At 40.4% G+C, this 113,613-nt stretch overlaps 4 protein-coding genes across 7 annotated transcripts in view; 2 read left to right on the forward strand and 2 right to left on the reverse strand.

Annotated features, from left to right (window-relative positions):
• cerkl (CERK like autophagy regulator) overlaps positions 1 to 2,958 on the reverse strand; it is a 27,148-nt gene extending 24,190 nt beyond the window's left edge. The window contains exons 1-2 of the mRNA XM_078262371.1: positions 2,873 to 2,958; positions 1,823 to 2,053 (exon numbers count right to left, since the gene is read on the reverse strand). Coding sequence (XP_078118497.1) covers positions 1,823 to 2,024 — 202 coding nt within the window. The 5' untranslated portion in view covers positions 2,025 to 2,053; positions 2,873 to 2,958. The remainder of the gene's footprint in view (positions 1 to 1,822; positions 2,054 to 2,872) is intronic.
• Positions 2,959 to 14,135: 11,177 nt separating this feature from the next.
• Positions 14,136 to 17,770, reverse strand: neurod1 (neuronal differentiation 1). Its single transcript, XM_078262845.1, has 4 exons — positions 17,689 to 17,770; positions 15,766 to 16,014; positions 15,091 to 15,320; positions 14,136 to 14,804 (listed from the first exon to the last, which is right to left on the reverse strand). Exons 2-4 carry the CDS (start codon positions 15,990 to 15,992, stop codon positions 14,242 to 14,244), a joined length of 1,020 nt encoding a protein of 339 aa, XP_078118971.1. The 5' UTR covers positions 15,993 to 16,014; positions 17,689 to 17,770; the 3' UTR covers positions 14,136 to 14,241.
• Positions 17,771 to 21,187: 3,417 nt separating this feature from the next.
• itprid2 (ITPR interacting domain containing 2) lies at positions 21,188 to 61,285 on the forward strand. 4 transcript variants are annotated; one of them, XM_078262372.1, is made up of 22 exons: positions 21,188 to 21,291; positions 27,103 to 27,227; positions 31,175 to 31,336; positions 33,331 to 33,373; positions 35,745 to 35,794; positions 36,616 to 36,669; positions 42,250 to 42,289; positions 42,395 to 42,490; positions 43,558 to 43,705; positions 44,238 to 44,298; positions 49,788 to 49,895; positions 50,596 to 50,950; positions 51,216 to 51,432; positions 52,005 to 52,056; positions 52,482 to 52,564; positions 53,263 to 54,981; positions 55,362 to 55,421; positions 56,160 to 56,284; positions 56,449 to 56,563; positions 57,668 to 57,733; positions 57,847 to 58,167; positions 58,852 to 61,285. In XM_078262372.1, exons 2-22 carry the CDS (start codon positions 27,185 to 27,187, stop codon positions 58,957 to 58,959), a joined length of 4,026 nt encoding a protein of 1,341 aa, XP_078118498.1. In that variant the 5' UTR covers positions 21,188 to 21,291; positions 27,103 to 27,184; the 3' UTR covers positions 58,960 to 61,285. The 4 variants fall into 4 exon arrangements, with proteins under 4 accessions (XP_078118498.1, XP_078118500.1, XP_078118499.1 ...); XM_078262374.1 differs by having other exon boundaries at positions 56,449 to 56,539; XM_078262373.1 differs by having other exon boundaries at positions 50,599 to 50,950.
• A 908-nt stretch (positions 61,286 to 62,193) lies between these two features.
• Positions 62,194 to 80,823, forward strand: cwc22 (CWC22 spliceosome associated protein). Its single transcript, XM_078262376.1, has 20 exons — positions 62,194 to 62,273; positions 64,283 to 64,338; positions 64,434 to 64,666; positions 67,068 to 67,297; positions 67,556 to 67,810; positions 68,677 to 68,805; positions 69,062 to 69,230; positions 69,698 to 69,751; positions 69,863 to 69,998; positions 70,277 to 70,483; positions 70,597 to 70,659; positions 70,738 to 70,836; positions 72,365 to 72,446; positions 72,720 to 72,780; positions 76,355 to 76,432; positions 77,770 to 77,922; positions 78,071 to 78,198; positions 78,707 to 78,808; positions 79,551 to 79,753; positions 79,870 to 80,823. Exons 2-20 carry the CDS (start codon positions 64,284 to 64,286, stop codon positions 80,592 to 80,594), a joined length of 3,162 nt encoding a protein of 1,053 aa, XP_078118502.1. The 5' UTR covers positions 62,194 to 62,273; position 64,283; the 3' UTR covers positions 80,595 to 80,823.
• Positions 80,824 to 113,613: the final 32,790 nt, after the last annotated feature.

A 113,613-nucleotide genomic window follows, 5' to 3' on the forward strand; every position in this document is an offset into this window, starting at 1 on the left:
TTTTCTATAAATATTTATCCAGCAGACACGGAGCAACATTAGCTTTAACCTGGAGTCATGTTTGTATTCACCTGATGAATTGAAGTGCAATATTTACTCTATTTTTAAAAACTAAATCTGTCTCTTTAGCTGCGGAATGCTCAACTTTCTTCACTTTGTTTTGTGGTACTGAGCAGGTAGTGTAGCTTATCAAAGCTTTTTTTAAGAGGTGTCTGCAATGGCTAGATTGATGAGAGCGTTGAGAGGAAAACAAAACAGTAAAGCTGCAAACTAAAAAACTAAAACAGAAAGAGGCTTTAGTGCTCAGAATAGCTGAGGAGAACTGCTCCTCTGTGGGTGTGTTACTACGAGGGACCCCTTTCACATTACTCATAGACAATGAATCCATTATTAATATAGAACTGTACTTATTAAATAAATAACTAGTGCAGCTTCAAAGGAATCATTTTACATTTTGGGCAATACATTTTATGTCACGGTTCTTCTGTTGAAGCCGTTTTTCGTTAATAAATCTTTTAACTCTTCCTGCTGCCTCTTCGTCTCCTCTCTGCACTTTGGGTCCAAATCGGCACCATTCTGACAGTATCTGTCATATAAGTTTTACACACACAATACAAGATTTATATCAAGTTTGGTATATATGTCTGCAGTTTTTCCCAGTTTGGTGTAGAAGAACTAGATTCAAGGTTCTGACCTCAAAACCATCCAACACCTTTGGGGTGAACTGGAACACCGACTGTGAGCCGGACATTATCACGCATCAATCGGTGTTGGACCTCACTAAAGCTCTTGTGGCTGAATAGGAGCAAATCCCTACGGGTGGTAAGTCTGAAACTAAAAGAGTGGAGGCTGTTACAGCAGCAGATTAATGCCCATGGTTTTGGAATGACCTGTTCAACTATTACATACAGGTGTAATATTTGTCTGTCCACATACGTTTGGCCTTCTAGTGTACATTATCTAAGATTTTAAATCTCTGCAGGCTGGTTTTCGTTGTGAGGTAAATTGGACTTGTTTGTGTAGACAGTAGTTTAGTTAATCTCTCTTGCAGACAACACAATTCAATTGCTTACAGCACTTTACTGAGTACTGCTGTGTCTCTGTGTGTGTGTGTGTGTGTGTGTGTGTGCATGCGTGAGTAATCTGTGTCTCTTTGTTCCAGTGGATTAGCAGATTAGCTCTACTGTCTGATGTAACTGTGACTCACCTCATTAAACTGAGTGATGAACAGGTTGATAGAAAGCAATGGAATTATAATCTGAGCAGCTAGCACTACAGCTAGCTAACCCTTAGACATGACAAATGTATACCTCGTGTATGCAAGTTTGATTCTCCTTTTATGCCAATGGAGGCCATCTGTAGAGATACAGTAGACAAAGTTGACTTTGTTTTATATGAAATCTGATTTGATTCAAAATTAAAATCTATCTACTTACCTACCTACTTTAGTGCTAAGAATAACATAATTACATAGCAGTGTGTGTAATCATCTTACAGTATGACGCTTATCAAAGTGCTGAGTCATGTTTCCACTGTATCTCAGCTCTTATGTAACACAGACAAGCTTTCAATCATACCATCAGCCTGGATTTTTTTTTTAATGAGTCCATCACATTAGACAGAGACTCCATGTGGGGCCAAGGAGGCTCCAAACTGTTTTGTTAAACTGATGTAGGCCACCCTAAAATGAAAAAGTGGCTTAATCCAAGTTTTCACTGGTCTCACTTGTTGGAAATGGATAACCTAAAAAATAAGTAAAACTCACAGTTTTTTGCACTTGTTCTTCTTTTACTGCATGACTGTCTGAATGTGAGTGTGTTACCTGTTAGCAGCTCCTTCAAGGTGTTGTACCAGGTGTGTATGTGTTCTACGGAGGCGTTGTGGAGGTGCACCGTGTCCTCCTCTAGCCTCCTTCCTCTTCTTCTGCAGCAGAACAGAGCCACGCCGAGCACGGGTCCCCCCGACTGCTGGCCTGCAGCTCGCCGCCGCTTCACCTTCACCGCGAAGACATCCTGCAGCAACATCACACCTGGCTGAAGCACGCACGCCTCACCTGCAGGGAGAGAGGTAGAGTTAACACACAGCACGTGAACACAAAACAAACTGCTCACTATTTAGTGAAAGTGCAGACTAGTTTGAAAGAATTGTGATGTCTGCGAACAATATTATTAGTAATAATAAAATAAACTCTGTTTTGTAGTTTAGAATTGTGTGGATAACATCTGTTTAGATGGCTGCAAAGAGGAGGTGTATTTTGTCCACCCCCCTTGTCAGTCAGGAAAATATGAAAGCATACTGCTACTGGTTGATCTGTGTTTACATTAAAGTAGCTATATGTAACTTTCAGTTTGTGTTGATTCTAGGCACCGCTTTGGACAAAAGTGGTAGTGTTTTTACCACACCTGCTGTCGTAAAGGTCTTTTCTTCAGGGTGCTGTATATGATCCACTGTAGATTACTGAGTTAGCGCCACCGGGAGGTCATATAGTCGCAATGAATATTTTGCTCAGACAGAAAATCATTCATTTACAATAACAGAATACGTTACAGATGCATCGTTGCATTTCAAGTGTTGCATACGGTAACTTAGCCTACTTTGGATGTATCGTGAGCTAAACTGGGTATTAAGAGATTGTCATAGCAACCAAAGTAGTAATAACTTATATAGCACATTTCATGAAACCCACGGACGCTTTACACAGGTACAGGGGGACAAGGGAAAAGAAAATAGTAAGCCAACACAAACACGGACTAATAGGAATAAAACGTCCTCACTAAATGGAAGGGGGGAGTAATTTAATCTAGGCTACTGGCGTACAACCACATTGCACATTTTAAAGTTATTTTATTAATGAAATAGACATATTACATACCTGAGGGTCAATTCGGGGATGTTTTTGAATCATTTACAATCCCGTAATTGTCTCCATCTGTTGAAAGCCCAAGTGTGACTCGGTTTTGCCCGTTGTCTTTCACTTTCCCTTTTAGCTTTTAGTTGTTCTTTGTTTAATTTCCTTCTTTTCTGTGATGGCCCTGCCCCAGTATCAGCCATAACTACAGCAGATAACTTCTGAAATAAAATTAAAATTAAATTAGGCCTACATAAAGACATCTCCTGTTACCTTTTACCTGCATACTTACTAACACAGGCTTTTCTGGTGTTCAGCCGAAATCTGTGACCTGTCAGAATGTGTTACTGTAGCGCCGTCTACCTGCCGTAAATCATTTTGTGACTTTGCGGTAAAAAAAAATCGGACCCGGGCAGAGGCATTAATAAAAACTAAAACTAGCGTTCTTTTCACTGTTAGTCTCGTTTGCTGTTACAGGTCATTTATGATCATCAGATTGAACATTACACAGTTTCAGAAACGTGTAAAAGTTACATATAGTCACTTTAAATAATACCATTAACGGTTTTAATCACTAATCCATTGATCAGCAGAACGCAGAGTAGGCCTACAGTAGCACCTGTCAATCAATGAGTGTAATCAGGGACAAATTCGGAAATCTGATCGGTCCATGTTCGATTAATCATCCAATCCTCTGAGGATGTCAGCAGGGCTCAGACAGCACATTTAGAGTTACATAACACACACACATGCACGCGCACACACACACACACACACACACACACACACACACACACACACACACACACACACACACACACACACACACACACATTTTATTCATGTAGCAGAGTCTGCCTGTTGTCTGTCCCAGTGGCCGACGGCGGTACTGCAACTAAAAAAAAATCCACTGAAGCCCGAATAATTTCCCCACCCTTATAACAAAAGAGTGTAAATTATTACTTCTTTTATTATGACTTTTGAATTAAACCATGACAATTCAATATTTCCAAAACTTTCCTACCTACTTACCAATGTGTAGGGCTGAAACAATTGATAAATTACTCGATAAGTCTATAAATAGAAAATTAACTATTTTAATAGAGATATAGATTTGTTCCTTCTAAAAACATTTAGTTTTGCAGACATCATTCACTCCTCTCTGTCCTGCTGTATTTTACAGATATGACAGAGCTACAGCCCCTCGACTCGCCTCTTCTGTCGAGCCGTGATGTTTAGTCTGCAAATGTCTAGGGTTTAAGGGAAAATCGTGTTTGTTGAAGGCCGCTAAAAAACTTAAATATTGAATAATTGAATCCTTATCTAAAAATATGAAGTGAGCCACAACATACTGCTGAGATATAGGCTCTGTTTCAAAGTTGTATTTTTAGTTTTTAGTGTAGTTACAAAGGTCAATGGGATTTTGAATGAGGTTTTCTAACTTCTGGAACAGAAGTTCTGATTTCACTTTAACTCTCTATGATTAAATAATCATAATAATTATAAAGAAACATTCTAACTTTGGTGGTTCCGGCTTCTGAAATGCTCACATTTTTCTGTTCTTCTTTTCTGTTTTATATCACTGTAAACTGAATAAATTTGAGTTTTTTTTTAACTTTTGGTCAGACAAAATAAGACATAAAGACGTCAGCTTGGATTCTGGGAACTTATGATGGACACTTTGTACTATTTCCTGACATTTTATCAAAAGATTTATCGAGAAAATAATGGCCAGATTACTTGGCAATTAAATGAATCATAAATTAATAATAAAACAAGTTTCAGACACATGTCACATCAGGGCGACAAACATCTGTACATGGAAAAACAAAATCCTTAATGAGATATTAATACACTACTACAATACACAGATATTAAAATCCATCCAGAATTTTTTTTATTATTTATTCATCCAGATTTAAACCTCTGATGTTTTGCTTTAATTATGGGCCACACCAGAAGTTTAAAAATGCTCTTATTATGGCTCAAGCTCTGTGTGTTGTGTCATTTCTTTTAATGATTAACCGACTGTTGTTAACACGTCCAATAATCAATAAAAGGAAATTGCTTGAACTACAACAAACATGTTGTCAAAGAACACAACACAATACAGTTTAAAATATATAGTAAACAGCTTTGAACCACTCAGAGAGGACAGATCCATCAGAGACTAGTTATATATGATGATAGCTGATTAACTCCCTCTCTCTGTGAATTACCCTCCTGCTGTTATCAAATACCAAAAACCCAAAACCACCCACCCCTCTTCCACCCGCAGAGGCCAGCGTCCATATGTCAGGGTCACAGTGTGTGGCAGTGGTCTGTCTGTTGTCATCACTTCATCCTCTGCTCATTGTGTTCATTTAATATTGTAAATAGTTCAAGTTATTTACTTTATAACTTTATTATTTGCTTATTTACACATCCAGCAGACCCAGAGCAACATTATTGTCCCTTTGCAGTTGCATTAGTGTCCACCTGACAAATGTAAGTCTAATATTCAATTTATTTTACCTCTAGTTTGGTCTACACCAACTCCTGAGTAGAATATCTGGTAAATGCTTAATGTTCTACTTTCTTCACCAGCTAGACACTAACTTTGTCAGTCTGCTGTCTGGTGCTGAGCAGGTAGTGTACAGTTGGTTTATCAGAGCTTGTTTGATGGAAACAGCTGCCTGCTGCTGGAAACAAGGTTGATGAAAGGTGGTGGAAGAGATCCAAAACAATAAATGTGCCATTAAACCAAAACTATGATGTGACACATAAAAGAGGCAAAAAAAAGCTTGGTTTGTTACAGAGAATTATCCCTTTTTATTAGGGATCAAGTTTTGTCGGCCAAGATCACAATCCGAGTCCTTTAATATTTGGTATCTGTCAATTCCGAGTTCTACGTATCCAATACCTTTATTTTGGACGAAAAAGGACGGTCAGTGCCGGCTTAAACTGAGAAGTTGCTACCTGAATATTTTGTACACTGCTCTTTGCTAATTAGTCACTCACAAGTGTGCCAAAAATGAATATTCACATTCAAACACTCTTATCTTTATTCTATATAATTTATATTTTCTCTCACATATGCAGTGAAATGCTTCACTGTGGAGACTGGCTGTCATAAAGAACAGCAGCGCTCCATTAGCAGGCTAAGGTCGACAAAACACAGCATAATACAGAAGGCTTTATTTTAGGCAATAACGATGCATTAAAATCAGCCCAGATCGCCCCATCTTCAATTTTGATTCATTGATTTCCTTCTCTATACACACAAATGTACAGAGTGTAAATAACAAAAATTAAATTGGAAGAGAGACAAATTTCCCATCCACCCCAATAAAGATGACTCTGATCTGAGTTGACAGATCCCACAGAGTTGCTGCACACACACACACACACACACACACACACACACACACACACACACACACACACACACACACACACACACACACACACACACACACAGTGTATTGCCTGTCACAGGTAGCGTGTTGGTTATTTCCAGATGGAGATGAGTTTCCCATCGTTCCCTCACCGACCCAGTGTGCCAATGCACGCACACAAGCATGCACGCACACAAGCATGCATGCACGCGCACACACACACACACACACACACACACACACACAGTGGCAGTCCAGTCTCATGGTGACCAGGCCATGTGGCTCACTGTGGGGAGTTATGGATCATACATAGTTTATACACACACACACACACACACACACACACACACACACACACACACACACACACACACACACACACACACACACAGTGTATTGCCCGTCACAGGTAGCGTGTTCCTCAATGTTACTTCACATTACCGGACTCTCCTGGATAATGTAACAGTTATATAGGTGTATATTCTGACCATTCTAAACCAGTTTTAATCATTTCAATTTTGTTTCTGAGAAATCAGCTTATCAGAACGACTCTAAATACTACAATACCCATGAGCCGTGACCGCTGTTGCCATGGCTATGGTAATAAATTCAGAACTTTTAGTTGTTGCAGTAGAGAATAAAACATGGCGCCTATTTGCTGAATTCATTCAAAATTAGTCTGGATCAACAGAAGTACGTTTCCAGGACAAAACCTAACATTCCTCACCTTCCGCTCTCTGCGTGTTGCTGTTCTCAAATTCCCTTCTTTTCAGGAAACAACAACAAAAGGCAAGTTTTGAAGAAAATTTGGATCGTGCAATGAGGCAGACCTGCTTGGTTTTTTCGGGGAATGATTGTAAAGATTTACAAAGAATAGGCTGTGTTAACGGCATTTACTATCTAACTGGGACGTTTTGGGACCGATGAGTACACACGGCAATAGACTGGTAAAAGCAAATTACGTTTAACCATGTATCCAGCTAATTTGAATAGCTAATGTTACCGTATTGTGTGAACAGTTAACTTAATTTAATATTTGATGTGGCCTTTTTTTGTAAGGTGAAAATGTTCCACCAAAACAAGTTTCTTCCAGAGACTATTTTGCACCGCCCAAGACGATTGTGATTGGTTTAAAGAAATGCAAACAACCCAGAGAGTTTATTTCTCCTATCCTAGAATGTATCTGCGGTGCAGCCAGACTAATTCAAAATTGACCCAGAATGCAAAAGTGAATTAATATAAACCTCAGATTGTATTATTAGTTTTCTGAACACCGTAATCATTAGCTTCCGTTAGCAGCCCACATAACAGAATTTAAGCTCGTGATTTGATGTGTCTAACTGAAATACACCTTGGGAGTCGTAATGAACTTCTAACCTTAACCTTTTTTTTTTTAAATCAAAGAACAAGATGTCTTAACACAGTTGTTCCTCTTTTGTACTGAGGAGAATTTAATGCTGATCCAAGTCATAAGCAAGTGCTCTTGGAATCACCTTACATCGTCTATTGAGAAAATGAATGGGACAAGATTTCTCCTCCCATTTGAAACTCTCTGAAACTATTGAAGTCCGTCTGCATGTATATTCCATGATTTTATGTTAGTACAAAACAGTACTTTGATTTCTTATAAACTAACTGCAAATTGGGCTGGGTGTCATTTGGAATGCTTTTATACTACTGCGGGTACGATACCTGTCTATCTGTCTGTCTGTCTGTCTGTCTGCCTGTCAATTCAGGTCTCCCTGACAGACAGAGAGACATGCTGCTGGGTGAAACAGGATAAATTCATGTGTACAAATAAACAACAGCTGATATATATATAGAAATATCTAATCAACACACACACAGCATGCTGACAGGCTGACTCTGTGTGTGTGTGTGTGTGTGTGTGTGTGTGTGTGTGTGTGTGTGTGTGTGTGTGTGTGTGTGTGTGTGTGTGTGTGAGTCAGTGATTGTCAGTGAGTGTGTGTGTATGTGTGTGTTAATCTCCTCACACTGAGAGACTCTAATAACCCCCCACGGGCCGAACCAACTGCTCTATACTACTGCCAACACACACACACACACACACACACACACACACACACACACACACACACACTGCTGGCTTAATGACATTACCTTGGATGAAATACAGCAAAACAGATTGGCATCAACCACACACACACACACACACACACACACACACACACACACACACACACACACACACACACAGAGTATTTACACTTTCATCCTGCTCCACTAACCAATCTGTCTGAATGGCTTTCAACTGAAAACAAACACACAACACAGGACAATACCTAAAAAATAAAACCATTATATTACCACAATGATACCAAAATATTACCACAACGTGACTACACCGGAGAGTGTTAACCTTTAAAGGGTCAGTCACACTCCTGTTTTAGTTCCTTACGTTTCACACACTAAAACTGTGTCTGTAAATGTGTGCGTTTTAGTTGTTTTATGTTTTAGCAAGCTGGAGATGTAGTTAGCCTGATATCAAGCTTCTGCTACTTCCTGTAATCGCAGGAGAAGGAATCTCTTTCTGTTAGCTTTTACTGTGATCAGAGCTGCAGGAGACCAACATGGCTCAGATGCTGTATGACAGATGCTCAGAGGCCGGCACCTGCAATCAGTCCAGGCAGTAGGGGTTGAGAAAGAAAGAATAAAGAAAAGACTCACGTAACGATTGCAATTCTTCTTATTCTTATTCCTAAAATCTATTTTTGGACTGTGTACAGTACAACAGTCACACATTAGAGTAATCTATGCTGCGTCTGAATTCCCCTGTTTACTCATTAAGTGAATTGACATCTACCGGTTGTGATCACCTTGCACCTGTATTTGAGCAAATATATTTAGCGGAGCCAATTAGATATGTTCTCCCACACAGCTCTGGCATCAGCTGCAGCTCATGTTATTGTTACAATAATCATGGTCAGAATGTGTTGGTATTTGTGATTTATTATTTGTTAAAATTGAATTGTTTGAGTGATTATATAGCTTTGTGTGTTTGTGTGTGTGTGTGTGTGTATGTGTGTGTGTGCGTGCGTGCGTGTCCAGATGTCATGTTTCAGGTGGTCTCAACATGGCAAAACTTCTCCATTACAGCACCAGCTGCCTCAACATACACACGGTATGCCTGTCTGTCTGTAGTCTGTCTGTCTGTCTGTCTGTCTGTCTGTCTGTCTGTCTTGCATCAGCAAGACGACATGAGTCGTCATGTGACCACGACACCCCGTTACCATACTGACCTGTGGGGGTCTCCGGGGTGATGGGGATCCATGTCAGCCTGGTTTGGGTAAGCAGGACGTCGTGACTCCTCTTCCCCAGTTTGAAGATCCCACGCAGCACAACACACTCACTGACACACACAAACACAACATGTTTCTCATTTACATAGTTTCATCAATGAATCAATCAATTTAATACTTTAAATCCATTCTTTTCGTTTTACTTTGGTAAAGTTTTGACTGCAGGGCTTTTACTTTGAATGAGTTTATGATTGTTGATACTTTGTAGATACTTTAACTGAAATGAAGGATTTAAGGATCTTCTGTTCTTTCATATGTTGTATATAAACCAACCAGAGAGCTCTCTATGGTTCTGTGTGGAACCTACTGAAGGAACCCTCAGAAAAAACACTCACCTGTGCTCCTCTTCCTCATCCACCTGCTGCTGCTCTTCTTCTTCCTCCCGCTCCCCCTCCTCCTCCTCCTTCTTCTTCTTCTTCTTCTTCTTCTTGGCGCTTCGTTTTTCTTTCTTCTTTTTCTTCGTGCTGTCCCTCTGTTCTCCTTGCAGCTCCTCCTCAGGCTCCGACATGTTTACGGGCTCAACGGACGACCAAAACAAACAAACAAACAAACTCCGGTATGAGTTTGTTCCTCTTTGATAAACAAAGCGGCAGCTAAACACACGGTAAGCTGATCACCTCTGAAGGTTATGTTGTATTTCCGGGGTGTCGTCGCTATGGAGACAGGCAGCAGCTTTTCTGGACTCAAAGCTCGGGCACGCGGCAGATTCACCGGTGTTTAGGGCGTGCGCGCTCCCGCGTGTATCCTTCATCCAAGCGGGAGTTCGCACACATACGGTGAGTAAACTTAAGCATTTTGAGCGATTATAAGGCAGTTCTGATTGATAATGTCCCAGTGTTTGCAGTTGTAGGGAGTAGCCTACCTAGGTACATTTAGCCTACTCAAATAGCCTACTATACTTAAATACAGTTTTGAGGTAGGCCTACTTAGTGTATGTCCTACTTTACTTGTGTATTTCCATTTTATGCAACTTTTTACTAAATTAGGCTATAAGTTACTTTGCATATTTTGCATGTTTAAAAAAACATTTATAATCTACATAAGTAGCAATGCAGTGTAAAAGTCCTGCACTCAAAAAACCTAATTTAAGTAAAAGTACAAAAGTATTAGCATCAAAATGTAGGCCTATAAGTAGGCCTAGTCTAGGCTACTCATTATGCAGAAGGGCCCTTTTCGGAATAACATACTGTATATTATATTATTAGATTATAATTATAGGTAGATTAATGTAGGCTACATAGCCTATTATTTTAATGCTGGTAAAGGTGGGGCAAGTTTGGCAGCTTCTTTTCTGCTCTTTAGATCAGCAAGTTGCCAGGTTAGATTGAGGGTTGCCAGTTTGATCAGTATGTGTGACTTTTGCTGCTTTTTGTCTGAGGTCATGTTCAGTCAGTTTTATTTCATTAATGAGTCAACATCTCTCTGTAAAACTGCCTTATGAGTTTTTAAAGGTTCTGAAAATCTTCTCAATAGGCATCATTTTACAACCAATCACAATGTTTGTTTACAATAACTTCTGGGTAGAAAACTTCTGCGTAAAGTAGCCTATAGCCTACAAACAATTTTATTGCGCTGCAGAAACAGGGGCGAGTTATTTTAAGGGTGTGAAAAATGGGTTCAATATTTACTTTGGTGACTATGGGGGTGAAAGAATCGGTCAAAAACTGTGTTCACGTTCACTTCGCCCACTGGAATCAATACACTCTGGACCTGCTGTATCAAAAGAGGCGTGGCAGTGGCGAAACCCACATGAAACATATACAGGAAATTACTCTTAGTTGCGGCGTCTCACTTCTAAACTTTCTCTGGTGCTCAGTGGTCAACTTTGAATTAATGGGGCACCATCTTGGAATGCAATATGCAGTTTTTTCTTAATATTTATATCTAATTGACTTCCCCAACTCCAATAAAGAGCAGCACATAGCAGCTTCTCAAATGGCACTAAATATGGAGCAAGAGCCAGGAGGTGATTAGCTTAGCTAAGCATAATGACTGGAGGTAGTGGCAGTGAAATAGCTGTCAACAGTTAAAAATACACATAACAACACCCCTATATACTATTAAGTCTTCTACGGACACTGCACACTTTTCTTCTACTGTAAATGGTTTTAAAAGACACATGCCAACCAATCAGAAAGCAGTATGTTCCCTGGCTGTGGTATAAACACCATATTATGATCGTGTGTGGTGATGACAGATGGCTGAGTTTAAGCTGCATTAATCAGTGTTATGATCAGCCAACAGACTGAAACACAAAACTCTATCACAAAGACTTCTGCTAATACTATTAATACTATTAATACTGCTAATACTGCTGCGGTTACTACAGTAGCTATATTCTGAGTGTAAATGAAAATGTCAACATGATGTTTGTATTAATAACTTTTGCCAATAAAGAATATACACAGATCCGCTTTTTCAAACAGTTTTAATTTAAATTTTCCTCATATCTCTATATTTATCTAGTGTTTTGTAATTTAACTTAAAGCTTTTCTTAGCATTGTAATTGTTACCAAAAAAACTTGGTATGTTTGTACCATGGATGTACTGGTTTGTTCCAGATATCCAGTAGGTGTTATTACAATAGTTTCTGTTCCATTATGACGAATCTTTATGCTGTAGACTGACTCTCTTTCATTATTATTCCACTTTAACAGGGAGGCTAAATGGTGGGATATGGCCACCATATTGTCCCTGTTGACTTACACACACACACACACACACACACACACACACACAGCAGGACAGCAGTGTATGGAAGGGGGCTCTCATGCATAAACAAGATCATTTTCATAAATTAAAATCTAGCCTGCAGAACGAACATCTGTGCTCTTCACACACACACACACACACACACACACACACACACACACACACACACACACACTGGTTTTGTCCTTCAGTCTGTGTGATAATGTTGTTAACATGTTAACAGGGTTTTCTCTGTAAGGAGATATGTGTTTTCTCTTCATGTGTTCATCATTCTTGGAGCCTGAACTCCACTTTAAATAACACTGTTGTCATGTGGAAACCTTGTATCTCCAACACATCAACCTTCAATATCGCTTTAGCTGACGCTGTACATTTTTTAAGGACATTTGCAGGTTGTGTTCTCCAATAATATTGAAAAGGCTTAGTACAGTTTATGACAGACCATTTGACAGCAGCCATGTGGGAAGTTGGATTGTTGAACTACCTTAAAAGCACAACAGTTTAACAGAATTTCGGAATTAGGTTCCAATAACAGCTGTTTTAACAATCTAAATATCTGCAGATTATTTTTTTTGGATTAATTGTTCAAAATTAGTCAAAACTGCCCATCACAATTTCCCAGAAGCCAAGGTAATGTCTTCAAATTCCTTGCTTTGTCTGACCAGCAGTCTAAAATCCAAAGAAAATCAGTTTACTATCATAGAAGACTAAAAAGACCAGCAAATATTAACTTTTGAAGGCTGAAACCAAAAAGAAATGACAATATTTTTTATATATATGCTTTATTTTAACCCCTTTATACATAGTTACAACAGGTAGTTGTAAGCATATATGAGGACATTTTAAGTGTTTATTAATTTACAGTATTTGTCAACAATTATGTTTATACAGCAGCCTTTGTGTACGGGTTCCCACAGGAGGAATTATAGTTGTTGACAAATTACGTTAATAAACACTTATAGCTATGCAACTACATAACAGATTTTTATAAAACTATTTATTCAGTGTTTACTTATACATGCTAAATAAGGAAATTGAAGTAAAGTGTTACCAAAGTGACTTGGTCCATCCAACAGTCAGATCGTTGTCTGCAGCAGAATTAAGCATGACCAAACCTGGAGATAAAGGGTTTTTATGTGACACTGATGACATTTTATAAATATATCACCTGACTGATAGATTTTTATATATAAATGTGATATTTAAACATTATGAATAGAGCTGAATTTGACTAACGAATTTAGAACTTGACCAAACTGGACTGAAGAGGACTTAACTAACCTGGAAAAAACTGGTTACACCCACAGTAAACTGGACTGAACGGAGGTGTTTTGTTGTGTTGTTGATGATAAACAGAGTCTCTCAGATCACGTTGTATTCCTTTTATTAAAAGGCCTTTATAAACATCTATCTTATAAAATATGAACAAGAGTCACATGAATGGTTAACAAAACGCTACAGGAACGTTATAAAAAGCAAAAAGTAAAAACCACATGAACAACATGAACACTTCGGCCCAACGCCGGCTCAACACCAGCTCAATATCGGCTCAAAGCCGCCTTACGCACAGACCCAAAAATAGAGAAATCTTTATTCTTTCAACATTTGGAATTATCTGCTGAGCATCGCTCAGGTTTGAACAAAATTGCATAGTTTCCTCCAGATTATTGCTTATTGATTATTGGTTATTGATTATTTTTTCGTGATAATATGGACAATTAACGAGACATTCAGAGAACGTCTTCTGCAGGATGAAGCGCTACAAAGAAGGTTACATCATCAACATGACATCGTCATCGACATCATCGCCCTCATGATGAGGAGGGGTGGTAAAGCCTAATGCAGACAGAAAGAAGAAAAGAAAGGAAGGAGGAAGGATAGGAAGAAAGACAGCTATGAAATGATAGACATACACAGAACTGTCTCTCTCTCCATATAACTGTTCGTCTTTCTGTCTTCATCGGTCTCTCTGTCCTCCTCGTCCTCAGGAGTCGTGGAAAATGGCGTTCAGCTGGGCGTTCATCATCCGCTCGTGGTGTGAGTGTCCGTCAAAGCCCATCAGCCCGTCCACCTGCAGCTCACCGCACCGCGGGTTGGACCCCCCGCCGCCATAGATGGCAGGGTGTCCCCCAGCTCCACCACCCCCATAGTGCACGCTGAAAGAGAAACTCTTGTCGTAGTCTGCCGCTGCAACGGTCTCATGCTTGAAGGACGAGAAGTTCCCGTTGATGCTGAGCGGTGGGCTGAGGGGCGGGTCAAACGGCGGGGCGTCCGACACCAGGACGCCATCAAAGAAGGGCTCCATCGAGCTGTAGGGCTGACCTTTGACCTGGTGGAAGATGTGGGAGGGCTCCATGGTGCCGTAGGGCGGGCTGGGCAGGCCGGCCGTCAGCCCGGGGCTCTGGTAGGAAGAGTAGTGTCCAGGATAGGTGGCAGCACCGGCGGGGGGAAGGTGAACTGGCAGGTCGGGGGTCTGCTCCGGCAGGAAAGTCCGAGGATTCAGCTGCAGGCAGCCTGCCACCAAGTTAGTGGTCGGCTGAGACAGACCTGAGAACAGAGAGACAATAATCAGTCAATACTGATCAATACACATGCTGTGTCTAAGTCTTACAGAGCTGCTAGCTGGTCATAGTTAGTCTTGTTGTCACATGACAACATTTTTTTCTCCACAACTGTGGAGTTGTCAAGATTTTGGTGGGTTTCACTGATATTTGAATATTAAAAACCCTCCCAGGTTGAATCTACATGCCGATCACTTTTCCCTATACATGTCAATTTCATCAGACAGGGTCTTTGTCACCCCGGCACATTTTGTTGCTGTAAGGTGACTGACCTTTGCAGAGTGCCTGGACGAAGCTCATGAGGTCGGGTGCCTTGCCGGAGCGCAGGACCTCACTCAGGGCCCAGATGTAGTTCTTAGCGAGGCGGAGCGTCTCGATCTTGGACAGTTTCTGGGTTTTGGAGTAACAAGGGACGATTTTCCGCAGACTCTCCAGAGCGTCGTTCAGCCCATGCATACGGTTCCTCTCCCGGGCATTAGCTTTCATCCGACGGACTTTAAACCTGCAGAAATACAAAGAAAATACAATGTTAGCTGTGTTATTAATTATCATTTCTGTAACTTCCAAGTAGTGATAGTGCAGCTAAACAAATGTCTGCAAACGCAAGTAGTTAGCTTAGCTTACATGCATTTTGGCAGCAATTGCTGCTCAATGTGCAATATGTAGTCACTCACATGGAACAGAAGACATCCACAAATAGGTTTTTAGATCATATCCTTCAAAAGTTTGATTTTGTTATTGTATCTTCATGAAATAATGATTTTGCCACCTGCTCACATTTCAGTTCTGTCCCTTTAGAGATGATCACAATCCTGCTCCTCTGAGGATGAACCTTGTTTAATGACTGCATGACTTTTCCTCTATAGCGCCACCCTCAGGACAAACTTTACATTTTTGTGCATTTTAGCTAAAAATATTAGTTTTTAAAAGACATCAATCTCCTTCACCTCTGAATACGAGCCTTCGTCATCTTCTTCTTCTTAGGCCCTCGCCTCTTGGGTTTGTTCTCGCCGTCCTCCTCCTCCTCTTCGTCCTCATCATCCTCCTCCTCTTCCTCCTCCAGCTGTTGCTGGCTATCCTCCTCCTCCTCTCCTCCTCCCTCTGAGGGGCTGTTAAGCTCCTGCTGCTCCTCCGACTCCACTGACTCCTGCTCCTCTCGCACAGATCTGGTCATGATGCTGATTCTCTGTTTGAGACTAAAGAAAACAGAATACATATGTTCTTTAAAAAACTCATTATCACACTTAATCCCTGTATGTAGAAGGCAGCTTATTAATAGAAAATAATTCAACTGCCCATTAGAGGCCTGGTTATGATAAATAAAAGGTTTTAAAACATGTTTTAAAAGTTATAAATAACTACCTCATTCAATAATATTTCATATTTTAAGAACAAGTGGCATTTATTTCCACATTGTCATTTTTATATCACATCCTACAAGATGGGTTTGTGTTATTTATTATTTACACATGAAAGTTAGTTTTATTGGACTTGATTTTGCAATATCATGATTTATAAGATAATCCACACATTTATATAGTCATTTAATGACGAAAAGAATTATTCCCATGAGCTCAGACTCAATATTCATGCTTCATTTCTATGTGTTGAACAGAATCCGCAAATAGCCTATAGGCTAACTGATGATGAACTTTTATTTTCCTGGGAATAAAATGAACAGAAACACAATAAAACATGAATTGAGCTGCTGTGATTCGTGACTTGAAAGAATATACATTTTTAACTGATTGGGATTTTTAAATGCAGAAAGCTCTCAATCTGATTCCAATCGGGATCTAAAAATATAAGAAAGTTAAAACCTTAGCCTAATTAATGCGGCTTTTGATATATAAATGTATTAAAACAAATGTGTGAAGTATGATTATCCTTGTGTGTGCAGGAAAAAATGTAGAACATAATAATATACTAGCCTACGTCGAAATAAATAAGACGGAAAATTCAATCAACATAAAGCTGGTTGCAACTAAAAATAACTCACCGCAGAGTCACGTTTATTGCATTTATATCGCTGACCAAACTGACAAATTTGACAAGGGACGACTTTACAATATGTAGGCCTGTGACATATAAGACCTTTAGTTTTATTTTTAATTAGAAAACCCGAAAACTGTCGCAAAAACAGCTTTCAGATTGTCCGGAAAGAAACGGAATCAGCTATTTATTCAGTTTAGTTATTGACATCGTTTCCAAATCTACAGCTTTGGTCCATAAAATTAATATTCTTTATCTGTTTAAAAGTCGTCAAAATGAAGTCCGTTTGAAAAGATCATGTTTTTTTTAAATTTAGGATATAGGCTAAGCGGCAGATTTAATGACGTCTTAAAACGCAACATAAAAATTCACCGTTCATTAGGCCTATAAGAAGGCTAGTAGACGGAATAATGGGCTACACATTATTATTATTATTATTATTATTATTATTATTATTATTATTATTATTATTATTATTTCCTTCCTGTTTTCCGCTGACTGGTAACGTTCATTTTACAGATCGACAGACAGGTGGAGGTGAGCGGACATAGGGACGGGAATAAAAGACCACCAAAAAAACAAGAAATAGGCTGTAATTATAAAAGAAATAAGAATAGCCTATAGAATGTAGAATATATATATATTATATTTTATATATTCTATAGAAACTAAAATAAGGTTATTTCTTTACACTGATTTATTTGGATACAGGCAAAACGAATTATTAAGTTAAATTAGCATTCATTTGGTTAATTAGCCTAATCATATGTATCATCCTGAAGGTTAGATTGCACAGAAATCCGAAGAACTAATCAGAGGAGGAATTTATCAATCAGATATTTGTTATTAATCTGTAAATGAAAAAGACCTAGGCCTACCTGTTGTAACAAGCCGCTGTTCGTCAGATCGCACGCATCCCGCGCGCTCTATGTGCGTGTCGTGTGCGTGACTGTACGTGACTTGCTCTGAGTTTTCTGAGGTGTGTGTGGGAGGATGCCGTTTTTATACTCAGCATCACACACATACACACACACCAGGGTTTGGAGGGGGTAATTAGCATATTGAGGCCACGCCCTGCTGGCACGCGCCATATGGTGCGTACGTCATTAAAACGGCCCCGGGGATCACGTGACAAATCTTCCACTTATATCAGCCAAAGAGTCTCTCTCTCTCTCACTCTCTCTCTCTCTCTCTCTCTCTCTCTCTCTCTCTCTCTCTTTGTGAGGAAAGTTGACCATCTGTCGCCACATACAACTACACATGCATACACATACATCACACTCATGGAAGATTTGTGAGGTTTATCATTATTGTTGTTGTAGAATAACAATAAGAAGACGATGATGATGATGATGAAAATATAGAATATCACTAGACTTACCTCCAGATGTGGTCTGACCAATCCAGTGGCATTCTGATTGCAATGCATTTACACTTGCATTAATGTGAGTAATTATGTGAGATTACATGCTAATACCAGGTGGAGATGACCGTCTGTTCTAACTGCTTACAGGTTCAGGTGTTTTGTCAAAGTCAGTCTCCTTCTCCGATTTGTGTTTGCTCTCACCTTCACATGCACCCATCCAATCTTACCCTATCTATATCCTCGACGTTCCGCTGGATTTCACTCATTTAGGCCGGATATCCGTTGCCTTGGGCTTCCTTTGTGTTGGCATTTTAAACTCTGGTTTATGAGGATGGTTAATCCTTTCTCAGATCTCTGCAGGGTAAATCCAGACAGCTAGCTAGACTATCTGTCCAATCTGAGTTTTCTGTTGCACGACTAAAACTACTTTTGAACGTACACATGTTCCACCAAAACAAGTTCCTTCCAGAGGCTATTTTGCAGAGGAGCTGTTGCTCCGTACGGTGCTTAGCCCAAGACGATTGTGATTGGTTTAAAGAGATGCCAATAAACCAGAGCACGTTTTTCTCCCATCCCAGAATGCTGTGTGGACTCTGCAGACGCTCGTCCGCTGCGCCTTGATGGAGGAAGGTCTGGCAAAGCGAGACTAACCTTACCTCGACCAGTTATCTCACAGTGTGATGCTGGACCACACCCTGGTTCCACAGATAAACTGGTCTGGACACACCTGTGAAGCAAGTTGCTTAGATTTAAGGTTTTAGCATAGAATTAGAATTAGAGTCGAACAGACATTTATATTTAAATCACTAGCAGGACGTCAGAGTGGCAGCCATTTTTATGTGTACCGTTGCCATTGCAAAGAACTGTGACCGTTGTAGCCATGCTAAAGGCTGGCTCTGGATGGCTATGTTGATCAATTCACCACTTTGGTTCAGAGAGAAATATCTCAATAATTGTTGGATTGATTTTCATGAGATCCAGTACAGACATTTATGGTATATGGATTAGTTGTAATCACTTTGATGTTCCCTTAACTTTTAGAAACAGGGCCATTTCACACTTTGGGGGGGGGCTGTGTTCGACCATTTCTGTAACTTTCCTATAGGCCTACTTTAAACAAACATCACTCTTTTCTTACGACATGGTCAGACAACACGTCCTACGCACTAATGTGCATGTTAGCCACATCAACGGCATGTTCAAAAAAAAGTCAGCAGAAAATGGAGGAAACCAGTGGGCTCCACAGCCACTGAGTCAGACTAGCTGCATCTAGGCTCTCTGACCAAACAGAAAAAGCAGTGGACTTTGGATTTGAGCTGTTCTCCAGTGAAGAGGTTGCTAAGGTAATGGTAAACCGGTCGCTAGGAGATTACTAGGCAACTTAAGAGGACCTGTGTGTCTGTCCCATCAGTGTAGATCCTGTGACAGCTAATGGTTAACACATAATCAATCTATATGTCTCTTTGCTGTGTTCAGTTCAGGATTAATAAAAATGAAAGATTTATCTCCGTGCCGCTCACAAATTCTGAGTTTAACACGTAATGGTAATACACTTTTTTTCTGTACACTTTAGTACTTCATAATGTCAAGAATAAAAGCACAGATACCCAGAACAGGTTAGGCTACAAGTCGCCATTTGATTTGATGGTTTTCCAAATCAAACCAAAGGTGCAAGTGGCTTTGAGTTATAGTTTCACTGGAATAAAACAAACCAAATTACTTGATCAGTTGACAGAAACAGGAATGATGAAGAATTTGAAATTAAAATGAAAGAAAAGTGAACAAACAGCAGAGCAACTCGCTGATGAATAAGAACTATTATTCTGTGTAAGTGTGTGTGTGTGTGTGGGTGCGCGTGAAGAAGGTCAGATTACCCTATTCATACATAGACCGAAGCAACCAATGAAAACTCAACACACACACACACACACACACACACACACACACACGTTTACTTAGGTCACTTTTGTGGACATAGACTTACATTAATTTCCTGGAGACTAACCCTAACCACTACTTACCAAACTCTAAACCTTGTCCCAAATCTGGTCTTTAGTCTGAATTGTGTCCCCGGAGGTAGCCTAACAGGAACACACACACACACACACACACACACACACACACACACACACACACACACACACACACACACACACACACACACACACACACAGTAGTATATCTCAGCCAAAACTGTACAGTGATTAACTTTGAAACTTTTTGATTTACAGTCAGACATTTAGTTTGTCACATTTCTTAATAACACTTTACTTTAACGGCACTATCTAGCATATATAGTCATTTAATTAATGGTTTATAACACATTTTAATGTCTAACATGACTAATTGGAGAGACCCTTTTAACAGCATCAGGAAATTAATTATTCAAATTATGGTAGGTTTGGTTTACATTTAGATCACTTCTATTTTAATTCAATATTTGGATCAATATCTTGGGCAGCTGTTGTATGAGCACAGATCCATCAGCAGCAAAACATCTCAGTGAAGAGGATCATCATCATCAGTGTTTGGTTTCCATCTAGTGGTTGCATGTAGGTGCTGCAGGTAAAAACTGAGAAAAAGAAAGAAAGACATTTTTCTTTCTTTCTTTCTTTCTTATATAGCATATATCTTATTCTTCTGTCATACAGTGTCACATGTTTCATTGGATGATAGCCTAATATTTTTTTTTAAATATTTTTAATAATATTTTATTAGGATGCGTATGTGTCAGCAACAATGTATAACAATTAGCCTAATAGTTTTACGTAAGTAGTACTTTGACTTTAACTTGTGATGGAGTAGCCTATTTTTAGACAATGACACTTCTACTTACTTAGCCTACTGTAGCCTAAGTAAAAGTTGTGAGTAGCTACTTCCTCCACCCCTGTTTACCCCACTGTATGAGTTGACTGTAATTACCGTATGACTGTCAGTAGAGTGTGTGCTGACCAGTCAATCCGACAGGTGTGGCTGTTTCTCCTCCGCTGTCCGCTGCGGACACGCCCCCTCTGGTTTCAGGAAGCGGAAGCAGGAATGTTGCAGTGTTTTCAGAAAAGTTTGGAGAAGTTTGACAGTTTGGAAGCAGAGACACAAACTGCGGAGAAATATGACGGTGAGTAACTGTAACTGAGTAACCCGCTTACAGTAACGTTACTGCTACTAATACTACATATTGTAGCCTACTGCTGAATATGATGGTAGACTACTGCTGGTTTCGTTAGTTTCTTAGGACACGGAGAGTTTGACTAACGTTACTGTCAGTCCTGTCCTCCGTCTCAAACAGCAGGAACAACTAAACTAGAACAACAAGTTAAGTCTGAGCCTAAAAGGGAAAGTGTAATGACACTATAGGGATTTAATAATGGTAATCTCTTTTATTTTGATTTAAAAGTGCCTGATTGATGTTCATACAGAAGATCAGTGATTCAGATCAGATGTGTTGAAGCTGGACGGTGGTGAAATAGTCTACATTCAATCTACTGGGCTAACTACCGTACAATTTTGGGGTTGTACTTTAATTGGAGTATTTTCTTGTTATGCCTCTTTCTACTTCTACTCTTCTACCTTTCATATGAGAATATTCAAATATTGTACTTTTTACTGCACTACATGTATCAGGCAGCTTTAGTTACTACTTTACAAATTAAGATTTGTTTGCACACAAAACATACAAAGCTTATAAAATATGATATTTTGTTACCCAGCAGTATATTCAAATACAGCTCAAACAATTAGTCGATTGACAGCAAATTAATTGGCAACTATTTTGTTAATCGGTTAAACTTTTTTCATGCAAGACATTTTAAAACATAACATATTTTTCGCTATTTTCAATCAAGTGAATACTGGAGCATTTTTTAGCTGGCATTTTTGTTGAGAAATGATATATAAGACCATTCGATTAATCAACGTTTCATTTCGTTTTGGCTCTTCTACTCCTAAGTTTGTTCTGTTTCCGTCTGCCAACAGCGGTATCTGAAATTCTTCTTTTTACTCTTTAGTGACATTTTTGTAAAATAACTCACACACCAATTTTAGTGGTGTGTTCTTTGCAATGTTTTCCTTTGGAATGTTGTGTAGTAGAGGTATGACGTAGCTTAAAATGGAAATACTTAAGTACATAGGTGCAAATACCTTAAAATTGCACTAAAGTACAGCACTGGAGTAAATGTACTTGTACACGTTTCATGACTGTACAGAAAGATATAAGTAGAGCCTTTGTTCAGCTTCTCTTTGATTTTCCAATGCCCCCCTGCAGTTTTATATAACAATGATGTAACAGTGACGTATAAAGGCTCCATGTCCCCACGCCCACACTGTTTAAGTCTGTAAGCAGTAAGCATTGATCACTGTCCTTGAGATGAAGGTTCAAGTGTGCTTGCTGTGTGCAGGTTGAAGGAAACCGAGTGTAAGTGTGGTTTCATTCATACAGTCATGACCTCCGAGTCTGGTTTCTTTTATAGTCGACAGTCAGTGGGGCACCTTATCTCAAAGACATTTGATCACGATGATATAAAACAGAGAAAAGCATTTAAAAAAAAAAAAAAAAAGTACTTTATTGCAAGAGTGCCAGGGATGGAGGATGTATTCAGATCATTTAAGTAGTACTAATTTGATTTGTAGTTGGTTGAGGTGGAGCTAATTTGGAACTATTTTGTATAGGACTGTATGCATATACATTATGGATTCATCTGTCGATTAGGCTATTTCCTTGAGCAATAATAAAAATGGAGATTTGTCTTTCACAAATACCCAGAGCATATAGTGACACCCAGAGCATATAGTGACACCTTCACAATGTCTTAAGTGATAGTAAATGAAATATCTTTAGTAGAACTGGGCGATATGGAGAAAATCAAATATCAAGATATTTTTGACCAAATACTTTGATATCAATATTGCGAAAATATTGTAGGGTTGACAATTGGTGCTTGGTGGATATTATGACTAAGTGGGTAAAGGCAAATAATAGAACAGCTAGAACAGTCTGGTAGGTTCAGAAAAGTATTTCACTTTACTGTAATGTAGCCTGTAAAACCAGGAAAAGACAACACTTATGTCATATTACAATATCCAAAATCTAAGACGATATCTAGTCACATATCACGATACGATATATTGCCCAGCCCTAATATTTAGGTTTTGGACTGTTGGTTGAACAAAACAAGCAATGGGAATAAGACACCGCTGGCTTGGGAAATCTTTTTTTTGTGTGTGCCATTTTCTGCCATTTTTTATAGACTAAAACAAACCTATTTCTAGATGTTTTGATGCTTTTCTCCACTATGAAAACGTATCTCTATTAAATCCTTTAATAACTGTCAGAATCCAAACTAAACACAGCTGCTGTTCTCTGTAAAGAACAGCACTACAGACTCTTTATGGCCTCCTTTTAAGCCCACAGGAGTGTTGATACTTGAGAGATGTTGGGGTGACAGATGACTAAAGAGGACTGAGGGGTTGAAAAAGAGGCTCTCTGCACTCCTCTGTGTGTTGTTGTTTCTGACATTTCAGTTTGTTTTGCATTTACAAGAGAAATCTAAAAATAAATCTTCCCTCCCATCTCTCTCTCTCTCTCTCTCTCTCTCTCTCTCTCTCTCTCTCTCTCTCTCTCTCTCTCTCTGTATCTCGACAGGAAGTTGTTCTGTCATTCATCCTAAACACTTGTTTCCTGTTTCACACGTTCTCATTTAAATTTGGCTGCATGTTCTTTTTTTTTTATTCCTCTTCCTCTCCATCCTTCTCCTCCAGTCAGTGACTCCATATGGATTATTCTATTTTTACATCCATGCTTTAGTTTCCTCCTCCCATCAGCTCATATTGTGATCTTGAGTTTTATTTTAGTAAATTACTTTATGGCTGAATCCCAACTATCGTTAGCAACCATGTAACCTTATTACCTATTATTACATTTCTGTGTATGAACAGTGCTCAGACTTCCTCAGTAGTAAACTGTGATCTTGTTCCTGTTGGTTTCAATGGTCGGCTGATGGCCGGCTGCCGGGGCTCAGCCAGCCTTTTGCCTGTGATACTGAACTGAGGGAGTTAGTGCAAAAATGTAAATGGACTGCATTTATAGAGCACTTTTCTAGTCTAACGACTACTCAAAGCACTTTTACATAGTACAGGCACCATTCACACACATTCACATTCATACAAGGTGCCACCTGCTCACTCAGCTAAACATTCGTGCACATTCACACACCAATGTTACAGCATCGGGAGCAATTTGTGGATAAGGACACTTGGACATGGCCCCAGAAATAGGAACAACTGCTACTGTACTAATATTTATTTTTATGAATGAAACAATGAATCTGTTAATTATGTTTACAAAAAACAGCAAATTCTCATATTGTATAGGCCTATATATATATATATATATATATATATATATATATATATATATATATATACACACACACACCTGAAAGGTTTAGTAATCAAGTAGTCAATCAAGAGAAAATTAATCATCAGTGTTCTTGACAGTCTTGACAGTTCTTGACAGTAATTGTTTAACTCATTTATCAAGCAACAAGAATACAACAATGCTAGCAGCTCTGTGAGGCTGTACAGTGATGCTTTGAGCTAAATGCTAACAATGACAATGCTAACATGCTAATGTTTACAGTAATGTTTACCATATGACTGTACTAAACACACATTACAACTGTGGCTGATGTGAATGTCAAACCAAGACATTTGAAAACATCCCCCTTGACTCTCCGAGCTTCTGTTGGGCATTTTCTGCTATTTACTATTTTATAGAATAAACGATTAATACATTCATCTGAAACCTAAATCGACACTGTTACAGCTCTAAAAATCATATCTGAGAAATGTCCTGTCTTGGCAGAAACTCATTTAAAACTTCAACACTGAATGATTTCAGTCCAGTGGTGACAGTTCTTAGAGATAAATCCTGTTGAGAGCATACAATGTGTATGTAATGTGTTTTGTCAGACATTACATGTTAATGCTGATCATTTTCTAAATCATCAATTTTTTTAGATTGACCTCCTTCAATCCAGGCAGCCTCTGGTTTCAGTTCATTCCTATAATAAATCAACTTGCAGAGATTTAAAGCTTGTTTCGGACAGATGAGCCATCAAAGTCAACATTACTCACCTAGGCTTATACTTTTTTGTAGGTAATGTTTAATGTATCATTGTGTAGCAGCTGTTTGGGAAAACTCCCTTTTGGTGTGTTGAGATTCTTTACTTAAAGAAAAGTAGCAACACTACAATGTAAAAGTTCTCCATTACAAGTAAACGTCCTGCACTTAATGTCCTACTAAGTATAGAAATATTATAAGCAAAATGTACTTTAAGTGTCGTCATTATGCAACAGAACGGTTCCTATGAGTGTTATATTATTCTAAATGGTAGGTGCTTTGATTATTATTACTGATGCATAAACGTGTTAACAGCAATTAAATGCTGCAGTTGGTCGAGATGGAGCAAATATAACTATATTATATTCTGTAGCATTGCATCAATATTTTATTAACTGATCATATGTGTTGTCAGTAAAATCACAATTTTTACTTGTCACCTGACCTGACTCGCAACTCCAATTGTCAAATAAATTACATGGACATGGAGTAAAAAGAACATTTAAGGATAATCCTAAAAAAGAATTTTGGGCCCGACCAAAGATATTAATTATTGATACCAAGTCTGATTGTATACCGGTAAGCTGCAACCGGAAACATTAGATATTATAGAACTTAATGTATTGCAAAATAAAATAAAAAATGCACAAAATGCATAGTAAAAATGACATATATACATATCAGTAGCATGTTTATTAAACATGTATCTGACACATTGAAATAATAGCTGGAGCTACTAAATATGACACACCTTACTTCTTATTTCCAAATACCAAAGGCTCTGATTCAAAGCGAGCAATGGTAATTGAAAGTTTAACTAATAGAATGACACTCCCAAAATTGACATGATGGAATCAGCTAATAGTTTTAAGAGAGACGACTTATCGGATTTGTTGGAACTACAAAAAAACTAACTCGCAATTGTATAGTAATGTTACAGAGATCCTTTACTATTAAGTAAAAGTAGAAATACCATAGCCTAGAAATACATCATTACAAGTAAAAGTCCTGAATTAAAGTATTGTAAGTATTATCAGCTAAATGCACTTAAATTATCAAAATTAAAAGTTGTCATTATACAGAATGGCTCCTTTCACAGTGTTATGTTATTATAGAAAAGTATTCTGTTTTTATCACTAGCAAATAATACATATAAGAGCATTTTAATGTTGAGGTTTGTCAACGTGGATCCAATTTTAGATACGTTGTATCATATCATGTTTTTTTTATGTGAAAAGTAACTAATAACTATAAAAGTTAAATAAATGTAGTGGAGTTAAAACTACAATATTTCCCTCTGAAATGTAGTGGAGTAGAAAAATAAAGTAGCATAAAATGAAAATACTCAAGTAAAACGCATATGTCAAAATTGTGCAGTACTAGTAAATGTACTAGTACATTTAGGCTACTTTATTACATTCCACTAGTGATAAAGTAAAGTAGTAGTACTGTTACAGTAGCTCAAACCTCAACTTAAGGACAAATAGCTATATTTACCTTCCACCAGTGATTTGTCCATGTTTCCTTATTGTTTGTTTGTGTGTGCGTGTGTGATTCTATTATTATTATTAATATTATTGCTCTGCATGCTTACTTAAACTAATACAATAACTTAAAATTGATGTTGTATTATTCTTTTTTTAGTGTGACTTTGTAACATCTGTCCAGGGATTACACATAAAAAAAGCCTTCTGACCTACTCTGCCACATTTACAGAATTGTTTATTAATGTGCATTGTTCCTGTTAATAAACCAACCAATAAAAAAATTAGTGAATACAAATTATTCTCCCTTTGTCTCTCTCTCCAGGTGTGTTACCTGCTGCTGATGTTGCTGTAGAGTCGTCAGTCTCCTCTGACTGACTGGCCTCAACCAGACACGGAGAGCAGATATGGAGAGTGGATCTCTGGAAATGGACACCAGCACTGCTCCAGGTGGGTCGTCTTACTTAAACAGTTGAAATAGTTAAAAAAAATAAATATAACTAAAGACTAATGCTAACTAAAATAAATAAATGCTAACATAAATATAGAATAGAAATAGTTGATGAAAAAAAGTAACGGATCAACAGTTGGAATAATTAGCTAGCTAGCTAACAGTTAAGCAATATTACACAATGCTTTCGAAAGTCGGCGCAAGCGCTTCGGTCCTAGACGCATCACTGTCGTGCCAATAATTACATTAAATCAAACCCTTGAGTGTAATATTGCGATTATAACGGTTACCAACTAAATAAAGTTATAATCAAACTGTATTCATATTGTGGGGCAATTCGCTCTCAAAATAAAAAAGCAACATAGATGATTTCTAGTCCCTCCCTGTTTAGTTAGCTAACGTTAGCTTTGTAGAGATCGTGGGATTTCCCAAACTGAATAATTACCGCAAATATATAGCTACACCAAACTGCTTTGCTATGTCTATCCTGTTATAACTAGCTAGCTAAGATATCTGCTAAAAAAATATTTTTTCCATGGATTTCGGTGACCTGTCCCCGGCAATGTCCATGGTTTTCACTGTGACTGACAGTCCCGAAATTGGAATGAAAGAAAGAAAACATTGACTAAACGTATAGTCGCACATGCTACACGCGCAGGCTAAAGACAGCCAGAGCAAGCGCTGCTTAGAGCTCAACTTCGGTAAAGTTAGAAAGATATTCACAGATTCGAACTTCCGGGATCAATTACTCTACAGCAAAATGTTATTAAATCATAAATGACGCATCTTTCCTACCGTAGTAAGGTAAACAACGAGCTACGAACTCATTTTCATCAAAGCCGTCCTCCAACCTGGAGAAATAACATTGGTCTCTACGAATAGCCGGCGGTGAGACGGCAGTAAGACGAGTGCTTAGGGACCGTCTACAAACTACAACACCGAAAAGAGATAAAAGATAAAAGAGTCAAAGAGTCATGTCTCCAAAACTACTCCACACATAGAACCCCCCCCCCCCTGCTGATTGTCTGAATTTCTTTTCAAAGTGCACCAGATTGATGCATATAGACAACATTTTCTTACAGGGGAGCATGCCCATGGAGCCCCCTAGGGGTGCTTGTGCCCCATTGCAGCTCTAGGTCTAGTGACGCCCCTGGGGCAGTGTCCCTGTTTTAAGTTTACAAAGATAAAAACATTACCTGTTTTGGAGGTATTTACGCTTCTGAGCTGAAAATGTCCCCAGATTTTGTCTCAGAAATCTGGTCACATTCTAAATGTCTAGTTGACCAATCAGATTGCCTCGGATCTACTTGTTGTATAATAATGGACAAAGGTCCTCTATCTATACAAAACCGTCTCTGTAATGGATAAACAGTTGGAATGGTTAGCTACAAGTGGATAAACTGTTGGTTTAATAAGCTAACAGTAATGGATTTAAACAGTTGGGATAATTAGTTAAGGTAACGGATAAACAGTTGAAATGGTTAGCTAAAAGTAACAGATATACAATTGGAATATCCATCCATCCATCCATCTTCATCCGCTTATCCGGGGTCGGGTCGCGGGGGTAGCAGCTCCAGCAGGGGACCCCAAACTTCCCTTTCCCGGGCCACATTAACCAGCTCCGACTGGGGGATCCCGAGGCGTTCCCAGGCCAGGTTAGAGATATAATCCCTCCACCTAGTCCTGGGTCTCCCCCGAGGCCTCCTCCCAGCTGGACGTGCCTGGAACACCTCCCTAGGGAGGCGCCCAGGGGGCATCCTTACCAGATGCCCGAACCACCTCAACTGGCTCCTTTCGATGCAAAGGAGCAGCGGCTCTACTCCGAGCTCCTCACGGATAACTGAGCTTCTCACCCTATCTCTAAGGGAGACGCCAGCTACCCTCCTGAGGAAACCCATTTCGGCCGCTTGTACCCTGGATCTTGTTCTTTCGGTCATGACCCAGCCTTCATGACCATAGGTGAGGGTAGGAACAAAAACTGACCGGTAGATTGAGAGCTTTGCCTTCGGCTCAGCTCTCTTTCGTCACAACGGTGCGATAAATTGAATGTAATACCGCACCTGCTGTGCCGATACTCCGACCAATCTCCCGCTCCATTGTCCCTCACTCGCGAACAAGACCCCAAGGTACTTGAACTCCTTCACTTGGGGTAAGGACTCATTCCCCTACCTGGAGAAGGCACTCCATCGGTTTTCCCTGCTGAGAACCATGGCCTCCGATTTAGAGGTGCTGATCCTCATCCCAGCCGCTTCACACTCGGCTGCGAACCGATCCAGTGAGTGCTGAAGGTCACAGGCCGATGATGCCATCAGGACCACATCATCTGCAAAAAGCAGCGATGAGATCCCCAGCCCACCGAACTGCAACCCCTCTCCACTCGACTACGCCGATATCCTGTCCATAAATACTACAAACAGGATTGGTGACAAAGCGCAGCCCTGGCGGAGGCCAACTCTCACCCGAAACGAGTCCGACTTACTGCCGAGAACCCGGACACAGCTCTCGCTTTGGTCGTACAGAGATTGGATGGCCCTGAGAAGGGACCCCCTCACCCAGTACTCCCGCAGCACCTCCCACAGTATCTCCTGGGGCACCCGGTCATACGCCTTCTCCAGATCCACAAAACACATGTAGACCGGTTGGGCATACTCCCAGGCTCCCTCCAGGATCCTTGCGAGTAAAGATCTGGTCCGTTGTTCCACGACCAGGACGGAATCCGCATTGTTCCTCTTCAACCTGAGATTCAACTATCGACCGAACCCTCCTTTCCAGCACCTTGGAGTAGACTTTACCGGGGTGGCTGAGAAGTGTGATACCCCTGTAATTGGCACACACCCTCTGGTCCCCCTTTTTAAAAAGGGGAACCACCACCCCGGTCTGCCACTCCTTAGGCACCGTCCCAGACTTCCACGCAATGTTGAAGAGGCGTGTCAACCAAGACAACCCCTCCACACCCAGAGCTTTAAGCATTTCTGGACGGATCTCATCAATTCCTGGGGCTTTGCCACTGTGGAGTTGTTTAACTACCTCAGCAGCCTCCACCAGGGAAATTGATGCCAATCCCCCCTCATCCTCCAGCTCTGCCTCTACCATAAAATAAAATCGATCATTGACCTTCATTGGAATAGTTTGCTAAAATTAACAGATAAACAGTTTAGGTCTGCAACTTACGATTATTAATTGTTGATTAATCTGTCGATTATTTTCTTGATGAATTGATTAGTTGTTTGGTCTATAAAATGTCAGAAAAGGGTGAAAAGTGTTGATCAGTGTTTTCCAAAGCCCAAGATGACGTCCTCAAAGGTCTTGTTTTGTCTACAACTCAAAGATGTTCAGTTTACTGTCAGAGGAGTTAAGGAACTAGAAAATATTCACATTTAAGGAGCTGGAATGAGATAAATTTAACTTTTTTCATTAAAATATGACTCAAACCGAGTAATTGACTATCAAAATAGTTGGTGATTAATTTAATAGTTGACAACTAATCGATTAATCATTGTAGCTCTAAAACTGTTGGAATGGTTAGCAAACAGCTTGAAGAGTTAGACTTATTAGCTAAAGGTAATAGATAAACAGTTGGACTAGTTAGCTTAAAGCCACTCCAAGTGGTAGTAGTATCAATGCAAACTTGAACAAACCGATTAATCAGGTGAGTCAGGTCAGGTGACATATTTACCTTGCCCTGTGAGCCTTCAAATATATTGGAATTAAATGTGATATTACATTGCAATTATTGTTGGGACCCTTAGTCATGTCTTTATTGTTCCTTATCAATGTGTAGGTCTGGGACTGAGGCGTGTGATCGCTCAGTTCGACTCAACTGCTGCTGTTTTTGTATTCAGTCAGTTGTAGTTTCTGTTTGTCAGGGTGAATACCTGCCAAACCTGACTGATGACTTTATAGTTGGCAGGCTGTCTGACAGATTGTTTGCTTGATTGATCCTCAGATCCCAGAGTGCAGTCAGACCGGTGCTTAGCCAGCCTGCGGCGTCGGGCCTGGGCCCAAAGTAGAGACTCCATCTGGCAAGAATCAGAAGAGAGCTGTGGCCCCCAGGGGCCCCAACAGAACGTAATTGACGGGGAAGAACAAAGACCCTCAGAAGAACCAGGTTAGACTGAGATCAGATGTCACCAATGTTGTAACTGGGGATATATGAACAATCTTAAATGTTAACTCTATTCCTAATAAGCAAAATATTTCACATTAACCCTATATTTGTATGGAAAATCAAATTTTCTGCAGCCACCTTAGCTGGGTGCCAAAGTCAGTGCTGAATATTGCCCCTTATCAAATTATTTCACGTTATCCTAGTTACGGTATGTAAGTATGTCGGCTAATAAGCAACAAGAAATTGCAGAACAGAAAGGCAGTTGGTACAGTGTATTTGAGGTAACTTAGAAACTAAGTACTTTCTACAGACTTAAAAGATGTAGGCGAAGGTGTAGTATATCACGCCTACCGTGAATCATGCTAAATATATTCAGTTCTTCATTACAACTGTTCCATAAATTCATCCCTTTAACTGAAATACATTCATTCTCCCTCTTTGTTTTAGCTATAGTAGAGTTTGGTTGGTTGGTCCAGACTAAGATATCTCAAAAACTATTGGATAGAGTGTTGTAAAAAGTTTGTACAGATATCCATGGTGCCCAGAGGGTTATTTTGGGGACCCCCTGACTTTTCCTCTAGCGCCACCATGAGGTTGACATTTGTGGTTTTAAGTGAAATGTCTCCACAACTATTAAATGGATTGCTAGAAATTTGTCCCCTCTGTATAAATTGTAGTTACTTGGGTGTTTCCCTAATATTCCATTGAGCACCGTCATTAAGTCAAAATTATAATTTGTTCTCATATTATGCTTTATTTATTGTGTTATATATCTTTTTGTGCACGTTATAGGTTTACAAAGTGAAAAAGCCCAAAGTCCACCCCAAAGGCACTTACCATCTTCCAGAGAAAACACTGTTTACAAACTGCTCCAAACAGCTATATTGTAGTCCAGCCTTTACTTCGGTGACAAACGTGCATCACTTTGAAACACACGTTATAATGCTCGCCTAGCTGCTAGCGTGGCACGCCCTTATATTCTGAAACTGACTAGCTAGCAGTGCTTACCTAGCTACTGCATGTGTGACTCCCAACAAAGATTGAACAGCAGTGAGATGCCACACTCTGTAGCTAAAACAGAGAGCTCTACACACAGGGTGAAAAGAGGAGCTGCAGCAATGTGCAGTACAACAAAAATATTGTGTTTTTTGAAAATTAAACCACATAAAGCTATTCTGGTACAACCTCTAAATACAATTATGAACCTGAAAATGAGCATAATATGAGCAATTTAATACTGTACTTTGGTTTATGGCCAAATAACTGCAAAACTAATGACATTTTCAACAGCCTCAGCTGTACTTTTTGTGTGGTGCTAATTAGCAAATGTTATAATGCTAACATGCTAAACTAAAATGGTGAACACGGTAAACAGTATAACTTGTAAACATCAGCATGTTTGCATTGTCACTGTGAGCATAATAGCATGCTGACATTACCATTAAGCTCAAAGTACAGCTGTGCCAAATACATCCTCACCGCACCACTGACGTTGCTGCAGACTCTTAGTCTTGTTTGAACATGCACAATCCTCTTAAGTCTGTAAAAGGATTTTTTTTTCTTTGATTGTAAATAACTTTTGGATACTTGGACTTTGATAAATAATTATGCTTGTCATTCAAGCAAAAATGCCAAACATTCACTGGTTCCAGCTGTACACAAAATGTAAGATGTGAAACTGGGCTCGGAAACTTTGATGGGCATTTTTCACTAAACAACTAATTGAAAAGATAATGGACAGATTAAATGATGATGAAAACAATGAATAGCTGCAGCCACAGCAGTTGGAACAGGAACTAAATGTGTCTCTTTTAGATGTAAACTGTGGTGGAATTGCGGCCTGCTGGCACTGTGACTATAATCAGCTGAAATGTTGAGTTATATCCTGAAGTCTGGCATGCTGTAATGCTTTTATAGCATGTTGTAACCACTGTTGCACACAGAATCTGCTGGCTTATTGCTTTAACACGCTCATCTGTCTCTCTCTCTGTCAGGGCGGGTTCCTAACAAGATCACCAGCTGGCTGATTGAATGCAGGTACAGTGTCTAGTCACCCTCCGATTAAAGGACCATACCAATGTTTTTTGGTGTCCTATTTTAGCCCATTTGTTCAATGTCATATGTGGCTTTTCTAATCATTCTGCACTTGATGATATTTTTTTAAAAGCCGAGAAATGATGACTGCAGCCTGTTGCTGCAAGTTGATTTTCTTAGAAATGAACTGAAACCAGTGAATCAATCAAAAACTGATGATTAGAAAATGATTTGCAGGAATGTACAGTAAACAGACTTAGTAGTTCATGGACTGCAATATGAAACATATTATGTGGTTTTTAAAATGAGTGACTGGTTGAGTGGCTAACTGGTTTTCTTGTCAACTGGTTTACTGATATGTTTTCCTGGTGTCTGAAGGTGTGTGTTTAGTAGTGGTGTTATCAGCTGCTGACACACACACACACAAAGGGAGCAGACCAACGCCCAGAGATAGGGCACATAGAGCTGTTGAGGCAAAGAAGGAAAGAAAGACGCAGGAAGAAGATGAAAAGAAAGGCAGGAAAAAAAGGAGAGTAAACAGAGGAGGGGTTTCTCCTGTTAAGTCAACACTGTTATCACACGCAGACACAGTTTTCGCTGCTGTGACCCTACAGCGCTCTCACGTGTCCTCTGTAATGTCACTGTGGTAACATGACCAGCAGAATCAGAATCACAGGTTACCATAGCAACATCCGCAGGGCAGGGGCTTGAGGCCAACATGGCTGCCGGTGGAAAGTGGAAGGATTAGCAAACACAGCTGGTTACACAACCATCCATTTGTGTGTGTTAACTGGTGGCATGAAGTTTGTCCCATTGATAAGAGTGGCAGGTTGTGTAACAGCTCTGTGTTCCCAGCGTCCGGCTGCAGTGAGCAGCTCAGACCCGCTAGCTTACTGCTACTGTCAACTTGCCTGATCTGTCAGCTAGTTAGCCTGGGACGACTAGTCTGGTCAGTAGGACACCTGGGATGGGTAACAAAAACAGGATTTAGCCTGGGATATTTAGTCTAGCCTGGTCAGTAGTGGACTTCAATAAGTAGTCTGGTCTGAGGAGTTTGCCTGGATTAGTAAGACTTCACCTGACAGGCAGTTACCGCTGGGATAGTTAGCCTTAGTCCAACATGAAGTAAGCATTGAGATAGGTTGCCTTGGCCTGACCAAGATTTATCCTGGGATAGTTAGCCTAATAGGCACTTTGCCTGGGTTACTTAGATTGACCGGCAGTTAGTGCTGACATAGTTAGCCTTCACCTGACAGGCAGTTAGCACTAGGATAGTTAGCCTTAGCCTGACAGGCAGTTAGCCTCCGTTACTTAGCCTTAGCCCGACAGGAAGTTAGCTTGTGTTACTTAGCTTTAGCCTGACAAGCAGTTAGTCCGTGTTACTTAGCTTTAGCATGACAGCCAGTTAGCGCTTAGATAGTTAACCTTTACCTGACAGGCAGTCAGCTTGGGGCTCAATTTTCCTTAAGCTGTTCTTTAACGTTGGGATAGTAGATGCCTTAGCCTAGTGTTGTTTGCCAGACCTATTTCCACAGCGCTGTGTCAGCGCTGGAGAATGGTCTGGCTACACCTCTTATCTATTCTGGGATAGGGCAGAAAAAGCTGTGACTTGTTTGTATTTCTTTAATCCATCACAACTAGATGGCGCTAAACTCCAATAGTGGAGATAGCGGACGGAGAGGGACATGCCAGATGTCAGGCTTTATCCCAGCGATGTACATCCATTTAATCAGACTAGCCTTAGACCGACAGGCAGTTATCTTGGGATAGTTATCTTAAGCCAGACCAGGAGGTATCCTGGTATACTGAGCCATATCCTGTTAAGTAGATTACCTAAAATACTTTGTCGTAGCCTGATAGGCAGTTATTTTAGGATAGTTAGCCTCAGCTTGAAAGGTTGTGATAGTTAGTGTAGCCTGGTCAGGACTTAGCATTGCTAATGAGCATTGCACAACCAGGAATTGGCTTTGGATAGTTAGTTTCATATATACAATGAGTTAGTTTGTTGGTATAGTTTGCTTTATATCAACCAGGAATTAGTCTGGACTTTGGAATACATTTGCTTTATTTCAATCAGGGGTTGGCATAGGATTATTACTCTCAGTTTGACCAGGAGTTAGCCTGGGATAAATAGTGTAGCCTGGTTGTTGTTGGCGAACTTTGCCTGGTTAGGACTATGCTTAAAAGTATTTTTAAGCTAGCCCAATGTAGCAGTAGGATACCAGTAGATGAGAATTAAGGGCAAAACACACCGGCATCAAATATTTTCTATGTAAACCTACACACTGGCAATCTTTTGGATGTTTATGTTTTTAATGGTCAGTTTATGGTTTGGTTTGATATTTAACTCTATGTCTTTTTGTCTCTTGTCCAGGACTCCCCTCGGAGCCTCTTTAGATGATCAGAGTGCTTCTCCAAGCAGAGGTAATCCACATTTTCTGTGTGTGTTGTTTGTATACATTACATTGTGAGGACCCCAACCTGATAGGACATGGTCTGGGGATGTTGCTTCATGACTAAATATTTGCAACTAGTCATCACAACTTGTTTTTAAAATTTAGATTTAGTTTTGTTTAACGCTACTGTTTGTTGAACTGTATGAACGTGTTGGGTGGCCTTCTCTATCAACACGGAGACTTCAACACTGGCATATCTTCATATACAAGGCTGTTTTAGGTCTACTTCCATCTTACCTTCTGACCTATATCAGTGTAAATAGTATCAGGACTTACAATCTTCATTCCCAGGATCTTTTCCTTCTGTCTGTTCCAAAGGTTAGAACTGAGCTGGGGAAAAAGGCGTTTAAGTTTGCTGCTCCCTCTACATGGAACAAGTTACAGAAATCCATGAAATTTAAGGACTGTATCTCATTGGTCTTGGCTTTTAAGAGGATGTTGATTGACTTGGAGGCAGCCACATCTGGCTGTAGATGTTTTGTCTGATGTGTTTAGGATTGTGGTTGACTTTGAGGGATTTGCTGTTTCAGTTGTTTTTAGTGTTTTTGTGTATTTTGTGTTTGTATGTATGTGTGGTTGTACTGCTGCATGTCTTGGCCGGGACACTCTTGAAAAAGAGATTTTTAATCTCAATGAGTCTCTTCCTGGTTAAATAAAGGTAAATAAAATAAAGAATAATAATAGCAGTTATGTGTCAGAATTGGTAGAGGCATTTCTCTTACCCCGTGTTTCTGAAAAGATTTCACAACTTAACTATTTTGTGTGTACTTTTTGTGTGTGTGAGAACAGGAGTGCTGAAGAACGGCTGCAGCTTTGAAGATGACCTTTCACTGGGAGCTGAAGGTCAGTACAGAGAATAACTCACAAGATTACAGATTTCATTGTTAACAGTTTCCCCCCATGTTCTGCTAAGTCTGTATTTTAAATGACGCCGCCAACTTAAGGAACGCTTTGACATTTTGGTGAATTCTCTTGTTGAACAGTAACTGCAAACATAACTGTAATGAATAGAAAGTTTGACTGTAACAGAGGGTAACCGATTTTATTAATAATTACTACCCCAATGACCATATCTTCATGAATAAATAATATATAGTAGTGCAGTACAGTAGATTAACCAGTAAACAATCACGAATAAAGGTAGGTTTTATCAGACACCTTCTGTTTTTTTTCTGTATAAATGTATATTTTCCTGTATATGTGTTTTAAACGGAGTCCTATATTTGTAGGGTGTGCATAGCGAGTGTGTGGTTGAGCAAGAGTGGCGGTGGATGTGATCGGAGCAGAGAAGACATTTACAGTAAAGTTGTCAAGTAGTAGTAAATGTACAGTGTAGGTTTCAGTGTGTTCATGAATGAATGCTGCAGCTCACCGAAGTAAGCATAAATTTCAGGCCTTGGAGGCAAAACAAAGTCTCTCCTGTGTTTCCCGAAAACAGTCTGGAAGCTGAAGCAGGAAAGTCATCTTGCTCTGTTTTCCAAAAGACCAACATTTGAGGCTATGGGCATGTTCATAATTGTCATGGGATGTAATCAATGTCTGGTCTGTTGAACATTGTAACAACAATTTGGCCACAATTTTGGACATTGACCATACACAGTCCAGCCATATACTAGGTTTTCACCTAGTCTTGTGAGGCTTAAAATAAGTCAGTCTTTAGCGTAAGAATAATAAGTTATCTGGTGTCACAAAGAGCTTACAAAGAAATAACGCATCATGAGTATTATAAGACCCTTTTGCGTGTTGTACAAAAATCCTTAGATATGCTGAGAATGCAGCTTGATCAGATGTGTGTAAATGAAGATGTTTGACAAACACAACAGTGTCAATAGAATCAACAGAACATGGTGTGACACTGCTTGATCTTCGTTCCTCAGTCCCGGTGCTTCATGAAGGCGAAAAGTCAACAATCACAGAGGTGTGGAAACGCACTGCATGCATGACTGACTGTCCTGAGTGTGTGTGTGTGTTTTCATCATTCCTCTGAACTGCTTTGAATACATCAGTAATGACTCTGATAGCAAGACGGTGTATGTGTTATTGAGTTAACAATAGACTGTAATGGCTTTATGTTGAAGCACTGAACACTGGTGTGTGTGTGTGTGTGTGTGTGTGTGTGTGTGTGTGTGTGTGTGTGTGTGTGTGGGCGCAAAGGGTCAGCTGGTGGAATCTGGGACTGAATAGATGCTAATGAGTTGATGCTGAGAGGCCACAGGTTGTATAGATTTGATCAGAGACACCTTGTTCAGGAACAGCAGCCTCTGACACAGTTTAGTTACAATATATAGTTACAGTTAACTTCATGTAATTTCATAAAACAGCTGCTCTTTTGCTGTCACTCCAATCTTCTGAAATTATGACTTTCTGATTAGGGTTGTACCAGACACACACTAATCCTAGTCTCTTCTATAGTTAACCTAAAAACTTTGCAGGTAGGCGCGCCCAATCAGAAATCCAAACCCAAGTGTGTTGGTGTGCAAAGCGCCGCAACAATCAACAACAACCATGGATTGCTGTTGTGGCCAACAACTGGAAATTTTATACATTGTTCGTCTGCTATTTCATCACTAAATTCACTTCTGAGACTTTTTTATGTGAGAAATCAACTATGTAGAGCTCAAATATGGGCCATTTTACGAAAATTGATGGCTAATTAGAAATTTGGCCTGACTGTGTCAGATTTCAGAAGCTCCACAGTCTGACGTGACAGCCGGCCGGTGCCTGCCGGGGTCGCTGGCATGCCGGTCGGCCTGTCCACCTTCACAGACCCGCTGTGAGTTGGCTGGAGCTCTATCAGGAGACTCACGGACAAGAGGCAATTAGTTCCCCGATCGTTTGTTTAAATATCACAACACACATATCCATTATGCGATTAATTGGAACCTGAAGTTATAATGCTCCACAAGAGATTGCAGGCTTAACGTAACAAGCTCGCTGACCAGGCTGTCACTCACACACACCGGCCATGGAGCAGGCAAAGGAGAGGGAGAGCTGCGTCTGACAAGGCAGAGAGATACCCGTCTCCCTTTGACAGTCTTGTAAATAAATATTAGAGCTGTCAGTCTTACTCTATCATAAGCGCAGATTTATGTTTTCCTCTGTGGGTGCTAATGAGCGCACGCCCTTTAAAAAAAAAAAAAGTAGTCAAAAATTTTTTGCATTTCAGAACCTTAGGAAATGGACAACGGCCGATACGAACACACACGCCTATTAACTTGATAATACAGTCCTTCCAGAAAAATGTGGAGTTTTTTTGTGATTGTTGCGGGCAAAAATCCTTGATTATGCGGCACGTTTTCTTAAAAAATGCGATGGAATATGCGGGATATTTATCCAATTTTATGCGATGAAATTGCGGGAACTTGCAAAAACTGCGGTTTCATCATGGCTTCATCACAGAGTTTGCAGCTTTTCGATGATGTTCACGTCGCGTAATTACGTCACTTCATAACGTTCCCATGGCAACAGGGGAAAATGACTGCTCTTGTGTGAAGTAAACGCAACATTTTTCAACTTTCTGCTAAGATATATGTGACTTCTTTGCAACGAAATTGCAGGGATTATGAAATCATGCAAGCCCCGCATATTTTGCGCGGAAATCGGTAATTTATCCGGCGAAAGTGAGGCGTATTTGAAAAAATGCGGCCCCTGCATAAATATGCGGACTTTGGCTGATTATACATTGAATTATGCAATCGCATAATCGCGTTTTTCTGGAAGAACTGATAATAAAGCCGTAAAGTAGGTTATCTTTCAACTCAGGACAGCGCCACTTCTCACAAATACAGATAGGATTGGAGATGAGAAGTTTAACTGACACGTAACCGCGATCAGCGCTTACACGCTCCACTTAGCAACAACTGCAATGTTTAATTGTAAATGAATGTAGCCTACTGGCAGTCTGGCACACGTGGATGCTCAGTATTTTCGCCGCCTATGATACCATTCCAATTCCAATTAGTTTTTAAGTAGAAAAAAATATTTATGTAAAGAGATAAAGAGTAAAATAGCAAGTACTGCCAATTTAGGGGACATCGCCCAACCCTATTTCTGATCATTTCAGCGTTAATTATTAATTAACAAATAATTCAATATTTCAGTAATAATGTTTGACCGGTGTTCCAGCTTGATTTTCAAAACCTGGTTGAATTTTTTAGTTAGTTAATTTCTTGCTAACATGGAAACACCTCGTCCAAGTTCTTCTCGGGAAATATTTTCGTCCTGCACAACAATAGTGCAATCTCTTAAAAAGTTTTGTCATGATGTATGCCTGATCTTCTGCACATCTTGCTTTCTTCAGAATAAAAGCCTGCAGTCATCTGACTGGCATATATAGTATCTAGGACAGGCGTTTTTTTTGTTACACTTCTCGTCAACACTTGCAAGTAACTAAAGGCTAAAATAACTACAACTGTTTAATCACTTTTTGTTGGCTGACAAGGCCAAAACACTACAGACACATTTAATTAACAACTATAGCCTAAAAGTTTAACTGGGAGATTCAGATTCTTATTCTCGACGTGAGGTGATCAGTTGATCAACAGTCACCAGTTGGTTACAGTGGTGTGACGGAGTGTCTTTTCACTCGCAAACAATCTTTTGCTGAATACAGTCACCAGCTGCAGATAGCGTGTTAACCAGAGAACAGACAAACTTTTCTTTTTGGCTGTTGCTGAGATAATTAGTTAGCTACAGTTCATCTAATCGGACTGCTGATTTCTGTTATTTTAAACCACAGCCACAGTTCAAAAATGAGAATGAGGACAACTGCTGAGTCAGAGGGAAATGTTCTGTGGGTTCATCTCTATGAGCGACCCCTTTCATACAACTAGTTGTGTGATCCATTGTTAATATAAAAATATATAAATGGCTTTAGCCGCTTTAAGTAAATGTGTACAAATAAATGTAGAATTTAGTGGATCAGATTGCAAAAAATATAAAATAGGAATTATTTATATATATTAAATAGACAAAAAGGGACAATAACTTACATTAATGCATCAAATCTTTAATTTCATATCAAACTAAAGAATAATGTTAAGGTATGAGTGTTGTGTGACTTAAATCTCCTCAGTTAGTGCCACCAGGACTGAGTTTGAGTTTCTATACATTCCTGCTGCCTCTAAAGTTTGCGTCATGTTTTATCTTCACACACTGCAACCTTTGAAGATTTACAACCTTTGTCCATTTCAGCTAACTGGCCTTGTGTTTATGTGGAAGTTACGTTAGGATGAAAAGGTTATGGGTGAAAGATTTGGGTAAAGTTTTTGTTGAAAACCTCTTTAGTTGAGTGGCTCTGGCTACTTCTTGTCATCAGCCTAAATCTCACCTCATGTTGTCATGTCCTGACAGTAAGGGCCTTAATCATGTTGAGAATGAAATTCAGAAGTAGCTTTAGTGGTGCAGAAGACTTTGGAGATGCCATGTATGAACATATCCTAATGAGCTGTAATGATGTCAAACATTAGGGCAGGGCAGGACAGGAGGGGATTAAAGTGTCAATGTGTAAATAGGATGAAAATGAATTAGTTAATTAAAGGATTCAGGGTGAATAGGATGGAAGTGAGTCAGTGAATTAGAGTAGGAAGAGTTTTCACGTTTGTTTCCTTTCAATCAGAAGAAAACACTGTGGATTTAAAGACGGAAGAAGAAATTCAGCTGAAATGAAGTGGAAGAAAGAGAGAGACACTCAGAGACAGACAGTGGCTGGATGGCAGGTCCCAACAAGTTCTTTTAAACGGAAAAAGAAAACCGCAGTCACCCCTGCAGTTAGATATGATGAGTAATTTTCGTTCTCTGACAGAATGAATTTGAACCTGCTTCATTGTTATTTAGAAAGTTACAACTGCAGCAAATTTCACCCTCAAAACTATTAGTAATTTTTTTTTAAGCATGGTGGACAAAAACAGCTTTTCATTTTTTAACTGACGACTGTTGTCTATGCTCACTGAAATGACAACTGTCACTGGCTGTTTTTATCTGTTAAAGCTAGCTAGCTAATGAAGCTGACATTCGCTACCGGAGTTGGCTGAAAACGCTCTCTGGATGACCTTTTATTGTTTCCAGCTGACTCGTTTTAAAACGAGAATCTTGTAAAAGTGTCTTTAATATGCACTTGGCTACATACAGTACATGATATTATGCTAAAAGACTGGAGCTAAAGCTGCTTGTCCCAAGCAAAAAGTCAACATCCTCAGTTGATCCAGTAGATTATGGTGTTCTAACATAACCCTGTTTGGCTGCTTCGCTCACATACTTGTTCATATTTTCAAACCATATGTATTGTAGGACTGGCCGATGTGTTTAGCAAACGCTCTATAAACGTTAGCTGAGGTAGCTGGAGTATGAACTTTCCAAAATCCTATAAAAAGACAGAGACGTAAACTCTGTACGTAATAATAATTCCTTTGTTTTTTTCTGCAGCCAACCATCTTCAGTCCAGTAACAATAAAACTGAATCCTGGTGAGTTCACTTTTATTTTATTCTCTGCATTCAGTAAATAAAGTTGATAACAGCTGGTTGATAACTCGTGTGCGTTAATGCTTCTGTGTGTATGTCAATGTGCAGTTTTGGTCTTGCGGCGGATCAGAAGAGGAGTCAGTATAAAGAGAGAGCAAGAAGTATGAACTCCACAGGATCAGGGAAGAGCAGCACTGTGTCCAGGTCAGTCCATATCATCAGTCTTCAGTCAGACTCATGAAGGTTTCTGCAGGAAATAAGCAGTGATCTTAGATGGAGACCACTTTATTTCCTGCGTGGAGTTATGAAAGGGGACGTGGCTAAAGTATAGGAGGCGGGAAAAACCGGCACTAATGAAAAAGAAACTCTGCTGAGTGCAATGATGTCGCCCACCCACAAGTGTCTACGACAAATGGTTCATGAGTTATGAAAGGGACGTGGTATATGTATACATTTTATGCATTCTTGAAAAATTACACCTGCCATTATGTCGTTGGAATTTGTTATACTCTATAATAATACATAATAATAATAATAACAGCAGAAATTTGGGGTTTAAACTTTTTCAGATCTCCATCATTGAAGCAGGTGTGGTCAATAAACTAATGAAATCAGTATGTCAATGTCTGAGGTGCATTATCAGTAGATTTGTGTTTAGAGGATTAAGTGTTGAACTAAGTGTCTGTGGCGGAGAGTCTTATGGAAGGCTGATTTATTGCTGGTGGTGGGTGAGCAGAGATGAGGTCAGAATAGGGAGCGTGGCTAATGGTGCCAGGGTTTGGGAAGTGCTCCAGCAGTTGGAAAGGGAATGGTGTATTGTGTTTAATGGTTTATAGGGGGCTATGGGTGTTGGATCTTGGGTAATCCATCCTTAGTTTTATGGTGTTGATACAAGGTTTGAGAGACTCTTGGGCTGTGTTCAGTGTGACAACGTTTTGCAGCAGATTGACAAAAATGTCATGTTTCTGAGTGTGTTAGGAAGACACACTCAATTCATGGAGAGCAATCTCCAGAGAGGCTGAGCCATCACACTTACTAAACTACCTTAATAACTAGATAATTACCTAACTATCTCATTAACAGAATAACCCACTAACAGAAAGCGGTGTGAGAGAAGTACTAACTGGCTGTCTGTGTTTTCGTAGTGTTTCAGAGGTGTCGGAACAGTCAGAGGAGCACCCAGAGGAGACCCTCCTTATCCAGCAGACTAAATCACTAGCTAACTGACTGATCTACTGACTGACTGACTGTGTGTGTGTGTGTGTCCACAGTGTGTCAGAGCTGCTTGACCTGTACGAGGAGGACCCTGAAGAAATCCTCTTAAATCTTGGTTTTGGTCGAGAAGAACCCGACCTAGCCTCAAAGGTTCCCTCCCGTTTCTTCAGCAACTCCTCCACAGCGCGAGGCATCGACATCAAGGTACTGACGACAATAGTGTGTGGTGGAGGTATAAAGAAAAACTCAGGGGATCACCAAAGTCACTAGGATTCTTTCTCTCATAAAAGTCTGTACAAAATGTGCCAATCCATCTAGTAGATGTTTATAATTTATGAGATATTTCACTGGATAAGTGAAAACATTGACATGCAGGTAGCACTACAGGAAAAGTCAGGGGATCATGAAAGGATCTATCCTCTCGCACCAAACTCAGATCAAACATGAATCAAGATTCTATCACTGTGTTGCCTACTTCCCTGCTAAAATGTTTTCCAGAAAGACATTTTAGTGTACTGTTTAGCTGTAATTTGAGAAAGTTTGTGAACAGGCCGCCTTTTTTCCGATTTGAAAACTGACCAAACTTGCATGCGTCGCTCAGCGCTACGTCACATGTTTCGTTGCTCTGATTGGTTGTAGGTCTAGCCAATTGCGTCCAGAGACATTTTGGTCTTTAATCACCATTAATCACTGATACTGTTTTATAATCACATCACTTCCCATGGTTCACCTGCAGGTCTACCTGGGAGCTCAGCTGCAGCGCATGGAAGTGGAAAACCCCAACTACGCTCTGACTAGTATGTACCTCCATACTGTCTCCAGTACTCCTGCATCTGTTCTGGTGTTTATGACTGTACTCTACATTCTCAACAGTGTGTTCTACTGTAGTCAGTTTCAACAAGGGCAACAACACCCGAACACCTCAGTTCTGCAGATGGATGCTTAACAATGTTAGTGATCAGAAGGCTCATGTTCGGAAACATTAGACAAAGGAAGTGAAGCTCAAAGACTCTCTCTCTCTCTCTGTGTGTGTGTGTGTGTGTGTGTGTGTGTGTGTGTGCGTGCTTAACTATATTTGTGGGGTCCAAAAACTGAGTCTTGTATACTTGTGGGGTCCCGACAGCTTTGTGGGGCCAAAATGCTGGACCCCACAAGTTTAAAGGGCTGTTTGAGGGTTAAGACTTGGTTGTAGGATTAGGGATATAATTAGGTTAGGGTGAAGGTAAGAGTTAATGTTAGGCATTTAGTTGTGATGGTTAAAGTTAGGGTAAGGGGCTAGGGAATGCATTATGTCAATGACTGGTCCCCACAAAGGGTTAGGGTTAGGTAACCTTAGGGTAGGTAATGTGTGTGTGTGTGTGTGTGTGTGTGTGTGTGTGTGTGTGTGTGTGTCCATTATTATTATGTTGTTTTGTGGGGTCCTGTAGCTCTTTTAGCTGTTCTGCCAACTGCCTGGACAACACGGCCAGTAAGGACAAAGATCTGTTTGTCCCAGAGAGAGACACACACACACACACAGACATGCTCTGCTAACATCCTGGCCTCCTTTTGCTTTCAAACTCGTGTTTGTATGTAGATACTGGCTCCCTAATTGAACACACACACGGCTGATTCTCTTCTTCTTGACAGTTTAACTGTCTTGGTGCTGGGGAAAAAAAAGATCCTCTGTGTGTGAGAAGATGATTCACTCCATAGCTGAAAGTACTACTTTGATTTTACAATTCGATGGCTGTTTTGGCCAGTTTGAAACTGATCAGTTAATGAATGTCGTATAGCCGAGCAGTCTAAACATTTGCACTTCAACATGGAATAATTAGGTATCGATTAGAGTTTGTGTCTCTGATCTTTTTATGCTGTTCAGTGCAGCAGATTTATATTTTGCCACTATGGCATGCACCAGTTTTCCAAGTCTTATTGACCTCATGTCGGTTGCCCATTATTTCATTTGTTCCGTCTCTGGTTTTGTCTTAATCTATTGCTGGCTTTAGTAAATACAAGTAAAAGTTTGCGGTCCTGATCATAGCCTAGCATACATTTGTCAAAGTTGGTAATACACATCCACATTTTTGAGGATGTCATCTGACCTAGTCTCGCATTGCCAGACCTTCCTCCACAGCGCTGCAGAGGAAGGTCTGGCTAGTCCACACAGAATTCCGGGATTGGAGAAAAACGTGCTTCGCAGTCGTCTTGGGCGCTGCTAATCCCTGGACGGAGCAACGGTGCCGTTGCAAAATAGCCTCGGGAAAGAACTTGTTTTAGTGGAACATGTGTTCGATCAAAGGTTGTTTTAGTCGTGCAACAGAAAACTCAGATTGGACAGATAGTCTAGCTAGCTGTCTGGTTTTACCCTGCAGAGATCTGAGGAGCAGTTAACTAGATTTAGTTTAGAATGCCAACACAAAGAAAGTGGAAGGTGACGGACATCCGGCTGAATTTCCGGCAGCACCTGAACAATCCCGGAAGTGAAACGTTGTCGATATAGACTACATCTGACCTGACACCACCACATCACCATAGATATCAAATTAAAAATGCCATCGTTGGCGCAAAGTTATGTTTGACGTTAACTAGCTCACTTTGTGGTGCAGCGGTATCTCAATGTGTCTATGGCGATCACAAACCAGATGATTTTTACATTGTTGGTTTGAAATCTAATTTAACTGATTGAAACACAAACTATCTAATACATAATATATATTTTATGAATGGTATAATTTGGAATAATCAGCTTGTTACACAATAATAATAATCCCATATCGTAGTAAACCGGCAGCTGTTATAATATCTTATTGTTATAAACACATAAAACAATAAAACCCAAATACCAACACAATCTGACCAGTTACCATGACTATTTTAACAGTAACACGACTGATCCTGTGTGGGAGAACTGGTGTAATATCAGTCGATGTTTGTCGGGCTTCCGCGGATGCACGTCCCTCATTTTCTTCCAGCTATGGCAGTCCTTCACGCTGTGTGTGTGTATAATATTACCTGGTTAGATATATGCTAACATGGTGTAGGGTGATCATAAGCATCAGGTGTCAACCTACACAATGCAACACATTCCCACTTCTGGCGTAGACAAGAAGTTAAAACATATGTATATGTAACATATGTACTCAAGAGTCCTTTCTTGTCACTAGCCTGGGTGCAGATTTATTCTTTGATTATTTTGTCCAAGTACTTGAACAGCCACATCAAAGTCTAATTCATTTATCTGACACAGGTAAACAAATGGATTTCTGATCAGTCTTTCTGTTTGTTTGGGATTGAGATGTCTTTTCAATCTGTTGATCAATGGTCACCAGAGGTATTAACCTAAAGGGTTGGATTTCTAAATCAAACAACTTGTCACAGTGCATTATGGGAACACATACATATTGTTTCCATCTGCTTATCTCAGGATCACGGCCTAATTTTCTTGTTATCTGCAGATAACTAAATGAGTCACATGCTAATTGGTTGCACGCACGCTGAAGCTCAATGAACTGATTCAGGAGGAGAGAAGAGGGCCAACATTTAGTCTGTCGAGCAGGAAAATGGCTCATGATGACACACTGAGAGAAAGTGGATGAGCTAAAGAAGAGCTTGTTCCCTGTCAGAATGCTCTTCACTGTATCACTGAATCACTAATGTCCATCACTTAAAAACACTGTTAAAAAAAAAAAAAACTTTGGCAACTTTAAGTGGTAGTATCAAAAAAAGATCCTTCTATGGGAAATTGATTAATGGATATCAGCATATACAGTAAGGGTGCTTTCATACATAACCTGTTTTGTTCGGTTACAATAAACTCTGGTGTGTTTGCCCGTTTGGTTCAGTTTGTTTGATCTGGTGTGAAAGCTGTCAGTCGAACTCTGGGTCTAAACTAAACAACCAGTTCGAGATCGCCTGAAAGGGCGGGAACTCTGGTGTTAGTGGTGTGAAAGCCAAGCAGTTCAATCACAGGACTGTGTTATGGTGTATTCACAGTATTGCGGAAAAACATGCGGTTGAGTTGAATTCGTGAGCTCTTTTTGACACCAGGGAACATTAATATACACATAAGAAGCATTAAAAATGCTGTGTGACTTTGCGGATTGCCTTCTGATTAAGCCTGATGTAGTAAATGTTTCTTGTTTAAAACTAACTGCTAACTAACTTTACGAAAAGCTGCAGTGACTCAGATCAGAACTGGATCTGTTTAGATTTTTTAAAGTGAACTGCTCCTTTAACAGTCTTCGGTCCGTCTGTGGTTTCTAGAAGCTTTTTTTCTTTTCCCGAACATTCTCATACTGTTCCATCGGTTCCCTGGATTGTGTGTGTGTGTGTGTGTGTGTGTGTGTGTGTGTGTGTGTGTGTGTGTGTGTGTGTGTGTGTGTGTGTGTGTGTGTGTGTGTGTGTGTGTGTGTGTGTGTGTGTGTGTGTGTGTGTGTGTGTGTGTGTGTGTGTTATGTAAGCTCTGTTCTCACCATCTGCACGAATCCCTTGGGATGAAGACAAAAAAGATAGGGAGTACGGGTTGTTTTCTCTTATTCCTAACTTCCTCTTTTAGGATCCTCAGAATGAGCATTAGTGTGGAGTCAGCAGTCAGCAGGAAACAGACTCACACAGTATTACTATCAACACACACAGCTGCTGTAATAAGAGTTTCTGTCATCATGTCCAGATGTGACTGAAACTGTATGACTGACTGACTATCATGTGTTTACTATGTGTTTTAACCCAAAGTTGCTCTTATTTATTTGTAGCTTCTTTCAGAATATTTGCAGCTTGTTGTTGCTAATTTATTTTTGGGCCAACAGAACAAGTTGAAAACTTCACAGTGGCATATAATCAATTTGTAAAAATTGTTCCGGCTAACGTTTTAGCAAACGGCTTCCTACGCCAACATCCAGCAGACACAAAGAAACATTAGCATCCCTCAGCAGTTGCCGAAGTCCAATATTCAATCTCCTTTTAGCACCGGTCTGGTCTCCACCAATTCCTGAGAAAGAGAGAGTTTTTCTTAGCTGCTAAATGTTCTACTTTCTTCACCAGCTAGCTGCTAACTTTGTCTGTTGGCTATTTGGTGCTGGCCAGGTAGTGTACAATGTTTACACCATAATAAGTACTTATGGATGTATAGACAACTTCTTAATGGATTAGTTTCTTTTGTTTTCTTTCATCCAGTAAAGAAGTTTCAGTCCTTCATCTAAGATTAAATAAGAATAAAAATCCCCAAAATTGGAGTTGGGAGAACAGTGATATAACTGAATGCTGCCAATGAAATGTGTCAACCACGAGTCTATTTTTTTTTTTAAGGAGTTAGAGGTCAGAATTAGATCAGAGGTGAGAGAGTAAGAGCAAGCAGGCCTCTGCTATATATTTCAGGTGATAACATTTTAGAGGGAGTTATGTGGCGTTTACAGCGGGACAGACAAAAGACAGAAGTCTGTGTTTCATAACAGACTGATATATTTAGACAGCAAGGGATGGAGGGGTGAAGAGACGAGTGCGGAAGGGAGGAAAGTATGCAAGTCATCATCCTGTTAGAGACAAGACTGACAGCTTGACTTACACAACCACAGAAGAAGGAGGGAGGGAGGAGTGGCTCTGACGTCTGTGTCCAGTCCCAACATGAAGCTTTTATTTCAGATAATTATTGAATCCCACTTATTTTTGTGAAACAAATGTAAGAATCAGCCAGTGGTATTTAATGTTTCCAATATTAGTATTTTTTTTGTTTCTTACAACAATCAAGTGTACTTTTTCTTCATTCTATTGCAGTGCTTTACCTTACTCCTACAAAAAATAAAATGGAGGACATTATTATTTTTGTCCTTTTATATTATATTAGATTATAGAGCACAATAGAGTGAATCGGACACAACCGTCTTGTTGACGCTGACACCATCTCTAGAAGCTTCTTGATACAAGACAAACTGCACCTGAACCTCATTGGTAGAGTTTATTCTGTTTTGAAGAAAAAGAGTTCTTCATCCTGTAGAGGAAACATCCAACCAGCAGAGATATTTGAACTGGCTCAGAGGAGGAAGAGTGCTGCTGGATGTTGACATGTTTATGCTTTTAACTAAATTGTCTCCTGATCTACTCCGTGCCATTCATTACATTTAAAGGAGCAGGTTAGGAACAGCCTTTTTTTTTTAAATCTTAGAGAATCCAAGTCAGTGCAAATCTTTAAAAAAAATGCATCTTTTGTTTTCAGAAGCTTTTATTTGTATTTCCTAGTTTGCACCTTTTCTGTCTTTATTGTGACTCCGTGAAGCACTTTGTAACTGTTGTTTTGTTTCTGTCTCTTCAGGTCGTTTCCGTCAAATTGAGGTCTTGACTACAGTAGCTAACGAGTTTTTCCAGCTCTACAGTCAGGTTTCTGGTCAGCCTGTCCAACGCATCAGCTCCAGGGACCAAGGTAACCATGGCAACCACACCCAGGCCACAGTAGGACAGTTTTTTCTACAGTCAAAACTTTGAGGAGCAGAGAGCCACGGACAGAATCTTACACTGATTTTTGACTGTTACATAGCAAACAAAACCTTTTGAGGCTATATGATAAATATAGACTGCATTTGGTAAATCATAATGAGAGTTACGAAAGACAAAAAATTTGACTTTTTTTTTCCAAGAGTTGAATAATTTTTAATTTATTCATAGTCATAGTTCAGAGTTCCATGTGAATTTTAGTCACTGTTAATCAACTTTCTCCTTTTTACTTTACTTTTCAGTTTTGTCGTCAAAGAAAACCAGGAACCTTTTTACCTTGTTAGATGATCAATACACGTTTTAGTTGATGAAAACACTTTTTGTTAAGACCAAATTTGAGCATTGTAGACCAAACACAAGCAAATTGCTGTCAGATTGATTTTTATTTAACTGATTGGAAGAAAAAAAGTTTTGTCTCGTTTTTTTTATTGTCAAATTCTATTTTAGTCAGCTCTTAATATAGACCAATAGAAATGTAGTTCCAAAAAGTCTGTTTGGTCTCAATAACGTCTCGTCTTTTACCATGGACAAAAAATAGGTTGACAAATATATTATGTCACAGTTTATAATATAAAACAAGCACTACGTTTGAATGATAGTGTTTTTATTTTGAAATGTTTTTATCTCAGCAGGAGACGGAGGAGAAGGAGGGGGAGATGAGTCATCTCCTCCGCTGAGGAGGACCGGCTCGGCTCGAAACGTTGCCAAACTCCTCAAGAAAACCATCACCAAACACAACCTGTATGCAGCCGCCTCCGAGTCGCCTGAAGCGCACAAGCCTGACCAACACACACAGCCGAACGGACACGCAACCCCTGATCACACACACACCAACGGTCACGCACACCCAGGTCCAGAAGAGGACGGCTGCAGTACCGACTCCGACCACCAGGCGGAGACTGTCAACCAGAAACACATGCGCAAGAAAGACAGCTATTCCCTGGCAACAGTTGCCGAGGAAACCAACGGGGATGGAGCCGACAGGTACTGCTGGACAGACCAGTAGCTAATGTTAGCGAGCTAATATTTAAACCATTTTGCAGTGGTGGAAGAAATACTTAGATACTTCAGGTAAAAGTACCACTACAGTGTAAAAATACTCCACAAGTAAAAGTCTTTCATTCAAAATCCTTCTTAAGATAAAGTACAGAAATATTTTAGTTATATATTATAAAAGTATCAAAGTAAAAGTACTCGTTGGGAAGCAAATTTCGTTCTGACTGTGGCATAACATCTTGCTTCCCATCAGCCCTGAACAGAGCAAAACCGGACCAGCAGCCAATGGAGAGCATCAACCAGAATCTGACTCTCAGTCAACCAATCAGAGATTAGAAGAAGGATCCCAGGTGGTCAAAGAGGACAAGGAGAACCTGACCTCTACCCCAGAGAAAGCCCACCCCACCCTGGCCCCGCTCCAGCTGGCCCAGCTTCGCATGGAAAACACCGACTCTTTCGACATGGAGGAGGTACAGTGTTCTCCTGGGTTCTTCTCACCAGTCATTATAGTTTGTAGTTATTGTATTTTTCATTGTTTTACTTTTTTTTTTTTTTTTTCAATTTCATTTGGTTTCCAGAGTGTTCCACAGTTTAAGTTTTGAAATTATAATGTGAGGGGTATTTGTCGGGGGCAAGATTTAAGTATATACAAGAAGAAAGCATCATTGCTTCTATTTGTTGATTCATTGAGTCCATTTCCCCATATGCGTATATTGAAACCAGAAAGCTCACAGTGAAAATGCTGACCTTGATTGATCATTATGGGTATAGTTAATTATTTCACAATATATAGACAGCAGGAGATTTGTGTTGTTTGAACGGCTTCCTGTGGAGCTTACACTTTACAGTCATGTGAAGTCTGGCATGTGTAATCATGCCAGAAAAGAAAAAAGATAGGACCCAAACTAGTAGCGTTGTAAGACTATAAAACCAGTGTGGATTGAACTTTTATAGCGGTTTTTACCTTGTGAGGAGCCTGATGAAGTGCTGCTACTATTGGCGAACAAGCATGTTGACCCAGTGTATGTTTTTGTTCTTTCAGATTCAGAGTAACGAAGATGAGGCTCTGCCACCTAAAACTTCCAGAGCCACCGGTGAGTTCACCTTTACCTCTGTTTTCAACTTCTGACCTTAATGTTTGACTTAACTTAAGGTGCCCTGTGGGGTTTTCTTGTAAACACACAGGTGTGTGTATTGTGTATCTTTTAGGTCTAACAAATGTGTCGAAAGCATTTCCTTCCACATAAAACCCTTTAAAAGCAGATTTTTTTGTTTTATATTTTGAAAGTGTTTGTTGGCACATTGCTGCACTCCTATCCAGTGTATCTGGAAGAGTTACATCTGCAGCCTGTGTCGGTATGCTATAAACATGTTTCCTGTGTCTCAGCTCACTCAGACCTTTTCTGAGTGAGTACAGACTGTCCTGTCGCTTCATGCTCAGTATAAATTATTCTACTCTGCCATCACTTGGACAGACAGTGTACTGCAGGAATAATCATTGTCTGTGTGTCTCTTTCAGATCTGTTAAGGACAGTCAGTCAGCAGTCAGACAGCAGTGGTTTTGCTGAGGAGCCCTCGGCTGACTCCAACAGCTACCTCAAGGTTTGAGTTTTTGTTTGAAGTCTTGTATTCCAGTTTAGATCACCAAGTTTGACCTTTAAGTTATTTGAACCCACTCGTAAAAAAACAAAGGAGAAAGATCCCTGCAGATTAACCACATGGGGAAGAAACTGATTCCATACCTTGTAAGGCAGTCTGGAACATTTATCTCTGCTGCAGATTCTCACATGTCTGCAGTCTGCAATTCATCAGAGTGAACACTGTCCCCCACACAGATTTCTCCACTAAACTTCTAAGCTGTTTAACTGTAATATATATATATATATATAATATTTCAGAAAAAAGCAACAACAACAATATACATTTGTTTGGCAGAACTTAGTTTTTTTTTGTCTATCTCATTAGTCATCTCATGAGCCTTCAGATCTATCTTATCTTGTGACCTTTTAAAAGTAGCTCCACCTCAACCAGCTACAACAGTAAAATGACGCTTACTCATTAATGCCTCAGTAGTAACAATCTAATAATATAATAATATATGAGCCACAGCGGCCATTTTTCTACAAAATGAATACGTTTACTTCTGTGTTTTGGCTTAAGAAGGAGTTTGAATGCAGGACCTTTACTTTGTAGTATTTTTACATTGTTGTATTGGTACTCTTTCTTAATGTAGGATTAGGGTTATGGATTTGAGTACCTCATCCACTACTGTTAATTGATTGTTAATTAATTGTGATTAGGTGCAGGAGAGCAGTGACAGCTGTGACAGCGAGACGACTGTGACATCACACCCCTCACTAGATGTGGCCACGCCCGTCGCAATGGACCAACCAGCATTCGAGCTGCCAGATGGCCGAGAGGAAGAGGCGGAGCCTGATGGTGCTGCTGGGGATGATGGGAGTTCAGAGCAGGTTCCACAGTACTCAGTCCACCACCTCCCAAGGAACAAACCAATGGAAACGCCGCAGGATAAGACCCAGGAGGAAGATCCAATTGAGAGTGGGGACCGGATTGATCCTGAACCAGAACCAGAACAGGAGATTTCCCAGAGTTTGTCCGCTGTAGAACAAGAACCTCAACACACCCAGAACCAGAACGAGACAGCTACAGACACAGAACCACCCACGGACGGAGTGGGTGCTGAGGACGAGGCCCAAGAAGAAAATGCATTCTTAGATGATTCTCCACTTTGTCCTCCTCCTGCTCCATCCTCTCCAGTTTTAAACGCTCTGATCCGAGCCAAACAGAGCCAGCTGACCCGGGGTGGGCAGCGGGTTGACCCCCAGTCTGCCGATTCGCCCCAAATCCCAGGCAGAGGACGAGGACGAGGAAGGCGCGGCGTCCCTATGCAGCGGTCGTCCTCCCTGCCCTCCTCGCTCCTCTCGCCCTCTAGGGTCGTGTCCTCTGTCAGGATCCAGTTTGGGCGAGGTCAGGCGTCCTGCACGCAGCCCAGGTTCTCCTTCAAATACAACCAGGAGGCCGAAGGGGACGGGGAAGAGGTAGAGGAGGAGGAAGGACAAACCAACTGTCTGTCTACTTTGATTATAAACCCTGCCTCCTCGTCTGGCTCTATCAACCAACCACTAAGGCTTCCCACAGAAGCTCCGATCCCACCTAAACCTATCCCACGCCACCTGCTGCGGTCAACCTGCTCCCTGCAAAGCTGCAGCCCTCCTCCTGATTGGTCAGGATGCCCTGCCCACTCCTGGAGCACCCAGAGCGTTCCTGATCTCTCCTCCAATCAGCGGCAGCCAGGCCAGTTCCAACAGAACATTAGCACCAACCAAAACCATTACCGTTACCCTAATCCTACAACTCAGTATGTTAACCCAAGCCCCAATCCTAGTCCCAGCCTTAACTCCAGCCAATACCCCTTCACATTGAACCCTCCTCCACAGTACCATGCCCCTCTCCATCCATACGCCAGTCTTCCTAACCTCCTTCACCAACACAACTTATCCCACCATTCTAGTCTAAACAGTCTCTACCAACCTACAACTCCCACAATGCCCCAGCACGACAGCCTCTCCAACTTGCATCAGCCCTCCACTTCCACGGCACCTCACCACGTCAATCTGGGCAACCTGCATCCGAGAAATCCAGCAATGCACCACCAAGACTACAATCATCTATATGGCCATCAGTCACCCTACCATGCCACTCCTCACTGCTCGCAGTTTGCCTCACCCTACCTCGGCTACCATGGGTACAACATGAACCCAAACCTGGCGTTTCCACACCTGGCCCCAGAACACAGCCTCCATCCAGGGTTTGCTCCTCCTGCTCCAGGTTTCTTCCCAGACCTGGCCTCAACCCTAGGCCCAGGTCACAGCCTCCACCCGGGGCTGGCTCCTTATGTTGCTCCAGGTCAAGGACCCAGCCAGGGCCCGTCCAGCACTGAGATGCAGCTGAGGAGAGTTCTGCATGACATCAGAGGAACGGTTCAGAGTCTGAGCCAGGTTAGTCCTCTTCAGTCCTAGCCCCCTAAGCTCTTGTCACCAACTGTAGTAAATAATGGTTGTAGTCTTACTATCTTTAAATGAAAACTTCAGTGTATTACAACTTTGGCTTTTTTTTCATAGCTTCATATTTAGCATACGAACATGGGAGGGGCAACAATGTTTGGCAATAAAAGTGAATAGGCGTATTTCCTTAAGTGTCAAACTGCGATTGATCAGCTGTTCCCTGCTGCTCTAGACCCCTGAAACCCCTCTCCAAGACCAGGGGTAATGACATCCCTTCCTGTTGTTTATTTTTGAGTAGGTTAGCTCTTACTTATCATTTCGTCAGCTTTTCGTGTTCCACTTCCTGTCCTGACATCACTGTTCTCTCCATGTAGAACCGAGCCGACACTCCAGACGCGTTCAGGGAGCACAGAGCAGCTCAGCCCAGCCACCAGGTACCGTCATCACTCCTTCCATTTTTGTGTGTTAAATCCAGCAGCGATTATTCCTGCAAATAAAGATTTAAATCTCCCTTTGTACAGCTTTTACCTGACTTCTGTGACACAAACACAAAATCACAAAGTTCCCTTTGAAGGCAGATAAGTTCTCTGACTCGGTCATACATATATAATAAATTGCCATACTAGCTTTGCATAATTTAAAATGTACCTACTGTTAGTTTGCAGTATGACGTATTTAGAGATGGCCCGATACAATTTTTTGCCTCCCGATACCGATTCTGATACCTGAACTTGCGTATCGGCCGATACAGAGTACCGATCCGATACCAGTGTGTCATATATTTTATTATGTTTTAACAAGTGTATACTACTATCCCTGTATGGATGCGATATGATTTCTATCTTTGTGTCGGTCTGGCTCAAGTTAAACTCTTTGTGAAACATGAACAAACACAAACAATGAACGCCACAGAACTTTCTTTTATTATGCAGTTTGACAGTCAGTTATAACGGAAAAAGAACATAAATAAACTACTTTAACGTAGATTTTCTTTAGGGCTTTATTACGTGGTATCGGATTGGTGCATAAACTCCAGTACTTCCTAATACCGATACCAGCGTTTTAGGCAGTATCGGAGCCGATACCAATACTGGTAGCGGAAAACATCTCTAGATATATTGAGACTGTTTTATTATTAACCTTCGTTTCACTTTATTACTCTCAATTTTCAGTCTTTGGCAGAGTTTAAGCAGAAGAGGCAGAGTCTAAACTTATTCCGCAGTCAGATGATGGACCTGGAGCTGTCAATCATCCGACAGCAGGCTCTGGTCTACAAACACCTGAGCCCTGCCGACAGGTGACTCATAAACAAACAGATACATGTTTCACAGTATGACAAAATGTACATGTACAGTACTACAGTGTACAATGTACAGTACATGTGGCACAAAATAACATTGTGTGTGTGTGTGTGTGTGTGTGTGTGTGTGTGTGTGTGTGTGTGTGTGTGTGTGTGTGTAGGATGGAGGTGGAGCAGCTTCAGTCTCTGAGGTCAGCGGTCAGAGAGGAACTGCAGGAGCTGGAACAACAGCTGGAAGACAGACTTATGAAGGTGACACATCACACCCAACACAGGGTATATACACACAACACACACAATGCAAGGTATACACACAGAACACACACATCATCGGGTACTCAGGATATTCTGACTGTATTTCGATTGAGACATTTTAATAGTGGTTTAATTTCACAACAGTGACAATACATTACCAAGGCTTCCACAGGGTGCAGCTGTGTCGCAGGCACCGGAGCTGATCACGCGCACAGACAATGCTTGTGATTCCACCAGACGCACCGCAGCATGTTTAAGAAGCGCCCCAGAAGCGCCTCTCCGCTCTGCTTCTAAGGGAAACACCCGCTTTGAATGTTATTAGCCAATTAAAGGGATGCAGGAAAACGCTAACGTTTCCTGGGTATACAAACCACCCACACTGTATACACAAGAAACACACACTTTGGGGTATAAACACATTATACAGGTTGTACAAGCACAAAACACAACGCAGAGTATACACACACAAGACACATACATGCACACACATCGCAGGGTATAGACGCATATAGAGACGCCGCAGGGTATATTAATATTTCTTACATACACTACACACAGGCACACTTCAAAGTATATACATACAACATATATAAAGTACATATATACGTACATGCGTTTGTCTGGTCAGGAACTGTTACTGTAGTAGTTTATTAAAACCCTTTTTAAAGGTGCTCTAAGCGATGTTGGGTGACAGCACTTCTTGTTGACGTTCGAAGTATTATAAGAACAAAACGAGGCTAGCTCGCCCCTCCCTCCTCCTCATCCATTCCCCTCCCCCTCCCTTCCGTGCTTCCGCGCACTAACCCCTCAACCTCCCCCCTCAAATCCTTCTTTTCGGTTATTGGCTGGAACGCTGGAAGACTTTTTGTTATGTTGTGTGGTGCAGGTTGGCACAGTTTTTGTTGGCGTTTGTGGAGCCTGGGCTGTCTACAGAAACCGTGTTTTTTTTACAGTGTGTTCAGGGGACAGGCAGCTAACAGATAGTGAGGAGATGTTGTGTGTGACAAAAAATGTTGTAGCCTAAAAAAAAGGCGTGACATCGCTTAGAGCACCTTTTAAGACAATTTATGTGATCACAAACTAAACTGATTAACTTGACGTGATGTGACCTGCTCTCTTCCTCAGAGTCTCCATAGAGATGGCAGTCTTGACAGCCTGTCCACCGCCTCTGCACTGAGAGCCATGGAGCCGGTCAGCGCGCACACACACACACACACACACACACACACACACACACACACACACAATTAAATATAAAGCTAATAAAGTTTCTCTTAATGTATGACCTTTTCCTGTTTGCCCAGGTGTCGGACCTCCTCAGAGAGCAGCTCTATCTCCAATCTGAGCTCAGCTACGACGTTAACGCCCCCTCCACCAACTGCTCCTCCCGATCCTCCAGTCCAGTCCAAGGAGGAAGCGGCGAGCAGAGAGGAGGCGTGTACCGGGCATCAATTAACATAAACCCTGCCCCCCCTCCTCGACCCAACACACACACTGAGGAAGAGAAGGAGGGAGAGAGGGATGGAGGAGAAGGAGGAGGAGGAGGAGAAGGAGGAGAAATACAAGAGGAGGAGGGCGCAGCAGGAGAAGTCAGAGTGGGGAACCTGCAGCAGCTTATCAGAGAGGTAGCATTCCACCAGCACTTTTACTGGTACTTTAGTGATTAAAGAGTCAACCCTTATGTTTATTATTGGCATTATGTAATTTATGTTAACTGTGTGTATAGCAGAAAAACGACCAATGAGAAAACATTGTCCATTTCTCTGTCTTTCACGTTATCATTTTATTTGTTGATGAAAATTGTAAGACATTCTGTCAGAGTTTTTGTTTTAAATGTTTCTTTTTATTTAGTCTTGTTTTTGTCGTTTTCTTTTGTCATAGGATTTGTTGACAAAATGAACACTGCATTTTACATTGTTGGGTCATACACAAGCAGTGTTAGGATAAAGAAAAGGTACCTAGCAGCAGAATGCTTTCTTATGACTGTTCAAAAGATTCTAAATCCTTTATTAATCCCACAACGGGCATTTTAAAGAATCTTTCAAGCCCCCTGTTGTCACACAGTTGTTTAAAATGGGTTACTGCAGACCAGAAAAAGTGACAAGATGTCGCTTCATCTAAAAGACAAACTGCTGGAGCATTTTTCACAATGCAGCTGTTTTTAAGGAACAATTTGACCTTTGGGAAAATTGACTTATTTGCCTTCTTGCTGAGAGTGAGGTGAGAAGATTGATACCACTTTCATGTCTGTACGTGGGACCTGAGTTAATTCAGACAGCGGCTGTTTAAATGTTGTGTCTCTTTTCCAGATTCGAGAGAGCGTGGCGCAAGAGGTCCGACAGGAGATCTACAGCGAGCTGCTGGCTGCCGTCTCGCCACGGCGATCGCCCCTGCCCGGCAAGAAACACCCGCAGTAGTCGCGGCAACAGCAATGCACCGCCCCCTTTCACCTTCAGCCTTAGTTACCACAGCCTGAGCAGCAACGCCGTCTGTCTGTAACACTGTATAGCTGAGTAACACTGTCTGTGTGGAGCACTATGTGTCTGTAACACTGTATGTCTGGAACACTGATGACGAAATGAGCACATTGCCTACATGTGATAAATCCCGCCCGGGCCTCAGATGGGACGTTTACGTGTCTGTTTGATTCTAATGTGTTGGTGTGATGCATGCTGGGAAAGCCAGTCTGAACCAGCCTGTGCCCATCAGGGATGATGTGTTGTCTTTTCATCCCATCCTGTTTTTTGTTTTTTTAAGCTGTTTTGATCAAAGCCAGGCCTCTAACTGCTACACTGCCACTAATACTACGAGTACTACAACTAGGACTGCTAACAGTCGTACCAGTGCTACCAGTAACACCACTACTAGTCCCAGTCATGTCCCCATCAAGTACTTTTGCCCCAGATCAGTCCGTCCTGATGATGATGATAATAATAATAAATAATCAGTTGCTTTTTTTTCAGCAGTCATTCATGTAGTAATTTGGATGATTGGAGCCTTAAACATGTTATCAGAGCAACACACAGGACCAACTTCCCTTACAAATACTGGATGTGCCTTAATGAACTGGTGATCCAAGCTTTTCGTTTGGGGTTACATTCCTTGATCCTAAATAAGAGTAAAGTCTTATGTCAAACTTTTACCCCTTAAAGTTCCATGCACATTTCACCTTCTCTTAAAAGTTTTAAAAAGATTTTTAAAAATATACAATTAAGGGATTATGATCCAACATCTGTCAACATTCCTTCATCATCATCATCCTCATCATCATTGTCATTGTGCTTTTGTTCCACTTGCCTCATTCACAGTTGAATCTGTTTGTTTCTTTGTGATTAGTGCTAAGCTAGGCTAAACACATCCTGAACTGAAAGGGTTCACGAAATGTTGGACTGTTCCTTTAGGGTTAGGGTTTGTGCGTGTAACACTCACACTCTTTGCTTGTGTGTGTGTGTGTGTGTGTGTGTGTGTGTGTGTGTATTGATTGTTACGGAGCAGGTGAAGAGGTTAGTATGTTTGTCATGAGGTACTATGGAGGTCAAAGCTTACTCTGCAGCAGGAGGTTTCAGTAAGTTGTCATGGTGACAGTGATGATGATGATGATGATGATGATGATGGTGTAATGTCAGGTCATAGGGAGGAGCTTAGCGAGCCGGGTCATGTATGGGTGAGCAGGCAGTGGAGCCCAAACCTTAGCTGCGTTAGCATGTTAGTCACCTTAGCATGTTAGCTTCCCACTGTCCGATGACAAATCTGTGTGCAATAATACGAACATATATATTGATTACTGAGACTAATGTAAATAGATTATCAGTAAATCACTGCTAACATTTTAGGTCATTCACTTCAGCACAAACTGTCTACCTGCACGTCTGATACTAATTAATCTGCAGTAGAAACTCTTGATTTTCCTCCTCTTTGCACAGAATCCACAGAAGTGATTTACAATATTGAATTACTAATGACCATTTAACAACATTTCTTTTTTTCAGCATTAATGCCTGTGTGTAGTGATTGTGGTCCCTCGCAGGTTTCCCGTTAAACAGTTATGGAAAACTGGAAATCTTGGGAGTAGCTGAAGTGACACAAGCACTCGCACCCACCATAGCTGAGTGTGATTGGCTGGGAGACCCATTAATCAAGCTAAAACACACTCCTAAATAACTACTTTTTTTTTTTATCTTTGTGGAACAATGATTTTCAAAATGTCTAGACAGACACATTAGAATTAAAATGATCTACTGAAAGCGGAACTTTTTTTTGGAAAACAATTTATTTACTTTTTGTTGTTGTTGATGTTCATTCTTGATGTTTGGGAAATAATTATACATGGTGAAGAGAATCTGAGCTCAAATGTCCACTTATTGATTCTGAGTCTTCAGCCACATCTCACAGTCTTCTCTTCAACACTCTAATTCATTATTAACTGGACCTCTGACCTTTGATTCCCTTCACCATTTAATTACTTTTGTTTGTTTAAAAATGTTTATCTTTCATGTCACAAACTTTGCTCTGCTGGACCAACACTCACTGTGAGCTCCGAGGCTCTACGTCCTTTTATTTTTTTAACTGATCAAGAAAATCCTTCACATACTTCTAATTTCACTTCACTGTCTGGTTTCTATTAATTTCTGTTGACGTCTGTTAATAATTATGTTTATTTTGTATTGATGTCTTGTCAGTGGGATGCAGGGGAGGGATCACTCTGTAGAGATGAGAATAATAAAGATGTATTTATTTTCAGTACAGATGAGTGACTGCTTCACTTGTGTTCTTGTTTAACTATATTCGTGGGGTCCAAAAACCGGGAGTCCAGTATACTTGTGGGGTCCCGACAGCTTTGTGGGGCCAAAATGCTGGACCCCACAAGTTTAAAGGGCTGTTTGAGGGTTAAGACTTGGTTTTAGGATTAGAGTTAGAATTAGTATGGTGAGGGTTAAGGTTAGGCATTTAGTTGTGATGGTTAAGGTTAGGGTAAGGAGCTAGGGAATGCATTATGTCAATGGCGGGTTCCCACAAAGATAGTGCCACAAACGTGTGTGTGTGCGCACAGAACTTCTACTTTACTTAAGTACTTTACTTTTATGCTTTATTATAGTCCCTATATTTCAGATGGAAATATGGCCCTTTTTACTCCACTACATTTATCTGACAGCCATGGTTCACAAAATCTATAATAAGCTTTTCAGATGCGATGAATTGTTATAGACTAAACTACACTTCAACTTCAACAGGATGTATACATTTATTTGTATTGAATTGCTGTTTCAACTTCTTTCAGCATTTATATTTCAGCTGCTACTCATACAACTTCAGCTGTTTCACTATTTCAACAATTTAAAGTGTTTAAACTGAAAAATGTAAGCAGTGCGCTCACCTACATTTTTTTCTTCTTTTGTATTTTATTTGGATATAATTGAACAGTTTTACAGCATTTCTACTGCATGTTCTTCTGTTGCACAAACACACTAAGGCAAATTCCATGCAAGTGAAAACTTACTTTGGCAAATAATCTCATTCTGATGTACAGTTTTACGCTACTTCATGCCAATAAAGCTACTTGGAGGATGTAATTATTGTCACCACCAGGGGGCGTTTCTCTGTTCAAACTTTGATCTTTTATTTTGAAATCCGGAAGCTATCCGTGACCTGGAAGTATTCAAATTTATTGTAGGAAGTTTCCGTCAGAAGAACAAAATCTTAACAGAGGGACGAAAAGGTGGAAAATAGAACGGTAAGAGGATATTAAAAGACAAAGATAATGCAATAAGAAGACGGAGAAGAAAAAGCCTGGAGGTTTTAGCGACAGATTAGCAAATAACTAGCGTTTTAGCCAGCTGTAGCTAAGGTACGATTAGCGTTAAATTACTAGCTAACTTTAGCTCATCCAAACCAAACACACATGGCGATAAAACTGACATGTTTTGTCCGATATTTTGGTTTTGTAGATACAGGTGATATTATTGTTTTAATAATCTGCCTAAATGACTAATTTAGACGTACGGACGTATTTAACGTTAGTTAACTAGCTAACGTTGTAACGTTATATTGTCGGAGTCGCTTAACAGTGTTCCTGTCGCGTTACGTTAACGTTAGCTAACGTTAACCTAAAACTCTTTTAAAAGTGATAAGTTTTACCTGAAAAACTCCAGACACGTTACATTGTCTTTTAAAGGGTCAGTTAACTCAAAATAACAAAACGGGCTGCATATAAGGTTATGTTGTTTCTATTTTTGTCTGAGACATTGAGACAGCACAGAAGTTTAGTAAACTGATTCACCTTTTTGTTTTTGCTCGGACAAAAACACATTTGAAGAAATTATCTTGGGCTTTGGGGAGTTGTCATGGGCATTTTAAATTTTCATTGCTTTCTAAGGTTTTATAGACTAAATGATTAGTTAAAATAATCTGTAGCTAGGTTTCCTTAATTGATAATGAAAATTATTATTTGCAGCCCCACTTTCCACGATCGGTGTCCTGTGTCCTTGTCTGCGTACACAGACAATTGAGTTGATTTGATTGTTGTTGTACAATGCTGGTTTAAAGTTTATTTTAAGCAACAAATCTGTAAATCCAATTCTTTCAAGAGAAGCTATTTAGTCGTCTGAATCCTGACCAAGACATTTTAATGGTGAAGATGAAAACATTTAAATTATGCAGACACCATCGAGGTCTTTTTGAAGTACAGTCACAGTACATTTTTCTCTGCTGTCTGAAATACTCACTAGAGCATCCATTAATAGTGGTCAGCTATTTAAAAAAATTACTTGTTGTACTTAGCTTGTTGTAAAAGTTAAACTATTTATTTGTGAGCAGTTTTTAACACTTTCAGGAGGAAAGGCTCTGAGAGCCACAGCCAGGGTAGTAAAGTCAAAGTATCGAGAGACACTAGGTGCTTTCCGACCGGATAGTACTTGTACTTTTTAGAGTAAAAGTACACTTCTAAGCAGTTCTAAGAACTACTCTCCCCCAAAATCTTTTTTTCCGTTTGCATTCCCACTGGCCAAGTGGCCATAGGGACTGGTAGGAGGGGTAAGGGAGTGACGCAAGCACGGCAACGGTCTTTGCCGGTGAGCCACAGGACACGCTTGTGGAGTTTAACTCCAAAAAGACAGTTAACCACAGGTTCCCGTTAATCTTATGATGGACGTGTGTTGTGATATTTAAACAAACGAACCGTCAACGGCGAAATAAAAGCCTCTTATTTACGAGAGCGGTCTGAGAGACCTCCAGCTTACCGCGAGGTGTCTGAGCAAGACTGGCCGAGCTGGCTGTCGTCTCACTTGATGGAGCTTCTGAACTCCGAAAACTTTGAAGCAAATTGTCAATTCGGCATCAATTTGCGCAAAACTGCCTATATTCGAAATCTAAACAGTTAATTTCTAAAACGTTGTCAGAAGTGAATTTGATGATGAATAAGATGGTGAAAATTGTAAAAAAAAAAATGTCCCGTTGTTGTTCTGTCTGCAAGTTTCCGAGTTGGCAGTGGGCGTGACTTATAAGTTGGACCAATCAAGTACACCTAGGAAAAGGGAAAAGACCCTGCTCTGAAGTAGGAGCTAAAAAAGTATGCTACTGAGGCCAGAGGAACTTAAAAATCCCCAAATAACGAAAAAAGTGTTCTAGGAACTTTTAGTTCTAAGAACTGCAAAAATCCCTCCGGTCGGAAAACCCCTACTTATTACTTAGAATGTGTTTCTTTAAAAAGTATTAGAATCCTAAACGTGTATTTGTGTTTTTCAGTATGGACTCTCCAGGCAGAAGTCAAAGTCCCAGTCCTGGGCAAAAAGAACAAAGTGGTGAGTAAAATCTGCGGTCACAATTTTATTTTGTTGTAGTAGTTGTAGCATATTCACCTGATAACGCTTCTCTTGCTCTCTCTCTGTGTCTTTAGGACCTACAGAAGACGAGTCCTGTGCTGCAGCAGAGAAGCCCCAACAGGCCGGCTCAGTTGAGAGAAGCCCCAAAGAGAGGCCATCTCCTCAGGCCAGTCCTGCAGGCCGTTCCCCCTCCGGGAGCCCTGCCTCCAGCAGCTCTGATGACAGCAGCAGCAGCAGCAGTAGTGATGATGAGGATAAACATAACGGGGCACTGAGGAAGTTAAGGAGCAGTGTGGCTCAGATCAAAGTAAGCACGGATTAATGTGGATGTTACTGGCATTTCATGTGTTGACGTGCACCGTTTACTGTTGACTCCCTGCAGTTATTAAGACAGAGAAAAATGCTGTAGAGACTTTTCTTTTGTGTCCTGTAGAGTTTTACACTTGGCTTGCAGGAATAAAATCCCTGAAAGGGAAAATGTTGCTGTGACAGCAGTGCTGTGAGAATTATGAGTAGTAATGTACAGGGCTGGATAACGGTTTGAGTTAAATTCTAGGAGTTAGGCCGGTTACACACTGGATGCGTCGCGCGAGCGTGTCAGCTGCGTGGCGTGTCCGTTTATATTTCGGCTCCCATGTTAACAGGTTAGAGCTTCCACACTGCCTGCGTGACACGCACGTCTCAGCCGCACCGAAAAACGCGTGCGTGCTAGAAATAGAACCAGTGCCTATTTTTCACGTGACACGCAAGCGTGTTGGAAGCGTTTCCAGGCAAAATAGAATAGGAAAAAATGTTTAAATGTCTTTTTGACACTAATACATATTAATAAATGACATGTTGATGTTTGAAAGTATCTATATAAATAAATATAAATGTAATAAAAAAAATCGAAGGAAATATTCTGTAGCCTATTTTGCCGTCAATACTGCCGACGTTGTCTTTGCTGTAATCAAATCGGTGTATATTTATGTTCAACATGGTATTTCATTTTATCGATGGGAAACATACATGTATACAGACAAGGCTAGCAGCAGCAGCACCGCGTCAGACACGTTTCTGGTGTGTAAAGACATAGAAAAATCCACGCAGCTGACACGCAACAGAAACGCCACGCTCACGCCACGCAGGCAGTGTGTAGCCGGCGTTAGCGGTACGGGGAGGTCATATAGTTGCAATGAATGTTTTGCTCTGACGGTAACTTAGCCTACTTTGGATGTATCGTGAGCTAAACCGGGTATCACTGTCACTGTGTCACGAAACAAAGCAATAACAGATTGTTGTAGCAATCAACGTAGTAACTTTGATTAATATAGCGCATTTTATGAAACCCACGGACGCTTTACACAGGTACAGGGGAACAAGGGAAAAGAAAATAGTAAGCCAACACAAACACGGACTAATAGGAATAAAACGTCCTCACTAAATGGAAGGGGGGAGTAATTTAATCTAGGCTACTGGCGTACAACCACATTGCGTATTTTAAAGTTATTTTATGAATGAAATAGACATATTACATACCTGAGGGTCAATTCAGGGACGTTTTTGAATCATTTACAATCCCGTAACTGTCTCCATCTGTTGAAAGCCCAAGTGCGACTCGGTTTTGCCCGTTGTCTTTCACTTTCCCTTTTAGCTTTTAGTTGTTCTTTGTTTAATTTCCTTCTTTTCTGTGATGGCCCTGCCCCAGTATCAGCCATAACTACAGCAGATAACTTCTGAAATAAAATAAAATTAGGCCTACATAAAGACATCTCCTTTTACCTGCATACTTACTAACACAGGCTTTTCTGGTGTTCAGCCGAAATCTGTGACCTGTCAGAATGTGTTACTGTAGTGCCATCTACCTGCCGTAAATCATTTTGTGACTACAAAGGCATTAATAAAAACTATGTACAAATAGCGTTCTTTTCACTGTTAGTCTCGTTTGCTGTTACAGGTCATTTATGATCATCAGATGGAACATTACACAGTTTCAGAAACATTTAAAAGTTAGTATAATCACTTTAAATAAGTGTGCACATTTACATTATAGGATAAATTCAGTTAACACATGTCCAGGTTATTAAGCCATGGACTAAGGATTTTATTTCTTTGGCAAATGCAAAACGACTAAAACATGACACATCTGTGTTTTTTAGGCCTGCATGTGCAGTTGAGCAAGACTAATAAAAGACCTGCAACAACTAGATATGTTGCAGTCTTCACCTCATTAAGTGGATTTAGCTTATTTATGCTCTCTTTGAGATATCAGGCCTCACCAAACATTTTGTGTTTCTGGATAACTGGCCATGGACATTTGGCTGGTCTCCAGTGTTAGTTTCCATGGCAACAGAGCATGATTTCACATCAAGACATGTTTGTGAGACAGAGTAGCCAGGGTTAAATTTAGCTGGCCTGCTTCATGAAACAGACCAGTGACCAGTGAAGAAAATACTGAAGACCTCTCTAGTAAATAAAGGCGCAGCTTGTTGATCCACAACAGAATCACAAATGGAAGAGAACCGTGTGTCCAGTACTGTCATCTTAGACATGAACTCCCTGGTTCAATGTCTGTGGTTCAAAAAATGGCAGCATGTTTTTCTGTTGACCAAGTTTTCTCTGAAGAAATTCATGTCCCAGTCCATCATTCAGTGACAATCCAGATCCTTTTAACATGACTGAAGACTGAAAGAAATACTGCTGACACTCTTCATTTATTTGTTGTGCAGAGATCAAGGTCCAAGTCCGTGTCCAGAGAGCGAGACAGGTCCAGGTCCAGAGAGCGAGACAGGTCCAGGTCCAGAGAGCGAGACAGGTCCAGGTCCAGAGAGCGAGACAGGTCCAGGTCCAGAGAGCGAGACAGGTCCACATCCCGATCCAGGTCCAGAGGGCGAGACAGGTCCAGGTCCAGAGAGAGAGACAGAGATCGGGGCCGCTACGACAGAGGACGCTATACTCGGTAAAGACATGTAGCTTTATATTGGCTTGTACTCATTTTAGTGAGTGACTTTTTAATAATTTAAAAGTTTAATAATAGGTGGTCAATATAGAAAAGGGAAAAAAAGAAGAAGACATACTTTATTCATCCCATTATTTATATTTATTTATTTATATTATAATCATTATTAAGGGGAAATCATTAAATAAATAATTTGAAAAAATGTAACAATTAGTTTTTGAGTTTTTTGTTTCATCTCTTCCTCCCTATTCCGCCCAGTGATCGCTATGACGATCGCCGTGACGACAGGGAGGGGCGTTTTGACCGGCGGACGAATCGGGATGCAGAGTTTGATCACAGGAGGAGAGGACGCTCGGGCTCCCTTCCAACGGACAGGGAGCCGGCGGCGGCTGAAGAGCCGCCGGTCAAGAAGAAGAAAGAGGAGATCGACCCAATCCTGACGAGGACGGGTGGAGCTTACATCCCCCCCGCCAAGCTGCGCATGATGCAACAGCAAATCACTGACAAGACCAGGTAGGAGTGCTTTAATTATTTATTTTTTATTGAAGCTAGGATTAGACACCTTTCTTTTAGTTTTGGTTCAATCATCCATCAGTTTGTAGATTGATTTCCTTTATTCCAGGCAGATATTTATCAATTCACATTTATGAAAATTTCTGCGTGGAGACTTTGAAACTTGAGATTTGCTGCAGAGAGATCATCTATGATAGTACACATTTAATTACACCGTTATAAAGTGGTGGCCTAAAGGTTAAAGAAGCGAGCTTGGGACCGGGTCGCCGGTTCAATCCCCAGACCGGCAGGATTAAATCTGGGTGGGGAAAGTGAAAGAGCAGCAGCACCACTGAGGTGCCCTTGAGCAAGGCCCTTAACCCCAACCGCTCCAGTGGAGCTGCTCAGTGGCCAGCAGATCAGACTGTGGTTGTACTGGGCAGCTTCCAGGTATGAATGTGGAACTGTGTGAATGTGACAGGTTGTCGTTGCAAATGGGAAATTGTTCTCAATCAACTTACCTGGATAAATAATATACTACTAATAAAACAATAATAAAATAAACACCTTTTACATTCAGTTATCATTGTATGGTAAAACAGTTGAGCGCGGGTGCATTCAAGTACGCTCTGACATCTCATTTCAGATTTCAGCGTAGGCTTTGATGGGCTCCGTCAGAAAATAAAACCTAGACGAAAAACATGGACATTGTGAAAATGTGAATTTGGTGACTTCTTGCACTACTCACTGCGGCTGATTTTAAAATGAAGATATTGTTGCATCTTACCAACACTTGAACACATCTCCCTGCAGCATAAAACATAAAACACAAACCTTGATATAATCTCTGTGTGTGTGTTGTCACTGATGCCCCGCCCTCTGTGCAGCCTGGCCTATCAGAGGATGAGCTGGGAGGCCCTGAAGAAGTCCATCAACGGTCTGATCAACAAAGTCAACGTGTCGAACATCGTCCACATCATCCAGGAGCTGCTGCAGGAGAACATCATCAGGGGAAGGTGAACAATTGCGCACGCCAACATACAACTTCATTTTAACACTCAATATTCAAATGTAAACATCTTTAACAGCAAAATTGACATTTCTTGGCAGCTACTTACTAAAAAATGCCTTAAAATGGTGATTCCTAGTGTGATTGTTATAAGAGAGTGAAACATAAACTTTCTTTGCTCAGTATTCCACCAAGAGACAGAAAAGTCTTGAGATTGTTTGTCTCCCTGGCGTTGCCTGTAACGGTCTACCTGTCTCTCTCAGGGGTCTTCTGGCTCGCTCGGTGCTGCAGGCTCAGGCAGCATCTCCGACCTTTACTCACGTTTACTCTGCTGTCGTCGCCATCATCAACTCCAAGTTCCCTCAGATTGGAGAGCTGATCCTCAAACGCCTCATCCTGTCCTTCAGGAGGAGCTACCGCCGCAACCTCAAGGTGTCTGTCTGTCTGTCGATAAATGGATCAACAGGAAACGAGTGTAGCAGTGTACTTTAAAATATGTGACTGATAGGGGTGGGTGAAAATATTGATTTTCTTCTACAGTTCTGGATTGATTTAAAAAATGCCAAAAATATTTTTTGTAATAACATAGAAAGATGAACTCAACACAGCACACGACATCTTGCAGTTCATTTTGTATTTAATAACTTAATAATTAGCTTTGCAAGACGAAGGTAAGATATTGTTTTTACGCAGTATTCGTTAATACTCTCGGCAAATCCGTTTCAAATCAGCAAACCAGTTTGTGTTCAGTCTGAACACGCCTTTAGATTTAAATTGGCTGTAAGATGTCTCTTTTTCCTTGACATTAAATTCATCATTCATATTGGCAGCATTTTATTTATTAGCACTAGTATTAGTATTGGTGATGTATTAAAACTAGTCTGTCTTTTGTTTTCCAGCAACAGTGCCTGACAGCCTCAAAGTTTGTGGCACATCTCATAAACCAGAACGTGGTAGGTCCTGCTGTCTGATTTTAATATTAAAGGAGGGGTTTAGTGTTTATGTTCAGCTCTAATGAAGTGTGTTTACTTCTCTCTGTCTGCTCCGGTGTCCCTTGCCCTCAGGCCCATGAGGTTTTGTGTCTGGAGATGCTCACTCTGCTGCTGGAGCGTCCAACTGACGACAGTGTGGAGGTCTCTATCGCCTTCCTAAAGGAGTGTGGGCTCAAACTGACCGAGGTGTCCCCGCGAGGAATCAACGGTAGCTACAACTGTCAACCCTTTATCACCATTGTCTTCATAGTTAGGAATTGTGACTAATAATGTTAGTTAGAACTGAAATGAGAATAGATCGATCCTTTTTTAAAGTCAATTATCACAAACAAAAATGCACCTAAAATATTTCCTGCCTGAAAGTCTGAGCTCAACTTGATCCTTTAAACTCAACAGTATTGTCGTTCAGGAGAATCAGCCTTTTCCAAATTAAAGTTAAAGAACACAGAAAAGTACCGATAAATTCTGCCTGGCTCTCTTTTTCAGCCATATTTGAGCGTCTCAGGAATGTCCTCCACGAGTCGGCCATTGATAAGAGGGTCCAGTACATGATCGAGGTGATGTTTGCCATCAGGAAGGACGGTTTTAAAGATCATCCAGTGATCCCAGAGGGCCTGGACCTGGTGGACGAGGAAGACCAGTTCACCCACATGCTGCCACTGGACGACGAGTACAATGTCGAGGAAATGCTCAGTAAGCCCCCAGAGAGGGAGGGAGTGGGAAGGCGGACTCTACCTGGCTCTACAACTCTCTCTGCAGAAATGTGTGTATATGTAGCTCTAACATGTGTCTGTGTGCTCACTTAGATGTGTTTAAGATGGACCCAGACTTCCTGGATAACGAGGAGAAATACAAAACCATCAAAAGAGGTAAGAATGCGTACAAACGCCAAACTGTCCACTGTTACTTCCTCACAGTTTAACCAATCAGCTGTCACCTCCCGACAGATATCCTGGACGAGGGCAGCAGCGATTCAGGGGAGGAGGGCGACGGCAGCGAAGAAGATGATGATGAAGATGAAGAAGAGAACGTGCAGGAGGGAGAAGGTGAGACGCACAGGTCGACCTGCTGAACAGTTTTCTCAAACTAAAGGGGCATTCCACAGACAGTGTTTCCTTTAGGATTTTTTTAGCAGTGGGGGCAGGTCTGTCAGAACAGCAACCCCCCCCTAACCCTCAAGCGCGGGCATCGCTGTTCAGAATCCCGTCTATCTTCGAAAATGTAACGCTTGTATCCAAACGAATTATGATTGAAGCTGCAGGCCATCCAATTATAACGACCAAATCATTTAGACATTGAGCCATTACATTGAAAATCTTTTAGATAACAGGAGCCTATGATTAGCTGTAGCCATCTGCCTTTTTCTAGTCTCCCGTTTCACTCTCCACAACGCTGTCTTCGGGCAAAAAGTCACGTCGTGAGATGGATAAAAATTAGCTAGCTAGCCTGTTTATGTTTCTTGTAATGTTAGCCTTAGTTATTTATTTCTTACCTTGATTTTGGTGTCTGCGTTTCAAAGCCATCTCCCGCGGTGACATTTTTGGTGGAGCTGGTTGTTTTAATAGTCGACTCGGAAGAAAGTCGATACAATACAATACCGTGGCGGAAGAAATTTTGCCATGGCGGGCCGCCACAATAAAATCAACATAGAGGAAATGCTGACAGATTTTGTTGCTAAGCCTGTGAAAACAGTTGTATAATGTCTGCTGTGGCCCTGGGGGAGTTGTCAAGTCAAGTCTGATGAAAATGTCATAGTGACATCATCAGAGTTATCTCATTTTGGGCTTGACTGCTAATTTCAAACACAGAGCCCTTGTTACAGACTGGAGCTGTGGAGTTTGAAACGCCGGTCTTAACGAAAAGACTACAAATTGACTTGCTTTGAACCATTCTTGTTTTGGTTTTCTGTTGGCAAAAGTTGTAGATGGTATCTGTTACCTGCCCACATTTAAATAGCCAAGCTACCATCAGTAGGGACCGCTATGCAGAACCACAGTGTGGTCAATTGACAAAGTACAGATGTTCCTCCTTTTGGTTGCCGAGAAAAAGGATAATTGAAGATAATGTCACGGCAGTTTCATGCGGAGGCGCTATGGCAATCAGCTAAGACTACCGCCTACATTGAGTATTTGGTACTATTTGCAGTGGAAAACAAAATCTAGAAATGTTCCCGAAATTGTACCAAAGGTCAATTGAACCTAACCATTCAGTGGAAATGAGGGATTAGTGCTTTAGGGGTACTTGTAGGCAGCTTGTGTTACCTTTGGACAGAGCCAGGCTAGCTGAAAGAGAATATATTTCCCAAATTTTCAAACTATTCCCTTTTATTTGTCTAACGAGTCCCACAACTTTATGGTAGTGCACTTTATTAAATAACTGAAATACTCCTTTTAATACACCAGAAAACTAAAATAAAATAAAATGTGTCAAATATTTTCAAAAGAAACGATTAAATGATGCTGTTAAATTGAGGTAAATTCCAGTTTAAAGCCTCCGTAGACAAATAGAGAGTTAGTAATGAACCTATTTTCACCCTAATATTAAACATGCCCTCTCTCTGTCTCTCTCTCACAGATGAGAAGGTCACCATCTATGATCAGACAGAAGTCAACCTGGTTGCTTTCAGAAGAACCATCTACCTTGCTATCCAGTCCAGGTACACACACAGTAGCACACGTGCACACAGACACAGTAACACACACTCTTACAAATACAAGCTCACACAGTCGGTGACTCGGTTGTCTCTCAGGGTGTTGGCAGTTATTTACAGCTCACAGTGTGTCTGTGATTGTAGAGCAGCTCACAGGTTTAGAGAATAGGATAGGAACACTGAAACAGATTGAGAAAATTACACACAAACAGTAACACACACACACACCTGAGCTCATTGATGTGCACTTAATGATTGATTGGTGGATTGTTTCTGTAGTTTGGACTATGAGGAGTGCGCTCACAAACTGATCAAGATGGACTTTCCTGACAGCCAGACGGTAAGTCCCCCCACACACACACACTTGGCAGATTTAAAAGGCTTTAGTGACGCAAACACACACACGAATGAGGATAAATTCTCCACTGAGGATGAATCTGCAAATATTCTGAAGTACGGATTAATAAAACAACAGTAAACAGTTGGTGTTAAATAGAATTGTTGGCATGACAGCAGCTGGACCTCAAATCTAGTTTTGAAACAGACGATCGACAGAGAATTCATCTGCTACAATTTTGACTATCGATTCATTTAAACGATTTTCAGATTCTGAAATGGGAATTTATTATTGGATTTGTCTTTTCTCTCACTCTGCTGACCAGAAGGTGGCACTAATAAACAAGTTTACTTTTTTGATAAATAAATGATGAAGAGTGTGTGGGGGGTCTAAGACCAGTTTGTGTAATAGTTGCTTTCAGACATTGACGTGTGTGTGTGTGTGTGTGTGTGTGTGTGTGAAAGAGATAAACCATGATACTTCTTGTATTGCAGAGTAGAGCTAGTTAGTCCTAGTATTATAAGTATGATGAGAAAAATGTTATTTCATTCTAACATAATCCTGTTTGGTTGCTTAGCTCACATACTTGTATGTTTTCACTTTTAACGCCACGAGAGAAAAGTCTTTACACACATGAGGGCTTATCAAAGGGCCACTATCTCGAGAAACGTTGGCTGTGGTTGGTTAAATGTAAACCTCTCAGTTAAAGGAGAATTCCAGTCGATTTCAACACGTAGCTCTGTTGTTTTTAAATTTGGAGTGCTGTCAGCGAGAAAAATGAAAACAATCGGTGTTGCCTACACTGTGTTATCCTCCTGCTAGCATTAGCACCCAACAGGCTTAAACAGGGCAAGTTTTAAAGTTGTTTTTAGCCTCTTAACATGTTCAAAATGTCTTTAAAAGTGCCTACCTATGTGAAGTGATTCCTTCCGAGTGAACACAGTGAATCTGACTGCAGTAGATGTGAAAGAAATGCATATAAGTTCTGCTAATTCAGCTCTTTTTAGTTCCTGTGTTGATACTGCAAGGAGTGCTTCGGGACCGTCTACAAACTACAACACCGAAAAGAGATGCAAACATATTTTCAAAAATAGGCATATGCTTATTTTTTTAAAGTAAGTGCTGTAGTACAAATAGCAGGAGACAAGTTCTAATTGAGGTAAGTTTGGAGACACTACCTTATTTAATAATGAAATTAATAGCCTACATATTTTTGTTGTATCTCTTTTCTGTGTTGTAATTTGTAGACGGTCCCTAAGCACTCTCAACACCAGAAATAAACAGGGCTGAATTGGCACAACTTTCATTTCTTTCACATCTACTGCAGTCATATTCACTGTGTTCACTCGGAAGGAATCACTTCACATGGGTAGGCACTTTTAATGACATTTTGAACATGTTAAGAGGCTAAAAACAACTTTAAATCTTGCCCTGTTTAAGCCTGTTGAGTGTTAACTCTAGCAGGAGGATAACACAGTGTAGGCAACACCGATTGTTTTTGTTTTTCTTGCTACTGCCAGCACTCCAAATTTACAAACAACAGAGCTACGTGTTGAAATTGACCAGAATTCTCCTTTAAGAGCAGGACAGTGCTGCTAACATTAGCTTGGACTCTGATAGTCTGATAGCATCCAGGACAGGCACAGCTTTTTTATGCAGTGGTATATGTGATTTTAGTGACATGAATCCTAAATGTAGCTGAATCTGAAGCAACTGAAAATGTGAGAGGAAACACTTTTGCTGTACACGGCAGCGATGACGGTCCTCACAAGTATACTGAAACTGTGTGTGTGGTGCGTGTGAGAGAGGGGGTGGGTGGGTCAGAGCTGATGACCTTGTCAGCCAGAGTTTCATCAGCATCAGGACAGAATCACTCCACACAACAGCTGGAAAAGCACACAAAGATGTTTGTCCTCTTTAACTCGCCTGTTATGATTTGTTTTGGTGGGTGGAAGTGGGCACAAACTAAACCTGAAGTCAAGCAGTAATGGTTCTTATTTGTTTTATGATACCTAAGCATGTGGCAAACCATAAATAACAAGAAAAGGGAAGAAATGGAAACTGGAGGAAAAAAATCGGACGGAAGAGATTCATGTATTAAAGAAAGAAAGAGGACGATGACTACTGATACTGACGGATCAATTGCGTTTATCAAATGTTTAAAAAAAAAAAAAAATATGTGTGCGATAGAGACGATATGCAATATAAACGATACAAAATTGGCCTACAATAGTGCAATATAATTAAAATCTCTATCGCGATAATGCACGTTGACGCAATCTACCTGCGAAGTTTAGAGCCACGAGCTGCAACGCATCATAGTCATCTTGAGCAAACATGGCTGAAAGTAAAACGGAGGAGCTGGTGAAAAAGACCGGTGCAACATCCATTATTTGGACTTGGTTCGGATTTAAGCCGCTACAACGGACCTGTGGTCGAGCCGTCAAGTATTTTCAGTACAGTGTCTGTTCCTTAACTAAAGAGACACCAGTTTTTCCTGTTCTCTGCATCGTGGGGGGCATTTAAGAACCAAGGACTTAAACTAACTCAGTGTAGATACTTGTTAAAGTCTCTGCAACTAGTGTACTTGAATTTTATTTATCTGCACCATTATGTTGTATAATTACAGTTTTGCACAATAAATGTTCTCAAAACTACATACTACGTTTCTTTCTCTTTTAAAAAAAAAAAAAAAAATACATTTAGCAGTTTGGATTTCCTTAATGTCTATGTAACCTGGTCTGACATGGTTCTATTATAATTTATATATCGTGATATATATCGTTATCGCAAGAGGCTGTAATGTATATCACAATATGGATTTTAGGCCATATCGCCCATCCCTAGCGTGTGAGTTTTATGATGGTACAGACTTGCAAAAAGAATTAAAATGTTTGTAAAACATGTTTTTGGCGAGGCTCTTAAACTCTGGTGAGTGGGTAGGAGGTTCTCGTTAATCTCCGATCATTTCTAAGAGCATCTTCAGTTACGGTGCTGGGAAACGCCTCTTGGGATTAAGAAGGTTCATGAAACCGATTTTATTGTCATCTTTCCCTTTTTTTTAAAGATGTTTTTTTGGAAAGAAGTCCCAGTTCAGTGTTTGAACGTGTGTGTGTGTGTGTGTGTGTCATATGATACGGACACCGACGTCACTGATATCTGAGGACGTGTCATCACAGCTGCTCTCTACACATCACACACACAAAACAAAACGTCTGGAGCCGTTGTGTTCCCTCAGAATAGAGGTGTAACCCATTTCTGGGATTTGACACCTGGCTGCTGCTCACATTCACTTCATTTAAACTTTAACCTCATTTAACACTGAGCTTTCAGAGAACATCCAAATCGGATCACAGCTGGTCGAGAAGCGTGAACATGAACGAGCAGTCGGTCTGTGTGATGAGATGTTTCACGTTTTTAAAATAAGAAGTGAACTACACAACATCATTGTTATCAAAGTATAAAACTGTTGTATTAAATAAGTTTTACATCAACCGATAAACATGATTTGAACTTAGATGTGTGATTTTTGTATAAATGTATTTGTTTTAATACAATATTGTATTTGTGTGAACAGAAGGAGCTGTGTAACATGATCCTGGACTGCTGCGCTCAACAGAGAACATACGAGAAGTTCTTTGGTTTGCTGGCCGGGGTGAGACAAAATAACCTTTTCTCTCTTCCCTCTTTTGGTTTCTATCAAGTCAGATAGTCTGGGTTTTATCATGTGTCCAGGTTTTGAGAATCTTTTCCTGAGGTTTTTGCTTTTACTCTGACACACTGGAGATACATGGAATTTAGTTTGAGGTGCATACCACCCTGTTATTGGATAATCAAAAACATCGTGAACAGTTTTTATTAGAACTATTCGGTGCATATGAATTTTGTTGTGCCTGTTTCCAGTGTGAATGTGCGCTTAGACAAAACCCCTAAAACGGGGGTTTTGTTAAAAGTCCTTATATGAATTTGACATAAGTGGTCTGGGACATCAAATGCACCAACATACAGTAAATAAGAGCAAACAAAGACCACAACAACCTTGAAAAGATATCTCAAAACTCACCTGTTTTCCCCAGCTTATACTTTTTTTTTTTGTGTTTTTATTTTTTGTGTTATTCAGTATACCAAACGTGCCATATAATCCTGATTACACATTCAATAAGGTAGCATGGTGGCTTGACTTACTTGGAGAAGAGGCACAGTAAGCAGCTTCAGTATGAACATAGGTTTAGGTTTAACTGCAGGAGAATGTATGCATATTAATTAAAAAACGTTTTTTTCTCTTCTTTTGTAATCTAATTATATTGAACGTTGTGAAAATCGAGTTATTACAACGTGCACAAAAAACGTTACTCTTAATCAGAACGTAACATGGATGACAGCCCGCCACATTAGCTTTCTTGAATCACGACATGAATAGTAGTTAACCATAATAACTACATGTGCACCTGCCACCTGTTGTGACTCCAGGTATCAGGTGGTTATCTCGTCATATATCTATGGATGAACAGACCCAAAAAAGACTCCCATTGAACTGAGCTCTTGGTTTGTGTATTTCATCACTGGTTATTTTCCACTACCTAGTCAACAGTCTGCAGATATCCGGCTGCAATTTTTGTCAAGAGACAAGAAACGGCCGGAGCAAATATGTTGGTGTGCAGACTTTTTTTGCTCTGTTGCCATGGAAACTGATTATTAAACTGGATTCCCTTGCTCTACTTAGTTGAAGCATCTGGTACTGACAGCCCATAGCTCTATGGGATAATCTGATGACAGACTTGAAGGTGGTTATTGAACTGTCCTGCACCTAAAGTCCAAAAAATGATGTTTCAATCATGTTTTAGTCTTGCTTGCATTCATACGTAACGTAGTAAGTGATCTGGTGTAGATTGATTTGTTAGTCCTCAAAAACATTTGAAGCAATGTAAGTCATGTAGCTGACAGTTTGAACTGGACAAGTTGACATCTTTTGTTTTGCGTGTGTGTGTTCAGAGGTTCTGTCTGCTGAAGAAGGAGTACATGGAGAGTTTTGAGGGGATTTTTGCCGAGCAGTACGAAACGATTCACCGACTGGAGACCAACAAACTGAGGAACGTGGCTCGACTGTTCGCTCACCTGCTCTACACAGACTCTGTGCCCTGGAGTGTAAGAGTAACACGCAAACATAATTCCATTCCATTCTGACACACTCATGAACTCAGATTTTACAGACATGAAGCTGGTTGTTCTTTCTAATCGATTTTCCTCATCTCTCTCTCTCGGCTGCGTCTTTTGAATGTCTCTCAACCATCAGGTGTTGGAGTGCGTCAGGATGAGTGAGGAGACCACAACGTCGTCCAGCAGAATCTTTGTGAAGATCCTATTCCAGGAGCTCTGTGCCTACATGGGCCTCCCCAGACTCAACCAGAGGCTCAAAGACATGTACGAACGAACACACACACACACACACACACACACACACACACACACACACACAAGGGGTGCACGATATTGAAAAAATACAACGCTACCAAGTGATGTGTATTTTTCGAGAGGTGCATCAAAGAGTATAGACGTAACAAGAGGCAAAACTCAATGGAACTGCAGCTCCGCCATCTTAGACTGAATGTAACACAACATTCTATTGAGTTTCATCTCTTGTTGCTTCTCTACTTTTTGGGTACATGTCGGGCGGGATGCAACGCAAACAAAATATTGCGTAATTATCTCAAGACTTTCGGTATAATATTGCGCAACGTGATATTGCGATAACAATATTGAGTCGAGATAGAGATATATATATATATATATATATATATATATATATATATATATATATATATATATATATATATATATATATATATATATATATATATATATATATATATAGTGCATCCCTAACATACACACAATGGACAGTAAACTGTGAATTATGTGTGTTTTCCAGGACTCTGCAGCCGTTCTTTGAAGGTCTTTTTCCTCGTGATAATCCCAGAAACACTCGCTTCGCCATCAACTTCTTCACTTCTATTGGACTGGGAGGACTGACGTAAGGAACATATACTTACATTTATGTTTGTATATGCACACACTATGCTGTGGGCAAAAATCTGAGGACACTTGAGCATCTCATTCCATAACCATGGCCTATAATCTGTTGCTGTATGTGCAGGTCTTGAAAAGTCTTAAAGCATTCAAGTTAGTTTCCTCATGACAATGAATTGTGCTCTCATAATGGGCAAGTGTCAATCTTAGCCATGGCTTAAATGAAACCGGTATTAAATGACATTCTATTTGGTGTTTAAATGGTCTTACAAAGTCTTAAATTTACCTTGGTGAACTCTGCAGAGACCCTGTTTTAGACTTCACAGACCTAATCAAAGAAAGATTGGAACGGAAGACATTTTACTACATGAATGTGATGTTTGTTAACATTCTACATTAAGAAATAAGATTTAACTTTTTGTAATAAGGACCAAAATATTACTCTCCCGGATTAATTTAAGTCCAAATATTAACTGAATGAGTTAACAAATGAGAAAATCAATCTCATTTTTGCAGAAGAAACGTAAAGTAACTTTGTGAAATTTTAATATGAATTTCTTTAATTCTTTAACAAATCTATTAAATGCTATCCAACATAACCTTTACATGAATGTGTGCGTACAAACATTTCACACATAACTCTCTCTCTCTCTCTCTCTCTCTCTCTCTCTCTCTCTCTCTCTGTGTCTGTGTCATTCTCTCTCTCTCTCTCTCTCTCTCTCTCTCTCTCTCTCTCTCTCTCTCAGGGACGAGTTAAGGGAACATTTGAAGAACGCTCCCAAGATGATCATGACTCAGAACCAGGAAGTGGAATCCTCTGACTCCTCGTCCTCTTCATCCTCCTCGTCCTCTTCATCCTCTTCCGACTCCTCCAGCGAATCAGATTCCTCTTCCTCAGACTCCTCCAGCGAATCAGATTCCTCCTCCTCAGACTCCTCCAGCAGCTCAGGTACAACCATATTTATTTATTAAAAGTGAATTTAATCGCATGTTGTTGTTTTTTCTGCTACAGAATACATATCTGTATCTGATGTTTATCTATATCTTTTTTCCCTTGTCATCCAGACGGAAAACACAGGAAAAAGAAGAAGAGTAAAGAACAAAGCGAGGAGAAAAAGAAGAAGAAAGGGAAGGACAAGAATCGAGCCGTACGCAAGAATCGAGCCGTACGCAAGAAGAACGACGATGAGGAGGATGACAGTGATGACGATAAACAGGCGAGGAAGGACAGGAAGGGCCGCACACGTGAAGTGGATGGGCGTGAGCGCGCACGCGAGTTGGATGGACGTGAGCGCGCACGTGAGGTGAATGGGCATGAGCGCGCATGTGAAGTGGAGCGTGGACGTGCACGTGAGGCGGAAGAGCGGGGGGGTGCACGTGAGGCGGAGGAGCGTGGCCGTGCGCGTGAGGCGGAGGAGCGTGGCCGTGCGCGTGAGGCGGAGGAGCGTGGCCGTGCGCGTGAGGCGGAGGAGCGCGAGCGTGCACGTGACGCCGAGGAGCGCGAGCGTGCACGCCAGGGCGGCCGCCGTAGCAGACGAGACGAAAGAGAAGAAGAGGAGGAGCAGGCGGGGGAGAGGAGACAAAAAATGTCTGTTCAAGGCCGACAAAGAGAAGGAGAGAGGGAGAGAGAGAGAGACAGCGGGAGGGAAAGAGAGAGAGCGAGGGAGAGAGAGACTGAGGAGAAGAGAGAGAGAGAGAGGGAAAGGGAGCAAGAGAAACCGAGGGATAGAGAGAAGAATAAAGAGAACAGAGACAGGAACAGAGAGAGAGAGGAGAGGAGGAGGAGGTAAAACTCTTCCTCCTGAAGCAGCAGTGATGGACTGACATCTTTTTCTTCTGTTCTGTCATCCCTCACTTCTTTACCTCATCCTGCCACTCTCTGTTGTTTTGGATTTGGGACCTGTCTCTCTCTCTCTCTATGTCTAAATCTGTCTGCCTGTATTTTCTAATAATGATTTTGTTGTTGATAAAATGCGAGGAAAAAAAAAACCCATTAAAGTTGCTTTAGATGTTTTCTAATCTGTTTCTGTTTCAACTGTTTTCAGCTCCCTAACAATATTTTATTTGACTGTGCAGTCACAGGAGCTGCTGTCTGACCAGAACAACAGCATCTATCTTTTAAAATGTTGCAGTTATCATCAGTATTGGTTATTGTATTTTTTTTTTTTATATAACATTTTATAAGCTCTTCAAAGATGCACTCTGTTAATGCAAAGAAAGGCTTAGTTCCATATCATGGTGATACATTTATTACATGTATTTATTACTGCAGTTTGTAAAATTCAAATGGGAATGTTTTTTTTATGTAATAAGAATATAATTCATTCAAAGATGGATAAATAACAGTGCTAAATAATCATGATCAAAATATGAAGCCAAACTGTTTTGATCATAATGCAGACGATGTGTGAAATGTTCTTTATATTCTGAGCTGATTGCTGCAGTGTTCTTCAGCGCTTCTTCAAAGAACAGACTGAGGATGAGTGAAACGTAGCTCTTCCTCCTGCAGCTCTGATTGGTTCAGTGTCGACCTCAGTGATACAAAGATCATCTATTGGCTGGAATAAACAGAGATCTTCCTTAACAGGAATGTTCTCGATGGAAGTTTATTCTTCTTGTTTACAACACAGTGACATTTTGTCCTTATGGTGAGACGATAGGTCACCTTATTCAATATCATAAATGAAACCAGTAAATGTTTTGGACCAACCTGATGGTTAAAGAAAGAGTTCGACAGTTTGTGAAAGTCACTTGTTAACTTTCTTGCTAAGAGTTGGATCGAAGATTGAAACCTTATGTCTGTCCATTAAATGTGTTATGTTAGCTTAGCATAAAGACTGGAAACGGGGAAACAGCTAGCCTGGCTCTGTCCAAAGGTAACAAAATCGACCTACCAGCACCTTTTAAAGCTAATTTATCAACACGTTATGTCTTGTTTATTTAATCCTTAAAACAAACAAAAAAGTTGTGGTTTTATGTGCTAGATTATTTCTTGACCTGAACCAATAGCTTTTTGGATAGTGCCAGGATAGCTGTTTCCAATCTTTATGCTAAGCTAACTGTCTCTTAACCGTACAAACACGAGAATCATATAAATTCTTCTTATTTAACTTGGCAAATAAGCATAGTTACAAAAACGTTTCCTGCAGCTGTTTCCAAATGTTTTGGGAAACCAGATGATAACGCAGTACCACTAACCAGCTCTGTTGTCAACACGCACAAACAGCATTTGCTGCTGCTACAGTAAACACACCGAAAACTCCTTATCGAGTAGAACATTCTGTAGCATTAAAGCAAATGTGACTTAAAACCCAACAAACTGTCACAGAAATCCACTTTAACATGGACCACAAACACAACAGCAAGACCAACAGAACCAGCTGTCCACAGGTGAAGACCAGCACGACCTCTGAGTACCACAGGTGTGTTCTGCCTCATCTGTTTCAGGTTTTGCCACTTTAAACTGAAAAATATAGGTTGTTGAAAGCAGTATTTTTGATTACAGTAAACGGTCTTGTCTGGTGTTGTCAGCTCACAATGTGCTGATGTCTGCAGTTCATTGACTCATTTCCTCAACAGGAGGACCAGCGTTTCTGAAGTCTGACCTATCCCCGTCGCACAGCACCTGCTTGGGTTTCTCTCGCCCAACACGATGTCGTTGCAGGAAAGATTCGTCATTCGTCACTGCTGACAGATGTCTTGCTCACTCACCCAAAATGAGTGAAAATGTGCTTTTTGTTTAATTGAGATCCTTTACTGAGTACAAAGTAGATTTAGTGACAAAGATATGTTCACTATTGTTCCATATGTATTTTGTTTATTCCCACTGTAAACAGTCAGTTTACAGTGATTTTGCCACCTTCTTCAAATACAAAATTCTGAAAATTAGACAGTCAGTGCTTCAATATCGAGTACAGGGTATGTGTTGTCACAGTGTCCAGGCAAAACAAATTCTGATATGACCCAATTTCATATGATTAACCGTAAAAATCTGGAGGACATTATACAACATCTGAAAACCTCTTCCTGCTGCCTTGATATTCTACCAACGGGCCTTTTCAAAAATGTTTCGAATTGTTTGGCTACAGATCTTCTACAGATTGTAAACACGTCTCTTCTCTCAGGTATCTTCCCACAGGCCCTGAAAACTGCAGTCATTAAGCCACTCTTTAAAAAAGAACAATCTAGACACGTCACTAATGAGCAACTATAGGCCGATATCAAACCACCTATTTTTAAGTAAAATCATTGAAAAAACAGTTTCTCAACAACTCAACCTTTTCTTGTCACTAAACAACAGTTTTGATGCCTTCCAGTCGGGTTTTCGACCACACCACAGCACTGAGACAGCTCTTGTTAAAGTCTTTAATGACATCCACTTAAACACAGATAGTGGCAAAATTTCAGTCTTGGTATTACTTGATCTCTGCTGCATTTGATACGGTCGACCATGACATATTACTAGACCGATTGGAAAACTGGGTTGGCATTTCTGGCTCAGTACTAAAGTGGTTTGAGTCTTATTTAAAGAATAGGGACTACTTTGTGTCTTTAGGGAATTATACATCTGAGCATACAAATATGACGTGCGGAGTTCCCCAAGGCTCCGTTCTGGGGCGTCTCCTATTTAACATCTACATGCTTCCACTGGCTCAAATTATGGAAAACAATAAAAGGATGACACACAAATTTATATAACCTTATTGCCAGGGGACTATAGTCCAATACAACAACTGACTAAGTGCATTGAACAAATTAACGACTGGATGTGCCAGAATTTTCTTAAATTAAATGACGAAAAAACTGAGGTGGTTGTTTTTGGAGCAAAAGTGGAACGATTAAAGGTCAGCACTCAGCTTCAAACGACAATGTTAAAAACAACAGACAAAGCCAGAAATCTTGTTCAGTCATGGACTCAGACCTGAATTTTAACAGCCACATTAAGACAATTACAAAGTCAGCCTATTACCACCTTAAAAATATATCAAGGGTTAAAGGACTTATGTCTCAGCAGGATTTGGAAAAACTTGTCCATGCTTTTATCTTCAGTAGACTTGACTACTGTAACGGTGTCTTTACAGGTCTCCCTAAAAAAATCAATCAGACAGCTGCAGCTGATTCAGAACGCTGCTGCTCGAGTCCTCACTAAGACCAAGAAAGTGGATCACATCACTCCAGTACTGAAGTCTCTACACTGGCTTCCAGTGCCTCAAATAATTGATTTCAAAATACTTTTGCTGGTTTATAAATCGCTAAACGGTTTAGGGCCAAAATACATTTCTGATCTGCTGCTACACTATGACCCACCCAGACCTCTCAGGTCGTCTGGGACAGGGCTTGTTGTCCCTTAGAGTCAGAACTAAACAGGGGGACGCAGCATTCAGTTTTTACGCTCCACATATCTGGAACAAACTCCCAGAAAACTGCAGGTCCGCAGCAACTCTCAGTTCTTTTAAATCAAAGCTAAAGACCTATCTTTTTGATGTTGCCTTTCTTTAAATAACTGTTCATTTGTTATACTGAAGTTGCACTGATGACACTGTATGACATTCTATAACTGCTTTGTTGTTTTTTTTAAATCATTTTCTAACTGCTCTTAAATGTTTTATGTAAAGCACTTTGAATTGCCCTGTTGCTGAAATGTGCTGTACAAATAAAGCTGCCTTGCCTTGCCTTAGAGGAAGTTTCGTAAGTAGGCCCTGGTGGAGGGTTTTACTGTCCACATCCAGTCCCTCCTTGCTGGTTTGTGGCAACCATCAAAGTGGTGGAATGTAACTAAGTACATTAAGTAAAAGATCTGCCATTGACCTGAAAACCGGAAAACGATTAATGTTGTGAGTCAAACCTTATTAAACTGAAGTGCTTTGTGTATCTTCTGACTGTAAACGAGTGATTTGCTGTCCGTAACTGTCGGCTGTCTCTTCAGTCTAACAGCAAGGTGTAAATTAGGCATTAGTTGCACTGATGATAAACAATTTTTTGTTTCTTACAGTATGTGTATGCAAGTACTCAGTGAAATGACAATAAAGTGAATACTAAATATACAGCCAGTCTTTAGCTCATTGAAGCATGCACATGTAGCACATTAGCATCTAAACACACTTAACAAGTATAATTCTTCATTACTTAAGCTAATGAACTAATTGTCTCCTGGCTGTAGCTTCAGATATAGCGTACAGATACGAGAGTGGTATCAATCTTTTCGTCTAACTCTCGGCAACAACAAAAAAAGCACTATTTTCTCAAAATGTCAAACTATTCCTTTTAAGAAAAAACATTTCTGACTAACACTCTACTCAGGGTGCGAATCAGAAAGTTTGCACCAAACTGGAATATATCGGTTATTAAATCTGTGTGCGTATCCATTGGTTTTTATCACCTTTGTGTGTGTTTGTACAGGTTTTAGTGTCTCCCAGCTCCCTCCCAGTCCTCTCTCCGTTGCCACACACGCACACACACACACACACACACACACACACACACACACACACTGTATTCTCGTACAACCTTGATGTGATGTTCAAGGTGAGTGTGTGTGTGTGTGTGTGTGTGTGTGTGTGTGTGTGTGTGTGTAAGTGGGTCGTCAGCAGTGCTGGACTGTGATTGGCTGCCAGAACAGATCCACTGGGACCTGGGAAACCAAAGCAAGGCCCGGAGAGAGAGCGAGAGGGGGATGGAGGTGAGAAATGGAGGAGTGGAAAAATGAACACAGGATAAAGTGGAGAGATGTGGAGGATCACTGAGAAGATGATGTTGATCTTTTACATTCTAGTATAGACCCCAATGTTTTTAAAAATGGCAACCATGTCAGGCTGAATTTTAACAATTTTTACAAACTGATATATGTGAAATATTTTCATTAAAAGTCTTTGGATTTGAATATTTCACTAAGTGTAAATGTCATATAGCTTCAATAATGATAACACACAATATTGTATATGAGACAATCAGACATTGAATTTGCAGTAACTGATTTTTTTGGCCGCTTGGGGGCACCGGAAACAAGTGGGAACACAACACTGACATATTATCCCCTCATACAGTTGATATGTTAAACATGTTAGCAAACAGTTGCTTGTTTACACGTCCAGTAATAAGGCAGCTTTATAATTAATCTAGAGTCATGTAAATCCAATATTCTCTATCTCTTCTAGCTCTATCAACTCCTGATAGAGAAATATCTGACTGATAACTGCTAAATGTTCCACTATGTTCACCGGTTAGTTTCTAACCTTGTCGCTTTCCATTTGGTGCTGAGCAGGTTATGAACACTTTTTAAGTGGGAATTTATAGAATGAGGCTGGTGCATTTGTCGGGACTATTTTCAGTGGCGGATTAATAAACATTTAGTGAGTATTTCTGGCAGCAAACATGTCACCCAATAGCTTTTGAACAACAATGGAGGTATATGTCACAGCTGAATAAGACATAACATTCATTATTGGTTTTGGTCTTTTTATGGGATTTGTTGACAGCAAGAAAAATACAGAATGTCACCAGACTTATCTTTAAGAGAGTTGGCTCAGCTCCAGGAGTTTCCTATCATGCTTTGGGTTGGTTGGAAGGACGGCAAATGTGTTTCTCTCAGAGCAGCAGTGTGGAATGTCTCAGCTGTCTGACATCATGATACCTGTCTGTCTGTCTGTCTGACTGTCTGTCTGTCTGCTCCTTAAAATACAGTATTTAACATCAGTCAAAGATAAGGCAGTGAAGAACAGAAGTAAATACAATATTTATATAATTATTTGGTAGTGAAATTAGACTACAATTAATTTTGTAGTCTAATAGCCTGATAACTAATTCCATAATATGTTTTTTGATATATATATATATATATATAAATGCAGGAAATAGCATTCACAGTTTTCTTTAGAAGCTCTTAAATTAAAAACATAAATAAATAAATGAATATCAAGGAAATGTTTTGCCAAATTTTTTTTTTCCATTTCATTCATTTTCAAATTTTATTTGACAAAAGCTCATTGACAAAACATTATCAATGAGCTGCAAAAAACCAACGAGCCACTTCTGTGATTCTTCAGTTGCAGTCTTCACATTAATTTATAATATTTGTTATGTTATATATTTTTTGTTTTGGTGGAAAGAAGAATTTCCCCTAATTTTTCCACAAACATCTGATGTCAAAGATGACTTTGTGATTTTCATCAATCAGAATTGAATGATGTGATGTGAACGCGTTAACGTAAAACGTTAGCGCCAGTCAAATCTGATCACCCACAGTCCTGATTATTGAGCATAAACTTTTAATAACACCTAACCAGTTGTGCAATGTAACTTTGTACATTTACTCAACTACTTGGAGAGGCACATATTGTACTTTTTACTCCACTAGTTATTTGACTACTTTAGTTAATTTGTAGATTAATATTGTTAATACAAAATATAAATCAACTAATAAATAAGGATTTATTATTATTGACTAAGCTATACCAAGCAGTATATAATTGAAATGAGCTACATGTTTACCAACTGCAACATTGAAGTGATTTACACATTAATGCATCAAAAATTCAAAATGTTGGGACCACCTTTGAAAACGAGATGGTACATCTCATAGTCCATGGACTATCAAGGAGTTTTACCCTCTGAACACATTATAATCCAGTGATATATAGGCCTACATTACATTACATTGTGCTTTATGAGCACTTTAATTTTGATGCTACTACTTTTGTACTTTTAAGTAACATTTTGAATGCAGGACTTTCACTTGTAACTGCTTTTTAACACTGTAGTATTACTACTTTTACTTAAGTAAAATATCTGCAAAGCCTACTTCTTCTTCCATTACTGTTTGAAACTAAGTTGGACAGTTTCAGCTCCGGCTAGAGGAAACTGTGAAATGATCCTTTCACCTGACACCTCCTGACGTCATGAACAGGTGAGTTGACAGAGTGAGACAGAAACAAGTAAAATAAAATACTGAACACTACTGTGAACAATGCCTGTGTTGCAGCCAATATTTTATAACTTTAAAATAGATTTTCCCTGCTCTTTTTGCCAACAACAAAACCTGGAAACAAAACAACCAGAACCTGCTCTCTCTCTCTCTCTCTCTCTCTCTCTCTCTCTCTCTCTCTATATATATATATATATATATATATATATATATATATATATATATATATATATATATATATCTCCATCGTTCTCTCTCAAATCAAGTCAAAGAGGCTTTATTGGCATGAACGTTTTAGTATGTTGCCAAAACATCAAAATACAATTTGTCCAGATATTTGACAGTACACAATAAACAGTAATATCAACGTTATAAACATCTCTCTCTCGCTCTCTCTCTCTCTCTCTCTCTCGCTCTCTCTCGCTCTCTCTCTCTCTCTCTCTCTCTCTCTGTGTTTGTGTGTGGCGCATGCGCGGACCCGCCGCTCTACTCTCACAACGCGCGGTTCTCCACTGCTCCGACAGAGTTGATGATCAGTGTCCGGGATGGACACCTGAAGGATGGATAGACGATCGATGGACTGATCAATCAAACTGGACTCACAGTCAGGGGACAAACAGACACCTGTTCAGTATTGATTATTGATTAATGATTGGCTGCTGTTATTGTGTGTGTGGAGTTAGCGCTTCAAACCTGCAAGACTCTATCTTCATCCATCACCTCCTCCTCCGGTAAGTCACCTTCTTCTTCTTCATCTTCGCTCTTTCACTCTTTTTATTCTTCATCTTCTTCTTCATCATCTTCGCTCTTTCACTCTTTTTATTCTTCATCTTCTTCTTCTTCTTCTTCTTCTTCTTCTTCGCTCTTTCACTCTTTTTATTCTTCATCTTCTTCTTCTTCTTCTTCATCTTCGCTCTTTCACTCTTTTTATTCTTCTTCTTCTTCTTCTTCTTCGCTCTTTCACGCTTTTTATTCATCTTCTTATTATTCTTCTTCCTCCACTTGTTTTTCTTTCTTGTATCTTTTCATTTGAAGGTTACGAAACGGACGGAATAGCAGCAGAGGCTTAAACCGACTGTACCGGAGACTGTCTGTCTGTCTGTCTGTCCGGTGGTTTTTGTCCGGATAACTTTCAGGCTGCTTCTATCTGTCTCACTTTTTAAATGTCCGCTTTCCTGTAGGCTACCTCTGTCTGTCTTTACTATGATTTTATAATGTCTGCGTTTTGTATTTCTCTGTTACATTTTGTAATGGAAAATACTCCATGAAATGTGTAATCGATCTTATGAGCTTATTTGTGCAGATTTTGAGTAAAAAGTAGCCTACTATATATATCCTATATATTGAAACGTAGGCTAGTAAAGAATAGTTAGCCTATAAAGTTCAATGGAAATAATCAAGTAAAAAAACAGGAATTTGTACACAGTGGTATTAGGATCTACTACATAAGCAAAAAGTAGTAAAGTACTCCAGTAAAACGTCCAGAACAATTTGTAATATATTTAATTAAGATGATTTATATGTAAAATATTAAAATGACCCAGCAAACTACAGCTGTCAGGTAAATAGTGTAAGTAAAGTAATAAAAAAGTGAAGTGGAAATAATCAGGTAAAGAACCTTAGGCCTACAGTTGTACTTACAGTGGTGGCAGAAGCATTCACGTTGCTTCTTATGTAAAAGTAGAATAAATACTCCAGTCAAATGTCATTTATTATATAAGCTGCTTTGTATGTAGGATGTGACTCAGTAAAGTTAGCAGTAACTATAGCTGTCAGGTAAACGTGGTTTGCATTGTAAAAAGTACAACATATGAAGGCTATATAAAAAAATGTGTATAATGAGTACTTTTACTTTTAATTCTTCAGTACATTTGGCTGTAAATAGTTATGTATTTTAATTTGAATGCAGGACCTTACCAGTAGTGAAGTATTTTTATAGTGTGATATTACTTCTTTTACCTAAATAAAGGATTGTCTGTTTCTAGTTTACCTCTCGTAGTCTTTTAGTATTTTCTGTACTATAATGCTGTGATTTGTCGATTAATCAAATAGTCGATTGACATAAAAATAATAATCTGCTAATGTTTTGATCATCAGTTAATCCATATTTCAAGCAAAAACATTACATGGTTCCAGGTTCTCAAATGTGAGGATCTGCTGCTGCTTCTTGTCTCACATGATATTAAAACTAATATTTTTGGGTTTTGTACTGTTGATTGGGTTTTCTATTGTTTTATGAACCAAACGTTTAATAATCTGAAGATCAATCAATAACTACATGTGTGTCTGTCGCTCTATTTCAGTACGTTCTGAGGTTGTTTTTTTTTTCTTTGTTTGTGCTTTTGTACTCAGTTTTATTGATTTGTAGTGCTTTTTAATTCAATTAACCACAGTTGGTTCTGTAGGTGACAGCAGGTCTGACTGACAATATATTGTAATTTTCTCCAAATCTAAATATTAATGTGTTTCATTCTTAAAACATCCAGCAATCCACAAACTGTGCCCAACAGTTGGTTTGACCTGCCGTCTTTAATTATTTACATCAAATCATTTTAAAAAAACTAATCAAATATAAAAAAACTATAACTTGCTCCCTTAAAATGAGACAGACAGACAGACAGACAGACAGACAGGCAGACAGTATAATCTTATGTGTGTATTGAACATGCTTCATTATTGTCAAATAATCCCTAATCCCCTCCACACACACACACACACACACACACACACACACACACACACACACACACACACACACACACACACACACACAGTCCGAATCATCCAGAGTCTCTATCTCAATTACATTTCAATTCAATATGCTTTATTGGGATGAGTGTATCAAAGAAAATATTACCAAAACGCCAATTCATAGAATCAAGTAAACAATGAACACTTACTGTGTGTGTGTGTGTGTGTGTGTGTGTGTGTTAAAGTTGGTGTGTCTCTCTCTCTTTCTGTCACATAGATGTTGTTAATTATCACATATGTGACAGTATGACAGGCTGTCTTTGTGTGTGTGTGTGTGTGTGTGTGTGTGTGTGTGTGTGTGTGTGTGTGTGTGTGTGTGCGCGCGTGCGTGCATGTGCACGTGTGTGTCGGTCAATCCGATAGTGACACCTGATCAGTTGGAATGTAGCACCCCCGGCAGCTCGCACATAAACACACCTGAAGACTGATTTTCCTCCTATAATACCTCCTCCCTTCCTTTCCTACCTCTACCTTTCCTTTGTGACCTGGAAACTGATTTCAGTGCCGCCATCTCTCCAGCAGCCCCATATGAAATGAACAAGACCTTCATTGTTTTGTCCTTTTTTCCTTCTTTCTGTCCTTTGTTTGGATGTTTGGACCTTCAGTCTGTGTGTCTCAGGCCTCTATAAATCTAATTAACACTAATCAACTTAATTAAAGTCTTCTGCAGCAGGAACACAATTGCACTGAGCTTAGCGTCCAATCAAAAGAAAGAACCACAGGAAGAGTTGTTAGACCATACCTACTAGTCATTAGTCAATACTAACCCGCTACTGGACCATATTAACCCACTGTTAGACTGTACTATTATTCAGTACTAACCTGCCATTTGATTATACTAACTAGTTGTTACTGTACTAACTCACCATTAGACTGTAGTAACCTGCAGGTAAACTATAATAAGATGTTGTTCAGGCTGTCCTCAATCACCATTCGTACATATACCTATGAACATCAATGCACTGTAAGTCGGATGTGATCTACGTATTTATTACTGTAAGCCCCACATTGTTTTTAAGGCAACAACCTTTAGTGCCCGTAGTATATATGACCGGAGTGAAGAAGGAAATCAGGTGACATAATATAAGAGCGCAAAAATATGCGTTTGGAGGAGGTTGGTGTGGTGGATGGGACCCACAGGACATTTACCCAGGGGACTGGTGTTCTTGTCCTGGAATTTTGCCCCAAACCACACACTTGTTTCTAATCCTTAACCAAGTTGTTGTGGTGCCTAGACTTAACCGTTATGGTCATGTACCAGTCATCATTCCACAGTGTTAAATAGAATGGTCATATTCAAATTAACCGGTCATGTAACAGTAGTTTTGGTGCCCTAACATAATCAGTGTGTGTTTGTAGCTTTAAGTCCACTCCAACAGCAGTTAGTTAGCATTGTCCAGTTGTACAGTAAAAGTACATTTATCCTACTGTAACACAATCTCTTGTTCTCCTCCACGCAAATCAATTTTACCTATTTATAGAACATGACAGCATTACTAAACACTGTGTGTGTGTGTGTGTGTGTGTGCGCGCCAAGACTCAGCAGTGGGCAGATTGAGAAGCAGCATGTTGTTACGTCAGGACAGATCAGTTTGGAAACCTGCAGAGAGCAGACAAACACACACACACACACACACACACACACACACACACACACACACACACACACACAGCAACTGTGTGTGCACGTGGACTGAAAACAGGTGTAATGAGCTCATCATAAGAACTTTATTGCAGTTAAAAGAGCACAGACATGACTGTTACATCTTAAAGCTATAGTGCGCAACTATTTTATATTAATGTCCGTTACATTCAAGCCATTGCCAAATGCGTTGATACAAAGCTAATAAGCCTATCAGCTTTACAAAACTCTCTCTGTATTTCTCAGTATGGCTATGTTTACAAAATGGTGTCGTCCGGTGACTTTCGTGCGTAGAGGCTTAAGTGATGCGTTTTACGTCACAGCTGAGAAAGGACAACAGCAGTGTTCAGCTAGAACGAAGAGGACATACAAATTACAAGATAATTACCTCTTCTAAAGAGTCCATCATGTTTTTTTTAATCCTCTGAAGGGTTAAATGCTGTTTGCAACTGTGTGGAAGAGGGGTGGGGGTGGTGCGCGATCACCGGAGGCTTGCATCATGTGGATGAGCCAAAAGTGTTGTCATTAGTTAGAATTCCCCATGGGGCAACAGAAACTATGCACTATAGCTTTAATTAAGATTAACTTTACATATATCATTTTTTCATTTGCTTTCTTGCAGACAGATGAGAAGATGATTACCTTTCTCATCTTTGAAGTTACAGCTAGCAGCCAGTTAGCTTAGCTAAGCTAAGCATAATTGCGGGAAACAGGGAAACATCTAGCCTGACTCTGTCCAAACGTAACAAAATCCTCCTGCCAGCTAGACTGGGTAAACCCAGCCCAATCTGCAGGCGATTTGATTTCGCCCTGCAGCTCAGGCTGGAAACCTGTAAGTTTATCTATCCTGCTTCCGTTACAAATTTGCGGGAACCAATCACAAACTGGCTTATCCACTTGGTGCGCTATTGGCGGGTTTAAGACGATGACGATAGAGAAGCGACCAAGCAGCTTTTTGTTTACATTCAACAAGCCGGCCACCGAAGCACAGCAACCCGTTGATGCCACTGTCGCTGCTACGTCACCCGGATCGTTGGTCTGATTGGTTGAAGGACTGCGTACATAATTGCGTACAGAGTCATTTGAACTATGCCTGTTGATCATGTCTCTTGTGCAGAGAAAATACAGAGCAGACTCCCCAGACTAATGTTCAAAAGATTGAGCTTGGTCTGGTCATAGCCAGACTACCTGCCAGCACCTCTAAAGCTCACTGATTAACATGTTATATCATGTTTATTTAATTCGTACAAAAACTGTGTAAGTGTGAAAACTACATGTTGCAGGAAGCATTGTTTCCAGTCTTTATGTTAACCTAAACTAACCATCACCTGGCTCCAGGTTCTCATTTAAATCTCGGCTAGAAAGCAGGAAAGCTTATTTTCCAAAAGGTGAAACTATATTACTTAAAGAAAATCATATCATAATCATTTAAAAACTTGTTCTGAACTCATAAATCAGTGTTTCTGTGAAATCTTGGCTCCAGACTGGTCACAGCTCCAATATGTTTTGTGCTTGCCTAGTAGTTTTGTTGTTGATGACACTGAACACACACTACTTGTGTTGTGTAACCGCTGTGTTCCCTCAGAGATTAGATTTTTCTGTCACTGTAGCAGTAATACTGAGAGTATTGCAGTATGTGGAGTACTGTGCGTGTGCCTAAGAGCTGTCTACCCAGAGCGCTAACAGCTAGCCACCTCATTACTCCCATTCTGTCTGCTGTGATTTATGACTCTACCTGTGTATATATGTGTGTGTGTGTGTGTGTGTGTGTGTGTGTGTGTCTGCACCTGCACCTGCTCCCTGTGTTGTCTAAGGAAGTTTAATTAATTTCCTGCCATGTGATGAAGAGGAAGTGATGACAGTAATGAAATGTGATTGGATGATTATCATCAAAAATGCAATTAGTGGCCCGGGAAAGAGGTTAGGAAATTGTGCATTAAAAGAGTGAATAAAGGAATAGGTGTGGGTGTGTGCGTGTGTGTGTGTGCGTGTGCGTGTGTGTGTGTGCGTGTGCGTGTGCATGTGCGTGTGCGTGTGTGTATGTGCATGTGTAAAAGAGAAAGTCTGTGTGTAAATAGGACGGCAGTGATGAATTGTTTCCTTGCGACTTGTGTCTCTGCGGTATTACACACGCGCACACACACACACACACACACACACACACACACACACACACACTGAGGTTGTGAAGGTCACACTGACACACGTACACACTGTGTCATCAGTTGTGAGGCTGCAGGAAGTTGTAAGGAATTTCACCTCTGAGACAGACATACAGACAGACAGACAGACCTCGTCCAGATTGTTTCCGTAAATATCTCAGTACACAGTGAAACAAATGAAACAAAAGGAAAGTGGCACATTTCTTCTTTTTCATTGTCTTTTGGTTAAACAAGAAGATTGAGTGTTGAAGGGGTGAATAGGGGAACAATTGTGTGAAGAGGAAGTAGAGAAGGGGGCTAAGGACAAACCCCTGCGGTGCTCCTGTGAGAGTTGAGGAGGTGTTACCTCTAATCCTGACATTTTGGGGTCCGTTGCTCAGTATCCATGAGCACAGTGATCTGTCCCAGCCCAGGTCACTCTTTGGACCAGTTTGTGGGGGATTATTGTATTAAACGCTAAGCTAAAATGACAAACGGCATCCTTACATATGTGTTCTGCTGCTCTAGATGTGTGAGGGCATGGATGAAGAACTGTTATGATTGCATCATTTGTTGATTTATTTATCCAATATGCAAACTGATGTTGCTGAAGATCAGCAGGTATAGCAGTCTTGATGTGGGAGAGAATTAATCTCTCTAAACACGTGGTGATGATGGGGGTTAGAGTGAATGTGCGGTAGTCATTCAGACGGTTCACTACTGGCTTCTTGGCCATGGGGATAATTGTAGCCATGGGGATAATTGTAGCTGACTTGAGGCACGAGGGTACAACAGCTAGTGAGAGGTTAAAAAAAAAAAAAAAACCTCTGCTAGTTGGTTTTCACAGGCCTTCAGTACTTGTCCAGAAACTCCATCTGGTCCAGCTGCTTTGCTGATGTCAATTCTGCCCAGGGTGGATCTAACCTGGTGTTGATGTAGTTTTTTTATAGTAGTTATTTATCGGGGGACTATTTTCATCAGCAGCTTAATGTGGACTATGGGGCAAAAACAGAAGGATTTATTTTCAGATTTAGCTGGCTTAGTGTAGACATTACTCTTATACGTCTTGAAAAATTACAGTAAAGTTAATCTTGTCAAACACATAAAGTCACAGTGTCCTTAATGTGAAGGTGATAATTAGAAACTGAGACACAACTTTACCCCTACATACTCCTCGTCGTCAGCTTTAAACTTAATTTTGTTATCTAAAAAACCTTTTAGAGTAGAAACGAATGACTGTGTACTAACTTAAATCACCTGCCCACTAAGGTGTGTGTTTCTGTGTGTTTCTCATGTTTCTTCTTCCATTAGTTGAGTGGAGCAGGTGTTGAATGTTTGATGAGTCAGCATGTTGAGAAGGAAGTGATGTCATAGACTTCTTCTCATCTTTCGGGCCGGACTAATGTTTTCCGGCAGCAGCTTTAAGTCTTCAACTTCTACTGTGAAAACCGCAGATACTCACTGTGTTGTACAGTGGGTTTGCAGTACTGAAGTGCAGTTTGTAGTACTCAGGTTTTGAGTGTGATTGTTTGGAAGAATATAGACCAAACATTCACACATTTCATGTTATTCATTCACAAGTGATAAAACCTCTGTGTTGTATTTGTTTACCTGCTGATGACACACTAAATACAAGACTAATTTCCATTATCCCGGGTTAGTCCACTTTAGCCAAATTGAGGCTAATGCAAACAAAATCGTTCCTGCTGCTGACTTTAATGTCCACTCAAGCTTCCATTGAAGAGACATCAGATCTGCATAGAGCAATGAGGAGACTGTTACTTTTCTCACGTTAATACATGAAACAAACATACATGTAATATTTTAATGTTTTTTTACACAGTTTTCTATTATTTAAAGTTTGACTGGCTCTATTTTAATTATGTATTCTTGTTGCGCCCTCTTCTATTGCAATGATTTAATGGCACGCGACTAGAGAATTAGCTCAACCAGCTGTTTATTTTGACGCCTCCGATTCCTAATATTAGTATAACAGTAGTGAATGTTATTAACATTAATTAGCTTTTTTTGGTGATTATCTGGAAATTTGGTTAAAAGTTGCACTACATTTGGATAAAACTTGACTTGAGTGCGATAGTAAGCAGTAATCACAGTCAGTGCGTTTACATGCAGTTTAAAAAAACATTCGAAATATTCGGGTTAAGGCAATACCCTGGATCCTCAACACCATTTAAACACCTTATCCTGGTTAAAATCGTCGTCAATTTCCCTGGTGGAAGTCACTGAGGTAGTCAAACAACTCCACAGTGGCAAAGCCCCAGGAATTGATGAGAACCGTCCAGAAATGCTGAAAGCTCTGGGTGTAGAGGGGCTGTCCTGGATGACACGCCTCTTCAACATTGTGTGGAAGTTTGGGACAGTGCCTAAGGAGTGGCAGACTGGGGTGGTGGTTCCCCTGTTCAAAAAGGGGGACCAGAGAGTGTGCCAATTACAGAGGATCACACTTCTCATCCTCCCTGGTAAAGTCTACTCCAAGGTGCTGGAAATGAAGAGGAACAATGCAGATTCCGTCCTGGTCGTGGAACAACAGACCAGCTCTTCTCTAAAGCACCTCTAAATCTGAGGCCATGGTTCTCAGCAGGAAACCGATGGAGTGCCTACTCTGGGTAGGGAATGAGTCATAACCCCAAGTGAAGGAGTTCAAGTACCTTAGGGTCTTGTTTGCAAGTGAGGGGTCAATGGAGCGGGAGATTGGCTGGCGCATAGGCGCAGCGGGGGAGGTATTACATTCACTTTATTGCAGCATTATGCCGAAAAGAGAGCTGAGCCAGAGGGCAAAGCTCTCCATCTACCGGTACATTTTCGTTCCTACCCTCACCTATGGTCATGAAGGCTGGGTCATGACCGAAAGAACGAGATCCATGGTACAAGCAGCCAAAATGGGTTTCCTCAGGAGGGTGGCTGGGGTCTCCCTTAGGGTGAGAAGCTCATTTGTCAGGAACTCCTCGAGTAGAGCCACTGCTCCTTTGCATCGAAAGGAACCAGTTGAGGTGGTTTGGGCATCTCGTAAGGATGCCCCCTGGGCCTCCTTAGGGAGGTTTTTCAGGCACGTCCAGCTGGGAGATGGCATCGAGCAAGACCCAGGACTAGGTGGAGAGATTATATGTCCACCCTGGCCTGGGAACACCTCAGGATCCCCCAGTCAGAGTTGGCTCGGGAAAGGCAAGTTTGGGGTCCACTGCTGCCCCCGTGACCCAACCCCGGATTAGCGGATGACAATTGATAGATGGATGGATGGATTGTTACATATACTGTATTGGAACCAAATGTACTTCCATGCTCAAAGTGTGTATCTCAAAGTGTTTAACCCTGCACTTAGTGATACCAGATATACCTCCCAACTCTGGAAACACTGGAACACGCATCTGTACCTGTTTTAATTATTGTGCATAGCTATTTGTATGTATGTATGTATGTATGTATGTATGTATGTTAGGGCTGTCAAACGATTAATTTTTTTTAATCGCGATTAATCGCTGAAGTTCTATAGTTAATCGCGATTAATCGCATGTTTTATCACATGATTAAAATTCTATTATTTTGCATTTCAGAACTGTTTTTAAGTACATATTAACAATGGAAAGCAATTCTTACCAGTGTATCTTGATTGGGAATCAAATGAATGCAAAGAAAGTGACTTTATGAACTTGACTATTATTTATTTACTGTAAAATGTGTGAATCTGTCATCATTGCACAATTCCTACAAGTACCTAACTAAAACACCACAGCAATTGACTGAGATGTAACACTAACACGTTGCTTATACAGTACAAACAAAATGGTCCAAAAACCAGATGCCACAGCAGGACATTTAACCTTTACATTTTTAACAAGGATTGAGAACAATTGACTGAGATGTAACACTAACAACCACCGTTAAGGCAAATGAGTGCAAAGTCCAGCCAGAGTCAATATAGTGTTTAGTTACTCCTAAATAATGTTGATTACTCACTGACGTCCAGTGATCACCGGTTAATGAGACAGCGTTTGCATTTGGCAGCAGTTCCAGTTTAGCTGCTTTCTCTGTATCAAACAGGCTGTGTATGCGTGAAACTACTGTCCCCCTCGATGGCAGTGTATAAGACGGGTCAGAACATGCCAACCGTAGCACTTCTTTAAGACCCGAGTCCTCTACGATGCTGACAGGTCTGCAGTTAGTTGCCACCCATTTTGCAAGAGCTGTAGTCATTGTTTTGGATTTGGTTTCATCCACTGGTCAGCAAGTAGCACTCTCCAAAATACTGCTTTGCCTGAGCCCGCTAGCATCAAACTGCGTCACGTTAATATGCTTAGCTCGTAGGTGGTAGCTCAAGCTTGACGTGCTTCGGTGATATTTTAATTCGGCTTTACACAATGTGCATATGGCTTTCGACTTGTCAACTGAGCCGTCCGGGAGTTTTTTTTAAAGAAAAGCGCCATTCAGAAGTGTGTTGCTGCAGTCTTTCTCCATGCCGGCAGCCTGCCTGCATTCTGCAGCAGAAGATGTGTTATGAAGAAGTACGGCAGCGCCAAAGGGTCAAAATAGTAGCCGTTAGACGCAAAGCCGAGTGAAGTGTAAAAAAAATTAATCGCATTGCGTCGGCCCTTAATCGCATCGCGATTAACGCGTTAACGCTGACAGCCCTAATGTATGTATGTTCCCTTTATGTAATATGTGGTAGTCAGTATGCCTGTATGTATTTATGTTTGTGTGTTTGTGTGTACCCCTCTTGTAATATGTTATGTGTACTTTTTTATCTGGACCTTGAGTCTGTAAATAAAATTATATATATATATATATATATATCTCTTCTGCACACAGACTGTATACACACACACACACACACACACACTGAGTCACAAGGAGGTCAAAGGAGTTCAGTGTTTTGCTGAGACACTTCAGCAGCGAGGGGGCAAAATCAGACAACTGGCATGGATGTTCAGAAGAGTGCAAGTGGTAATCTCTATTATAAAACCACAGATTATACTAATTGAGCTACAACACGCACGCACGCACACACACACACACACACACACACACACACACACACACACACACACACACACACACACACACACACGCACACACACACACACACACTTATCTGTGGATTATAATCCCAATCCCACAATTCCCTTCTGGCTCAACCAATCACGTCCCAGAAAATCCAGCCTGCAGGGTAACCTACATGCAGTGTGTGTGTGTGTGTGTGTTAATCCCTGACAGTCTGTAATAGAGGAACATCTGGTTTATCTCTGTGACTCTGAAGCTTCCTGTTCAGACAGGAAACAGGATCAGTTACAAACGTTCACTTTAATCCCAAATGATTTCACATTATTTTGCATAATTGCAACAAGACACTAAATATGAAGCTACGGTTAGCAGCCAGTTAGCTTAGTTAAAGTGCTCATATTATGCTTTTTAGCGTTTTCCCGTTCCTTTATTGTGTTATATATGTTCTTTGTGCATGTATTAGGCTTCCAAAGCGAAAAAGCCCAAAGTCCAGCCCATAGGGACTTACCATCTTCCAGAGAAAACACTGTTCACAAACTGCTCCAAACAGCTATATTGTAGTCCAGCCTTTACTTCCGTGACGAACGTGCGTCACTTTGTAACACACGTTAAAATGCTGACTGGCATGCCCTCATACTCTGCTTCTGATTAGCTAGCAGTGCTTACCTAGCTACTGCATATGTGACTCCCAACAAAGATGGAATAGAAGTGCGATGCCTCACTCTGTAGCTAAAACGGAGAGCTCAACACACAGGGTGAAAAGAGGAGCTGCAGCAATGTGTTGTACAACAAAAATATGTTTTTTGAAAATTAAACCATGTAAACCTATTCTGATATAACCTCTAAATACAATTATGAACCTGAAAATGAGCATAATATGAGCATTCTAAGCATAGTCTGGAAACAGGAATAAAGCTTAGTTTATTTAGCTCTGTCCAAAGGGAACAAATGTCACTAACCAGCACCTCTAAAGCGGGCTTATTTCTTGATAATTATTTATTTTACTGAGTGCAGTTGCTTCTATGAGTCTTTACTGGTTGTTTTGTACAGATACAATGAGATATACTGTGTTATTTATTAAGCTATAGAGGTGCTTGAGATGGTGGATGCTTGTGGATTTTGTTACCTTTGGACAGAGCCAGGCTAGCTGTTTCTTTATGCTACGCTAAGGTAACCAGCTCCTGGCTGTAGCTTCATATATATCGTATAGACATCTTCTCATAACTCTTGGGAAGAAAACAAATGAGAGAAATTCCCAAAGTGTCGAACTATTCCTTTAAGACAAACAACAACAACAATGGAGGAACGTTTTTAAGAGACTAAACCTAAACAAAAACTACTCTACGATGGCGTTGCTGTTGCTTTTTCTGCTGTGATCTCAACATTAACAATTTTTAATATGCAAAATCTACACATAGACAAAAGAAAACCCCACATATATCAGTAGTCTCAGAAAAGTTTCACTTAATGTTTTCATTAATGCTGATACAATGTGATAAATCTACTCTGAAACACCAAAGTAACAGTTATATTTCTTCTGTCATTGAGTTCAGTGGCAGTTGTTAGATAGCGAGGTGGTTCATTAGCTGAGCGGTGGGTCAGGTGACTGGGCCCCTCAGGTCTGCACTCTTTGTTAGTGCTACCAGTTCAGTGCTGGATTTTAGTGTGAAAGCTTTTAGAGTTTCTCCTTGAACAGTAGTAGTGTCAGGTCCTGATGGAGCAGAGCAGCTATATAAAGAAAGAACAGAAGTCACAGTGTCCTGAAGTGAAGGTTGGACTGACTAACGTCACTGTAACTCCCGCTCTCTGTGTGTGTGTGTGTGTGTGTGTGTATGTATAATCCCTCCTGCGGTATGTAAACCAACATGATGTCAGTTGTATACATGAGATGATTAGTCACACAAACACACTCTACATCACTCTCTGAGTGTGCTTCGAAATGATATCCCTAAACTGTTCTTGATCACACTGAGAGCAACACACTGGCTCATCAATAACAATTACATTCAATCATTTATATTTTTTTATGTGTTTTTTAAACTCTACAATTTCAGCTGGATTACATAAAGATAATTTGAATCCAACACAGGAATTACTGAAGGTAAATACCTTGAATGGCTATTGTTAAAAAAAATGCAGACCAAAACATTATTTCATGAATATTTTAAGTATTAAAACTTGAAACCTACTGAGATTTAAAGAGTGTGTAATCCAACCCTTCTGCTGACTTGAAAGAGGGGTTTAGGAACAAGCTCACTGTGACGAAGAGGAAGAAGAAGAGTTTTCTGTTTGTTTTACTTTTACCTTTTTTTAAATGTTGGACAGAGTACTTTTAGAAACCACCTGGACAGAAAAGTGAGGATGTGGACGGAGAACAGAGAGACTGCAGGTCACCTTTCATCTGTGTGTGTGTGTGTTTGTGTGCGCGTTAGTGTGTCATAGTTTCCCCGTGGATAGACCACAGTGGCATCACCAGTTGTGGTGTTACTACACAGTGCTTCCATGACAACTGGAAAACAGACAGACAGAGAACTGGACTGTCTACAAACCTTTCTTTCGACCTGTCTGACTCTGTGCTTTTCCATTTAGCTAATGTGGCTTCTCGATTCCCTCATTCGTGACTTTACCTTGTGTCTTAGCACCTCGTGTCTTAGCACCTCCTTAGCGTCATTTTGAGGAACCGGCAAATATTCTGACAGATGCCATCTTAATTGTCCTATAATGTGGAGAAATAATTGAGTAACAGTTTTAAAGAACACCTAATGGCTAATGACTCCTGCTCCAAAGTGTCATGAAATGTAACTGATGTAGGTAAAGTAATTCTAATACATTTTAGAATGATATTATTGGATTAATAATGATTTTGCAGATGTGACAAATATTTGGATACCTCCTTTTCCTGAATGAGCCAAGATGCACTTGGCACAGGACAAAAGAAAAGAACAAAATTGGCTACTGAAGAAAAAGTAGAAAAAGTTACAGAGACTTAAGATTTGATTAAACACACACGTATTCATTTTTTGTTTGATGAATAAACATGAATTTAATCCGCCATTGGTGTAGTTATTCCACTGGTAGATTGTCCAACCTACAGTAATGCAATGATGCAATTACATTAATATTACAGTTAATGCTGTTTCCATAGCAGCCCGGCCCACTGGTCAATCCCTGAACACAAACTAATCAAAGCCAACCGGTAAAAATTGAGTTTTAGGATATGCCTGTGGTTCCTCGCTCTGAGACACATTTTAGGTTTTGGAACGTCTTCAATGATGGAGAACCTCAGTTGATTTCTGGGTCGCTATCTGGAGAAGGGAGGAAGCATAATTAGCTGATGGAAAGCACCTTATGTGTCCTCAGAGTGTCTTCAGGTTACGGCCTCCTGCAGGTCTTCAGATTCACTGCAGTCTGAACGTGACTGAATGTGATCTCCTCAGACTGATTTTGGTATAACTGTGAAGCTTGTATAGTTTTATATATGATACTGTTTATAAGAGAGCAGTTTATGTGTCTGATGAGAAAAGGCAGAGTTAGAAACAAGATTGACAACACACATGCAGCGCAATGAAACTCTCGGAGGAAGTCAGGGGAGATCAGACGTTCCCGTTTTAAGTTTCAAGGTCTTTATTAGTCATTTATAGTCTCGCATTGCTAGACCTTCCTCCACATCGCTGTGGAGGAGGGCCTGGCTAGTCCACACAGCATTCAAGGATGTAGAGCTGCAAAGATTAATCGATTAGTTGTCAACTCTTAAATTAATCGCCAACTATTTTGATAATTGATTACTTGAGTTTGAGCAATTTAAAAAAAATCTTTGATTCCAGCTTCTTAAATGTGAATATTTTCTAGTTTCTTCTCTCTTCTGTGACAGTAAACTGAATATCTTAGACTTGTGGACAAAACAAGACATTTGAGGACGTCATCTTGGGCTTTTGGGAAACACTGATCCACATTTTTTACCATTTTCTGACATTTTATAGACCAAACAACTAATCGAATAATTGAGAAAATAATCAACACATTAATTGACTTTGAAAATAATCGTTAGTTGCAGCCCTACCATCTTGGTAGAGCAGATGGTAGAAAAAAAGTGCTCTGGTTTATTGGCATGTCTTAAAACTAATCACAATTGTCTTGGGCTGCGCTAAGCGCTGGACGGAGCCCCGGTTCCGCTGTAAAATAGCTTCGGGAAGGAACTTGTCTTGGTGGAACATGTGTACGTTTAAAGGTCCTATGACATGCTACTTTTTGGATGCTTTTATATAGGCCTTAATGATCCCCTAATACTGTATCTGAAGTCTCTTTACCGAAATTCAGCCTTGGTGCAGAATTACAGCCACTAGAGCCAGTCCCACAATGAGCTTTCCTTAGGATGTGCCATTTCTGTGTCTGTAGCTTTAAATACTATTGTGGAGGAGAGAGGGGGGGCAAGGTGGAGGGTGGGGTTGTGGCCTTGACCAACTGCCATACTTCGCTCGTTTGCAAGCCATGATGTTTCTCTCTTTCTCATGGGTGGGCCAAATTCTCTGGGCGGGCAAAGCAGAGAAAGGGGAGGTAACCTTTCCTCTTATGACCTCATAGGGAGCAAGATTCCAGATCGGCCCATCTGAGCTTTCATTTTCTCAAAGGCGGAGCAGGATACCCAGGGGTTGGTTTACACCTATCACCATTTCTGGCCACTGGGGGACCATAGGCAGGCTCGGGGAACTCATATTAATGTTAAAAAAAACTCATAAAGTGAAATGTTCATGCCATGGGACCTTTAAAGGTTGTTTTAGTTGTGCAAGAGAAAACTCAGATTGGACAGATAGTCTAGTTAGCTGTCTGGATTTATCCTGCAGAGATCTGAGGAGCAGTTAACCATAGTCCTCATAAATTGACCGGAGTTTAAAATTCCAACACCAAGAAAGCGGAAGGTACCGGACATCTGGCCATCAAGAGTTTCCGACGGCAATGGAACAATCCCGGAAGTGGCACGTCGTGGATATAGACTAGTCATGTACTAGTCTCGCATTGCCAGACCTTTCTCCACTGCGCTGCGGAGGAGGTTCTGGCTAGTCCACACAGCATTCCAGAATGGGAGAAATACGTGCTCTGGTTTATTGGCATTTCTTTTAAGCAATCACAATCGTCTTGGGCGGCGCTAAGCACCGCACGGAGCAACGGTGCCTCTGCAAAATAGCCTCGGGAAGGAACTTGTTTTAGTGGAACATGTATAGCCTACGTTTAAAGGTTGTTTTAGTTGTGAAACAGAAAACTCAGATTGGACAGATAGTCTAGCTAGCTGTCTGGATTTACCCTGCAGAGATCTGAAGAGCAGTTTACCGTAGTCCTCATAAATCGACCAGAGTTTAAAATGCCAACACAAAAAAAGCGTAAGGTAACGGACATGATAGACAAAATGAAAGACATCCAGCAGAATTTCAGGTGCCACCTGAGCAATCCTGGAAGTGGAACGTCATGGATATAGACTAGTCATATACACAACAATAATAGAATTAGTTGTTGGCAATGAAAATGAAATGGAAATATTTGGCCTCAGGCACCTTCAACAACGCTCATTAAATAACTAAAAAGACAATCACGCAAGTAAAAGCAAAATTTAAGACCACAAAAATTAAGTAATAATTTGTGTAGACTGAAACAATTGATACCAAGATGGCGCCCCATTTATCTCCAAGAAAGTTGCTCATTGGGCACATATGCTCAAACGGTTTTCCAGGCTACCTTGAGCTTTCATGTTTTTGGGCTAGTAGAGCATTCACGTTAGAGACTTCCTCTGGCCGAGCTGGCTTACTTCCTGTCGGCTCACTGCACACATGAACGGTACAAAATAATTTACTAATATGGCTTTTCTACACTTTCAAAATGTCTTCTTTACAGTGATGCTTTGTGAGCCAATGTGCGTCAGGAGATGGTTCTGGACGTTGCAATACCTGGTGCAGCCAAAAAAAAGTAAAAAGGTAGCACATCTGAGATTTAAAGTCTAGGATGACAAAATACTTATTTGGCTCACAACACAATAGAAATACGCTTCTTAAGAGCATTTTAAAATATATCAAAATTATAATGGAAAGTATGTTGTTACGTGTCATTGAGCATTTTTAAGTGGGCATATGGAAATCCTGGAGCTTTCTTAGTGGGTATACTGCGTATACCTGCGTATTACGTAGACTGCACCACTGCACTAAGCCAAAATCGCCTTATAGCAAAGCACTGTTCTTGGAGGCTTCCAGCATTTCTGTTGAGTTGTCATCGTGTTTTGTTATCCTACATATATGTTGTCAAATTGCTGACAATGTTTTCAAGTGCGTTGAGCTCTCATGACACCATCTGCATTTAACAAATTAGAAGAATACATCAATATTAAAGTTTGTCCAGCTTATTGTCTGTATGATAATGTGTCCCATCAGACCAACAATATGTAAATCCATCATAGTTTTTTTTGCAGTAGACCCAGCTACTGTAATCACAGCTTTCTAAGACATTATATCATCATAAATTTAGGTTAGAACAACCTTAAAGCAGTTTTGTTTTGTAAGGAAAATGTGAGTTGTGAAGAGCGAGCCAGGAAAAGTAAAACTTATGTAAACGTTTTTTGCCCTGAATTCAGCCAGCTTCATACATCTAATGTTTAGTTTGCGGTTTCAGGTCAGAGCTGCTCCAGTTTGAGGTTTTGAGGTTAGAAATGATTTGCTGAGATTTGAACTTGTGGAGCCTGATGGAGGTCAAACACATCCTGGGAGGAAGCTCTGCCTGAGTGGATGTCTTGAAAAGGAAACAAAGCACGATCAGATATTAATGCATTCGATTATATTTGACCTGGATTTCTATCGCTGGTTCTCAGAAGGGTTACTATGAGAAAAAATTATTTATTTATTTGCCAAATTTGACTTATTTTTTTTCTGAAATGTATCATGTTGTTTCTGAGGCAGTGGTTTGAGTTTTTTTGATAGTTTCATCTTGATTCCTGCAGGGACAAACATACAAACATCAAACTGTATCTAGTAGCCTCTCTGCTGCTGCCGGCCACTGCTCTGTTTACTGTGTGTGTGTGTGTGTGTGTGTGTGTGTGTGTGTGTGTGTGTGTGTGTGAGTGAGCGAGTGAGAGTGTGTGTGTGTGTGTGTGTGTGTGTGTGTGTGTGTGTGTGTGTGTGTGTGTGTGTGGTGAGTGAGTGAGAGAGAGAGAGAGTGTGTGTGTGTGTGTGTGTGTGTGTGTGTGTGTGTGTGTGTGTCTTTGACCACTGTCATTACCAGCTACTGGCCTCAGGGTGGGAGACAGCCACTCTAAGACCTCTCTCTCTCTGTCTTTTCACATCTCCATTAGTTTCTTTGTCCTGTCTGCCTCAGGTTAGTATGTGTGTGTGTGTGTGTGTGTGTGTGTGTGTGTGTGTGTGTGTGTGTTGTACAGTCTCTTTCAGGGAACAGGGACATGCATTAGTGACCTCCTCAATATCTCCATCTCTTTATCTTTTACACCAGAGCTTTCATCCAATCCAATGAGCCCCTCGTTTGTCGACTTGCTGACATTAAAAACAAGATAAGGATATATAAGATATCTGATGATGTAAACCTTGTATCTCCATGTCATGTGATTTCAGACCAGAACTCAGACTTATAAAAGCTTTCATACCCCACTGAACAATAACACACACTGCAGTTGTCCTGTTAGTTCCTGACACTATGAGAGGATTTCTTTTGGTTCTTGAGGTAAATAAATTCTTAATCAGTTACCAAAAGTGAAAAATATAATTTTACATTTTAGTTGTTCCTAATACATGTCTTAATTGTGCATCATTGGGTGTAGGATATATCTTATTTGCATTTATAGTAGCCTTTCAAAAACATTTACATTTTTGGTAAAATGATCTTATTTTCACTTTCTAGCTGAGAATAAAAATGATTAGAAGATTGATTCCACTCTTATATCTGTCAGTTCAATGTGAAGGGGATGGTTAGCTTAGCTTAGCACAGCACAGTGCTTAGCACAGGCAACAGGGAAACAGCTAGACTTGAGATTATGTCCTAAAAACGTTAAAATCAGATTACAATCTTGAGTTGAAAAGGAGCCAAATGCATATAAGACTTTGTCATCTATATAGATATAGATTCATCTTTTGAAATTGATAATATTGTTTGTGTAGAGTGTAAATAGTAAAGGAACCTGCAAAGAACCTTTTGCTTCTCCCTTATTGATCTCAAAAGAGGCTGTTTTTGAGAACATCGGTACAGATAACATGCGTTCTATCACCGCAAACAGTGCAGCACAGTGCTGTTTGTTGTCCAGTGAATGTATGATATAATCATATTTCACTATGTAAAGACCTGGAGATGAGACTGAAACTCAGTGAAATGTTTCTTTGCACTCTATTGAGTCTCTTTAAAGTTTGAAAAGGAAGAAGAATAAGAAATTCTGGTTATTGTGAAGCACTGACACTGAAGAAAATATTTCTGCTTTTCCTCGCAATCACATTGTTGTATGTGTGTGTGTAAGATTATAACCCCCACAGCTGGCCTCTCTGATTACTGACTGCCTGGTCAGCCTGGATTAGGCACACACACACACACACACACACACACACACACACACACACACACACACACACACACACACATTACAACAGAAAAGGTAAATATACATATTTCATTTCATATAAATGCTGAATCTTCAGTTCACTGACTTGCTTTTTCTTTTTTTTGCATCTTACTTTACAGTATGTGTGTGTATGCATCTACCTGGTTGTGTGTGTAGTTTGTAATTCCCAGCTCAATAGAGCAGATATATTTAATCCTTCCCTGCTAAAGCTGATGTCAGCATCAACTAGCTCTGTGTGTGTGTGTGTGTGTGTGTGTGTGTGTGTGTGTGTGTGTATGTATGTGTGTGTGTGTCTGTGCGCGTGTGCGTGCGTGCATGTGTGCATGCGTGCATGTGTGCGTGCACACATTTTGTAGCTAATTCATCACAGTGGCAGATTAACCAGCTGTCAGCAGAACATAAAGTAAAATACTAACAACCAGCTGGAAGAGGGAGAGAGAGAGAGAGAGAGAGAGAGAGAGAGGAAGTGGAAAGCGGTGGAGTCTGCTGTGTAATGGGTTTGCTATAGATTTATCTTATCACAATCAGTTACAATGTGATATTTTATAATAAATGGTTTACTCAGTCGTGAACAGTAAACAGAGATTCATGCACTTATTAATCATCATCATTTGCATGATCACTGACAGGTGAAGGGTTGCATTGCATTGCGGGATTATTAACAGAAAGTAGTGGACATGGGCACCATTTTTCGGAATTTGGGAGGTCACTTTAAATTGCATAAATTGATTTTCACATTCAAATAAAATGACACATTAAATGGGAGTGATATTTGTAACAAGGCAAATAACTCAAAACAACAACATCAATGTTTGCCGTGTTAATTGGAGTAACAGAAATACCAACTTTTCTGAAAGCTTTGATGATGATTCAGCTTGGTGCTTAAATAATTGGAAGTGTTTGAAGACCAAAGAAACACGGATGCATCAAATCAGCCAATTACTGCCGTCTTGTCAACAGACAGTATATTTAGCCTTGCAAGTGGCATTGGTTTTGTGTCATTTTGTATTCTCATTTCAGATTTTCCTTTAACAATATCCTCAATGTTACCTACCATAGAAATACAGGACTCTCCCGTATAATGTAACCACCCTATAGGTCTATGTTCTGACCACCAGTTTTAATTATTTCAACTTTGTTTCGCCTGTTTTGTCTATCAGTTTGGCATGGCAGAAGGCTCTTAATACTACAAAACCTATGATCCTCGGCCCGCCGTTGCTTTGACGAAGAAGTCAGAGGTGTGAATCAGAGAAAATACAGCACCATAGTTAATGAATGCATCCAAAATTGACCCATTTGATTAGCAGAACAAATCAGTTTTCTCTACAATCTTTAGCTCCCACACACCGTTAACAGAGCATGTAACTGAATTTTAAGCTCTTTGATTGGATATTTCTTGACAAAATGCACCTTGGGAGTCAAAGTTAATTTAACCTTATGTTTTTATGTACACTTGATTTTTTTTTTTTTATCGAAGAACCAGATATTTTCCAATGCAGTGGTTATTCTTTTGTACTGATGATTCAACCAGGAGAGTTTAATGCCATTTCAAGCTGTCAACTTTTCTCACTTCACAACTTGATGAAGATGACTCGTAGCTTTCTGGCATATTCAGAACACTTTGTCATTGCAATCAGGAACAAAACATTGCGCAATAGCTGCACTACAGTTCTCACTAAATCCCAATGGCTGACCCATTGTCATGGAATAACAGCAGTGGCTTTCTGATTGGAAGTCAATTTTGTTTATATAGAACAAAAACATTAATTTGCCCCAGAGGGCTTACATTCATAGCTGGCCCTGCTGGTGTGTTGGTGTTGATACTAGAGACCTTGATTTCCTCTCCAGTGCAGACCATTTTTTCTTTGCCATTAGTCAATGGTGTGCCATTACAGCCTTAATGATTTGACTACATCTAATCTAAATCCCTAAAGATAATTTAAATACAGTAGTAATGTATGTAGGTCGTGGCAATAAAGATAACTGAATATGAAAAAACTGTGTGTGTGTGTGTGTGTGTGTGTGTGTGTATGTGTGTGTGTGTGTGTGTGTGTGTGTGTGTGTCCTGTCAGAGGTCATGCGACTTGGCAGAGCTGACAGGACAACAGATGGACAAAGTCATGGACTGACCTACACACACACACACACACACACACACACACACACACACACACACACACACACACACACACACACACACACACACACACACACACACAGGACACTGCGCACACACATATGTCATCCTTCCTCTCTCCTCTTACTCATTACTTCATCACTCTCCCTGTGAGCATTTATGCTTCACACTCTGCATCCGGTGTCATTCAGGCCTCACTCCTGTCTGCCCGTCTGTCTGTCCACCTGTCTGTCTCTCAGTGAGTATGTCCTTTTAAGGGTCATAACTTGTTCTTGTGGATGTTCAGTGTCACCTTTACATCAGCTCTGTATGCATTGCTGCTGCGTGGATCACCATTGTTTAACATCTGGAGTGGTTTTTGGTGTAATGTTACAGTATTTACAGTAGTTTTCTCAGCATTTTTTTTTGTCTTAAAAAATAATCAACAGATTTCTTTTATCAACAGATATGGTGTTTTGGAAGTGTCATTGTGTTTTAGACCATGTCATACTATTTTGAATGAACTGCTTTTAGCTATGTTAGAGTGACTATGTTAGATTGTCACTCTTCAGGCCTGGTCACAACAGAATTAGTGCCAGATCCACACCACCGTAGCTGGCAAGGTAACACACCAGCCATCCGGTTACATGCTGGCAATAGTTATAATTAGGTCTCTGAGCTTCTTTCTATTTTCTTCTGTACAGGGCAGTTTACTCCCGTGCTAGCATTTTGTTCGCTGGATTGTACTTCTTTTTTTTCATTAAAGTAAAGAGAAAAAGCTCTTATGCTAATTCTCATAATCTCCAAATTGTTTTGCTAGCGGGACAATATGTTCACACAGATTTTTCAAAAGATGTTTCATAACTGAAAACCATGACTCTTTTGTCGAGCAGTTTATACTCCTACAGAGGAGGTACAGTAAAAGTGGAAGGTGTGACAGACTCTATGGCTCTCTGTCAAGACAGCTGGTTATTGGGGTGCCAATGCCAATGCCAATGCGCATGCTCACCTGGTTGAGCATGCGCCCCATGTACTTAGGCTGAGTCTTTACCGCAGTGGCCCGGGTTCATTTCCGACCCGCGACCCTTTGCTGCATGTCATCCCTTTTTCTCTCTCTCTCTCTCTCTCTCCCCTTTCCTGTCTTCAGCTGTCCTATCGTATAAAGGCCGAAAAAGCCCTGGAAATATTCTTTAAAACAACAAATTTCAGTGTCACAACTTGAAAATTAGCGCAGACTTACTTTGCCCTTGCAAACGAATCCACTAATCACAGCAATTCCATTGAAATCAATTGTTTTAACTGCGACATTTGGCTCTTTTAAATGATGATGTGGGGGGGGGTAATAGTTTTCTGTCGTTTCTATCTGCTATAAATGAATATTAAGGTACATCAGTAATCGTCATGTGTGTCTGTTTCTCTTCTTCTTCTCCCTCAGGGATGAAGACACCTCTCAGCCCCTCTCAGCTCCTGAAGAGGGGGCAGATCTTTGCCTTCGGAGGGATGTGTCAGGAGTTGATGGACCCCCCAACACCTGCAACCATCAGTCTCTCTGTCCACCAGACTCCATCCCCAGGTGATTGACATGTTCCAGCACCAACGCTCTCTATTATCTCCTGTCATTCCAACCCATTCTTGTAGTTTTCTCTTACAGTATGACTGATCCCTGTTGTTTTCCCCCTACCATCTGACTCTTCCTTGTTGTTTTCTCCTACAGTCTGACCCTTCCTTCTTGTTTTCTCATACAGTCTGGCTCTTCCTTGTTGTTTTCTCTTACAGTCTAACTCATTATGGCAGTTTTTTCCTACAGTCTGACTCCTATTGTTGTTTTCTCCTACAGTCTGACTCATTCTTGTAGTTTTCTCCTACAGTCTGACTAAACCTTGTAGTTTTCTCCTACAGTGGGATTCATCCTTGTAGTTTACTCTTACAGTCTGGCTCATTCTTGTAGTTTTCTCCTACAGTCTGACTCAACCTTGTAGTTTTCTCTTAAAGTGGGATTCATCCTTGTAGTTTACTCTTACAGTCTGACTCATTCTTGTTGTTTTCTCCTACAGTCTGACTCAACCTTGTAGTCTTCTCCTACAGTGGGATTCATCCTTGTAGTTTACTCTTACAGTCTGACTGATCCTTGTTGTTTTCTCCTACAGTCGGACTCTTCCTTGTTATTTTCTCCTAAAGTTTGACTCATTTATGTAGTTTTCTCCTACAGTCTGACTTATCCATGTTGTTTTCTCTTACAGTCTACCTTATTGTAGTTTTCTCCTACAGTCTGACTCTTCCTTGTTGTTTTCTCCTACAGTCTGACTCTTCTTTGTTGTTTTCTCCTACAGTCTAATTCATCCTTGTTGTTTTATCCTACAGTCTGACTCTTCTTTGTGGTTTTCCCCTACAGTCTGACTCTTTCTTGTTGTTTTCTCATAGAGTCTGACTCATCCTTGTAGTTTTCTCTTACAGTCTGACTCATCCTTGTTGTTTTCATCTACAGTTTGACTCATCCTTGTTGTTTTCTTCTACAGTGTGACACACCCTTTTTGTTTACTCCCAGGTCAGGGTGGGGCCTATTCGCTGTGTGAGGTGTGTAACCTGCAGCTGACATCTGCTGCTCAGGCCCAGCTGCACTACAATGGCAGGTCTCACCTCCGGAGAGTGAGACAGCTCCAGGCTAGAGAGACAGGACAACAAGCAGCAGGTACAGTACGACCAGCAGTAGTATTTGCATTTGTACTTTTAACAATCAGCTTATAAGGCAAAAATAAAACATTATTAAATTAACTGCTGACCCTCTACTGTCAAATTTGTGAACCGACTCAAGACCTGAAGCTAAATGTTTATGTGCTTTATTTCAACCATTGCTGTTTGTTAGCTTGCTTGGCTAACACAATGCATGATTTTCACTACACCTCCCTCCCTCTTCCCACTCGGCAATGCCTATTTTCTTGCAACAAATAACATGCATGGGTACCAAGGGAAATTAATTCCATTTTGAAAATAACCAAACTGTTTCGAATCTGACCTGAGCCTGAAGATTTATCTCACATGATACTTGGGTTGGGTAGCAGAAGTCTAAGCTGCGGTAGTAGTTTTAGTAGTAGTAGTAGTAGGCTATTAGTAGCTGTAGCAGTAGTCACATAGTTGCATTAGCAACCCAGTCACGTTATTTAATCTATTGATTCGTGTTCATGGGGACATTTTTCTCGTTTTTTTCGTGGTGGCCAGCACAAAAATTATAAAGTAATGTATTTCAATGGGAAGCATATTTCATGATCACAGCACGAATACGGTAGGGAGTAGTATGAAAAGCCGAAAATCTGCGTAGGGAGGTTGGTCGGAGTGGTGGATGGGTCAAACAATACAGGACTTTCACCCGGGACACCGGGGATCGTGTCCCACGTGTGCCATTTTGTTTCCCCATTGTTTTCCTAACCACAACCGTCCCGTTATTGTCGCACGTCCCCCGCTTCCGCCTTCTGGTGTGTGAGGCGTCCTTTCCCCGTTGTGTTTTTTTCTAAACCCAACCTCGGAATAGATGGTTCCCATTTCGTGCTGGCCACCACGAAAAAAACGAGATAAACGTGTTGTTGTACACGAATCAATAGATTAAAAATAACGTGACAATTACACAAACTG

The sequence above is a fragment of the Sander vitreus genome, chromosome 11 (assembly GCF_031162955.1).
Source record: "Sander vitreus isolate 19-12246 chromosome 11, sanVit1, whole genome shotgun sequence".
Classification (NCBI taxonomy): domain Eukaryota; kingdom Metazoa; phylum Chordata; class Actinopteri; order Perciformes; family Percidae; genus Sander; species Sander vitreus.

Coding starts and splice junctions, on each gene's coding strand:
- neurod1 (XM_078262845.1), bottom strand. CDS start 15,992: ATGACCAGATCTGTGCGAGAGGAGCAGGAGTCAGTGGAGTCGGAGGAG. Junction 15,321..15,765: donor ACGAAGGCTCGTATTCAGAG/GTGAAGGAGATT, acceptor GTATTTCTGCAG/GTTTAAAGTCCGTCGGATGA. Junction 14,805..15,090: donor CGTCCAGGCACTCTGCAAAG/GTCAGTCACCTT, acceptor CTCTGTTCTCAG/GTCTGTCTCAGCCGACCACT.
- itprid2 (XM_078262372.1), top strand. CDS start 27,185: ATGGAGAGTGGATCTCTGGAAATGGACACCAGCACTGCTCCAG. Junction 36,670..42,249: donor CCTTTCACTGGGAGCTGAAG/GTCAGTACAGAG, acceptor TTTTTTCTGCAG/CCAACCATCTTCAGTCCAGT. Junction 42,290..42,394: donor AACAATAAAACTGAATCCTG/GTGAGTTCACTT, acceptor GTCAATGTGCAG/TTTTGGTCTTGCGGCGGATC.
- cwc22 (XM_078262376.1), top strand. CDS start 64,284: ATGGACTCTCCAGGCAGAAGTCAAAGTCCCAGTCCTGGGCAAAAAGAA. Junction 67,298..67,555: donor GACAGAGGACGCTATACTCG/GTAAAGACATGT, acceptor TATTCCGCCCAG/TGATCGCTATGACGATCGCC. Junction 69,231..69,697: donor GCTACCGCCGCAACCTCAAG/GTGTCTGTCTGT, acceptor TTTGTTTTCCAG/CAACAGTGCCTGACAGCCTC.